Below are 121,896 nucleotides of genomic sequence, written 5' to 3'. Positions count from 1 at the left end.
CTGCTGAAAGTGTAAAGTTTCTCTGAGCTCACTGAAAAACAGATTTTAAGGGGAGGGTCTACGAGCGTGATTTGTGACATAACAACTAGTTTGGAAGCCAATCCTGGTCCAATATTCAACTTACATAAGTGTGATGTGGAACCTTGAAGCCTCCAGTGTACAAACACTGAGAATTGATTTTACAAGGAAGTAGGAGACATCTTGTGTCCAGCAGTTAAACTAAAAATGCAAGAAATGCAACACATTAAAAAAGGGCTAATCAACAATAAATATTAGACAATAGCAAAACAGTAGATGATAAAATATATAATTGAAAGTAAAAAAGAGAGACCAGTAAGAATAATACAAAAAAAGAGAAATAATAACGATGTATCAAATGACCGTATGTAATGTGACAGGCATAGCTCTCAGTGATGAACCTACAGAGAATTATCATCCAACTTTGCAGCTTTACAAAGTTTGTTAGTGAGTTTCATCTTAGTGTTTAGCTGTTCGGCTGCAACTCTACTGTTACGGTTCAGTCTCACAGCTCAGTGTCATTTTCAGCAAAATCTGTTGTTTTCAGGGAAAAGCTCTAAAACCCACTGCATACTAAACCCACTGTTCAGCACCAAACAGCAAACAGACACAGTTAGCAAACTAGCTGGTGAACATAATGGAGCATTTAGCAGCTGAAGAGCCAGATATTTTTCCTCAGGAGTTGGTAGAGAGCAAAAACAGAGCTAATGGAGAGTGAACTTTGGACTTACATTCACCAGGTGGACAGAAACACAACTCCAAATTAATGATAATGTTGCTCCATAACAGTTGGACATGTAAATAAGGAACTGTTTGCTAACAAGATCAACATATCAGCTTAAAAATTTATAATATGATGTTGTTGTGTTCACAACTTGTTTCCACTGCCCCCAACTGGCCAAAAAAATCTATTAATGCAGGTTAAAGACTATTTACTCTTTGCTAAACAGTGACCACTGTGGACACAAGACACTATGTGATGCTACATTACACAAATGTGTTCTTTTTTTAGTTTTGTAATAAAAACACTGAAATGCTACAATGTAGTCTAGCAGTTGCCAAAATAAAGATGAGTCATAAAGTCAGTAAATTGATCAAGTTATGTCAGGTAAATAGCAACATCTATTAACAATTTGCTAACATTTGCTAACGTTAGCGACCAAAAGCTACCGGTCATACCAGTCTAAATCAGGCTGTAGCAGCAAAACCTCTGAGTGTATTGAAGTGAGCGAGGGTTTGTTTTATTGCTTATGAATTCTACTATTCATTTGCAGAAGGAGGATTGTGCTATTTCTTTTTCAAAAGTTACATACTTACAACTTTTATTTCAAAAATACACAGCAAAATGCACTTTTATTACAATTCTTAACAGCCATACATGGATTAAGTTTCCTCTTCATGTGTGGAGTTCCCTCCATAAAAACACAAGTATCTGTGCATTCACAATTAATAAACATCTTGTACAAATACTTGTGCATCTCTGTCATCATTTAATCGTTTGCTTTAAGGAAATGTTGCCAGAGCAGACTAAGTGGATCAAATTTTATTCTCAGCTGCAACTTGAATCAGCTGTGCTGCATACAACAGATGTATTTCTGACAAGTAGACAGAAATATCCCTGCATGGCTTTGTTTGGCTTTCCTCTCAGACAAGCAGGCTTCTCTCGCTGGAGCCACCAGGAGCTCAAACAAAAGCTGCCTTTGTCTTTTAACTTGTCAATCATCTAAGAATAAAGTTGACATCACAGGTATGGCACAGGGAAGTTTCCACCCTCCTCACTCCTTTGATACTGTAAATATTAGCGCGTTAATTTTATTTGTGAGTCTGTTTGCCCGGCTGCCTTGGCTTTGTGTATGCACATGTGCACTTTGTTTGATATATCTATGGAAATTGTGTCAGGGTATTGCTCTGAATCATTCTGTTGGCCCTAGAGTTGGCAAAAACTCTTCAGCAAACAAATACGGATATACTCTGTGGTCCCGCATGACCAGCATTGCATTGTACTTACATGGAGATGTTTTTAAGCCAGACTCTCTCCACAGGACAAGTAAATATATTGAAAAGGATTTGCTAACAAAAGAAACTCTCCTGTTAGCCTGTGACAGACAAGGTTGATTCAAACATGTATCTCAAGGCGGCCTGCAGTGAGATCCCCGTGTCCAGGCAGAGAGGGGGGCCGAGGCTGGATCGCTGCCCCAGTACCATTCAGCAGAGGCAGGGGGCAGGAACCAGGGTGCCCCCCTCAAGCCCCACCAGCTGTCTTCCAGGAAGCTTCGACGCCATCAGAGTTCGAGAGCAGCAAAGTTTAGAGGAGCTTCTTCATGTTCACAGCCATTTTTTCCAGGCGTCTCCCCATCCTTGTGCCAGCATGGTCTACAGGTAGGATATGTTCTGAAGAGGGGTGCATGCACTTAAAAATAAAAATCTAGCACATTCAGATTAGTGCTGTAAATTCAGACTATTATCTTATATAGTCATAGAGAGCTTGTAGATGTAGAGCTACAGTGCACATGTTTTGCATTACTTGCATTTTGCATCATTTCTGGGTATTTTTCATGCCAGCTTTTCACGTCATGTTGTTTCCATATGCTGCATGTTTTTATGCAATTTTTGATCTGCTCAAGGGTTAGTCTGAGCCCAATCAGGGTAAACAGCCTCCTGTTTGTCAGTTCACTTCAAGTTGTATCATTTATAAACCACTGGAAGTTAGGATTAAAGTTTAACACTGCTCAGCGAGGTCCCTGTCCTGTTAAATACCTAATGCTTTACATCATCTCCTGATAGGGAAGGGTCCTTCTTAGCACAGCGAGACCCAGCAATAATTCCCCTCCGTAATTAGACTTGGCGTGAAAGGCACATGAAGCCACCATCAGACATATTGCAATGTCTTCAGTGGCTTCGGCAGGTTTAAGTGTACTTTGGAAAGATTGAAGATTTGAATAAATAATCAAGCAAGCCTCATGTTAGAGCTGATTGTCATTGCAAAGCAGGAAGAGATCTATCAGCAATATCTGATCTGATATTTTATTAAATGGAGCATTTTCCAGAATTGCTGTGTGCTGTTTCTGAAATGTTAAAAACAGGATGGATGTGTGGCTGGGGTATTCAAGTATTTGCCAAAGTCCAATTATCTTTCTCTGTTTCTGGATGCGCAATGTATTGTATGTTTCCAAATACTCAGTATATTTCCCAGTAGATATGATTTTGATTGATTGTGTGAAGAGTTAGAACCGCATGAGTGTATATTTGGATTGTACCTTGACTGCACATCAAAAGCATGAACTTTTAAGAGTTTTCAACATGATGATCACTTTTAAAGGAATAATTTAACATTTTGGGCTAAATATGAAGCTGCAGCTGGGAGCTTAGCTTAGCATGAAGACTGGGAGCTGAGGGAAACAGCCGAACTAGCTCTGTCCAAAGTTTTAGAAAATCAACTTCTCAGTACCTCTAAACTTGATTTATTACCACATTATATTTTGTTAATTTTATCTGCACTAAAACTTCAGTGTTAATGTGTTAATTATAGCTTTGGGGGTACAAGCAGAGCATTTTTTAAATATTTTTTGATATGTTTCATATCTCTTAAAACATGTCTGGAGGGTATCTTTAATCTTTGGAGGCCTGCTTTTTCCCTCTGTTTTAAGTCCTCATGCTAAGCTAAGCTAATCACCTGCTGGCTGTAGCTTCCTCTTCTTCTCATCTAACTCTCAGCAAGAAAGTTAATAAGCATATTTCGCAAAATGTTGGGAAAAAAATGTCTTTAATAGTTACCCTCTTCAGAACGTTGGCTATGTAACCCAACTGATGATAACAAATCAATGAATTTGATTTGTGCATACACAGCTTATATCTGCATGATGCATAACACTGTAAAACTGTGCTGACCTAAGTGTTTTATTGCAAACTCAAACAAAATCCTGCCCCCAGAGCATTTAAGATGAGCTGTTACCTCTTCAGACAAAATCAGTTTCAGTAACACGTGATACCAATAGACTAAAACTCCAAAATGAGCTTGCGAGCCATTTATCATGATGTCGATACTCTGCAGGTACACAAACATTTCATCAATACTGAATCTATAAACCACTGATTGCTTTACCATTAGAAATAAATGGCTGTGCATCCACTTCCCTCTATCACTCAATATCACACCGCTATGAAGCCATATGCCTGCTGGGCAGACACGTAGGCATCTGTAGAAACTGTCACAATAAAGACGTCAACATGCATCAGTGTCACCATGTGCAGTGGATTCAAACCTGCAGTAGATGAGGTTGTGGCAGAAGATGGACCGATAATAACGCTGATGGTCATGATGGTGGTGGCTGAAATGATGATGATAATGGTAATAATAGTAATGGGATGATTATGATAATGAGGTGGTGATAATAAGTAGATGACAAAATAGAAGGTTTTTGTGCTGTTGATGAAGGATGGATGTGGTAGTGGTGATGATGATGATGATGATGATGATGACAGTGACCAGGCATTTTCACATATAATATCAACTTGAGAGCTGAGCTTCTTCATCTGTATTTCATGCATGTTTTCTGGCCTGCAGTGAAATTTGTAGCGCCTAATAACTGTGACCATTATGTCTACACAGAGTCAGTACGACCCTATTAGGGCAGATTAAGAACCAATTCTTCCTCTGTGGTGTTGTACGCGCAGTGCATCACAATGACATGGGCTCCGGGTCTAATCTGCAGCACAGGGGAAAGACTGTCGACTTGGAGTGAGAGAGAGCAAGAGTGCCATGTTAAATAGTGATTTTGAGTAGAGAGAGGAGATAACAGACAGACAGAACATGTGAGCAAAAGGTCGAATGCAGAGGAAAATACATAGAGAAAGAAGTGATCGAGCAGAGAGAGTGGGACTGCAGCAGCAGTGACATCACAGACAGCTTGGAAAGGTTTTCCCCCTCATTATCTCTCATTTTCTCAACAGGAGGTTAGTGCTGATAAGGAAAAGTATCTATTAGACACTGAATAGCCTTTCGAGCACAAGAATAAGATGTGGAACACACAAATCTTTTAGTCAAGCAGCAGACTGTTTACAAGGCTGTAATTATGTGACATGGAATCTGATGTTACTGAGAGGTTTATCAGTATAGGGAATAATTGTTCTCTATTTAAATGGATGCAGTATTTTGGTGAAACACAGGCAGCGCTATCAAGCTACACTGACAGATGTTCCAAACTGTAGGGAATCGAGGGTTATATTAGAGGGATTTATCAGTCTCCTCAGTGCAGTGTCATGGTTGCTCATCTATTTCAACATGTGCGCACTCACTGTATGGAGGTTTGTGTCTTAAGTTTCCGAAGTCTATTATAGAGTCTTACTGGAGCAATTAAGGCAGAGCGGTTTGCCTCAGGGTAACAGTGTTATCGCCTACTGGGGATTTCAGCTGAGAGTGTGTAACAGTTCTAGTTGACGCTTTTGACTGACACACTTTTAAATGGGATCGACAGGGAGGAAGTTGTAGCCTTGGAGGTGCTGGTGACATTAGAGGGATGTTTGCAGCTTTGTCCTACCGAGCTGTTACCTCTCCAGAGCATCACACAGCAACATGATCAGGCCAAAACAAGGTTTTCGGGCAGGCAAAGAGGCTGTAGAATCTGGAAATGGCATAACACCAGAGATATGGCTGCTATTTTTTAGTTTTTCTAAAAGGGAGAGTGATTTTAAAAGGGCACTCCACCAATTTTCTGTATCGAGCTTTCCTAAGTCTGTAAAAATAACCTTGATGATGTCATCAGGGTTATTTCAGCTTGGGACTTCAAATCATAGACTGTATATAAAGATGGATGTAGTGAGGTGTGACATCATCCATTGGTTTGCATTGAAGCTGGTTTGAAGCCGAGCTGCTGATTATGGTTGGCGCCGACTTTTCTGTTTGGAGCCAGGACCTTCTAACATAATGAGTGCGTGGTGTTGCCTTTCACGCTCTGGAAACATGCCCTGCTACCTCAGACCAAAGCAAATGCTTGCTTACTGGGAACACCGAGTGGTATACACTGGCGCTAATGTTAGCAACTTTAGCTAAACTGTGCTAAACAGGTATCGTAATCAAGTAACATTGAATTTTCTGAAATATTTCATGACAGCATCCTTTTAGTTTAACCTCTTAACCACAAACATGGTAGAACGGCGTATCTGGAGAAAAATCACAATCAGAATGTTTATTCTTTAAGCACAAGTTCCAAAAGTCCGAGACAGTGACAGTCTAGGAACTGAGGACAGCAGCATGCGAGCAAACTGTCAATCACAGATGTCAATCAGTGCAAGAGCTGCCAAGTCTGCTGTTTTCATGTGCATTACAAGCACTTGTAAAAAGGAATAACCTCATATCAGACATTTTATCACACAACATATAGTTTCACAACATGTATAAAAATCTTACCAGTCATCCTGAGCAACCTATCTCCCCAGTTGCTCCATCCGACCCAGAAGCTTTCCTCAACGTTAAAAACAACAGGGCTCCGCTGAACTGATTTTTACACGATAAACACTATCGAATGCAATCACAAGGATATAAATAAAACTGTATTGGCCTCAAGGTTTGTAGATGTTCAATGAAGCATGAAATCCTGCATTGTCACATTACTGCTCAGTGGGGGGAGGAAAGTAAGATGCCTGCCTGAACACTGCCTGGTTTATGCTTTATTTCACTGTGCCAATTCAGCTGGTCTGTGCTCAACATCTGCTTTGAGAAGCCAGTGTCAAGGAGGTCTTTCTTGGTCCTTTTCGAGCCTGAAATGAACTACAGTCATTTTTCACAGTACATAACATGAAGTGGTGTGAGAATATGTTGTTTGTACAGGGGTCATAGACTGGAAGTGAGTGCTTGTTACATAATTACAAAGGTAACTGCAGTGTAAAGAGGGCATGCACTGTAACAGCAGACAGCATAAAGAGGCAGTAGCAAAAAAAAAAGCCTCCTAAGTCGTCCACAGTGAAGTGAAGCGTGCCTATGACGTTCAAATGTAGGTTACTGTAATCAACCACAATATACCACCATAACATCCTGCCTGAGGCGTTTTTCAGTAAATAAATGAACACACACATATCAACTCACATCACCTCAGCTCAGATCTCTGGATTTCCATTCAGACTGTACCTTCATCTCTCTTCCTCTCTCTCTCTCTCTCTCTCTCTCTCTCTGAGTGTGTGGCACTATAGTGAAAAACACTGCAGTTCTTTCAGCCAGTCAGTCAGAGCCAGTAGCCTATACACACTGTCTCTCTCCCTCATTCAGCGCCTGGCTCCCTCTCCACGCTCAACACGCGCTGCTCCTCGCCTCCTCACTGCATCTGTCCTCTTTTCTCTGAAGTGAGGTGCACCATGCATCCTCCTTTTTCCTCCTCTTCGCTTGTCCATTACCATTCCAGAGTCCCTTTATTAAACAGAGCATTATTGCTGCGCAGCCGGGGACCATAAAAGCTGTGTTACTTGCTAGAGGACTTTGGAGACGGGACAAGGCTGGTTGCTGGGTCTGAGGACAGCTGCTGGAAACACTGCTGCTGCTGCTGCTGCTGCTTCTGTTGGGATGTGGATCTTTCTGGGACCTCTGCTTGCTGTGTAACATCGCTTGTCTCATCTCAAAGTTGCAGGAGAGCACACGTCAATCAAGAATCTCATCTTGCCTCATCTTCTTTCAAATGGACCACTGACAACTCACTGTGTGTAAGAACACTTCGACCAGTAAAGATTTGGCTTCAGTGTATGTATTATGAGTGTGTTGTAAGTGGATGCAAATCCAGCTGTACAACAGAGAAGATTTGTGAGTGTACAGTACAGATTTGTAAGCATATGCTTTTCTGTGAAAGCATGACCTTAATTTTTAGATGTGTGACAAGAGAGAAGAGTGTCTGTGATAGTGTGTGTGTGTGTGTGTGTGTGTCTTTGTGTACTGTGTCGAAAACACACTGTGGTGGTGCAGTGTTGTTCTCCTCACTCCAGGTGTTGACTAAAAGGCTTAGCTGGTTGGAGGGCAAGAAAGACTCCCCAGACACCCACAACTCCAGTCAGCCTGACAAAAAAAACCCTCTTAAACACCTGAAAGAGAAAAATGTTAGAGAAGGCTGTAAGCAGAAACAGACTAATCAGATATAAGCAAGAGACAGAATTATAATTGGAATAGGAATAGCACACAACATGGATAAAGTGAGGAAGATAAGATCAGGACAGAAAGAGAAAGAGGAAAATGAGATAGAAAGACAAGCAAAACTAGGGCAGAATCGCTCTCATTCTTCATATTGTCACGTTGAATGAGCTTAGAAATGTGAGCAGAGGGCATTAAACTGGAGAAAAGAGCCTGGAAAAAGGAAATACAAAGAGGTTTCACAGGTCATCTTTTAGGTTTAGCAGGACATTTTTCTCTTCTCCGTACACCTTTAACCCTAACCCTAGTAACCTCTGCGACATACATGTTTTCCCTCTCTCTTCTTAACTGGGCAACTCTTTAAGCAACTCATTCAGTACTTCCTCTCCTCCACTCTTCTCTCTCCATCTCCACCCCCTCTCATATTTTCAGGTGGAGTCAGACCTTCGCAGGATCCCCGTCTCAGCTCCTCACACACTGACCAGGACTGTGCCGCTGCTATGTCTCATTTTGATGTAACATCAGTTCTTCCAAAATAAACTGAGCAATCTCATGTTTCCTCATTCCTGCCTCTGACTGCCATATGAGATTCAGCAGCACCAGGCAGAACTGGTCTGGATCACTGACTTTCAACTTCACATAAGAACATCTGGATTCCCCGGACAGATAAAAAGGACACAAGCAAAGCCTTGTCTTGGAGCAGCTTTGGTGGCTTTTGTTTCTGCCAACAGCCATGCAGGTGTCCTTCGCATGCACAGACCACGGGCTGAAGGCCCCGCGTAACGGCGAGCACAGCAAGCAGAACGCCACCAGCCCCAATACAGCCAGCCAGGCCCGCGCACGCTTCCGCACCGTGGCCCTGATAGCTCGCAGCCTGGGCTCCTTCACCCACCGCTACCACCACAACCTCAAGGAGTCCACCGCCAAGCTCACCGGCATGAAGTACCGGTACGTAGACTGATGATGATGATGGAGACTGTGTGAGAGGGCAGAGTGAGGAAGAAGGAGGTGTGCTTAGTTTAGTTTTCTCTCCTCTTCCCAGTGTATGCTGGGAAGGAAAAAAAACTGCCACAACTGTGAGTGTGAAGCAAAGAAAATGAATCAAAGAACATGAACATTATGACAACACAACACAATATGGGAGAACATGGTAGAAAAACAATACAACTAAATGGGAAGAGAAATTAATAAATTGAAAGAGCTCTGACTGAGACAATGAAGATATATGAGCAGGAACAGGTGATGAGTGGGAGGGTGAGTGTGCCTGTGAGTGTCTCTGTGTTCAGAGAAACATAGACATTTTTCCAAGATGGAGATTTCTTGGCAACTTTATATAATTTTCAATAGCTGATAGTGTCTGTAGTGAACTACGATCTAGTAGTTCTATACAATCTAGTATCTAAGTATCTGTTGCATAAACACACAGAAAAGATAACATTCTTCAGGCACACAGAAAACTTATATTAAAAGCCTTTATTGAGTCAAGCATACTGGTTTAAAATGTAGACAGGTTTCAAAACTATAAGGTCTTGATCATGGTGATAATGGCAGTACTGGCGCGTAGTATAGACATTACACCATTATTCCATCATGAAATTGCCAACAAATATAAAGAAAACACCTGTCATATCACTGTCAGGAAAGTAAAATAATGAATCATTATATGCAGTTTGATGCAGTCCCATACAAATATGACAAAAACACAGATTTGAGATTCTGACAATGAAGCTGAAAAAAAGTGTTGCAGAACATTGTTGCTAAAAAAAAAAATCATGTCTTTAAAGTGTCAGGTGTTCAGGAGTTTGGTGGCAAATGTGGAAGTACTTGTGATGCTGCAATACAATATGCACCACAGGATATGACAAAATCACACTCAATGCAAAAAATACAAGATGTGGTTAATACATTTATTCAATCAAACATGATAGAATATAATTATGTCATTATTACTGACAGAAAAAAAATATTTAATTATATACATAGTTGTTATCCTATTTATTTTGGTTGAATCTGAATTTGCCATAATCACCTTTATTCATTTTGTTCATCAACAGTACAATGCTTCACTGTATCAGAGTAGAATTTGATCTTTACAGTCTGTAATGAGCTTGTTCAGTATCACCAGCATTGGTTCAAGATTCTGACCACGCCGCAGGCACTTCTTAGTAACTGTCCGCAGCCATACAGTATACCGCAGCCACACAAGTGTGACAGAGCCGTGCAGTAGAGCTCTCCATGTGTGTCTGTGTGGGAGTTGTAACAAGGCTTGGCCAAGTAAACAATGCTCTCTTATCTCAGTGAGTGGGCTCTTAACCCAGACCGCAGCAAAATAGTAGCTTTCACCTCACACTGTTAACACGCTGGAGAGGGTGACATCATCGCTTACAGTTTGAGGATCAAGTGCGAAACGGAGAGAGAATGAGAGAAAGAGGGGATGATGGGAAGGGATGGAGCTAGAAAGAAGAAATGAGGGAAAGAAAGAACAAAAAAACTGAAGCAGAATGAGAGACTGAATGAAAGAGAAAATTGGGGCATGCGGGTTAGCACACAGAAAAGAGGCAATTAACAGAATCCGGGCAGATTGGATGCAGAGCAGCAAAATGTGATAAGTGTCTGCTTGTCACACAATCTCATCTCGTTTCCATAACAACATTGAAATAGCCAACTTCAATCTGTTGCCAGCCCCCAAACAAGCTTGGTTACTCCATTGTGTTAAGTGGTTCAGCATTTACAAAAGATTTTTCCATCAAGCGACAAGATTAATTCTGAAATTCTATTTGTTTTTGAGCTCAATTGTTTCACCTTTTCAAAAAAAAAGTTACGCTCAGCCAACGATTACATGAGGATTTGTTCATTCTTGTAGCTCCTTCTAAAAACAGATGGAGGATGTTAACAGTTAAAGCTCTTAGCAAATCGCCCATTTTTACCACAGAGAAGCAAATATTGGATGAAAGATCTTCATCTGTCACATCCCCTCCCTGCTCTCCGTTTGACAAATATCTTCTGTTCCACACTCTCCCAGTACTGTATCTCATTTGCTTTGCTTTCAAAAAAAAAAAACTCTGACTCAAAGCTGTTTGCCTTAAGATGATACTATGTTGCTTTGGATGACATCTCTCTCTCCTGAAGCGAAGCCAAGTCCCCAACTAAATCTGTGTTGTACAAACTCTGAACTTTTCTCAAAAGAAGGCACTTTCTCTCAAATATGGAAGTGTGTGTGTATTTGTAGGCATATGCACTGGCACATTGCGCATTACATACATGAGTGCATGTATGTGCGCTAGATGTGTGATGCGTCGAGGCACACTGGGAGCATCTGAAGGCGTAGCAAGTTGAAGCAGAAGATGTAGTTTGCAGCGCGAGCGAGCATAAACTAATAATACCACCATCTGCAGCATTTTCAGTTGTCATGGCGATCCAAAAATAGTGTGGTTCTAATTGCGGTGTCCCCTAGATGCAACCTTCTGAGGCTTGTTTGACCTCTTCTTACTCCTGAAATAATATACACAAGGCAAAAATTATGTGATGGAACAAAACAAGTTGAGCAGATTATTTCTGGTTCCTGGCAGGGGTCGTCTGGGTTGAAGTCCATAACGGTCATTAGGCAGCAGAAGGCCTTTTTAAAAGTCCAGGAGGTTCGGGGAAGATTCCGCTTGGTTGGTTCAGAGCTGCACTGCAGATGGGCATGCAAAAATCCCTTCTGTTGGTTCCTTCTGATGCAGGCTTATCAGTGGCCAGCAGAGAGAGAGGCACCCTCTGCTGTGTATGCATCTGTGTGTCGAGAGTGAGTGAGTTATGTATAAAGCAAGTATATAAGGGGAGTGGGGAGGGGGTTGGCACACGGGATAGCCATAAAATGTGCTTAATACTGGTCATTTTAACTACTCATTGTTTTGTACACACAGTTGACCTCAATTAAAGTTTTGGAGGAAATTGTGAGAGTTTCCGTCCCATCATTTGTTTGTTTGAGGCAGCCCCCAGAGTGAACGTCATTCTTGCATTCATGGATGACTCTGCTGTGCCTCTAGCTTGATCCTTTTAATTAAAAGCTTTCCCTCTGTTGAGCCCCTTTATTTCGTAATCCAGCGGGCTATCAGACCTTAAAACAAAAATACTGGTGTTAGTGAGTTTTTCGCCTGAATCATTGATTGCAGAGGATGTATTTGAAAGTCTCCAGCTTATCTTCTGCTGCTCGGCTCTCCAAAGTCTCAAAATTAATGGTTAAATGCAGAATTTATTGTGGAAAGCACTTCCTTCTTGAGTTAGGTTGAGCCTTTAACTTTTAAACCTGGCCAAGGAGACTTTCAATAGCTTTAGCTATTGCTAGAATACACTGCAGATTTTTTCATATCAAAGAGGCAAGAAATCTGCATTTTTCTTTGCACCACAAATATTTCAGTGGGTTTAGATAAGGTGTATGAAGGCTGAAATGATTGAATTTTTTTTTATAGTGAAGTCTGATGCAAATTCTTCCTCTATCTGCTTGTCCACAGAAAGATAACAGTTAGATATTCTGCTGCTGTTGCACTTGTCTGTGTGTACCATAATTCATTATTTGCTGGGATGTTGCTCTCTGTGAGTTTTTGTGGTGAACTTCCAGTATGTGTGTGCGTGTGCAGATGCGTGTGTGTGCATGCATGCGTTCGCTTGCGTGGCTTCATGCATGTCTGCACGCATAGAGCCCATCTTGCCGCTCTCGCTCTGATGCACAGTTTGGCAGCGTGTATCCAGCTGTCTGACTTGCTGTTTTTGCCCAGTTTTACGTCATACATCAACAAGATAGATTTGCTTTATGTTCCAACACCATTTACTTCAGCTCTCATCTCAGCTGTTATGTTGTGATGTGTAGCTCTAATAACATGAGCCAGGGTGTTGCACCATGGGAGCCCTGTGACATGGAGCTCCAATCTGCCTAAGACCAAACAAGCCCCCAAGGATAAGAAACGCCAAATCTCTCAGTTAAATGGGGAGGAAGTTTGCATGGGCTTTGCATTTTAATTAAAGGTCACAACTAAAATGGCTTTCTGTAACTCTAATGGTTTTATAATAGCAGCACCTTGCAAATGCAATTTAGTTTTTTCTCTCCTTTCTGGCCCCAGTAAACAGACTCTAATCACAAAGATGATTGGAAGTGATTAAACAGGAACAAAACGCTGCAGTGTGAGAATAACAGTGATACCGATGGGATATAATGACTGCAAATTGCACAAATAGGCTTGTTGGTGGGACTGAACAAGGAAAACAAAGAACTCACCCCTATCTATTCCTGTTGTGGGTTTGCCAAATGCCACAGAAAAGACATACTGACCTTACAGAAGTGCCATGAGGTCAAAAGAAGGACTGTTTTAGCTTTGGCATCAGACGTTCAGCCTTGTCAAGTTACTGTATCTATATTTGACTTTGTCTATTATTGTAATCACACTAATAATTCATGAATTTACAATATTGTGAACTGTCATGCACAGTTTTGTTCTGTACATTAACTCTAGTCATGATTTTAGAGACATTTTTTTCACTTTGACGCTTCTTTTTGATGCTTTCGAGTTGACAGAAACTTCACCTGAAGCAATATTGTGATTGTATGAGTGCTGTACAAAGGTTTTTCTAGTTATCATGATAGGCTCTTTTTTTTTCTCCCCACTTTGCCGAGCTCGCTTTGAAATTCACAACGCACTGAATCAACCACTTCAGATCTGCCCACATGTTTTTCAATACAGTATCAACCCACAGGCCACTGGCTTCAATCATGTGTCTCTGCCTCAAATACAGCTACTGTGTGAGAGATTTGTGGGTTTTCTGATATATGATGGTCAAATCACAGTTTGTGAGAAATAAAAAAAGAGTCCGAACATTTTGAATAGCCTTCCAGATCACAGAAAAAAATCAAATTTAGAATAAAGGTCAGAGGTGGAAAAACAAAACAGAAAGTCCAGTCCACACACACACACATGTGCACACACTATACACACATTCACATCGCGCAGGGCCCTGTAGGGAGCTGGCTGTCATTTCCTATTTCCCATTCTTTGCCATATAGAAGGCTTTATCTGTAGAGGGCGTTTGATCTGCTTAGACTTGGGGCTCGGACTTGCAACTCTGCAAACCTCAGTCTGTTGATAGTGTCACTTGGTTACTGCCTGCATGCATCTCTCTCTCTCTACAACACTCCAACCATGCTTTTCTCCTTCCTCCGTCATTGCTGAAAATTCAACCATAAGGCCTGTTGGCTTCGTCACTTTCCCCAGCAACTGCCGCGGCTTTTCCTTCATACTTAATCTGTTCATTTTTTCCCCCTCAAAGTGCTTGATTTCACTTCCCTACTTTCTTCCCACCCACACAGGCCCCAGCTTTGATATATTTAGACTCTGACCCCCCCTTTCTCCCCTGCACTGAATTATTTTGATAACAACATTATGGTTGCCATCAGGGGAGCGGTGGGAACGGAGGAGGTGGGTGTTGTCTAATCCCTCCGCCCATCAAGGTTGGCTTGTGTGGGTTTGCTTAGTCTACATTAATCCCCAGTGAGTGAGGAGTTTTAGCTGTTTACTTTCAACCTTGACAAAAGCGTTAGCAGACAAATATTGATTTGCGCAATCCGATACCAGGAAATAAATTATAAGTAATGCCTCTGTGTGACTTGAGAACCACTGTATGTGCTTTCCAGGAGAAAGGAAATCCTCCCACAGTAAGAGATCATTCGTCCCAAGATTTAAGCACAATAACTCCAGATGTTCATTTTATTTCAACTGGGGATCCACTAAGAATAGAACAGGCTACATACAGTAGCAGCTCGCAGGATGTTCACTAGTGGTGACAGGTTTGTGTGGGGGGGCGTCTTCAAATGACTCATTTGTCATTTTACTTCAGGGCTTCTTTTGGTCACCATCCAAGCATGAGGGACCAAACCACACTAACTGGCGTACAAAGTTGTTTATGTGAAACTTTGTAAAGACAAGGTGTCCTTTCCTTGGTGCGTTTATTTTGCCATTTAGAATATAACATGTAAAGTTCTCTCTCTCTCTCTCTCTCATCTCTCTGCATCCTCACACACCCACTTAACGTTTCCTCTCTCTGTATCCTACATACACACAATTACCCGTTTTCTAAGTTATTTTCTTTTCTTTGTTGCAAATTACATGCTGTAATCTCCTGAATCATTAGCTTCTTTAGCAATGTGCCTCTGCTGGCACCCACTTCCCAGACCCAGGACAGATCTATTAATACTCTATAGCAAAGCTGTGTGGATAATAATCAGTTATGGCCAATGCTGCTGCTCCACAGCTCTCAAAAAACACTGGGAACAAGAATGCAGAGGCGAGGCGGCTTCTTCGGCTGCCGAACATCAGCTTTGTTTTTCTCCTCTCATTACGACAGCCTGTATGTGTTTGTAACAGCACACAAACACTGCAAATTTAGCCTTATGGAGGATTCCAAAAACAAAGGGAAAAAAAATACATTTTTGCAAGGACAGCCAGCTTTATTTAGAAATGGAAAGTGCCTTTGAGCCTAATTGTTTATTGTGGAGATTGTGTGCATGAGCTGAATGAGCTGCTGTAAACATGAGAACAGTATCAATGAAAACCCAAGGCAAATATATGTACAGTTTATAGCTATTGCAGGTATTTATCAGATGTTTTATTGACACCAACTTGCATTAAATGCAGCAGGAAACATTCCTCAACATCAACACAGTTTGTCCTCAATAACCCCCGATCGAACACACAGATTCACTCAGTATCAGACTTCTAACCTGCAGTACAGCCCTTATTCCCTATTCCCCCCACACTTTCATGGATCAGAGCTCCCACTCTATAATACATCAGAGAGACGGATGATACAATATCCAAACTCCTCCACCATATCAGAGACAAGAACGCAACCCACGATTTGTGACTGCAGTGACATCTGTCACCTAGTTTTTGCCTGTCGTGTGGTTGTCAGCACAGCTTTCAATCCAAAAATGTATCGAGTGTTCATATGTGAACATCAACATTTATATGTTCAGCTCCATTGTCTGAGCAGCTCGGCTGAACCGCTGACTCGATGATGATGCTTCCCCATGTTGGGCTTATAATTGAATTGGTTGAGGGCACGGTTAGATAGCACAGGCTTGGATTAGACCGCCTTCATCTCGACGGGGCACAGACCATTAGTTGTTAGGCATGAGAAAACGGCTTGCTGGATATCACAATCCCCGCAGATAATTGGAGGTTGTTTCTGTGTCAGAAAACAAGTATTCAGAGATATTCTTCTCTCAGAATGAAGTGTGTGTGTGTGTGTGTGATGGAGTGGAGACTTTTATGTGTGCATGTGGCCTTGATGATTCTGTAAAAACCGATATGTCTCAATTTCACAGTCTTTGCTTCAAATCATTCCCTTTGTCAGACAACCGTGGCTGCCTGTGCAAGGCTTGTCGATTCCCCCTGTCACAATTTTCTTTAACCTACAGTCCATATCCTACATCACACTGTGGGAAGACACCTGTGGTGGCTGGAGGGAGAACAATCTGCTCTTGCTGTTAATGTCGGTGTTAGTCATTAAATGCTTGTGCCACATGAGTTCACCTCTCAGTTGGATTTCATGCGGCACAGATTGTAAAACTAGATGTGAATTGGAGATCTTCGACTCTGAGTCAAGGGAGGAAAGAACTCTGATGTCTTATTTTATCTTTCATGGTGTTAATGAGAGTCGAAAGTGTTTTATTAAATTGCAGCAGATCAGCTCAACTGGATGTAAATTAGCTGTTATCGAGGAGGCATATATCAGGAGGTGTACCATTGCGCAATTAATAGGTAGAGGAACACACCGAGGAAGGAGAGAAATAAAGACTGCATGTATAAAATAAACTGGGAGCTATCTTGAGAAATGCTGATATAATAGAACTTTGGTGCTCGAGAGGGAGCATGGTTGTCTGCATTTTGTGGGGAGGACAATAATAGTAAAAAGCCTGAGGACTGGAGTGCTCCCTGCTGTAAGAGGATGTCAACGTCTCTGAGTATAAGAAGAGGTAATTGAATAAGGAATAAAGGGGAGATACAAAGGGCACTACTTGTCAAAAAAAGTAGTGAACCAAACTTTCCACTGCTGCTGTACAAACAGATATTGAGTAGAATATTCTTCAGGGTCTTTAGAGGGTCTCTATCTTCTCCCAGAGATCCACATTGATGGAATAAATCAACTGTCCTGCCACCTTGTAATCTCTCTATTCTGATTCATGATTGCACATGTGATAAAGGTGACCCTCATGTTCAGCGATTCACCTCTCAATCAAACATGAGAAGCTACCAGACATCATTATTAAACCCTGCATCATGCAATTACAATTGATTTTTTTTTGTGCTTATATTCTTAGCTGCACAATAGCAGAATTGCTGTGCGTTATATTTCATTTCAGTCTCTAGATTTATGGTGCAGAAACAACATAGATTTTGGTTTTGAAAATCTGTGTGCGCCCTGAGCAAAATACAGGAGCGTGGTAATTACAATCACATTTGACTGATGACGTCTTGAGCCTAAACACTGGTTATGTTAATCATACTCTGTTTTTCTTCATAGGAACCTGGGGAAATCTGGGTTGCGTGTCTCCTGTCTGGGGCTCGGTGAGTACATTTAATTAGCATTGGGGGCAAATGTCTAATGATTTCATAAGCATCCAAGTGCAACTGAGCTGTGTGTGTGTGTGTGTGTGTGTGTGTGCGTGTGTGTGTGTGTGTGTGTGGAGAGAGAAAGACCTAGGCAGAAGGGTATAGTCTTTTAAATGTAATTATATAATTTCATCCTATTCTAAACCTCATGCATCTTTCATATGTATGGAAAGTCATGAGAGGCAACACAAAGCTGTTTGTAGTGTGTTAATATTTTCCCTGTTAATATTTAATGAATAGCACTGGTTTCAGCAAACAAGTTGCTCAATTATCACACATATTCAATGCACACCGAGGGTAAACACTCTCAGTCATCTTGATAGGATTGATTCATTTAGTAAATCTCTTGTGTGTGCATGTGGGTGTCTACGTACTGGTCATATCTTTGTCTCTGCATGCATGTGTACGTGAACTGCACCACGTGTGTGCGTGTGCCAAGTCGCTTGAAGGTGGTGTGTCTCTGAAGACAGAAAAACTTGACAAAGCAAAAGAAGAATACAGTCCTCTGCCCAGACCCAGCAGATACTAAAGCATGTCTAATGACAGAAAATCTGTGAATGAGTTAGTTAATAATCTCTGTAGTGATTTTTTTTAAAGACTTAGCTGCAGCAGATTGAGCAGCAGGGTGGAATATTCAAGAAGCAGGCCATCCTTCAACTACAGGGATTAGCTTCAAGCCTCGATATTGGCAAGCCTGAGCCATGAAGTGTTGCCCTTGAGCAAAACATTGATTCCCTCCTGTGCTGGTTTTCCATAGAAGGGAGCAAGGAAAGAGATCATTTCACAGTTGGGATCAATTCTATGTGGGTTTCTGTGTTTCAGTGGCTCAACTGTGCAATTACAGTTTTTACATAAGGCAGCAAATAATAACAATTGAATAGGAACCTTTTTTTTTTTACTTTACTATAGCCAATTCAGCAAAATCAGGATGACGCTACACTGATCTGCTGCTACTTCTGCTGCAGTTGGCTACAGATTTAACACCAGCGTCTGCATTATATCTTATTAGTGAACGATGACAGCAAGCTCCATGTGACAGGTGACAGAAGATTGGCTGAAAATATGAAAGTTTCAACAAAAACTTGGTGGAAAAACAGAGCCTAGGGTGGCTTCTTTCTATAAACAGTATAAGTGCACAGGACATCAGTGCAGTGTCTCACATGTGTGTGTATCTGTGCATTCGCTTGTGTGTGGCAACTCTAAGTATGAGGACCTCACATGACCTCAGACGAAATCTGACCCTTGATAGCTTACTTACTTATCAAGCCTCTTTTTAGCTTAATGACAGGTGCTGTCTGTCTATCTGCACCAAAACATGTAAGGTTAGAAGGAAAGAATTAGGAAAAGACAGGTTAAACTAAGTAATATAATGTTAATTCATAGATGAAGAACTGCTATTAGTCAAACCTCTTTTAACTTTTGACATTTGACAGGTGCTGTTTGACTATGTGCACCAACGCATTTGAAGCTATAAAAATGAGGAAAAATAAGTTTAAGCCAAGGAATAAAACATGTTTCTGAAACAAAAGTGAATTTCCCCGATCAGTTATTCTGAAATGGAGCTATTGAAAGGTTGAGGAAGTAACGAATAAAACATAAAACTGAACACCTGCCATCTGAGAGGTTTCTGTGTTTCACTGCCATAACTGCAGCAGATAACAATATAATAATAAAAATTGATAGTTTTTTCCCCTTACTTTTCTACAACCATTGCCAGCTAAGAAATATCAGGCTGAACCTACACAGATCTGCTGCTGTACTTCTGGTGCAGATGCCTACAGAATAACACCAGCTCCTGCATAATTTCTTATTAGTCGGAGATAACCAGAAGCTGCATGTGACAGAATCAGGTAACAAAAGATTGGGAGAAGAATACAAAAATTATAACAAGAACTGTGTTCAGCCCGTACTGTGCTTCTCTCTACATGCAATGATCAGAGCAATCTGTGCATGTTTATTTGACAGGAACAGTGTTCATTAATAAATAAAAACAAAACTGTGAATGTGTCAGAGTTGGCAAGAATTAGACTAAAAAACTCATTTTCAGTTTAACATCTGCCAGATATGAAAAGACTGAACAGAATGAAGTGACATATCTTACACAATTCATATACACAACATAATAAATATGCACAAAGTATTATAGTACACAACCACTGATAAATAATGCCATAGAATAACACTTTTATCTATGATCAAAACCAAATAAACAAGTAAGAAAGAAAAAAAGCATGCAAGGAAAGAAAAGGAAAGGAGCACTGATCAAGAAAGACAACAAGATGCAGAGAAAACAACTAGTATCCTAATGTTGATTATTAAAAGTTCTATATGTAAGAATTATGAAGCAATTTACAATTGTTTTTTACAATTTACAATTATTAATTGCCAGTGAGTGAACAGGTTGTACTTAAAACTGAGACCTTCCCCGACTTTGTCAGTTGGGTTTATCAGCCTGTGGACTGATTTCTATGTGAAGGACCCTGACCAGACAGATTTTCTGTGTCTTGCCTCTCTCCTGCTAACATCAATAAACGACCAGCGTCTATCGCAAAAAAAAAAAACAGTGCTATCTGAGTAGAAACACCCTGCAGATATTAGCTCTCCAGCTAATGAGACAGCTATCTGCCTCTGTCAACCACTACACATTTCACAGCAAAACAGGTCGCCCACTCCCGAGCACACACACAGCTAAAACAACATTATTTCCTCAAGAAAGGAGCAGATAACAAGCTCCAGAGCGATAGCAGAACATAGCTTACCCCTTTGTTTGTTTTTTTTCACAAAGAATAAAACAGATTTTGTTTCCGATATGAAAGTAAATTTCAGTTCTTCTGAAATGGAGCTATTGAAAGGTTGAGAATGAGGATGAAAAGGATAAAAATCTAAAAATGAACCAATGCACCTGTGATTAGAGATCTGCAGAGAGGTTCGCTCTACACAAACCTCACAAATTTACTCACACAGACACAAACATATTGACACACATGCAATAATTCCCTCACAGGGAGAAACACAAGCATGTAAAACTGTGGGACACAGCAATGCTTCACTTCTTCAGACAATTTTCTCTAGTACTGTCGCACTTTTCTACAGACAAAATGTTACTGTAATCACATAAGTTACACATATTCTATACGTATTGGCTTTAAACAAGAAACTCATACTGCAGTGAGCATTTGCACTTTAAACCAATCAGCTTTCAACCCTGACATTTGGCTGTGACGGTTTTAGGACAGGGGTGTTCTGCCATGTGCCCATGCCAAAATGTCAAAGTAATAATTAATGCATGATTAAATACCATTGTTGACAGGAGTGCGGTTTAACATGCGGAGGGTGCTGTATATTTCTTGTTTGTTTCAAAACTTTGATGTTTCCTCCAACAGGCACATGGGTGACATTTGGAGGTCAGATCTCTGATGAGGTAAGATGTTACATTAGATCCATCATTCAGTCATCACCGCTCATGAGCAGACATTGTACTTTATTATTATAGACCACCATTTACAACTAGTGAGCAGTTGTGATATATAACACCCAATTTGTAGCCCCCATGGGAGTCATTTATAAAGTGGTCTGAGTGAGAGAAGATCACGGGAATCATTCCAGTATCATTTCCCAATATCACCGCAGGCTGCTTGTCCCTGTTGGTTCTACCAAGGCCAAGTGGTCGGGTCTTATTCGTCCCTGTCACACATTATTAAGTCGAAGACCTCCTCCAGCCAGTGATCAGTGCCTTGATCCAGCCTTGAAAGGGGGGGGGGACACTGAATTGGAGACAGGTCATAACTGCCTGATGACCGTTGGGACTAACTGACAGACACAGAGACACAAACAAACTCACCAAGACAAGACAGGAAAAATTAATCGTGGTAAAATTGGCATTTCCATGTGAGGCTCTAAATAAACTGAACTCACTGCAAGAACTGGGCCAAAATAGACTGAGAAATATATTGAGCAGTAAACAACTTTAATCAATGAGCAGCCTGTACAGTTTTCCTGGTGATTTGTATTTCAGCAGCAAACAGATTTATAGTCCTTCAGGTTCTTCAGGGAATTTCCTGGCTCATCCTTTTTGAAGAGTAATTTGTGTAATATTTATGGTGTATTTCCATGAGGGGAAACGTTTCTTCTCTGTGTCAGGTGGCAGAGCAACTGATGACTATCGCCTATGAGAGCGGGGTCAACCTGTTCGACACTGCCGAGGTCTACTCCGGGGGGAAGTGAGTGAAGATTTGTTATCTATCTCACCTTCACAGAGCACTTTTCTGGTGTTGTCAGCTCTTTTCCCTGTAGGACACAAGATGTTAACAAAGTTTAGCCCCAGACTAGGAATTATTCACCTGACGACACCAAAAATGTAAGGTAGTCACGACTCTGAAGTGATTTACATAATGTAATTCATCACTGGAGGCTCCTCATGATGTTCACGACTCAATCTAACTTTATAGGCCTGGACAATGTGTCGGTGAATAATGCAGGACACTCCATAGCTGCATTGGACGAATAGTAATGTCATGGTTAGTGGTGAAATTCAAGCATATAACACAGGCTTTTATCCTTTATCTTGTACTCCTTCCGATTTTTAATCAGGTGTTCATGCTGCAGATGTGTGGCAGATAACAAGCTCTTATAGAAATGGCAACCTGAGATCTAATCGCATCATATCTGTGGGTTGTTTTTTTTCTTTACAGAGCAGAGATAATCCTGGGAAACATCATCAAGAAAAAGTGCTGGAGGTAAAGAACAGCCTCTTAACAAAGCAAAGGATCTTAGATATGTTCCAAGATTACATTTTAGATTATGTTTGTGCATATACAACACATTGCCAAAGTATGTATCCATATGTTCGCATTTTATTCCAAAAATGCTTCTGCTTTTCTGCAAGATTTCTACAAGATTTTGGAACCTAGCAGCAGGAATTTGCTCCCATTTACCCACAAAAGCATTTGAAGTGAGGTCAGGCTCTGATGTCGACCTTGCTCTCTGTGTGTTCCAATTTATCCCAAAGGTGTTAGATGGGGTTAAGGTTCTTCCACACTAAAGTGTGAATCCCATTCGCCTTGTGCCTGTGGACATGTTAAAACAGGGACATGGCCTTTCTTAAACTATTGCCACAAAGGTGGAAACAGTAGTTACTAATCTTTCTTGCTGGTCACCTTTTAAAATTAACTATTGTCTACTTGTGACCCTTTCAGCATAGGTTAGCCTCAGTCTGTACAAGGTTAAGTGACTTTTCTTTCTCAGATTGTTTCTTTTGAAGGTTTTTTCGCTTTTACCTGAAGAGGTAAAGTATTTCAGAAGAATTTTTTTTTTTAAAAATGACAGAAAAGTTTTTAAAAAGTACATTTAAAGAGTACTTAATTTGGTGTCACGAAAATAAGTTCTTTTTTCTTATTCCTGCCTTCTTTTATCTGGTGACCCCTATTAATACTGGAACTACTTGGGGGCGAACACTGCTCTAAAATATTATTGTGCAGTATAGCGTGAAAATGTCTCTTTATTGGAATAAACCATGAAAACCACCCCACACCAAGATATTGGTCATATAATGTAGTGTACAGTATGCGTGCAAGATTAAGCTTTTAAAGCTTTTGCTGAATATGTGTTTCTGCTTTCAAGCATCATACTGTTTGTGTTGAATTGAGGTGGTGGAAGATGCAGAACGTGCTTCCATCTCATATATCTTAGCTGGATGTTTATAAACTAGCGCTAACTCACTGAAATCTCAAAACCTATCCATGAATTCACTATCTGTTGCAATTATGTAAGAACAGAAAATGTATTCATGTCTATGTCTCTATAGTTGAACCAGTGAGCAGGTACTGGTGTGAGGTAGCTTGCACCACTGCACCACTGAAAATTTCGGTTTCAGACATCTATACTTCATGCACTGCCACACTGCGGTGATAAGAATCGGTTATTACCCTTCTCAACAATTCATGCCAGCTCTCTGCCTGCCTTCACCTCAACTCTGGATCCATTTAAATAATTGATCGTTCAAGCACGCGGGATTTCATAGTTAGGGAGCTATCTTGTTAGAGTTCAGAGAAAAGAGAGCCTCTGTGATTCTTCATACTAGATAAGTTACACGTTTGAAAAAGGAGTTCAGCCCATCTTCCACTTCCACACTGCAGGATGGAGGCTCACTGGAGGACACTTTTATCTTTATAAACAAAAGTAAATGTGATAGGTACACTTGCAAGTGTGCACACGTATGCAGTCATGCTGGAACACACACACATGCACACACACACACACACACACACACACACACACACATCTTTTTGAGGACAACTTTAAAGTCCTTTTTCATGGCCTTTTGATGTGTCTGTTTGTCTTCCCTCAGGAGATCCAGCCTGGTGATCACCACAAAGCTCTATTGGGGAGGAAAGTAAGTGTGTGTGTATGCGGGTGAGTGTGTGTCTGTCCAGCATGTGCATTTGCCTCCTCAGATGTTTGGACTATCTCGCCAACAACAGGCTACACATTAAAACATTCGCCTCCGGCTGCAGAGCATGACATGGGATCGAACGTTCTGAAAAACTCGCAGGCGCACAGACAAGGAGGGACACACTCAAAATATGACTGACACACACACACACATATAACAACATGGCCTTGTCCTCATCCCCTCTTCCATCGCTTTATACTCTTCCTCAGCCTTCTTGCCAAACTGCCACAAGTCATATCTGCTTCTGCTGTCATGCTGGAGTATTCTGCCCTCAATCCACATTAGTCACATCCACTCTGTTTCTAAAAGCCTTACTGTGGCAAGTGGAAGCTCCACCAGTACATCCACATACTTCTTCTGGTGCTCCATCAAAGTATCTGATGTAGATCAGTAGAGTAGGGCATGGGAGCGTTTGTATAAATTTAATTTAAGCTCATCCTCTCAGTCTATCGTCAAGGTACCAAATCAGCTTCCACACAGAATGGATTTAGAGAACTACTTAACCCCTCTGCTAAGCAAGCTGTGAGAGTGCCTGAAAGGCTTGTCAAGCATCTCATCATCCAAACATACAGTAGATATTTTGCACACTTACTCTCTATTGCACTTTCTTACTTGTTTGCCAAGAAGACATGATTACACGGAGGAAGGTATGCATGATATTGTGTTTGTGATGCATTATTGTTACCTAAGCAAGCTGGAACTCTGCAGGATGGAGGGAGGCGGTGTGAAAAAGTGTGAAATGAAGACAAATAGCAGGCAACTGAGCAAACAGAAAAAACATTTGAGTGGAAAGAAAAGAGGAATAAAGTGGAAGGATGTGTAAAATCTGAAAGTGACTGAGTAATCACAGGTGAGGGTAGTGAAAAATCACCGGAGCAGAGTAAGCATGGTTTAGAGGATTTGCAGGTGAAAAGATGCATTGCAGGTGGAAGTATTCAGAGCCTTTACTTGAGTAAAAGTAAAAATACTACAATATTAAAATACTCATTACAAGTAACAGGCAAGCATTCAAAACAGTATTTAAAGCTGCTATAATCAATATATTCATAATGGATCAAATGCCAGATATTGTCCTTGGGAGTTGAAAGAAGTGTTGAAAGATTGTGTTTTGTTACGCCTCAGTGCTGTAGGACATGACCAAGCAACATTTGGTTGAAATATTTATGGGAGCATATTAACATTTGGTTAATATGTTGTGACAATAAGCCTTGTGTTGGCCCACAGCACAGACACACTGTACAGTCCGTTCTAGCTGCAGGCACACTGCGGACCAACGAGTGGTTGTATTACTCTCCAGTGATTTGTAGCCAGTTTGTTATGCAGGCTCTTGTTACGCATGTTTAATGATCTGCTTCAATTCATGGGAGCTGTGTGAATGTGCATGAGTATGTGTGTTTGTGTGTGTGTGTGTGTGTTTGTGTGTGTGTTGACCCCCTCTGACATGTATTTCTTTCCCTCCTGTTCCAGAGCAGAGACAGAGAGAGGGCTCAACAGAAAACACATCATTGAAGGTAACAAGTCGACTGCCTCTCCTCCGCTTTGTCCTTCACATCACCCCGTCACTCGGAGCCCCTCTGCACTCCTGTAATCTCCCCCTTTTATCTCTTTTCCTCCCCCATCTTTCCTCCTGTCTGCGTCTCTTCTCTCGTCTTTGATAGTGCTCCGCGTGTGCACCCAGCTGAATTTGTTGAAAGTTGTATTAGCCAGTGGTACATCAAACCTCGACAGATGATTTGTCTGCTCGCTTGTAATGTCTTCACAGGTGTGTTTCTAAGAAACTGTTGCATCATATTGCACTACTAACTCATATCCTCGAGTGCCCCTCTCATCTCCTCTCTTTTACATCTCATTTAAAATGCTCATGCTTATAATGGCATACCTTTCATGTACCCTTGGCCCGATCCATCCCACTCTCCATTGAACTCGCCATCCGGTCCACAGCGCAATGCACCTCTTGCAGTGACTCAGCTCTCTCCCACGTTATTAACATTCACTGCAGCCTCTGCAACTTTCCCCCCCCAAACAAGAATAGGGCAATAGACTTACACTAGGGAGGGCTGGAGGAGAAGGACAAAGATAAATTAGGAGAGAGCGGAAGATATAGAAGGGAGTAGGAAAGGTGGCACCGCCAATTAGCTAAACCCAGTGTGTGAGATAAAGGTGCAGTGTCCCTGTCACCTCTGGTGTGGTACATGTCACCACAGGTTAATGAACTGGCAGAGTAAAACATGCTCTGACACCATCTTTCTTAGTACTGGTTGCAGGCATTGCCACAGGCCAGTCAGTGAAACATTTGATTGGTTAAGTGATGGGGTGTCATGTCAGAGATCAGTGCTGATGACCTCTGAGGTGAGAAAATGTCAGCTTCTCTAATAACAAGCAAACATTCACCCACAGGACAAAGAAATTACTTGATAATTGAATCATTTCAAAGGGACTTTAGTAGAACACATAATTAAATGCATTATTCATTGCAGACGCCAGTGGAATAGTTTTGTTGTTTAACATTTTTTCTCAGTTCCAAAAATAGACTCTCTTCAGAGCCAGTAAACTCTAATCCACGACACAGCGGAAACTGCTGGTGATGACGGTGCAGCCTCAGATTAGGATCCATGTAATGGGTGTTTCTGAGATCATGGGAGTGCAGATGACAGAAGAAGGAATAAGTGGTTGGAACGGTGTCGGGGAGAGCATAACTCTCAGCTGGGATTAACAGGCGATGATGATGCCTCTGGCACTAATCTGCCACACACACTCACACACACTCAAGAGCGCACAAGTGTCTTTTGCCTTGTCTCTCTATTACTCTGCTGTCCTCCTTTGTGACAGTCTCCTGTGTTCGCTTTTCATCTCTCATCTGGTCTTCTCTGTGTGTGAATGGGGACTCTCAATACTTTGTTGCCATCTCTTATCCTCTCCTCAGTATACAGTGCGTCATTTCCAACAAAAACTGAAAGCTGAGCGAAAAAGAAACAAATGAGCGCGACCTTTCCTCCGATCCCTCGTCTTTCGTATTCACCAACTGTCAAAACAGCATTCATTTATGTAACAAGGATAAAGGTTTGCCACCCCGCCCCACCACCACCACTGATCTTCCATACCAGGAGATAGTGGTGCAAACTCACTTTGACACTGATTAATCCTGAAATTGGATCCAAATTCTCAGTTTGACCTTTTAAATTCTCACTGTGAATCAAATCCAATGGCCATTTCTGCTTTGAAAATGATGGCATTGAAGCTGGGTATAAGGGACAATAGCTTTGAATGAAAAAGATAGGCTCTTTATTTTTAAAACCGTTTATATTGAATAATAAACAAAAAACGATATAAGTCCTTTTTTCAGTTTTAAGGCTTTTAAGGCTATTGCAGTGGGATATCTTCATATCTGGGTCAGCCACATTAATCACATCACAAAAGAGGTGAATTGTTGTTTTGGAGGGGATTTCTTAACAAATAATTGGTTTAATTAAAACAGACATGTCAATAGTTTCTGCAGTTTAAAGTATTACATTTGTGGTACTGAAATGTGTCATAGCATGAAAATCACATGACTGCAGCCATATTTAACTTTATTTTTTACACCTGTTCTTTTCTATTAAGAGAATCTGCTCCATCTCATTGAACTGTGTCTTCTGGCTTTATAACAGCTTTTCCTTTCCTTGCCATAAAGCCCATAAAAAAATCTGTGACTAAACTGAAAAAAAACCCCAAAAAACTCTGAGATTCGGATTAACCTGTCAAATTCTGAGTGAATTAGCAACTCTCCATATTCAGAGTCATCATATGATATAGTATAAGACACTGAGACTATTATCCTTCTCAAACAAGTGTCCAGTTATCTCTGCTATGATTAAGCTGTCAGAAGCTGGACATTACTTTCTGTTTGCTGATGGCACACTAGGTTGTTTAATGAGGTGACAAAGTCTGCATTTCTTTTGTAAAAAATCTAATATCTTGGTTTTTTTTTTAAAAATAGTCCCATAATCATGACTCCTACTAGGTAAACCCGACTAAATATGACAACGCAGATTCACGTGTGAGCTGGATCAAAAGATGTTGCAGGCCAGATGCAGCTGGCTTTGAGTCACATGAGTTCAACTGTCACTTTGCCGTGTTTATGAACAGGTTGACTTTAAAATCCCCCAGGATCCAGTTCACCCTGTTTTTCCTTTTACCTTTTACTGTGCTTTAAGTGTAAAAAGAAAACTTGAATCCCACAATTTTTGTACATTGTTCTACTGAGGTGTGCACCACCATGAAACCTTTCACAGCATGCTGCAAGCAATCCAATTTTAGTGTTAAGTTGTTACTATATCTCACCTACATGGCAGTGGTGGATAAATACCAAAAACGAAGTGAGGGGATTAACATGTGCAAGGTGATTATCACTCTTCCCTGCAGGCCGTGTCCATTTCCCAAGGTGTCAAGAGACAGGATTTCTTACTTGCTTGCAAGTCTGAATGATACTTTAATAAGTCTTCTAAGTCCACTGGTATTAGTACAAGTTTCTATGAGTGGCGGATGATACTCCAGGCTCATGTGGGCTGCATTGAGTTCTTATTCCTTGCAAGTTAAAGCTGGGGTTGGCAGTGATCTGGAAAAGGAAAAAAAAAACCCAAAAAACAGAATTTGAAAATATGATGAAAATACAGCCCTTCTCCTGCAGTTCTCCCCCATTAGTAAACAGTAAATGGTGGGAGCCGAGTTCACTTCTTTTGAAAGTATCTCGTTTGTTGATAACATTATGTGTTATAGTTTCCCCCACAATACAGACAATAGACCGATGATCGCACGTTGCTTTTCATTTTGCTTTCTGTTGATATTCCCCAATTTTTCTTCTTCTGCAATTCATGCAGTCCCGTCACTTCCTATCTGTAGGTATCCCACTGCCCACCTGGCCTCCAAACTTTCTGTGTCATGCGCAATCAGTGCACGGGCAGAGTGCGTGCAAATAAGCAGGTAGGCAGGTTGACAGGCAGGTAGTCCGTCCAATCATTTCGTTCGGGCCGAATAAAATGATTGTACGGACTTATTACAGGCCTGCAACAGTCACAGATACTGGATGATGATGATGACTTATACTATTAGAAATCAGAAATACTGACTGATGCATTTACATAATGCACATCTATTCCAGCACTACTACAAATATGCTCAAGACTCATGAATCAATGTGTTTTCTTTTTCTTTGACTTATTCAACCTCTGTCTCTCACACAACCTCTTCATCTCATCTCACTGCAGGTTTAAGGGGCTCCCTCCAGAGGATGCAACTTGAGTACGTCGATGTGGTTTTTGCCAACCGGCCAGACAGCAATACTCCCATGGAGGGTGAGTGATCACTGAACAGGCTCCGGGAGTCTGATGGAGGGTTAAAGCTGGGACAATGCATGATGTTCCGCAACACGAGAAGGTGAGAAATAGTGGCGGGACCGCTGCCCTCACCGGACCTGCGACCTTTGGCTTTCACCAAAGGGCCTTTGAGTGTGTGTCTTTCTCTGACGCACAGTCATACACACACATTTCAAGTAATCTGACAATCTTGCCTCATCTCTTGTCCTCTATTTTTGTCTACCAGTCTCCCTCTCTTTCTCTTTCTGTCTCTGTGGGATCGCTAGTTTCCACAGGGTCTCGGAGCTGTGCCCACTCCCAGCCCTCCCTGTTCTTCAGAGGCAGGATTATCTGCCCACCCCCCCCGGAGGACGCTGGTGTATTTTTGGGCTGGTCTCACTAGATATAAGCCCTACTGCGCACTCTATTCCTTCAACACTCAGTGCAGCCTTTCCCACACATCTACCTTATGTTACCATTTATTTCTTTCACACACTTCCAGTTTGTGATGTGGCCACCACAGATACTTGGGCATCTTCTTCTATCCCTTTAACCCCTATCCACAGATATTATTTAGCTAAAAGCATGAAGTCCCACTGGGCTCACAAAAATATTTTCCAGACTTTCCCCTTTGCCCCCTATGCTTCCTCCCACGTGATCCGGCAGACTGTGGGAGGCCAATCTGTCATACTCATCATTCCCGAGGCCTTGCTGTCACTGGTAGTACTGGTGACTGGCAGGCAGACCCTACAGCCCGCTCTGTCAAACTTTCTATAAGCTGTCTCTCTAGATAAAGTCACTTCACTATTGACAACTGATGTGGAGAAGTCTAATCTGATTGATGGACTGATTGATCGAGAGTCTGGCAGGATGATAGAAACTGAACAGAGAGAGATGCTAATAAAAAACTAGACATAGATAAATATAAAGACAAATAGGCTGAGTATGTTGTGCTTTCAACACCCCTGCTTCACAGTTGGTCCATTAATCAACAAAAAACATTGTCCACGTTTTCCTCATCCGTCATTACAGTGGAGCAAGGCCACTGTCATAAATCATTGTGTGTCACCTTTAACAAATTTAGAGAGATCGGGACCGCATGTGCAGACACACACAAAACTGTGTACCCTCATGCATTAGTACCGTAATGTTTCCTAAATACAGTAGCTTCTCCTGGGGATGGAATAACAGTGCTAACATGCAAAAAGTGAGACTTCTACATCTCTGTGGGCATTTGCAGTACGTAGGACTTGTTATGTACATATATATGGTATCGATTCACACACCCACATGTTCCTGAAACTTAAAAAAAAGGATTAAAAGCATCAATGTAATGCCCAAAAACATATCACTGGAGCTCCTAATGTCTTATTAAAATGAGAATGTTAAGAATGTTCAGCAGTTTAACAGTTGTACGTTCACGCTTGTGAAATTTTTATTTTGTCTTTGTTCTTGTGATTTTAACAGCCTCTGATTTTGTGTGAGACAACTCATGTCCCCTTGGGGACAAAAAAAGTGATGTAATGGCTACAGAGTCTTCCTTTGTTATCGTCAATGCCTTTCTTTTCCCATTCACTTATCCTTTTCTGTATGTTTCTCTTTTTCTCTCCCTTACTTATTCTTGATTTGCTCTTTTGTCTTATATCAACTAGTTTCACAAAAATGGTACTTCCTCCTTGCTTGCCAGGCTCTGACTCTCCTTTGATTTCCTCTTCTCTTTACTGTTGCAGCTGCAGGGCTTTAAGCTGGCATTTCATTTGACTCGTCACTAAATTGCATAGTTAATAAAATATTACAAATATGGTGAGATGGGGCCTAAAGGAGAAGGGAGAAGAGAGTAAACTGTCCAAGTCTCAGCAGAATGTCACTATCCAGTCACTCAGCATCATTTTTTATATGACAGAGCAATATGCAGCAAATTGAATCCGTTCAATCAACTGAATATGAAAAAACCCCAGACAGAGCAAAAAAAAAGAATAGGAGGCAATCGAGGCAGAGGAAAAGAGCAGACTTGCATCAATAAACAACCGTTATATCAATCCCTTCAGGCAGGAGTCTTTCACTGGAGAGCAAATAAAACGGTACTGCAACAGCATGCTGAACACAAACCCAATGCCATCCAGTCAGGACATTCCTTTACATGCCAGAATATCACCTCTCTTCTCCTCAAATGTACAGCAATAAAGAAAACCATAGAAAACCACCCACTCACTACCTCAGTACTTATCTTCCGTTTGGCTGCGCATTCAAAACCTTCTTTTCCCAAGATCATTGAACTAAGAAACAGCTCCATCAGCCATTGAAAATCTCCTGTGGTGTGACATATTGATCACTGCCCTGTGTGTATACAGGAGGAGAATAAACATTGGCTTCAAAAGGAGAACCACCTCCCAGTAACAGCAGCACTCACAAAGACAGCTAGCCCTCCACACACATACACCTGCCCAGAGAAATATGGATATCAGCGTGTGTTGAATGCCTTCTTCCACATCCTTGCCGCACTCTGTCAGATGGGCACTCTGATACCTGCTGGCTGAAGTTGACTAAGTGTGCCCGACTTCGTGGCGTGTTGCTGCTGTAAGAGGGCTCAAGGACAGGCTGATATTGGCTAGCAGCCAGGCAGTTTGCAAATGTGCAATATGCATTTAACACAGAGACAGTATTTTACCCATATTTCATGCATCCACTTGCACAAACAAATACAGGACACACATATAGTGTAACAACTTCACTATGACGATGTGAAAAATATAAAAAATACGATATCAAGTCATTACTTCCAAACAATATTCTATGTATTGTATATTACAATTCTGTAAGCACATTACAACATTTCTAAACAACCTGGTCATGTTCAAACAACATGGATATTGTCATGCATGCATAAAACATAACTAAGACTTTCTTGTGTGTGATAATTAATAGTGTATACAGGAATAGTTAGACATTTTGGGACATACGCTTGTTCACGTTCTTGCCAAGAGTTAGATAATGAGATGAAGCTAAAGCCAGCAGCTGGTTAGCTTAGCTCAGCAAAAAGGAAACAGTGGGAAAAAGTTAGTCTGGCTCTGTCCAAAGGAAACAAAATCCACCTACCAACACCTCTAAAGCTCACTAAGTAACATGTTATATCTCCTGGGATGTACTTCAGGAAGTTACAGCGCCAGGCCAAGAAATAGTCTGGCCCTGTAAAACAACAACGTGTCATTTTTACACAAACAACATATAACATGTGAGCTTTAGAGGTGCCAGCAGGCAGATTTTGTTATCTTTGGCCCGAGCCAGGTTAGCTGTTTCCTCCTGTTTCCAGTCTTTGTGCTAAACTAAGATAACCAGCTGCTGGCTGGCTTGCATTGTGTCAATCTCATTATCTAACTCTTGGCAAAAAAGTGAATGATCATATGTCCCTAAACTAACTATTCCTTTAATTCACCATTAGTTATCACACACAAACAAGTCTTAGTTATGTTGTATGTTTGCCAGACAATATTAATTTTGTTTTAGCACAAAGAATGGACACAAGAGGAAACAGCTGGCCTAGCTCTGTCCAAAGATAACATAATCTGACTAAACTGCTAGCTATCATTTCATGGAACTGTCGGTTGTCGGAAAGCTAATGAGTGCAATTCCTAAAATGGTAAACTGTTCCTTTAAGATAATTTGAGTTATGCTCAAACTGTACACCAATCTCATTAATTCAAGGGAGTAATAATACAGTACATGTTGTGCATGTGCCCACAACTTCACCCACAGCATCCTCCTTGAAAAGTTGCAGTAGGCTTGTGTGAGTGGGGGTGCTGATGGTGTACACTGGATATCTTACGCTCAGTGCAGCATCTGTTGTTGGAGATGATGACTCATTGCAGCCTCATGGAAATAAACCTTTTGTTAAGACTGGCCAGTAGGTAAACATGGGTGTTGCTGTGAATCAAGTTGTCATCTTCCCCTCCCCTGGCACTAAGGATTATTCATATATTCACAAACTCCTGAACTTCGTATACCTCCAAGGTACCTACTTCGTTCACAATTTTTCACTCTGTCCTTACATCCTTCCAAATCCCTCACTCCCTCCCTCTTCCTTCTGGAGCAGATGTACTGTTATTCCTCTACCCTCCCACCTGCTTCACCCACACACACACACTTGCTCTCTGTCTCTCACTGAGCTACATTTTGGTCCAGAGAGAGAACTACTGATGAAAAGAAATCGCTCTTTTTTTAATCACACCGCTGTGGTCTCATTTCTTCATCCTTGTATTCAGTCTCTCCTTGCTTCATATTTTGCATCCACAATTTGCGTTACGCTAATATAGCAGATGTGTCATTAATGCATTTGTAAGGGCAATTACAGACTAAAGCAATCACGTAGATTACTTTATCACATTGCTGTTGTTTTCTTCAGTAATTAGAGGATCTGTGCACAGCATACATTAGACACACATTCAAAATAATAGCTGTATTACCTCATTTTGATGTTTCCTTGATTTAAAACTATTTTGACAAAGAACTTCACACTAGTTTTCATTAAATACAAATTTTCTTATCCACTATTCAAATTACCATTATTTCCCTGCTGCATCTTCAAGCACAAATAAACAAACCACTAAAGGCCACTATGGTAGATTTCAGCCGACTTTAATTGTAAATGTTACTTGCCATGATTTGTTCAACTACACAAGCAACATTCTACTAAAGATGGCTGACTCTTCATTTAACCCCTGCAACATGTGACAACACTAAGGAGTGTGACCCCAGCAGACAATATCTGCTTACACATGGGTTTGAAAGGACAGGAGCCTCACAGAGAGTCTGAATGTATTTCACTTAGTTCTTCTGTTTTTGACTGTCCTGGAGGTGTGAGTTTTGCTGAAGGCTTGCTCTTTATTGTTCTTCAAGTTTATCAAATCTTTTTGTTAGTATTCTGTAGTTCTCTAATGAAAAATAACACCTGAATCTAATTCTTCTGTGATGTGATTTATGTGAGCATAATGTGAAAATAATGTAAGTTAAAGGATTTTAAAAGATATAAATCAACTTCAGTATAAGTAGAGTTTTAAAAATGGTTTTCCTCTAGGTTATGTATAAGTGGCGCCATCCACTGTTCAACTATTGATAATGTGCTGCTTTTTGATTTTTGCCTGTACAGAGATAGTGAGAGCGATGACACATGTGATCAACCAGGGGATGGCCATGTACTGGGGGACGTCACGGTGGTCGGCCATGGAGATCATGGTGAGTGATGAAAAAAATTGTGCAACATGACAAGTAACTGATACTTATTACATACTGTCAATCCTTCCAGTCATATTGTGGAATTCTAGAAAAAAAAACACAACAAATGTCTTTGTCTTTAATTACCAGATATCTTCCAATGACTTGAGAAATATTTGAAAAAGCAGTTTAAGGTTTCAGCTCCAGTTTAGCTTCATATTACTATGCAGTCTAACATCATCCAGACAACTTGACATGTGATTTCATTGGCTAAACAGATATTACAGTACAAAGTGATATAGAGTGACAGGTCTTCTGTTTATCACTAATGAAGCTATCAGCACTGCAACAAACTAACAATCTTTGCAGATTCTGAGGACAATGAAGGACAAAGGCCAAAATAAACTAGTTTGTTTGAACACTATGTGTCATTATGTAATACTGTATTGTTTTTACTGAACGTAAAAAGCTAGAAAATCCTTAAACATGAAGGTCATTGTTTGTGCACATCTTCCTTATCATTTAACCATGGTCTTCCCTTTCTTGTTATTCTCTCCTCACGCTCAATTAGGAAGCATATTCTGTGGCTAGACAGTTTAATCTAATTCCACCAGTGTGTGAGCAGGCTGAGTATCACTTCTTCCAGAGGGAGAAAGTGGAAACCCAGCTACCAGAGCTCTACCACAAGATAGGCAAGTCACATCATTCACACCAAAGTGTCTCCTGAAATCCAACTTTAGAGAATAGATTCAAGGCTTACATCCTCATATCCTTGTCATGGTCCCATCTCAGGTGTAGGTGTGGTCTCTTGGTCCCCTTTGGCCTGTGGAATCATCACAGGAAAATACGAGAACGGAGTCCCAGAATCCTCCAGGGCCTCAATGAAGGTACAGGTTGAATTTCATTTGACCACCTGCATGTTTCACTTACATCCAGCCAGTACAATGATATAATATAATCCGGTTATTTCTGCCTAATTTTGGTGGGAGAAATTCTAATCCATCCACTTTTACTGCTCTTCCAGCCATACCAGTGGCTGAGGGAGAAAATAATGAGTGAAGATGGAAGAAAACAGCAAGCAAAGCTAAAAGAACTGGCTCATATTGCAGAGAAGCTGGGATGTACTTTACCACAGCTAGCCATAGGTAAGTGAAAATATGAACACCCTAAGACCCTCAATTTTCCATTCCTTTTAAAGATAATGAAGAAACTGTTGCTATTTACAAGCAACAAAACAACAAAGCAACACTTTCTAATGTAGCGTTTCCCTATGTGTTTTCTTATACCTTTATACCTTAATACCAACTGTCCAAAACCTATATCCTGTCTCTGATCTATAGCCTGGTGCCTGAGGAACGAGGGAGTGAGCTCAGTATTGTTGGGATCCTCGAATCCAAGCCAGTTAACAGAGAACCTGGGAGCCATTCAGGTGCAAAGACCATTACCTAAGAATGAGTAATACTAAATAAACATTTACAATTACAAGACAGCTTTGCCAGCATTTGATTGTGTGCTCTTTATATGTTTTGTGAACCACAGGTGATTCCAAAGATGACAGGAGGCGTTGCCACAGAAGTGGATCACATACTGGGCAATCGTCCACACAATAGAAAGGACTACCATCATTAGGATGGACCCCCGTTTAGCGAACTATGCTCCAAAAGCTTATCAAAGCTCACTCTCACAGCCATGGCACAATAAGTGCGTGCCCAACTTTGCTCGTGTGTGCACGTATGACTGTGTGTGTGACTGTGTAAAGTGTTCTGCTTGGCTCCTCGTGTGTATGAAGATCAACCAGTACTCATTATCGTAAAGTGAGCTACTTGACAAAGCATGCATGCTACAACTATAGCAGCCAGCCACTGGCCTCAGTTTGAACAACAGCTAGAAGATCAGACAAGAAGTGTGTAAAGTTATCTTCTGCTCCAACAAACTGTGCAGAAACTGCTGAACCACATATTTCAAGATGCAAAATATTAGATTGTTGAAGAGTAAATCTTACTGTAAGCATGGGCCAGCTACTGATTATAATAAGAATGATTTTCTGTGAATTTGGGTGTCAGTGTATTAAGTTTAAAGGCACTTATTGTCCCAAAAGCATCATATAAGCTCATGGCATCACAGTAATACACAACAAAAAGATGAGATGTATCAAATTGTACCCGATGTTCAAGAAATATAATTTACTAGATGGTTGTGATGTGTTAAAAAAAATCAATGATGACATTGTGTAATTGGGCCTGGTCTCAGCAGACTGGATGCAAGGCTAACACTACCCATTGCAGCTGGAGCTGACCTGTCAATGTGATGAATTGTTTTAGTACTGGAAAAATTGAAATTCTGCTCACTGTGTTGTTGCAAATACCAAGAGAGCTAAGTTCAACTAAAATATGTTTCAAAACATCTGTACTGACTGTTATAAATGTTCCTCAATAAGCAGTTATGTAAAAAAAAAAAAAAAAATCATCTCCTTGTGTTTCTTTTTTTCCCTTTTTACTTATGATGCAAAAGTACAGTGGTGTACTTTCCTATTGTGCCCCTTAACCTCCTTATAATTTAAACTCTGCCAGACTTCCTGTCAGTGGTGATAATGTCTGATTCATTTAATTTGCATCTGTGTTGTGGCTAAAACATTTGTCAAGTTAAAGTTGGGGAGATGATCTCCCTAAGGGGAGTTTGTCGATTTAACAAACAAAGCCATGTAGCTCATGAAGAGACTCAGTAATAAATAACACCATATGGACCCCTGGAGTCACTGCACCTGGAACATACTAAATTGTTACCCAATTTCTTACCCAAGAATTCACCCAAATTCTTCCAGATGCCAGTTTTACATAATGGGATTGTCTTTGTCATGTTCTGTCTGTTCAGACATATATTTTGGTGTTGTTCATCAGGTTTGTACATACAAATAAAGAGCTTATAATTCTCATGTGATATGTTTTTAAGATCTACAGTATTTTTTATTAGTTTTATGGAAGCCTTCCAATGTTTTTGTAGCCCAGTACAATAGTATAAATAATATAGCCTCGCTGAAGTAGACTTTTTGTTTTTGAACAGACTGTAAACCCCAGTAAAAACCTGATTGAAACACTCTGGAGTAGTTACTGCTGTTTGTTTGCTGATTGTTGGGTTTCCTCTGTGTTTTCCTGTTTTCTAATAAAAAATAACGCGTAAATGATATATTAGATTTGTGAAAAGTACACTCGTGTTCGAGAATTTTTTCCTCATTTATTTTTTGCTGTATTTTGTTGTTTTTGTGACACTGTTTCCATGGAAGCAAAGGCGGGTGTTTCCGGTGGATTATCCAATGAGCTTTTCCTGTTTGGAAGCGTGATATTTGATTGGCTCCAGGGGACTTCCTCAAACCACCTGCTCGGCTGACGCTCGAAGCCCGCCGTTTACAAAAAACTGCTAAACGATTAAGTGAGATAAAAGCAATAAAGTCTTTCAAGCAACACTAAACTTGCTTATGGCGTCGAGGTTGTGTTAACGTCAACGGAATAAAGTCGTTCAAAATTGCGACGACAAGCCTGCTATTTCAGAACCAAACAGCACGGCTGTTTGTTGTTTGTAGCAGATAGCTAGCCAGCTAGCTAGCCGGATAACGCAGGGGAGGTAACGTTACCTTGTCAACTGTCGTCAACTAACCGCTGTGGCCATTATCTGTCCTAGCAGCTTCTTTGTTTCGACTTGAGGTGAGTTCCATTTCTTATTTTTTCTCATTCCTTTGATCCAAACGTTTGTAACGCAGCAAATCAAATCTTATCTATAAATCATTATTCTCAAAATGCCCCAGTAAGCTGACGATTAGGATACACTATCATACTGCTGCAATCCATTAATTCTCTCTTCATGGGTCACTTATTGCCAACCCCAGCTGGATAACCTAAAGCAATGTCGCTGTCGACTGAGGCTCGTTTTGGAGCAAGCGTCAGAGGTAAAGGAGCAACTATTTGTGTGGTACCCGATCTCTCCTCTGATCTCCTGGAGGATGACTTCGACCTGAATAAGTCCTACCCAAGTGCTCAAAGACCACTGCACAAGAAGAGCCTTTTGGCATTGCAACGTCGTTATTATCCTGGTTCCTTGACAAGTGAGTATGACCATGCAAGACAAGCTGCTCTTTAGGTTGTAGTTGTAAGTAGAGCTGAAATGGCTGAAATCTGCTGGACCCAACTTCTTCAAATGTGAAGATTTGCAGTTTTTCTTTGTCTATCTTAATCAATAATGAAAATAATTTTTAATTGTAATTGTGGAAAACTTTATATATATATTTTAAAGATATGCATCACCAATTTTCTTTTACAGGTGAACATTTGGATGTTTGCAATTCTGTCGCAACCAGAAACCACCAAATCTCCAGCTTGCATCCTTGCTCTCACATTTCTGTTGACACCCTGCCACACCCATCCACAATGTCAGAGACAGAGGAAAGCCTGTTCAGTCAGCTTGTCTCTGGAGATTTTGGGCTGTCGGTATCTCCATCTGTCCTCAACCCAAACAAAGTCATTCTTACCGTAGAGCACAAAAGCAGAGAGGTACTGTATGTGTTTCTTGATATGACCAATGTGGGCTGAGCTGCATTAGGCAAACTGTACTGCAACTAGAGTGCACTGTAAGTGTCTTTTTATGTTTGTTTTTTTTTCTTCAGATTTTGTCAGCCAATGAACAGGCCTGCAAACTGTTTGAGTGCACCGCTAATGAGTTGAGAGGAAAAAAGCTGTCATGTGTCTTGAAGAAAACCACTCAGGTCTTGGAGGAAGCATTGGATGAAGACTTTCTATTAGTGGATGGAACTCTTGCAGCTGTGTCTGGAAAAGTGGTATGAAAACTTAAAAAAAAAAAAAAAACTTAAAATTGCTATGCAGATGCTTGCATTGAAGAATCTGAATATGATTATCTTGAACCACTGTTCAATCAAGTGTGTTTATTCCCTACACTGCCAGTTTCCAGAATGTGTTTTTATATGTTTAAGTTTTGTGTCTTTAATGTGCTACTCTTACTGTAGGTGGATGTTGTGACATTGTCTGGAGAGGCACCAGTGTCAGTGTGTACCCACAGACTGTCACAAAAAGGAGAACACTGGCTTGTCATGATTGAGAATGTGGAAAGGCTTTCAGCTTTTGTGTCCTTCTCACAAGATGTAAGTGCGGGATTTACCAGCCTCATTAAGAGTGTGATTTTTCTTAACAGTATTTTCTCGTTTCCTCTTTTTTAAAAGAATAACTACAATGTTTTTGCATTACTCTGATCTCACCTTCAATTATGTACTACTGGGTAAAATATAACCAGTGTTAACCTATTAAAACTATTTTTGTTGCAACTTTTCTGATGTAATTTCTAGGGCAGTATCCTAACCTGTGACTTGGCATTTGCTCATCTCCATGGATACCACCATCCCGAGGAATTAAAAGGGGTGTCTGTTAAGGAGCTAATCCCCTCTTTACAAATCCCCCTCCACAGTCATGCATTGCCCAAAGTAAGCACACTTTACAACCAAAACTGTCCCACTCAGCTGAGGAAAGCTTCCTTTCATAAGCTCTGCTTTCATGTTTCTGTTTACCAGTGTGCTTCTTAGACACTTATGTAGCATACAGAAAAGAATATATATGCCACAACATTTTTAAGCTCAACTATTTCTTTAAGTATGTCATATCTGACTTTGCTTTCTTTTCTTCTCTCAGATGCTGAGGGTTCAGAGAGTGTGCGGTAAAAGCAGAGGGGGTGCATCAGTCCCGCTGTGTATTAAACTTCAGGGGTCAGTACTGTGTGGAAGACCCCAACAGCACAACAATGAGTCTGGACACACCTGCTCAACAGAGAGTCTCAAAAGAACAGATGAACAGGACAAGCAGCCATGCTCTCCTCTCACCTCCCCTGTTTGCAAGACACACTGTGAGCAACCTGCTGGAATAGAGGCATCCTCTGGTAATGTGTTTAGTTTGATGTCTTTTTTTTGAAGACTAGGCTGACACCTAAAGCTAGGTCACAAAGGGATTAAAAAGACACCCAGTATTATTCTGGAGAAACTGGTGTATGCTTGGGTAGGATAACTGTCTATGTTATCCTACCCAAGCACTTTAACATGAAAAATATACAGAGGGTAGGCAAAATAATGTAAAACCCCGATGGAAAATGACTCAAAATTGAAGTAACTGACAAGGATTGCTAAAAGGCTTGGTTGTTTTAAGTTGAATGCCAGCTACTAAAGTTTAGTTTCACAAGAAATGGTCCCCAATTGTGCTAATATATGCTAAAAACCTAGAAACTGTGTCTAAAGACTCCAGACATTATGTATTTGGACAGTTACACATTTTTTGCTCTTTAGGCTCTGTGCTTCAGCACATTCTATTTGAAATAAAATAATGGATAATACATTAAAGTGCCAAGTCTCAGCTTTAGGTTTAGGTTTATATCAATATTGAAAGAACTGTGTGGGAGATATAACCCTTTTAACACATAGTGCCCAAATTAAAGCTGAGACTTGGCACTTTAATGTAGTATCCATTGTTTTATTTCAAATTGCCTGTGCTGAGACACAGAGCCTGAAGAACAAAAAAATGTGTAACTGTCTAAATATTTACTGTCTGGACTGTACACAAAAGAAGCTGACAAATGTTTATTAATGTCCTTTTCCATTAAGTGTTTTATGGCTATACTTTTGTTGTCAGTAGTATCCTCAAATTAATTTTAAATTTTCTTGATGAACCTATCCAATATGCAGAAAAATCAGTATGGGGGAAACACTGCTTTGAAAAGTGAGACATTGTTTTCCCAATCATGTTGTCGAGTCGATTAACTGTTTTGTTTATTATCAACGTGTGTCTGGACTCTCACAGACATCAAGATGGGCAGCAGCGTCCTCTCCCCCAGCCCTGCACTGGAGTACTCTGGAACAGTTTGGGTTTTTGCCCCTTTGGGTGGTCTCCTCCTGCTCCGACCTGATGGTTCAATCTACAGCATCCACAACCAAATGGCTCTCAGGCTGTTTGGCTACTGCAAGGACGAGCTGCTGGGAAAGGTTAGCCAACACGACCAGCTGAACAAGGCTGTTAGAATTCATGTCTATGCCAACCCTCATTTCTCACTGTGGCTTTGCAATCAACAGAGTGTCACTTTCCTGATGCCTGGTTTCTATGGATGGATGTCTGACTCAGACAGAAAGACCAGACCCTTCCCTGATTCTCAAGTAAAGGCTGGTAAAAGTACAGCTTCATCCAAAATATCAGGGAAATCAGGTCAGTGTTTGAATGTATTTGTGATGTGCTGCAGATAGCTGTGTTTCACAAAACTACTAGCTATGATAAGTCAAATCTGTTGTGTCTTTGGTTAAAAAAAACATGGATATATATATGATATAAAAATATATGATGTGATCATATCTGTCCAACAGACATTTTTTGTGTTTTTTCCCATATGCAAGCCACAATGGTTTCGTTTTATGCCAATGCTCCTACTCTGTTCTTTTACTATGAATTTATTACTGTTAGTGTTCCTAATTTGTCTTGTCATGCAGTACTATTTGTCTGCCCCATGTGTGATTTATTCGTTTCCTTCTTTATCTCATCGTCCAAGACCCTTCCTCACTGGTAGCTGGAGATATGGTCATGGTGCACCAGGCCGTCCTGGGAAGAACCCCAACAGGGAGAGGCAGGATCTTTACCGGAACAAGCACCAGGCTGGAGAAACAGGGCAGCGCTCTGTCTACTCTTTCTCCTCCCGCTGTCACCTCCACACGTGTGGTTGTGTAAGTCCATGTGTGCTCAAGAGCTCAATGATTTCATATACCAAAAGGATGATGAATTTATTCAATATGACAGTCTTTAAAGTGGACAAAAAGGTATATGATGCCAGCTGACAGTAGAATTAATAGTAGACCAAAAGAGCAGACTGCATGTGTAATTCTGGAAATACAGCAACATTATGGTCAAACCTGGTACCCTCTCTGTGTCTCTAACAAGCCAACTGAGACACTAAGTATATCTTTAAATCAAATCTTTGCCTTATCAACTAAGGTCTGTTTATCTTTGTCTTTCTTTATAAAAGTCTGGATCAGAATTGTTTGGATGTTGGAATTCAAGATCAAATTGGTTTCAGCAATTTTGGTTCAGTCTTTTATCACACAATCAGATCAAAGGATCCTGATTGTGTTACAGGAAGGTGAAGATTTCACATCTGTACTATATAATATTATTAAAGGGCCTCTCCTTTGCCACCTGTTGGACAAATAATGTCAAAGCATGTTTGGTCATAAAAGACTGATTTACAGTATATAGTCCAATTTTCAGGTTTGGTGAAGGAGATGAATGAGAGACACAGATGGCTTAAGATAAAGTGTTTGTAAAGGAATTACTATGGCATTGCTGTAGTGTTGTTTATGTCAGTTAATGCGCTACCAAGAGAAACTAATACTCCCCTAGTATTCCACAGTTTTAATAATGTAGTTCTTGCAGTTACATAAATCATAACAAAGTTCCTCAAACAGTTATGTAATAAATTATTGGTTAATAACCCTCGTTATCTTTAATCATATTGACAACACAAAAAGGTTTTTTAACAGTCTTGAGGTTTTATTAAAGCTGATCAAGACCCAGCAGCCTTGAGGCACAGACACACATCAACCTGTGTGCCTCAGGGAAACACTGTCTGCTTAAAAAAAAAAATGCTCATACAACTTCATATTGGCTTGTTAACAAGTACTATATTTAATTATTTTAGTACTTTGTGCATAAGAAATTATAATTAAATGTGAAATTCAAGATAGATTATTGGCTGTTGAATATATTTTTACTCCCTCGCAAGGCAATCATAATGTGCAGCAGCATCTGTTAAGGGTTTAAAACATTATTTATGTAAGTTACCTGTTTGTAGTCTCTACTGCCATCTTCTTCTTGTACAGCAACATAGCAAACATCTAGTACACTTATGAGATTGCTGAGGTTTCCATTACCACTGTGCTAACACAACACACTGGGTTTAGCAGGTAGAACTTAAACAAAACAGTCATACTTCAAACTCAAACCATCCTGTTAATGAAGCACCTACATGTACAAATGTATTTACATTATTATTTGTCATCAAATATCTAGTAACAGATCATTTTCAGATTTTTTTTTAAATTTATTTACAGAAATGTTTGTTGTTTGAACTTTTTTGGCATGAGAATAATTGTATTAAACCCAACCATTGTTTCCACAGGGCTGATGACACTACGGAGCTGATGGAGGAAGCAGCCCAGGTAGCTCCCTGCAGCAGCCACTTGGACAGTGCAGATAACACCCAGGCTCTCCTTAAGACATTTGCCTGGGTGGAACCTCCAGGCGAAGACACCTGCTGCCTGGCTCCCACTGAACTACCACACCATATCCAGGAACAGCAGCTTGGCAGTGAGGTTGAGAAAAGTAATCATCCGGTTATTGAGGTTATCTCAGGTATGATGAGGATAAATTGTTGTGACATCTTTGTTTTTCTTTACATTAGTTTGTCTGTAGTTCTTCTCTACAAATCAGAAATTGACCAGAGCTGCAGTAAATACTCCACAGAAAAAAATCTACTACAATATCTGAAGAAAATTCAAAGAACATTCTAAATAACTTGCTATGTGTAAAAATTTCATACTGTGTGTAGTGAGTTTATGTATACGGAGGGTGATTGTGTAATATGAGCAGTCTGTATTGAGCGTTCTCCACAGTGTGTTCTTTTTTCCCCTCTTTAGACACTCCCACTCAGAACGGACATGCTGTCGTCAGGGTGGGTGGCACCTCCCCTGATGTAGGCAAAGACCACCGCTCATGTGCCTCTATCCTCCAAGATTCCAGCTTTGAGGTCATCTCAATGGGGAGCAGGTGAGAGGAGAGGCTGCCACTGTCACATTTTCTCCACCCCAGATTTAGCAGTAATAAAATATCTTACTGACTTTTTTAGGATTTATTCATCATCCTATCTCGTATGTAATTGTTAATACAACTCATCTGTTACCGTAAGTCAGTGGCCAAGGCAAAAAGCCAAGGAGATATTAATTGTTTCATGTACTTTCAGTTTTCAAGTATTTTTTGATCTAGTGTTGAAGTTCATGTCCTTGAAAAAGATCACAGAAGGTATTAAAAAGTCTTTCATTTACAAAGTCTTATTTAATTTCTCAAAAGTCTTAAATTTCATTACAAAAGTCAAGCATTTTTCTTGTTTGTGATAGGCAGTAACATTAGTTATAGTATCCCTAACATAAAGAAGCAGTAAGGAGTCTGCATCAATTTATAATTATGTATTATATTATAATTAGAAAATTTATAAACGCAACCAACACCCCATTACCTGGTGCCTACATACCGTGAAAAAGTCCATTTTAATTATTATTGTTAAATAATCAGATGTCTAATGGTTAAATTATCAAATGTTTGTACTTAGTAAATCATTCTAGGCCTTATCATGCAGCTGGTTTTCCTCTATACTTTTCATATTTTGGCTAGTATGATGTGTAAAAGGTATTAAATTAGATTCTGTGTGTTATTAAAAAGAGTCTAAAATGTAACTTGGTGAATGCTGCAGAAACCTTGTATACTTTTCAATCGCATCATTTACAAACAAATAACCCTGAGATAGGCCAACATTCAGTTATCTGAGTGCAGTGAAGCTGCTTCAAAATTCATTGACATTCCAGTTTGAGATTTCACGAGATTTCCCTACCTCACTTTGTTAAAATAATTTCATCTGGATATGTTAAATCTGGAAAGATTTGCCAGTCTAGTGCCATATGTTGTTGGTCTTTGTAATCAGTTGATTAAAACTCAATTTCTCAGGTCTTCCTCTGGATTCTGTGAAAAGTTTGCCGGCCACGGTGGTTCTGGTCCATGCCAGGCAGAGGACTCTCATTCAGCACATGTAGTCAACTCAGCCAGCTGTTTCCTGGACCTCAACAGCAATGGTGATCTAGTGACCCGAGCCCTGGCCGACCTAGATCTGAGTGGTAGTATAGAGCTCCTCAGTGGCAGAGGGTACAGTGATGATAACCAACACTCCATGACATCCTGTGATACAGCCGAGCTCCTGCGTACACCATCCCCATGCGTGGTAGGGTCTGACCAGGAAACAGAGCCTGTCGAGACCGGCGACGCTGATGTAGAGGCCAGAAACGGCTCAACTGAAGAGCATCTGGAAAAGGACCAAGATAAGCCGGATCAGTGGACAGGTCTCTCTTCAATTCATAACGGAAAGAGCCAGGAATTCTGTATGCAAATTAACGGTGCGATTCAGTCACTGACAGACATTCCTGCTACGTCTACTCCGAAGAAACAGAAGGTAAATGGACACGACCTGTCCTCAGATTCTACACAGATACTGGAGGGGCAATACGAAGGAAGTGGGTACCACAGAGATGGCACGAGAGTAGGTTGGTATTAAAAGTGTTCACTGTTATTCTAATTCCCTGATAAAAATCAACAATTGTTATATAAAGCAACAAGACTTCATTTTATTTTTTTATCTCTTCAGATGTGCAGTGTGATGTGTGCAGGACTAGCCTTCCTGATGGAAGCTCTATGTTCTGTGTGTGGATAAGCAGGCCTGGTCAGCAGGGGACACTGTTGCAAACAGATGCGTCACTGCCCGACGAATCAGGAGCCAGTCTAGGAGAGGTCAGTGGCTGTAAAGCTCTCTAGTAATAAGTTAGTATAGCACATGATATTTCTTCATCTAAACATAAACATGTCCTACTAATCTGCTTTCAGAGTTTTATTTTATAATTTAATTCCCTTTAGTAGTATGTAGCAGTGTATGTACATATAAAGTGTATATTCATCTGCCTGTTCATTCATCCCTTCTTCAGAGGATTGGAGAGGCCAGCCATGGGGAGGCATTGCGCTCCACCATGGACTTGGATCACTCTCGAGCCTGTGATGGGCAGTTTGAAGAAGAGTACCAGCCACTTAAAGCTGTTGGTAAAGGAGCCTTTGGTTTTGTCTGGAAGGCAATAAGGCGCTGTGATGGACAAGAAGTAAGAAAACACTTTATCAGTGCAGAAACATACCATTCCCATATATACAGTGTGTAGCAATTTTTAGTTATTTGAGATGAATTTTGTAAGATTGTGATGATATGGTCTCTTTACCAAATTGTTGAAATTTGTAGGTGGTAGTGAAGTTTATTAGCAAGTCCAGGATAGTGAGTGACTGCTGGGTAGATGACCCCATGTTGGGAAGAGTCAGCCAGGAGATTGCCATACTGACACGAGTGCAGCACCACAACATTGTCAAGGTAACTTCACATCAGAGCACTTCATTTACAAGGTTTTACAAATTGTCATCAATAATGTTAAACGTCTTTGCTCTACAATTGTGTGTGTGTGTGTGTGTGTGTGTGTGTGTGTGTGTGTGTGTGTGTGTGTGTGTGTGTGTGTGTGTGTGTGTGTGTGTGTGTGTGTGTGTGTGTGTGTGTGTGTGTGTGTGTGTGTGTGTGTGTGTGTGTGTGTCACTAGGTGCTGGAGGTGTTTGAGAATGGTTATTACTTCCAGATGGTGATGGAGAGACATGGAGATGGTTTGGACCTTTTTGAATTCATTGACATGCAGCCAAGGCTGGATGAGCCGCTGGCCAGCTACATCTTTAGACAGGTATGTAAAGGGATAGTTAAAGGGTTTTAAGATAGTATCATCTGACGGGGGAGTGGGCACTGCAGTGTGAGTGGTTATTTGTTACTTTGTTAAACTGGACGCTCTCTCTCTTTTCCAGCTGGTAGCAGCTGCCTTCTATCTGAGGACTAAAAACATCCTACACAGGGACATAAAAGATGAGAACATCATCATTGACAAGTGTTTCCACATCCGGCTGATAGACTTTGGCTCTGCCGCCATGATGGCTCCAGGGAAGCTCTTTTACAATTTCTGTGGCACTCTTGAGTACTGCTCCCCGGAAGTGCTTCAAGGAAATCCGTAAGTACATAATACCTGAGAATCACAAGTGATGTTTGCTCCTTTATATTTAGCAACAGCCCCGTTTTATTGATAGTGTAGGTTAAAGAGGAAATAACTCACTCACTCAAAGCATTAAACCTGCACTGTCTTCCAGTCCTGTATGACTTTTATGACCTATTAACCTTTACAATGTACAGTTAAACTATATGTAGCCTCAATGATACACCAATCATAAAACCATTCACAGAGAATAACTAAAGCAATGAATACAATTTTGCCATGTTTTCTTTTTGCCAGGTAGGAGCTTGTTTTGATAATTGTGTATAATGAATGTGTGTCTTTGTTTCTCTTCTGTAGCTATGAGGGTCCAGAGCTGGAGATGTGGTCTCTGGGGGTTTTGCTCTACACTCTGCTATTCAGTGAGAACCCCTTCTGTGGTGTGGAGGAGATCCTGCATGCCAAACTCAAGCCCCCGTTCCCCCTCTCTCCAGGTATACTGCTGTTCTTTGCTGTTGGCTGCAAAATAGTTTATATTTCATATTGTCATTGGCTACCACAGAAAATTACCATTTCTGTTTCCAAAAACATTTTTTTCTCTCTCTATGTACACCCTCAGAGCTGAATGGTGTGCTATGTGGGCTGCTGCACCCTGATCCCACACAAAGGATGACGCTGGACCAGCTGCTGCTGCAGTCCTGGATCAGCCAGCAGATTTCCCTGACAGAGTACACTTGGACAGAGGTGGTCCCTGCAACTCAGACCTATTGTGAGTTCACTTTAACTAAAGGGTTTGACCAACAATAGCCAGCCATGTTTTCCACTTCAGTTGTAATGAGGTTCCACCTGTGAACCCTGCAATGAAATATTAGTTGCATTATTTGTTTAATTTGCAATGATTTGTTAATTAATTTGTTGACATCCAATTCATGAGCTCAGGACCTTCTCTTCTTTAACAGGCTCTCCACAGCAAGAGTCCAGTCCAAAAGTGTACGTCGGGCAAGGCTTGTTCCCAGATCAGGGTGATGAGACTCTTCCTGATGATGATGATGAGGAAGACGAGGATGAGAGGTTGTCAATGGTGGCCCTGGAAACAGAGCTCCAGAAGTACCTCCGTGATGATTAAAGACTGAATGGAAACTAAGAGGAGCCCAACCGTCTTTCCAATTTTTAGTCTGCAGCATTTCTAAGAGGACACAAAGTGCAAAATAAGAAAAGGGAAGCTTGTTTTAGTCCGTGGCAATAACTAAACACTAGTTTGTCTAGTCTAAGTCTTCTGGAGACAACTAGATTTCTGCTTTTATGAAGTGTAAGGTGCCTTTCTACAATGTATAATGAATATATTTGCCAAGCTGTTGGGTTGGTCAAATGTGCTGGTTGACACATTTGTGATTGCAACACAGGAAGTCAAAACCTCATAATATAGCAGCAGTTTTTTGCTTTTTTATTTAATCTATTGTATTTATTCTTTGAAGTTTGCGAGATCTGAAACATTAAAATCATAATAAGAGTACACAGGGATCCAGCTTTGCCACCAAAATCCACCCAAGTGACCACAACGTTGAGTTGTTTACCTCACAGAAACCATGTAGAGAACTTTGCAGTTGACAGGAATAGTTTTCTTGATCCAGCTTTTTTTTTTAAAATGATTTTAACATTGAATGTTTTAATTAAAATTGTAAGTATATTTACAATATTTTATCTATTTATTTTATACATTAATAAATATTTTACCACAAACGCTTTATTTTTTCTGTGTAATAATTGAGGAATTGATTGCTAACAAGGACTGGAGGAAGTTTTTACTTCTCCTGAAAGCCTTGTTCATTATATCATTTTTATATAGTGAGTGAACACTAAATGATGGCGCTATAATTTTTATTACATTGCTTTTCCGAACAAGGTGACAACAAGTGACTAACTTGGACATCTAGTAAAAAAACATGCAGCTGCTCGACCTGAGTGTATTCTAACTGCAGATTTCCAAAACAAGACATTTTGAGAGTAAGTTGGTGTTGCAAATAGTTTATTTGATCTCATGAGAAGTTGACTACAAAATGTTAAAGATGACAATAAAGTCTAAAACTTATTTCCAGGTAAATTCACCATACAAATTTCAGGTATACTGATATGAATAAGGTGATGGATTTATAGATGAGCAATAAGCAATTTTGCGTTTTTCAGCCGATTATAACTGAAGACAAGTAGATGAACCCAGGTATTTGGAGGACTTGAGTATTTTATACTGTATATATAAAGTTCTATATATGAGCACGTTATACTGTGTGTATACGGCATAAAGTACACTATATATACAGTCATCCTCAAAACTTGAATCCGTCTACTCATTCCAGTCAGCTTTAAAATACTTGAAATTTCACAAAAAACACGAACCAAGCTTAACAGATTACAGTAGTCTGAAAATCAGAAAAAATCCTCTAAATACTACTGTGGCTATTATTATGAGCCAAATACCGTATTTTATATTACATACATTATATATTGGAAACAGCTGAAGAGAAATCATTCAAATGTCTGATAGAACTTTTGCTGCACGCTCTGCAGGGGCCGTTTTCGTCAAGCAAGTAGCGGAACTATTGTTCTCAAACCCTGTTTATAGACGGAAATATATCGTCGACGGACAAGCATGGGCACCACTAGTGCTGTACGTCAGGTGAAACTGAATGCTACAAAACACAACAGTTTTAATATTTTCTTCAAATGTATTTGTTTGCAGTTGTAGACTTTTTTATTTAATGAACCTCTTACTTCAAAAGTGTCGTAGAAACTACAGCCGAGGTTTTCCACAAACCGCTATAACCTTGATGTTTGCTTACTCAGGCTAATGATACTAGAGTTGGTTTATTAGCGTCTCTAACTGATAACTTCTCTTCTATAATTGCTCTACAGTGACCTTTTACTGTTCAGCACTGAGCAACAACAGGGACATGAATTAGGGACACAACTGCTGTTTATATTAATAGATATGATGTCTGTTCCACAGGTTCTTCGGTGGACTGTGAGAAATGCCACCTCCTCTGTATGCAGTCCACTTCAGTTTGGGAGATGGTCCCTGCAGCCACTGTGCATCCGGTGTAGATTGTTCTGTTCCTCCAGCAGCAGTCTGCCATCAGGACAACACAACCATGAAGCAGCTACTCTGTGGAGGAAGACAGTCACAGAACTGTCCCTACGCTCTTTAGCTGATATGGGATTCACAGATACCCAGGCAGAACAGATATATGAGTCTGTGTCCAAAGCCAGAGGGGGAAGTGCTGCCAAACATGCTCTGTCAAGTCTCACAGCTCTGTTTGTTTTGGGCCTCAACCCTTCCAGTGTGCTGAAGATACTGGAGAAATGTCCTGAACTTTACACTGTCAAGGAATCACAGCTTCAGCAGCGCATAGGCAACCTGCGGAAACTAGGTTTGGTTGAAGGTGAGATCATGGTGTTTGTGTAGCAGTATGTCAGTATATTATTCAGGGAATACATGATGTTAAAGCAGTACATATTGGATGCTCTGTATAAATATTACAGAATTATTTTCCCCTATATCTCCCCACAGGAAGTCTTCAGAGAGTGGTGGCCCATTACCCTCAGATCCTTACTGCGCCTGTGAAGACAATAAAAAGTGTGGTGGTGTTCCTCAGAGAGAAGTGCCTGTTTACAGCTCAGCAGGTCACTGACATCCTCAGAGATAGTCCAGCCATAGTGCAAGAGAACCTGGCTCAGCTGGAGTACAAGTTTCAGGTCAGCATTTAAACCGAATGAGACAGTTGGCACTGATGTTTTCATTGGGAAAGAGTGTTTTACAGACATATTTCAATGAGACCTCAAGGAAATTGAAATGAGTCATTGATTCATTCATTTGTAGATCAACAGAAAATTAGCAAACAATTTCATAAGTCGGTAATCAAAAACAATATTTACTAGTTTGAGCTCCTCAGATGTGAGTTTGCTGCTTTTCTTTGTGTTTTGGGCTGTTTGACAGACAAAACAATTTTAAGATGTTACCTTGGGCTCTGGGAAACTGATGAGCATTTTTAGTATTTCCTTAGATGTTTATAGAGTAAACAAATGATGACTCAAAAATACAATCAATATGGATCAATTTATTAAGAATTAACAAGAAAATTAATAAATAGTTTCTGGCCTAATTGAAATACACAATTCTGTTGAACTTGCCATTTTGAGGCAGGCTACAGTGACAATGGTCAGTGCTGTTCTCATGGTAGACAGCAGATTTATTGACTTCCTCAAAACTTGACCACACATCATAGTCAAACAGCCACAGTAGCTGTAAAAGTCAACAAGCTTGTAGAAGGCTTTCTGGTCACATTGACTGTGTCCCAGTTCCAAGTAGATACCAACTGTATACGGAAGTTATTATACTAATTTTAATAGTATACTGTTATGGGTTTTCTTCCATTCACGTACAAGAAATCAATGTACCTAACCACTTTGTACAGGAAATGACAGAAGACTTGCACAAAAGTATGCTAATCAGACTGCAACTTTGGAATGTCACAATCCATTAAACTTAAAAAAAAACAAAAAACAGACAGGAAAATGTGTTTCCAATGTTTCAGTAGTTGTTTTTTCCCCTGAACTGTTGCATGATCCCCCCCCAATGTGTTTATATTTTTTCCCACTGTGAGCAACTATCCCATTTCCTTTGTTCATTGAAATCTGGGACAATAGTGTACATGAACAGCACACTCAAAATCAAGTGTGTTTAGCATGCATGCTGACTTTTTTGTGTTGACTTTATTTAGTCACTTTTCCGGTGTGAACATCTCATGGTCAACACCTGCTTAGAAGTTGTGTGTGATATGGAGGAGGGACACAGCTGTAGTACTCCCTCTGGTGGCCATAATTGAACTCCACGGCTCTAGGGCAATAGTTGCTGTGAATACACTACAGCATTGTGTTATCTGTGGTATGACTTGGCCACAGAATAGAACAAAGACATTCATTCATTTCAGGTTATGGGATAATTTTATTGAGCTGATCCAGCAGCCACCTGATTAGTTCAGATAATAATCTGAAATATATTGTGTCCAGAGACTGTTATGTCATATCTGCTGAGTTACCTTTTATTGTCTATTTGTAAGTATATTGTATTTGCATCTTATATTGTAATGAAATATTTGTCCATATCTTTGTTTTTGTCATTCTAAACTGACTTGTTTTTCTTGTTTGTCGCTTGTAACAACATATATTCATCCATCTCTCCACAGTACGTCTACTTTAGAATGGGTATCAAACAGACGGAGATGGTGAAGTCCAGGTTATTCCGTTTCACCCTGGACGAGGTGCGCTGTCGACATAGTTTTCTGGAGCGCAGGGGCTTGTACCAAACCCCAGACAAGAAAGGACAGACAGCCATCATCAACCCCAAACTGGACAGCATCCTTAACATTGACCAGGACACTTTCCTCACGGATGTTGCCAAGGCGTCAGCGGAGGAGTATGATGTGTTTCAGAGACTGATGGCGAGAGAATGGCGGGAACAGGAGCAGCAGGAGCAGCATGGCAACATCGAAGTCGACAGTGATGACGAGGAAGAAGAGGATGACGAAGAGGAAGAGGAGACTGGAGGCAAGAGTGGCTACAGGAAGAGAAGAAAGAAATGACAGTGAGGGAAAGGACTGAGAGAACTGAAAATAAATTAAGGGGGAAATTACATGATTATAGAAATGACAAAGGCATCGATTATTCTAAGCTTTGTGTGTAGGAACCATAGAGGATTTTTATCTAAAACACACATGGAAACATAATTGTTGCCTGGTTTGTCCCCTCATGAACGTAGCCATGATAGCTACAGACTGAGTGAACCTTCTGGTCCTGAAGTTGATTTCTGTGTTTGTGTAAGTGGCCTCATGCGGATGTGAGATGCAGTGACGTCAATCAATGTTGGGTAAGGCTAATAGATGACAACTCCGTACTGATGAGTTACAACTGTCATGTTTGAACATAGTGAATAATGTATCCCATATATTTGCTTAACTGTCAAAAAATACTTTTCCTTGAAGTGACCTCATAAATAAGTAATTTCAGAAGCTCGACTGTCTTGATGCTTGATGCACTGAAATTAAAAGGAAATGTGAAACTAATCAATGTAGTCTAGATGGTTTTCAAATGAATTCTTACAACAAAGCCCGATTTCAAACATCGAAGGTAGTTGATATCGGAAAAGCAACAGCATGAGGAGCAGCTGAGGGGACGGAAGCTCCACCCTGTTACTATGTGACGGCCAAGTGGCTGTAGCTTTTTGCATCCCTATATCATCCATGTGAGTCAACAAAGAGTGCATCAGATAAGACCAGCGAGTGACTCAAGTTGAACAAAACACCCATCGATTCACAGAAACATTAAGCCTAATGGATGTAAGACACAGACAGGTTTTTCTGCTCTGGACATCAGGTAAGAAAACTCACCTTTGGTCAATCAATAATTCGTCAATAGGTGTGTCTAAGCAAAGTTTAAACTGAACCAAGTGATTTTTTTTTGTGTTTTTGTCCCGGGTGTTTGACCGCAGAACATGAAATCTATTCATGTGCATGAAGGGGATATTTGTGGTGTTCCTTTGAAAAAATAATCAAAAAATGAATTCTTGATGCACCACCAGATACCTTAAAGTCACAATTTATGAATAAAGAATGTAGGGATTGTTTCATCCAATCAGCAACTTAAGTCAGGTGTAATGTTTATGTTTTGTTATTTTTCTCACATTGAGTTATTCATTTCCAGTTTTCTCAATTTGCATTGATTTGCATTTGTTTTCCTTTGCAACATAACACTCACGGTGCAGAGTATATTATTTTTTGCTGTTCATATTTGACATTGATCTGGACTGAATTCATCTCAACTGTACTGTAAAATGCCTTAAGAAGGCCTTTCCAAAAGTCTCATAAATGTAATTTTGATCAAGACTGAATCAGCTAAAGCAGAGTTTGATAAAGTTATACAGTACATTTGTCCAGCCTGCAATACATCAAGATGATGCATACAGTAGGTTATATGAAAATATTGTTTACAGTCCATAGTTCATAATGTAGATTTACTGCTTTTATGCTTCCTCCTGTGAAGACCCATGTTTGCTCATAGCTATAAATAGGTCACAATACCTTGCAGCTTATATAAAATAGTCCCTCACTCAACTTATATCCTATACTGCATATTTGTATGCATTTACATGCATAATGTGGTCCACTGTGGACCACTTGGTAATTTACGGCTGTGTTTTCATCCACAGGAATCTGCTGGAGGAAGTAGTCTACCCCATAAAACACACATCAGTCAGAGCATCTATGTCTCCATCACACTTCAAAGACAACATGATATCATCATTTCTAATTTCAAACCTCACACAGGATTGGGTCGAGAGCCTGCGGAGGTGGCACCTAGAATTATTTTTCATCCCTACCACTGTGGTCACACTTGCCACCCTACTAGCCAACCCTGTTCTCCTGATATGCATCTTTGCGTCCCGTGCCCTGCGTCAGGAGACGCGTTACCTGCTGGTGGCCAACACTCTGACAGCAGACATGCTCTTCCTCATCCTCAACCTGGCCACAGTGATTTGTAATGCTGTGAAAGCTGAGGTACCCTGGCTAGTTTGTGAGCTGATCACAGCTGTCACTGTCGCTGCTTACTGCTGTGCCATCCTCACCGTCACCCTCATGGTGGTCGACACCTACGCTGCAGTTCGCTGGCCACTCCGTTACCATGACTTTCTTCCACCTGCCCGCACCCACTGCATCCTGGTGGGGGTGTGGGTGCTGTCAGCCATATACCCGTTCACCCTGGTGATCTTAATGGAGGTGGGGAGGGGAGATCCCCACGAAACGGTGGCTGTGTGTCTAGCCCTCATCTCCCTCGGCTTCATTCAGATCGAGGACATGATAGGGATTCACGTCTACTTCTTTGTAGCAGCAATCATTTGCACCTTGCTCATTTTTTACTGCTACATTCGGCTCTACATGGTGACGAGGGCCCATGGTATCTGGCAGAGGCGCTTCTCCAGAGCCCGGGTCACGCTGCTGGCCCACGGGGTTCTGCTCCTACTCTACTTTGCCCCCGGCTTTGTTTTCACCCTGGAGCTCTTCCTGTTCCAGGACACAGACATAAGTCAAGATGTCCGTGTGTGGGTCAGCACAGTCAATATGTGTGTTTTTATGTTGCTGCCCAGGGCGTTTGCTCCGTACCTGTATGGGCTGAGGTATAGGGAAATCTCTGATACTCTAGCGCAGCTGCTGCATTGGCACAGGAGACTCAGCCAGACCACAGTGTCATAAATGATTCTTCAGAACTATCCAGGATACATACTCATACAATAATTCCAATGAATTTCCTGTTACCATTAACTTCAATGTATCTATGCCTCCTGTGAGACATTAGGCCACAATGCTGCCTTCATTGTTCCCTGTCTTTGATGTTTTGAGCCTCCCCCCAAGTTGCCCACCAACAAACAAGATGTACCGTCCAGGATTTTTGAAATGCTGAGAGTCCAGATTCCACCCTGTGCAACCCCCATCCCCCTAAGTAATTTTTGAGTAGCCACTAAAAAGTCTATGATTTTGTTTTCACATTTTCTGTATTTATTTGTTATTTTCTGTAAATTTCATGATTGTATAGATGCAGTTTTAAAAACTCTCCACAACACCAGGACTATAATTCTGATGGAGAAATACTACAGTGAAACAAAACAGTCAAATTTAAGAATAATGACTCTTGCTCAAAATAACATGTATCATAGCTGTTGTGAAATGTAAATGAATAATTCAACATCCCAAACAACTTTGTTTTCTCGTGTGATTTTGTGTGTTTAAAGCACTTAACACTTAAATATGCTGAACTACAAATTTGTTGAAGCATCATAATAGCAGTATTTTACAGATAAATCATTCATGCCAAATATGTATTTCATCATCATTATGTAATGTAAAATCCAACAAGAACCTGCTATGCACTCTCAGTTTTATGGCCAGAGTCACAAAGCACTTAACTCCATTTTCTGTCAAGGTCTTGTTTGTCTAAAACTGGATGTCCGAGAAGATCATTAACAAATGACTAATTGAAGAGACTAGCGAAGAGGAAAGAGCCCTCTCCCTTTTTAACGAAAGTTTGGTGAATAGTGGTGAGTCAGATGTCCTCCTGCAGGGACTTATTTCTGTTTCTGCTGTGTGCCATCTGTAACTGGTGCAACTCAACAGCAGATGCTCTGCTGAGCAGAGGCTGAGATATCAAGTGTTGTTTTAAGTATCGATAGCAGAACCAAAAAGAAAAGCTTCCATCTCATGTAAGATCACACTCTGGACATGAGCCCTCTGCTTAGTGAATGCACTCTGTTTCTGTGCTGCTGTTGTGTGTGATCAACTTGTTAGTTCGGAGAATTAACAGAATAAAAATGTGCATTTAATTTAACATTAAAAACTGTCTTGTGTTTAACCATGAACCTGTTTAAGTGACAGAGGAAGTAGAGGGAAAAGCTTCATGTTTGGTGACTCATTCATTGGTAATGAGAAATATATGCAGAAGAAAATTATTAGTGTTAAATGCACCTCATAAATCATGGCATTGCTTCCTCCTACATAATAGCTTAGCCTCTTAATAATGCAAAGTATCTACATTGATAATGGTGATTCTGTATCATATTGAAACCAAATTTTATGGTATTGCCCACCCCTAATTTCTACATTTGCAGGTAGAAAATAAAATTAATTATATTATATTATAATTAATTATAATTATAAATCCCTTTTATATTATAAAGTGTTGACCTGTTTATATGTCTTCATGCCATTATGTATGTCTACAACTACATACAGTATTAGGAATTCTTTATATGGACAAACTACTAGTAGTGTTTTATCTGGCATCAATATTTCAGAATGTTAATATAAGATAAGAAGCTGCAATAAGTTCCACTGTAGGAAATGTGGTGATATTCACAGCATGTGTTTTGAGCAGCCAAATAGGAAATCTTTGTGATAATGAAAATTCAGCTTAAGTCTATCTTCAATTGTGTTTTGTTGTACTTTAGATTAATACCTCCTTATCACTTTAAACTGAACTTTACCTTTTAGATAAGTGACGCTATTCCTGTAGAAATAAAAATCACAAAATCACTGACAGATTTGCACATACATGTTTACTCTCGGCAATGGTGGTTAGCCTGCTAATCTCGTGGTCTCTTATATGCTGATATGGTTTTGTTCTGGTGAACTTGTACAGCGGATACCTGGAGCCCAAAAAACCCTCATCCCCCTACCTTTTGACATAGACATACATGAAAAGACTATACAAAGAGGGCACAGCACGTATCTCTGATTACTTATTATCTCATTGTGCCATAGCATACATAGAATTTTATGTTAATTTTATCAGTGTATTAATTTAGACATGAATACATCCTGTAACTTTCCAAGAAGGAAATATGATGTGTAAATATGACAGTTCACTCCAGTACTGGTAGCACACATGGTGTAAAACTGGTTAGCGGTGCCTTCCTCGGGGAACTCGGTTGGGAGCTCTCAGAAATATTTTGCAACAGGGAAGTTGTGACATCCTTTGTTCTAACTGAACTCCTCCTCCTTCCTCACCTGAAAAAAGCGTGCCACTCATCCTGTTTTAACGTGTCTATAGGATCACATTATACCTATAACTTTTAGATTAACACGATTATGTCTGATATGTTTTCGTTTTTCGTTGTATCCCTATGTGCCCACCATGGAAATCCGAAAGTTGGTATTTTATAGAGGTCGCAAAGTGTGTTTAATGGCGGCAATTTACAACTAATATTGTCGTATTAACTGTTCATGCGTTATAACTGGTATTCCCTTGCGTGTATTGCTCAACTGCTGTCACTCCTTGTTATGAACTTTTTCTCCACTAAAAGTTGCGTTTGTTTGCAAACAAAGGACAGCCACGTGGAGAACTATAGGCGCTTGGGAAGTGATGTTTCTCATTGAGCAAAAAGCAAGCGCCAACTTTCCATATGAACTTCATTACCCACAATGCATCAGCAACACCAGTTGAGTGGGTGCAGTGGGCTGGATGTTTTTCTTTTTTTTCCCCTGACAAGTATATATGGCTTCTGTGTTTACAGTTAGCTAGTTAGAACCCTTTGTTTTTGTCATCACCCCAAAGTCAAAATGTCCCGGCTGTATAACAGCCTACTTTGTGTCCCATAGCTATTCGAGGTCAGATATTGTAAAGGATACTAATAAACCTTTTTCAGAAAACAGATTTATTTTCCTTAGTACTTTTTGTTTTTTTCCACCGCTTGTAACTGAAGAGGAAGCTTCATCTGGAGACTTCTTCCTAAGGTAACGTTTTTTCCTCTATGACTAAGGATGTTGACAATTCTTATGAGTGTTGAATTTGGAATTGATAACTTGTTTTCCGTTTGAATTTGTCACAGTAATGTTATATTGAGTAAATCAACGACTCTGCTAACGTACATTTTCTTTTTTCTTTTTTTTCTTTTTTTTGAGCGTGTTGTCAACGGCTAACGGTCGGCACGAGACAAGTCTCCTTTGTCTAATAAAGCGAAGCAAACTATTTTCTGCTTTTTCAGTTAACTACATGTTCATATAACGTTATATTAATGCATTTCTACTTGATTAACTGTAATTTCATACTTAAACAAGGAGACGTTGCCAAATTTAAACTCTTATTTTTTGAAATTGCAAAAAAGCTAAATTATATTTGCATTATTTTATATTTAAAGCAACCAATAAGACAATTAAAACATAAAACAATAACATGTATTTTATTTATGCGTTTTTTGTGTGTGTTATTGTACATTATTTTGGGTTTTTTTTGTTTGTTAATTGAATTCCTCCTCATTGTTTCTTCGTCAGTAGAGTAGGCAAAACATGCTTTGGTAAAAATCTTTCATGCGTTAAGACACCTCTGGCTAAACCTGTCCTCCAGTCTCCAGGACCTGAAGGAGGTGCTGCGCGTGAATAGGTTGACTCTTCTGAGGCTGAGCCAGAGTTAAAAATAACCTGAAATAAATTACCTCACTGGAGCAAAGGCTACACCCGCTGCTAGATTTACCAGGGCCAGTGGCCATAGATAAGAGAATTCAATGTTTTGATCAAATGTCTTGAAGACGTTTTGAATTTGCATATCCTAGATATAAACACAGTCTTTGTGGAAATGAACAAAGTATAACTCATGGGGTATCTTTGTTGTGCTATGAGTAGCCCATATTTTTCTGAAAGAGATGTCTTAAGACTACAGGTGTACTTAAAGCACAAAATACGCCTCAAGGTTATCAAAAGCCCTGACTTTACACTTGTTGTTCAAACGATGATTAGCCTATGTAGTGTCTGATAGCATCCCTGCCCCCACTCTCTTTCAAAACAAACCTGACTGACATGTAGGTTGGCTTTCCAACCGTTGCTCAACTTCTCTCCCGCCTGTATCTCTTTCTTCCGAGTTCATTCTGCTGCTGAGCACAACTGTTTAGTGGCATTGATGAGCTAGAGGAAGTGTCACGGAGATTTGTGTGCAGCTCAGATTTCATTCCTTGAAACTAGTTTTACTTAACTCTGATGTAAGACATTTTAGCATTGTCCCATGGGCTTGAAAAAAACGTGTTTGGTACTCACATGTTTTCTACCACTTTTGTACACATGCTTTGTGGCTTTACTCTGTGAGTGCTTTGTTTTTCTGTTCTCAATTTGTACTACAGGGATCCAATTAGGTTGCTATTTATGACTTCATGACCTTTCCAGGCAATCCCCCCCTGCCATATTTGATAGGATGCTACTGATGATATTAGTAAATAATAGGATCTAATATGTTACGGAAGCACATTCTTTGTAATAGCACTACTTTCTCATCATCCTCAGGTCATTGTAAAGTTAAGAGAAGGTCTACATTGAAGGTAGCAGCCATGGTGTTGATTCTGGGCAGACGAATGAACAGAGAGGACTCTGGGATCAGAGACTCACCAGCTGTCAAACGCAAGGTGCAGCCAAACAAACATATATTTTGTTTTTGATATGTTTTATATTTCAAAACATTTGTAATAACTGATGAAAGTTACACATTTTACACATGTTTATACATGTTGTCTCCTAAGGTGTTTGAGGTTGACTCCAAAACCTTAGCCAGCCAGGATGTCTTGGACTTCTGTTCTGGCTCATCCCACTCAGAGGGCATCCTGCAAGTATTCAATGAGTTTCGTGACTGCCGCCTGTTCACTGACGTGGTCATCAGCGTGCAGGGCCGCGAGTTCCCCTGCCATCGTGCTGTGCTCTCTGCCTGCTCTTCCTACTTCAGAGCCATGTTCTGCAATGATCACCGCGAGAGCCGCGAGATGCTGGTGGAGATCAACGGCATCCTGGCTGAGGCGATGGACTCCTTCCTCACCTATGTTTACACCGGCCGCGCTAAGATCACCACTGAGAATGTCCAGTTCCTCTTTGAGACCTCCAGCCTCTTCCAGATCACCACACTGCGTGACGCGTGCGCAAAGTTCCTGGAAGACCAGCTTGACCCTTGCAACTGCCTGGGCATCCAACGCTTCGCCGATGCCCATTCCCTGAAGCAGCTAGCCAGCCGCTGCCGCAGTTACGCCCTGGCCAACTTCTCAGAGGTGGCTCAGCATGAGGAGTTCCTTGACCTACGCAGGGAAGAGCTGGAAGAGTACATCTGCAGTGATGAGCTGTCCGTCGGTAAGGAGGAGGTGGTATTTGAGTCAGTGATGCGATGGGTGTACCACACTGTGGAGCACAGGAAGCCCATGCTGAAGGCCCTGCTGCACCATGTGCGCCTGCCCCTTCTGCACCCCAACTACTTTGTCCAGACAGTGGAGGGGGACCAGCTCATCCAGAATGCTCCAGAGTGCTACCAGCTTCTCCACGAGGCCAGGCGCTACCACGTGCTAGGAAATGAAATGATGTCACCCAGAACCCGTCCACGCAGGTAACTGTAATGTTGGTTTACTGGTTATACCCTCTGTGACGAAGGGGACTGATAATCTATCCAAGATGTTATCTCCAAAAGGAAAGAGATACTTGTTCACCAGTCAGTTTGCCAAGTCACAACATATTTTGCTCACGGAAGTAATATGACTTGTTAGTCTAATTAAAGTCTGACAGTACGTACTGTTCTGCATTCACATGAATTATGAATGACTGTTGTTTCCGCTGTTTTATGCACCAATTATTTTATATTGGCGAAGAAAACATATTTTGTTTGATCTTTTGTCTTAATCTTGTTGTGTACAAACACTTATTCCACAGTGATGACAACAGAGGTCAGAGTGACATAAGAAAACTTGTCTTTTTAAGCATCGAGTCAATTTATGCTTCACATTCACAACATGAGGTTACAACCTACGCATGAACTCGATCTAATGACCTGGCAGTGGTGGTGGTGTTGTTGTTGTTGTTGTTGTATGTGTGCGTATGTGAGAGACAGGGAGTGTTATTGTGCTGAACAGACAAGTGTGTCATTGACTGAGCTTTGTTTTCTAGTCCTATTTTGACATGGAAATGATAATGAAGGAGGGAGGGCATGTTCATACATATACTGGTTGGTTGGAAAAAAAAAAAAGAAAAAATGATGTGATGCAAGAAACGGCAATCAGGAAATGTTGAGTCTTGTTATCATACCAGCAGTGTAACTCACCTTGCTGATGTGTTTGGGTTCTTAATTTCCCCACCTTTTCACTTAATGCCTACATAGTTACCATTATTAATGCCATTATTTCTGATGTTTTTTTGACAAAGGCTTGCACTGAGTGAAACCTTATGAATGAGATACAAAACAGACCATATGGTAGCCTACTGTACAGCAAACAAGAGTGCAGCTGCTCTTCTGAGTTTGATTTGCTGTTAGGGTGAAATAGGGCAGAGCCAGTTGTCAGTTATTTAGGCTGTGACATGACGTGTATTTCAGGTGTATTGTGTCAGTATCCAGGCAGATCTGTTCAGATCAGCAAGCCAAGCAGGCAGTTTGTACCCGCACCGTCAGCTTCGTTTGCCCTGAGGGCCAGATCCTCTCCTGCTCAAAACAGATGCCAGATTCTCCCCGTTCTGTGTCTACAGCAGGGCCTCTGTTCTCTTGGGAAGCCACTAAAATCTCATTTATCACATGTACACACACACACATTGCGTGAACAGACACATAAAGCTGAAGCGCTCCTGGGCTAAAGTGTCTCATAGATGTATACAAGCACGTGAAATGGCCCCAATCTTCCACCTGGATCTGACCTACACTCTATCACATGTCAAGTAAAGAAGAGGGAAATGTGGGTGAAAGTGCAGAAAGTGCCACATTTGCACTGACAGCATTATCCAGAACATACAGTATTAGGAATTCTTTATATGGACAAACTACTAGTAGTGTTTATCTGGCATCAATATTTCAGAATGTTAAAATAAGAAAAGGAGCTGCAATTAGTTCCACTGTAGGAAATGTGGTCATATTCACAGCATGTGTTTTGAGCAGTCAAATAGGAAATCTTTGTGATAATGAAAATTCAGCTTAAGTCTATCTTCAATTGTGTTTTGTTGTATTTTAGATTAATACCTCCTTATCACTTTAAACTGAACTTTACCTTTTAGATAAGTGACGCTATTCCTGTAGAAACCACTACTCTGTCCAAATATAATAAATAGCCCAAATTTCTACCCTCTAATTATAAATCCCTTTTATATTATAAAGTGCTGACCTGTTTATATGTCTTCATGCCATTGTGTATGTCTACAACTACATACAGTATTAGGAATTCTTTATATGGACAAACTACTAGTAGTGTTTATGTGGCATCAATATTTCAGAATGTTAAAATAAGATAAGAAGCTGCAATAAGTTCCACTGTAGGAAATGTGGTGATATTCACAGCATGTGTTTTGAGCAGTCAAATAGGAAATCTTTGTGATAATGAAAATTCAGCTTAAGTCTATCTTCAAGTGTGTGTTGTTGTACTTAAGATTAATACCTCTTTATCACTTTAAACTGAACTTTACCTTTTAGATAAGTGACGCTATTCCTGTAGAAACCACTACTCTGTCCAAATATAATAAATAGCCCAAATTTCTACCCTCTAATTATAAATCCCTTTTATATTATAAAGGGTTGACATGTTTATATGTCTTCATGCCATTGTGTATGTCTACAACTATAAAGTATTTTAATTAGACATCGCGTCTGCAATCTGTACATTCCTGTGTCTTTTCATTTAAAAATAATCGTTGTTTTTTGTTCTTATAATTGCTTCAGTCGTGTTGTTATTCCCCCTCTATCTCTTGTTTTCCTTGTCTCTCTGTCTGGCTGACCTTCCTTGTTTCTGCGCAGGTCGACTGGCTACTCTGAGGTGATTGTGGTGGTTGGGGGTTGTGAGAGGGTGGGAGGCTTCAACCTGCCCTACACTGAATGCTATGATCCAGTAACAGGAGAGTGGAAATCACTGGCCAAACTTCCCGAGTTCACCAAGTCAGAGTATGCTGTCTGCGCCCTCCGTAACGACATTCTGGTGTCAGGTAAGGCAACAACAATTCAATGGTATGGTCCTGATTAACACGTGCAAGCTGCCAAATACAATCTATTAATTGTGGTAGATAATGATTATTATTATCATTAGCCAATCAAGACATATTTTCTAAATGTCACTAAATCTTCCTGTAGCTGGTTAAGTTTCTTTTTCACCACGTAGAAATGGATCAGTGACTCATAATTCATTTCATTTCAGATATCTTGTGAAAATTCAGAATTCAAAATGGCTGGTAACTTTAAAAACCTAAAGTAAATTTCAAACCATGGTCCCAATGCTATTTTACCTTTTTTAAATATCTTTAGTTTTGTACAAAAGTTCAATTTCTCTCACTTATCATTTGATTGTACTCAAAATTATCATACTCCTCCAAAAAATCACATGTACACTCTTAAGGGACATAATCTGTGTCTCTCTTTGCTTGACTTGCCATCTAATCCCCCAGTGGAGTGGCAGGAAAGGCCATAGTGGCTGTTTGCCTGGTGTTATTTTTACAGCCACAGACTGTTGGAGTTGAAGGAAAATATGAGAGCAACATCTGGATGCACTCTCCTTGCTCAGTGCTGGAAGAGGCCTTCATTGGCCAGCTCGGTCTTTTTCTCTCTTCCTATTGCTCAATCATCAGGGTCACCACCTTTCCCACTGGTTTATCGGCTTTCTAGGATGTCCTTTATATGACTATCTAACAGCCCTTTTTAATTTTAGACTGTGTCAATAGGTTGTGGTGTGATTAGCTTAAAATAAACCTAAATATGAGATATTATATCTATCATAGCCTCATGTCAAGTCTGCTGCATTTTTGGAACTTAGCGCTGGGCCAAATGTGGCGTAAGCCTCCTTTGGTGAAAGAAAGACCTAGATTAAAAAAGACATTAGTATTACATCATTCATCTTGACTAGTCAGGATAAAGTTAGTTGCCAAAGTCAAGCACTGATTTGAACATGTGCTGTGTGCAGAATGTTGTTTTGTATGGTTGTTGGATTGGGGGCATTTAGGGTTTTTTTTTTTTTTTGTGAAATTTTTTCCAGGAATATGTATTGCCAGAAGTTCAAATGTGCCTGCTAGGATTATTCATGCTCAAACATGCTTAAATGAGCTGCAAAAAATGACTGGACAAATACAGCAGTTGAAAGAAGATATGGAGAAGAGAAAAAAAAATAAGAAGGAGATATATAGAACAAAAAGAATGTTCTTCCCTTTCAGCGAAGAGTGTGAAGTGTTTATGCTTTTTTTATGCTCTCGCTGTGCCAAGTCCTCACGTGTGCGCTATCAATCTACCCTCAAGCGCTGCCTGGAAAAGTCAACACACCCCTCCCCCCGTCTCTCTGTCTCACACATACATACACACACATTGCTTTATTGCATATTTTCATCCTCATTCACCCATTTTCCTTTTTTTGTTACCCCATCTTTTCTTAACTTTATTTTTCACTTGCACTCTCTCCATGACATTCCCACACCTACTTCCATTCTGTCTGTCTGTCTGTCTGCATTTCTCCCTGGGAACTAGTATAAATACCTTGGTGGGCCTCCAGTCTCCAGCATAGCTGCAGTAAGCTGTGGTCTTAAATAGGATGTGCCTCAAATGGGTGTACAGAACCTCTCAGGTCTTTCTGGGACTTGAGCCACAGCTATCTCACATCTATAGCATTGCAAGCAGCCACTTTTTCAAGTGGGTATGCCTTGAGTACTTGAGGTTACTGTTTGTATGATCTCAATTATAATCCAGTATCACAAGATATATGTGGTTTAGTGTTACAACATGAAACAAATATGCCTCCACTGTAGGAAATTGAATACATTTGGATAATGTGTTATCAGCTAGTGAGCAACAAGACAAGTGTGCTTACCTCATACATTACAGAAGCCTGTATGTCATATTCACAAATGGTCTGACTTCTCTAGTTGCCTCCTTAGACAACAGGATTGATTTAACATGCTGAACTAGATCATTAGCAATAGCAATAAAAGTGCATGTAACCGTAAGCAATGTTAACTCTCAGAAAGCTGTCACACAAATCATATTGGGACCTAATTAAAGTCACTGCCTCTGGTTCTTAAAAACAGTAATTAGCAGCAGAGGGCCTTCCCATCTGAGCTGGTAGGACTTGACCAACTGAATTTTTTAAGTGAGACAAGACTCCGCCCGAGTCTGCAGGTAGTAGTTCTTTTAACTAGCCTTCTAGGTTTACAGGGCTCTCTTTGAAGTGTTACATCCTCTGTCAACTTTTTTCTTTCATGCAAATCTTTTAAAACGGAAGCCTCAAGAGTAGCAGACTGTCTGGCTCTCTCACTATCCAGCAGATAATCCAGCAAATACATGTTGGGACTAACTTCCTTTCCTTGTCTCCTTTTGTCTGTGTACTATGGTGTAAGGTTGCAGCTAACCATTATTTTTATTACTGATTAATCTGTTGATTATTTTCTTGAATAACCGATAAGTCAATTGGTCTTTAAAATGTCATAAAATGGTGAAAAATATCGTTCAATATTTACATTTAAGAAGCTGGAACCAGAAAGTCTTTGTATTTGTTTTCTCAAAAAAATTCTTCTACTACATTGTAATTTAAAATGACTGAACATTAATTAACATTCAAAAAGCAGCTGATTTATTTAATTCGATGACCTTTGAAGGACCTGATTTTTATTGTTAGGATGAAATACAAGCCTAATAGCTCTCCCCACCTGTCTAGGCTGTATGTTAGCTCTCTTACAATACTGAAAATATCCTGCTTTGTTTGCATGTGAATACAGGAGAGGCCTAGGCACCTTTGTTTACACTGGCAGAATTTCTTTATGCCTTTAGCATTGTTCCATGTAACCACCCACATGTCTTTGGAGCAAATACACCCAACAGCAAGTTGCAGACACTGAATTATATAAATATTTAGATTTTAGTATTAAGAGATGTGTCATGTATTACTACATGTCGTTAAGTAAGAAACACCTCTTATCATGAGGGCATCATGTTTCAAAGGGAGAGGTGTGATTTAAAGGCAGTTCTTATTTATTTTCTAAATCTCTATTAACTGATATCACCACCATGTGATCAGGTGTGAAATAACACAGATTGTCACTGACCTTTCTGTCGTGTTTATGTGCTTGAGTCTTATTGGTATTCATGCTACACCCAAGCTCCAAATACATACCTCTCCTGAGCTTTTTCTGGGATAAAAGCCAGAAGATAATTGTCAATCGTACTAATAGAACTACAGTGGTAACCCTTTTGCCACAATATCTCCTAGTTTTTCAAAAGACTCTTAGAAGATACAAACTTTGACTTCTTCAACTTTACTGTTGAGACCATGTTGGGGTCGGTTAACTTAGAAGTCTTCCTTGTGTACACAGTGTATTTTTACAGGATCTGTTTTGATCCTTACCTCAGTCTGTACAGAATCAACAGACAGATGTGTGTGTAAGTGTGTATGTGTGTTTGGTTGCTGTGGCGTGAAGAGGTTATTGAGAGATAAAGGGCAGCTTGTAAAAAATGTGTCTAGGTCGCACTGTAACCTAGTTGAGTGACTGCCATGTGTACAGTTCTTTACAGCGCATGTTTGCCCAGGGACAATAGATGAGGAATTTAATCATATGCAATGGCTCTGTTAGCAGCAAAAGATCCTGATTGTGTATGTGTTCACTTTAAAAGTAGAGATGTCAGATAAGACACATGCAACTCTGCCCCAGTTAGGAGGTAATCATTACTGTGACATAAACACACTATCCAAAGCTAGCTTTTCACCAAGAGCAAATCAGATTTATTTTTAAACCTCTAATTTGTATCAGATCAGATAGTTGTTGTAATAGTGATCTGGGTTATTCAGTGCTAAATTTACTTATGGGTTCTTCTACTCAAACTGAAAACAAAATAGTTTTAACTATTGACAACATCTGAAATATTTAACTTTTGGTGTTTTTAGGTGGTCGTATCAACAGCAGGGACGTGTGGATGTATAACTCTCAACTTAACCTGTGGATCAGAGTGGCTTCTCTTAACAAAGGCCGCTGGAGACACAAGATGGGCGTCCTACTGGGCAAGGTAAGGAGAGACCTCAAGCCGGGTTTATGCTTCTGCATCAGGGTGGATAACGACCTCACCAGAGATGCCTCTGATGGAGAAATTTATTTATAGTTCAGTGTCAGATTTTACCACTTGACAGCACCATCGCAACACTAGATAGTTGTGTCACACATTATCGGGCCCTCTCGTATACCCCAAAGTAAGCATGTCAATATTTCTCCTTTACTTTATGATATGGAGTGACTATGGAGCCATGATCGTAGCGAACAAAAGTTTTGCATAAGTTTCTCTACCATGTAGGAGAAATCACAAGTTGCCTAATCTGGCCGGTTATAGTTCAGATAGTCTCCACAAAGTATCTTATGGTCAGCATAGCCCTAACACATAATGTTTTTTTTAAAGATGTACACATCAGCTTTGGTTTAACCTACAGTGTGGCCACGGAGGCTACAAGTGTAGCAACAGAGCTACAACGTAACTCTCCCACACACAAGTATAAATCCAGCACGTACACCTCTTCGCAGTAAAATGTAAGGTATGCTTGTAGAAATGTCAGTCAGGGGTGCTTCAGAGAATTAGGATGGCAATGCAGTGCATAATCATTTTCTTTATTACCTGCTGCTACCCAACGTGGACATTTTTGCAGTGAAGAATGAGGAATCGCCTGCAGGAAATATAGTGGAATGTTCCATGGAGCTTTTTTACTACTTTTGATTCATATCTCTCACAGTCATATGTCTCATCTCACTGCTACACATACTGTTTTAAGGGCTCAGACTACAGGAGTATTGGGCCGATTTATCCCCGATTCATAATAAATTAATAAATTCATAATTTCAAACATATTTGATATTTAGGACCACAATAGCCATTGAGAGAGACAAGGCTACAAGGTGCTGCTAATGGTGTTGCCAAGCAACGGTAAACATTCTAGCCCTTGACGCTAACGTTAGCTAACACACTACTGTTGACAATTACTAAAAACAGAGTTAAAATCTTACCTCCAGTTCTCGCTGAAGAACAGACAACCCGTGTTGAACGCGTCTCCCCAACCATTTTTTCATCCAGACTCGTTTAGCCTTCTGCTTTTGTTTTTTCTCACTGCAAAGCATTACTAAAGCGAGTTATTGCACCATGTCAGTCTCCATTTTGTTTACATCTGCTTCCCCATAAGATCACATAAGATGGCGCATTGCTCCCTCTGGCATGATAATCTTAATAATATCCTGTAGTGTGTTATGCGCCAATATTTTCAAATCTTATAGTGTGTGCATGTTTGAGATTAGAGTGAAGAACATCTGTGAAATTTCTCCTTATGTGTCTGATGCAACCCGATTTCAAAATCGATTAGGATTTTAAAACTCCATAGTCTCAGTCAGCTTTATCTACAGGCTTGAAAGAATTTGTTTTTAAACACACCAAAGGTTTTGCATAATAGCAATGATTGATATTGAGTATCCAGTCTTAAACTTGAGTAACTCATCTGTGGCAGAAAAGCTACACTAAAGAATTCCAGTCACATTTGCCTATAACCTGCTGTCTGCTCATCAGTGATCGTCTAAGTTGGTATATGAGAGCACCATGTGACAAGGAGCAACGTTTTTTATGCGTGTGACTCATCCGTTTGTTGCCCTGGGGTTTGTAAACAACTGGTGCCAGCTCACACCCTGGATGCATAGGAGCTCAGTTCAGCTGAGAGCAGGATGTTTGCCTTTATTTAAAACTGACATAGTGGAACAGTGCAGGTGATTCCCCCATTACTTACCCCACACATAGTATTTAACATTTTCATATCCTTTTCCTTCATATGTCAGATGAATGTCATCTGAGCTCCATATATACAATATATAATCTCATTTGCAGATCTGTGATCTTTGATCTAACATGGTGCGTTACATTAATGCAACTTGCATTATTATTATTAGTAGTAGTAATATTATCATTAATACTGCATATACTGTTTACTCCTGGTCAATATTTTATACATGCCATCTCATTCTCTTCCATTCAATATTTAGAATTTAAACCTGTAGCAGCTTTTCTCACTTAGAATATATTTTACATATTTTTTATCATAAATTCTTTTCATTTTTATATTATTTAGGATTCATTTTTGCATATTTTTGACTGTTCTGCACCACAGTAGCAAGGCAAATTCCTTGTATGCGCAAACCTACTTGGCAATAAAGCTGATTCTGATTTTGATATATACAATATGTGAAGTGCCACATTAAAACCAAAGGACTGACACCAGTCTGGTGATGAAATTTGAGTAAATTTTATATCTACACGTGACCTTATTACTAATCCTTGATCTCTGCTTCTACTCTTGAGCTGTACTATTTACAGTCTGTAGTAGAGGGCCAGGTGGACATTCTTGTTTAAGGGCATTGGGAGTTTAATGGATCTGTGCCAGTACCTCACACTTCCAAGTTCAATCAGGCCGTATCATGCTTCGTGTGTCTCCACTCTGCTGGGTTTGCATACATAGTCATAACACAGCACACTTAAATGTTTATAGTACAAGGCTGTTCACTACACCTATGAAACAGATTAAATAACTATATTCCTAACCTGCAAAATGATTTTAACTGCATGTGTTTTGAAATGTTCTTGAAACTAGATAGTCAAGTCCATCTTTACATAGCTTTTACGTTTGTAACATTTGTGGCAGTGAAGACCATGATAATGCAAAACAAATGTTGACCACTGGTAATACGATGACATGTGTAACTCATGAACTGTGTCTGAACTGTAATTATCTAATTAGTGCTGCGAAAAGAAGAACAGCCATTGATTGTCTTGGTTGAAGCATGCAGCGCATAAACAGAGATGACTCAAGCTAACACACAAGTATCATCATGTGTTGTGTGTGCTTTAGTCATCATGTGTGCAAGTGCACATACTTGTATACAACATGGATATACAAGTACACTTGGAAAGCTTTGGGCTGAAACAGGACTTTATTTACATAGTCAGAAAAGGCACGACTCAGGAGGAGCTGCAGGAACTGTGAAAACGTCTTTTTTATTTTATGGAGGTCTCTTTGTAGCCAATCTGTATCGGATTTTTTATGCTAACCAGCACTCAAAATGCAACAACACCCAAAATACTTAGCCTTGCCTCAAAAGCAACAAATACAGTCATGCGTGCATAGAGTCAAATTACACACTGCTTCTCCACAATAGTGAGGTAATCCGCTGGACAGTCACACTGTGGCTATAAAAGTCAATTATTAACTCCATCTTGAGACATGTATCAAGGTATGGTGAAAACAACTTGGACTAATATGGTTGACATTTAACTTCACTCCATTTTACAGTTGCAGAACATTGCAAGTTTAAACTTCTCCTAAATCTGTAGATAACTTAACACTATCATGCAAAAAATATTTGATGCTAAAATAAGATATAAGCATAGCAGAAATTTTTGTTGAGAACCACAAACATGCCTGCAACTTAGTTTAAACTGGCTGCACACAATGTACATGCAGCAGTGACAAATATTTCGTGCCTACACAGTATATACACACACACAAACACACACGCTTTATGCCCTCTCTTGAAAAACGCATTCCTTGAGGATGTTAAATCCCAGAAGAGGCTCTTGTCTCCAACCACTTCCTGTATCTGTCACACATATGTAGTTTTGTCCTTCTCTTCTCATATTTTCTTCTTTCTGTCTTTCTCTTTATCAAACTACTAAGGGTTGAGAGTCAAATGGTTTTATCCTTTTAAATGTCTTTAGTTAATTACTAGCCATTCTCCTGAACATGTATACATGCTTGTTATACAGGCTTGTGGAGATAAATTACATCCTCTCTCTGAGGGAAAACTTTTTTTTTTTTGTAAATTGTCTTAGCTTGTATTGTCTTATCTCTTGCGCTTATTTGTTGTCATTTTCCCACAGAATTCTGCTCTTCGCTGCAGCATTTATCCCATTTAATTTCCTCATATCTTTTTACAGAGTTTCCAATGAAAGCATTTCATGTTGTTTTCATTCCAGATTATGTCTGTCTTCTTATCTAAAAAATGTACAATATGTGTCTCTTTAGGATGTATATCAGTGTTGTAATTTTTCCCAGAATTCAGTTCCTTCTTCTTGAGTTTGCACCCAGTAATTTCCTCATTCAGTCTGTAATTTCCCCTTCTGATGTACAGCACCGATGCTCCAGTTGTGTGTGAGGGTGTAAACAAGCCTGTATAACGAGCACGTACGCATGTTCAGGCTTCTGTGCAAGACCTCTATGCTGGCTCCAGCTAACGCACTGTTCAGACTATTTGCATATTTGGCAAGCAACTCAAATATGTTCTCACTTGCACACATAAGCACACTTACATTTGTCTTACTATACTTGTCCAGACCCTCCATTTACTACATTCATTCACTTATTCCTAGCTGTAACCGTTAAAACTTCTAAAGATGGTTGTCACATGTAGAGTACAAGAAAATACAAACACTTCTGTGTCCTGCATTCTGGGATGGCCTGTTGTACTGGTCTTGTTTCCATAGAGTATAAGCAAAAATAGGTCACCATTTGTTTTCCTCCCAGTGTTATGTCTGCACTTGGTGACGGCTGTTCTCATCTATCATAATGTCTCGCTCTTCATTTCTCTCTATCTTTTTTTGTCTCCCTTACAATCTCTCTCTCTGTATGTTGTTAGTCTCTCTGTTTCTCTCGCAGTTACCACTTCTCACTTCTCTGCACGTTTAGGAAACTGTTAATCATTCATGGTCATAAAGTAAGCCGTGAACGTTCTTTTTCAGTGGCTAGAGAGTTTGTCCGCAGAGAGCCATGAATCATGTTCGGCTTGGTGTTTAAGTGATAGCCACATGCCTCAAGTGGGTATGGAGTATGTGCTACCATCATCAAGCTAATGTGGAATGTGCCAATATTGATATACTAACTCTTTCATGGTGTGTTGAAACCGTGTGGGGTGTTTTATTGAGTGAGTGCAGAGTGCTGAGGGCGAAAAGAAAGGAGTAATCCAATCCCCCCCCCCATCCCCCACCCCCTTCAAACAAGCTAGTGTCTGGATATCCTCACTAGAAGGTTAAAGGGTCTGTTCACCTCAAATACAGAAAGGCACAGTATTTCATTTACCTTTTTGTCCTTCTCTGAGTATGTCAACACATTTCGCTGTGGTTATTTTCTGGTAGAAAGTAAGTTTCAGTGGAAACTGTTTACAGTGATTTCTATGGAAGATCCAGAGTAACCAGGACATTGTTTCTGGAGAGACAATGCTTTTAGCACCACAATCCATTCATCCCCATTGTATTGGGGAAGAGGCAGAAATCTCACAGGTTGAGCAATTGGGATAAATGACTAATGTGTTTTGTAATATGAGTGAATCAGCGCTTTCAAGATCCCCTCCAGACATGTATTAAGACATACAAAAACACTGCCTAGGACAATAATGTGTGTCTGATATGGTTTTTCCACAAAAAAAGTATAATTACCACTTTAAAATCCTTTAAATGACATCGATGGACATGCACCTCCCGACCATCAGGAACCGATCATACCACAAACCTCCATCCGCACCCTCAGATCTGCCAGCAGCTTGCTCCTCCGGGCCCCCAGTACTAAGCTCCGCACCATGGAGGATCAAGCCTTGTGCTCTGCTGCACCACACTTGTGGAACAGCCTTCCTAACCATCTGAGGGCAGCACAGACCCTAGACTCTTTTAAAAAAAAAGGCCTAAAAACCTTTCTATTCAGGAAGGTTTTTTTTAAATCATAATTGTTATTACTATTTTCTTTATGATGTGTGTTCTATGTTATTAATATTGCAGCACTTTGAGTTTCACAATGAATGAAAAGTGCAGTACAAATTAAATGTAGTATTATCTACTAATTCCTGAATCTTTGAATACAGAAATATATTTAATTTCAGTCATTTCAGCAGACGTTTAACTGCAGGACACAAGATGTCTCCTACTTCACTGTAAAGTTCATTCTCAGTGTTTGTGCACAGGAGGCTTCAAGTTTCCACATGACACTCTGTAAGTTGAATATTGGACCAGGAATGACTTCAGAACTAGTTGTGATGTCACAAATCCTGCTCCTAGGCCCACCCCTTACAATTGCATTTTCAGTGAGCACAGAGAAACTTTCCACCTTCAGCGGATGAATGTGAAATAGCCTTTTAGTGTCAAACTCTGCACACACATCATTCCGCACAGTGAAGATCAAACATCCAACTGAAGGAACAAAAAGAAAAAACATATTTTTGATTGGAAGGGGACTTAAATAACAGTACAAAAGAAAATCTTTTTAAACGTGCTCATTTTGGGCTTGATTAACTTTATCTCTCAATGCCACATAGCCTTCTTATCTCTCTTTTGTTTTCTCTCTTTAATGTGTGGCAACAAACAACCCACATTTAACATTCATTATCAGCTGTATCAACAACATGGAGTATTAAAATAAACAATTTTCATCTGGTCTACGTGACCATAGTCTCATTTTTTTGAATTGCAGTGGGGCAACTGTGCACCACCGAATGTGGGCAAAACTGGCGTGTGGTTGTCATCGTAGAAACACTACTTAGCAAACACCACCTGAATTGTTAAAGAAATTTGCATTTATTTCTGTGAATGCATTTATGGAGTTTGCTTGTTTTTTTTCTTTCTCTGTTTCAAACTTTTCAGTTGGAAAAGGCGGTAGTGCTATCAACTAGGTTAGGTGCTGAATGCAAATATCCATGTGCCCCATTCACTTCCCTCTTTCTGTTCCCCCTTTTACTCTCCATCTCTCTTTGTATCTTTGTTTCTGTCCCTCTCTCTTTGCTGTACTTGTTTATGCTCCAGATATTGTGGAGAGACAGGAAGAGCCTGAAGGTTTTCTATTGCATAAGACCAGCCTGTCGATGTTGTTATGTTCATATTCAGTGTATGTCCGACACGTGATCTCCCTCCAGAGAATCTTATTGAGGAAATAGAAATTTACCACAAATCTCGACCTTTAACCTACTTTTTTTTTTTTTTAACCCTATTTCATTTAAAAGCATTTTTCTGCCATACTTTGCGCCAAGCTTCTACTGTTTGATTATTTTGACATTCTTTGCTCTACAGGAGGGCAGTATGTGTAATCACAAGGCACTTGTTAGAGTGCATATCTTATGTCAACAAGAATAACTCTCCAGCTTGTAATGCTCCAGATCTCAGAAAGGTTTGTTTGTTTGTTGTTGGTGGTTCAAAATTGATTAACCAGAAAATGGCATGTGGTAGCGTTTTATCAGCCACCTCAAAAATCTAAGTTGCTACAAACTAAAAAACCAAACAAACAAACATCTTAGATCTACAAAATGTGACCAACTCACGCTATGGCCAAGGGGTAACTTCCACAGAATTTCACCAAACCTGTTTGCAGGGTTGTGAGATATCTTGCTAAAAACTGAACAAAAAACAGATGGGAATGAAAACATGATATTCATACAACTTTATTCACAGAGGTAACTACAGTCACACACAGCAAATATCCTTCATAATGTTTTGAAATGTAAATTATAATAGGAATGAAGATATTATGATGACACCACATGGCAACACAAATTCACAACATGATGTTCATCTGAAAGACCTCATTTGGAGCTTGAATCTTAAAATGACACTATCATAGCAGGCCATAAAGTCACTGTAAACCACCAAGACACAAGATTCAAGGTATTTTTATGTTCTTCCTGACAGTTGAACATATTCGAAAGCAATGTTGAACTCCAAGGTTAGCAAATGCAGTGGTGCCTGCAGAGATTCAGAGCAGTGTTTACGCATATTAGAGCAGTGAGGGCAGGGATAATGGTGCTTGCTCTGAGCAAAACGTCATCCTTCTTCTGTACCTGATAGACTGGTTCTCTTTCTTCTGACGTAGAAGCTATTATTCATATTTGTGAGTAAGCTTGAATACAAACATCTTTCTTAGAGAGATTATGACTGTGTTTGTGTTTCTGTGTGCATAGTGTACTGCATGTATAAAAGTTAACACAACTCATAATGCACTTCTATCTTGCTCTGTGTGAAAAGCATTTATAACTCCTCTAATCCAAATATGTTTGTGTGTCTGTCCTCAGGTCTATGCTGTAGGTGGCTATGATGGACAGAGCCGCCTGAGCAGTGTGGAGTGTTATGACTCCTTCTCAAACCGCTGGACAGAGGTGGCTCCAATGAAAGAGGCAGTCAGCTCTCCAGCTGTAGCCAGCTGTGCCGGCAAGCTCTTTGTCATAGGAGGAGGGCCAGACGACGACACTTGTTCAGACAAGGTGGGAAACAGATGTGTGCTTCATTCAACCACACACTTAAGCACATAGTGATGACAGCTGAGGTGCTTTTTTGTCTCAAAAATCCTGTTTTCAGTGATTATACCTTTAAAGGTACAAAGGATGTGCAAACGATCATTTTTCTCAAGGTAGACTTGTCAGTGGGTTGTCTGAACTCAACTTGTTGGTGTCAAGAAATACATATGCAAAATGTTATGTAGTTCACAGACTCTGCATGAATATATATGAGATAAATAAATGATGGAACATTTATAGAGCATATTTATGGCACATTTTGCAGGTAACTGCAGACAACAAAAATTTTTAGCCTCTGAAAGGAAACTGGTGTGATACAGAACAGAAACTGCATCTTTTCCTGTTTAACATCACTGATTGGCAGTTTGTTTGTCGCAATAACATTTATATCATGGCTGTCTGGTTGATCCTGATTAAGCTATTTTTACTGCATTAATTGTATACTGATCATTATCTATGTGCCAAAATTTTTTAATTGTCCAGTAATTCATGTTTAATTTCACATCAGAGAGTCAGTGATAGAAACGCATTTACTTAATGAGATGACAATGATGTGATGTGACATGCTGCTGATGGAAACAGGGAATGGTACAAGAAGACCTAACCATTTTTCAGATGGAAATACAAAGACTTAGCTTACTTACTTAATTACTTAATTACTTACTTAGCTTACTTACTTAATTACTTACCAGTAATGCTGCAAGACCAGCATGTTAGAGGGACTGTTGGGTAACAATAATTAAAAGGAATTTAAGGAGGGAATAGTTTGTTATCTGTCACGCTAAGATGTGCCAGCGGTGCCACTGTATAATAGTTTGTTTAGATAATCCCAGACGTCAAGAGATGACATGCTACCCTGGAATAGTTTCGTTATGTTTCGATAGACTGTTGTGCTGCTGGTGGTAAACAGGAAAACAATGGCATTCACAGGAATACAAACGTCAGCAGAAACATTTTTCCTTCTCCATGGAATAGTTGGCGTATTTGTTTATGTCTGTGCAAGGTTGATGCTGGCTCCAGTTCTGTCGAGCAACTTATCTCTGGAGTCTACTAACAGGGTAATTTACATTGATCCCAAAGGTCCTCATCTGATCGTGTGAAATCATACGGGTGTGCTGTTCACGTTAGTAGTAGTTAGAGACAACATTGTTTGAAAGGAGGCTATTTTAAAGTGCAATTGGAGAATGAGGCACAAGTTAACACACACAATAGTCAGTCAAACCACAGAATAAGCTACACGTATTTCTTTTTTTTCTATTCAACTATTTTCTCCTATATGGTATATAAAAAAAAAGAGTTATTTTTCTTTCTTTTCCCCTCAGTCAAACACAACTAATTACTTGTAACTGTATGTCACAGGTCCAGTGCTATGATCCAGAGACAGACTCTTGGTTACTACGGGCCAACATCCCCATCGCCAAGCGCTGTATCACAGCAGTGTCCCTCAACAACCTGATATATGTGTGTGGGGGTCTCACCAAGTCCATATTCTGCTATGACCCCGCAGAGGATTACTGGATGCATGTGGTACAAACCTTTAACAAACAGGTAAGAAAGTAAATGCAAATACTGATCACTCGAGGAACTACAGCTGCAAGAACGTTGAATTTGTTTACTCCGAAGCTGCTGTCTCTAATTTCTGTCTGTTTCTCCCTGCAGGAGAGCTGTGGCATGTCAGTGTGTAACGGTAAGATCTTCATCCTTGGTGGCAGAGGGGAAAATGGCGAAGCGACAGACACCATCCTGTGTTACGACCCGTCAACAGGCATCATCACAGGAGTGGCAGCCATGCCGCGGCCTATCTCTTACCATGGCTGTGTAACCATCCACCGTTACAATGACAAGTACCACAGGCTGTGACCATAAACCAACACAGACAGACAGACACACACACACTCATATGAGTGCGCACACTAAAGAACTTAAACTCTTTGAAACTTGGGCTATTCAAGTTCACCCCATGCCCAGCACAAACACAATCACACACTTCTTTCGAGCAGGTATATAGTTGAGCTGATTTATTTTCTCACAGCATCATGTAGCAATAGTCATTGTGATGCTGTGAATATGTAGTTATTGTGTGCCATAGTTATAGTTCTTCTGAGGAAGTTCTCAGTAGTTGATAACCCTAATAAAATGGAGTCAGATGGCAGATGTGCCTTGCATTATTAGTAACGGCACAAGGTTGGGAAGTAATGGATCATCAGAAAACCCCTTATATATGATAGAAAAAACTGATTATGAGAATGGTCGTGGTTTATATTGTAAGAATGAATCAATCAGGTTGCAAATATTTGTGGTAAACATGGGCAATTAGTTGTTGAATTACCAAAAAATATTTTAAAGAAAATATGAGTGTAAATTGTAATAACATCAGGCAAAGAAAATGGTTAATGCTGACTGTAGAGGATGATGATCCTCTTGAACACTGAATTCAAGTTTCTATATGACAATTAGTTGTTTGCTTTCCTAACTCTATGTTTTAGTTTTCTGTAACACTACTTTCACACTAACTGAAAAGCTTATAATTACAAGCAGGTGATCAATAATTGATCTACATTTTGAAAGTGCCACTTCCCAACACTTGTGCTTTTATCACTGTGCAAAGTAACATCACCCTGAGATGTAGGTCACTGATGAGCTATCACGATCACACCTTGTGCTAAAGAACAAAAACAAAACCTTGAGGCAAAAATTGACAAGTTCCATACAGAGCCAAGAGTAATCTGCCAGCAGAAGAAACATTATATGAATTTATTACCTGATTAAAATGTGGCGAACAGTCTGCAAGCTGCTCTGCCACAGTATCAGTAGTCATAAAAAATAGTCACTCTCACTCGTTGATAGAGAGTAGGGTTGAGAGAAGAGATAAAGAGCAGAGGCTGAGTCAACATATTGGAACATATCCACTGTTAGCTTTTCTCTCTTGTTTCCTTTTTTCCCCCTCACATCCCTCCACTTATCACCTAGCTGCACTTCCCATGTGTGTTTCCATTTCCAGCTGTTCTAGCTGTTTCATCACCTCACATTTTCTGATCCACATCGATATCTCCTCCACAGCTTTATTTTAATCCATTATTATTAATATTATTACACACATTACTGATATTTTCTTTTTTAACATTTTTTAAGTTATACTTTTTCTTTATTTTTTTTTATGATGTTTGTGTTATTGTATTATACATGCAGTAGCTTTAGCTAAGTGTGTGTGTTTCATATCAATGTTAGTTCATTGGTGTAGCTGGGCTTGTGGGTGGTTTTGTAGATTTGAGAAGCCTTTGTAGATCAAACTCGAAGACTGCTCTGAGTAAGTGGTGTGCATGTACAGTATGTATGTATGTTTGTATGTGACTTTTACGATGGATGAGTTGGAGCGATGGAGGTTTCTCAATGAGTTCTAGTGTAAGCGTTGCACGACTGCGCCCTGTTAACAGAACCGTTCACCAACGCTGGCACCTCTCACCTGTACACTTACATGTAAAGATGTAACTCGGGGTAACCATAGATACCTCCAGGTGTGTGTGTGTGTGTGTACGTGTGTTTTACTAGTCAGCTAAGGTGGTGTGTGTAGCGGTGCTATACCTCACACAGGGAGGGGAGGGGGGAGGGGGGGATTGAGAACTCTGAATGACAAGAGTTTTGGATGGCTCATGGTCAGTAAAAGTCACCTTTTATTACAATAGGTGTTGATAGACTAGAGATATTGCTGTGAATATAACTTTATGTTTTTGTTTTCTTTGTTTAACCTGTATTTAAATGTATATCTTTCTTGGTTGCATATTGTTTTTTTTTCTGTAACTGAGAGCCCCAATTGTGCACTTTGACAGAATCCTGTTAAATGTAGAATTATATGACGATGATTTCCTTTTTTTTTTTTTTACTGTATCAGTAAATGTTCTTTGCTTTCATGTGACGTATGGAAGAGATAGTAAATGGGCCTGTCAGCTCCTCCTGTTGGCCGCAGCCTGCTATGGTTGTGATATACCAACAAAAACAACAAATACCACTACAAGAGAGCAATGTTTAGAGTGAGTCACCTTTCCATTTTAGGGTGAAAAATAGGAGTTTGTATGTTTAACCATCTAATCACGTGCAACTTGACATCATAATTACAGAACAGAAGGTGCTTCCGTCTGTCAGTTACAATAACAAAGACAGGCAGGGGTATTTCGGCTTAAACCATCCTCCAGGCGTTTTCTTAGAAGCATGAGTTTAGTGTGAGGTCTTCAACAGTAACACCGGTTAAACAGAAAACACCCCCAGGCCCACCTACACTCCTTTACAGAATAACTCAGGAGGCCAACAAGGGGAGGCTGATGGGCAATAAAGTGGTAACTTTACAACACAGAGGGAGTTAGATAAATAGTGAGAGAGAGAATCTGAGTGTGTGTGCGTCTGTGATTTCACTGAGTATTTACTCAAAATGGGACACAAATACTGTCCTGTTATGTTGATTTTTAACTATGTAGAGGTTTTCATACATTGTTTGCTTTAAGATTATTCATTGTTTTTGTGTCTGTTGATGTTTATGTTTATTTTTCTTGTTGTGGTGAGTTGTGGGACTGTGTGTGATATTGTGACTTCCACATGTAAATGGCATGCCCTGAGTTAAATTCCCAAGAGTTGATAGATGGATTTTAATAGGAATGCAGGTATAAGCCAAAGTGGATTTGATTTAATCCCAAAGGTGACTTTGTGGGAAATATGTCCATAGGTAAATTGTGCATGTAAAACGGGTGGGTGGGGGGGCTTTATTAAAGAATGTTGCCCTATGTGCCTTAATAAAAGAATAAACCAGCAGGGGAGTTAAATTGGATCATTTTGATATCAACTTTTATTATCGTATGTATGATGTGATATTTTAACACCACTTTCTCCTCAGATGCTCTTTGTCTAACTGCGAGAGAGCTTTGTGTTGTTTTTTTTTTTTGTAAACTGCAGTATGTTGAGTTGTAATGGTTGACTTGTGTAAGAGAAACATCAATAAAGTTTTTCTTTATGTACCAAATTTTGTGTACTGTCTGGTCTCATCACAAAAAAAGGTTTAAGAGTGGAATAATGTAAAAAATATTTATAGGTATTAGTAGAGTTTAGGGGACAGACTACAGTTTTTTAATTGCACGAGGAAATTGTATCAAGTTTTAACTGTTTATTTATAGATGTACAGTACCAGTTGAGAAAGTGTGTCCAAACTTTTGACCAGTACTGTGTGTATTTTTTGTCTGTTATTTTGTGATTCATTTTACACTTCTCTAAAATGCATTATTATCCCTTTTAAACCAAACATTGCGTTTTCACTCAATGAGGAGAGAAATAAATGATTTAAGATTAAAAACAGCTGTGGCACTGGGTGTAATAGATGAGCATGTTGGTCTTCACACCATAAATATGTGGAGAATTTAACAGTGATTTATGCTAGCTACATGATTATATGGCCAAGATTGAACCCATTACTGTTGCCACCACCACATAACACAGATTTTTAGTTAACCACCAACACCAAGAGATACAATATAAGGTCTAATTAAAATTGCTGCAATCTGCTCCATATAGCTCGTTGAACCTCCTCTTTCATCAATCATGTTGATGATGCTTTGATTAGCTGCTGTGTTGAATAGTATTATATAAAACAAGCCACATTATCTGACACTACCATTGAACTTGTGCTGTAACGAACATTCACACGGTCTTTTTGTCTTGTACTATATTATGGTTTTGGTTTTGTCAAAACCACCAACAATTTTACAGATATCAAATGGGCACAATGTCAATTCATTCAATTCATGTCAATACATAAATTAATCTTGCCCATAAGGCATTTGGCCCTTGCAGCATATGCTGTTCTTTTTTTTCACACCTGCCAGCTTGTGGCCTTGTGAAGGTTGGTTTACTCTGCTCTCAAAAGATTTAACTTTACATGTCAAACTGGCCTACTTTTGAATAATATAGCTATGTTGAGATGTACACTGACAAACATCAGACAAGGGACACTGTAGTGAAATATCTCTTTTAATGTTTTATCAATGTAAAAACAAAGTATACACTTTAAAACCTGGCTGGAATGAAGATGAAGCTAAACTCTTTGTTTGAGCTTAAGAAAGTACCAAATATGCTCTCTGCATCAGTACAATGATTGGGTTACTGATTTCTAAGATGTTGCAAAGTAATTATTATGTATCCTTTTGGAAAATGTTCAGAATAATAAAGTCAGTTTACAGTTCTGAGTGGCTCTGATGAAATTTCTGGAAAATTTACTATTAATTGTTTAATTGTGTACATAACAAAAAGTCAACTGCTGTTAATGTGGACTCCATTTAGGGCAGCTAGTGAAGCCTGATGAAGTGCGGAGCTATACAAAACCTAGATAAAGGTAAGGCATGAGAGACTGATCACATTCCTGATTATCTAAAATGTTCTAATCAGAAACTTGTTCCCTGTCTTCTCTCATGCTGGCTTTAGTTCGTGGCATACTATCTGACTCTATGATTGACATGTTGTTAGTGCATGTCATAAAAGATAATACTTTCAGGTCTTCAAACATGCAATAGCTACTTTTCATCTCAAAGTAACTGAGAACAGGTTCAACAGGTTCAAATTATTTATCTTCACAGATGACAATAATGTGTTCTTTAAAGCAAGCATATGCATTGCAAAAAAGGAAATTCAAGAAAGTTATAGTATCTTATTTTAGGATGCTTAAACTTTTTTTTCTTATCAAAGACAAATACTCCTGTCAAGCACCTTATGCACTATAGGTTATTAGACTTGTTTCAAGGTCTTAATTTGTCTTAGTAAGTTATTCAGTCTATTTGTGAGCTAGAACTGGAAGGAACAAGTCTGAAAAGTGGATTGCACTGTAATCACGTGGTATCCCACATCCCTCATCTATGATGAGAAAACAAGATTTTTAAACTACTTTTAAGGTTAGATCTTGTTGGATAGTGGCTAGATTTTTATGATAGTTTCAAGAAAACCTATTTCGTAATTTTTGCTTATCCCATTGGCAGGTTTTCTTGCTTGATCAAATTTCACTAGTTCAAAGAATATATTGTACTGTTTTTGCAGTGTACATTGTTGCTCTAAAAGAAATCACTTCTGGACCATTGTCACCATTCTGCCATACTCATGTGATGCCTCTAAGGATTTCCACTGAACCAGTTAATGAAAAACTTATGAAGTGTTGATGGTGGAGTAAAACTCATGAATATCTACTTGCTTGCTTGTTTTAACATGCAGGTTGAAAGAGGTGACGGTTTGACAGGGTGCCATCTCCATTCGTGTTTATGGATCAATTATTGTAAAACTGGTTGTGTGTTCGATAATCTCACAATATATATAATACATCTTGTTTCCAGACAACAAAACCACAGAAAGATTAGTGGCATCATCTATTTTGCAGAACAGCGGGCCCTGGTGGTTGTTTTGCTGAAATACAAGTCTAACTATCCACTGTTTAGCTTACTTGTCCACCTCGAGATTTAGCAATTTACTAAACACGAGTGTGTAAAATGAAAATAGCATAATGCAACGGACATGCTGTCACTGAATTAAAACACACGCATCACAAAGAAACGTTGCTCCACAGCACAGGGCTCTCCAGTAAGTCTGCATTTCAAAATAGACTTGAGTCGGTGTTTGGAAATGTGTGCTAACGTTAGCTAACTTAGCAAAACCAGGGTAGCGGTTGCTAACGTTACAGAGCTGCTGCCGGCTGCATGAACGACAAGCGGCTGTGAGACATAATAGTTTGGCGTAACATTTAATATGTGTCGTTAAGTTAGCTTCACTGAAGGCTTTCGTTTTCGCAAACATTGGTCCAGCAGTATGAAACAGTGCTAGGGTGGTAGACAGTCTGCTAACCTGTATTAGCATAACTAGCCGTGGGTATTAGCTACTCAGCTAGCCGGCTAATTCAATGCTAAGTAGCATCCCAATTGGGCAATACGTGCATTGGTATTGGTTACCTAGCCTGTTTTCATTTACACTTTCCTGCTATATTTTTTTTCCTAACAGGTAAACATGTCAGGAATTAAAAGGAAAATAGAAGGCAGTGATCCCGACTATGAGGACATTTCGCTGGTCCAAAATAGTAAGAGAAACAAAGCGGCTGAACATAATGGTAAGTTCATGGTCTGCACCCTGACACAGTCCACCTGCTTTGCATGTTGTGACAGCTAACAAGTAACTGCGCTCAGCTGGTCTTTAATATGTGTTTGTTCTGTGTTCCTACTTTTAACAGCCCGAGATGCAGCCGTGCAGAAGATCGAAACCATCATTAGAGAGCAGTTTTCTTTGGAGATGAAGAACAAAGAGCATGAGATAGATGTGATAAGTCAGGTATGTGGTTAATACTTGTGTCTTATCAAGTTTTTATCATATTATAATTCACTTGTGTTGTATCACATGGAGTACACATAACCTATAATCAAACTTAAAGAGTAAACATTAAAGCAGTTACTAAAGGAGGGCATTTTGGTTTATTTGATTTTTTATGTTGTTTTGTAGCGACTCAATGAAGCCCGCAGGATGATGGACAAGTTAAGGGCATGCATAGTGGCCAATTACTATGCCAACGCTGGGTTGTCAAAGCTCCCAGAGGTAATTTCCATATATTCACATTCAAGACAGCTCAAAGTCAGTGGTTTGGTTCGGTATGTTAGCAGCAACCGCTTTTGTTGTGTGTCCTAGCAGGCCTCCAAGAGTGACCCTGCAGTGCTGAACCATCCAGCTATCCGGCGATTTTTGGAGTCCCCATCCCGCTCCTCTTCCCCTCTCAACCAGGGCTCTGATACTCCATCTCTGGCCCACTCGGAATCCGAGTCCCTCTCACAGCATGGGGAAGGAGCTGAGAGGGATGGAGAGGGCGCATGGAGGGAGGACAGCAGCGGGCAGGAACGCAGACCTGGACGCAACACAGGGAAAGTGAGTTTAACTGACAGAGATGACAGGGTTGTTGATTATTTGATGAGTGGGAAGTGGGTATCAACCTTATTTTTTTAAAATCTTTTATGAAGCTTTTTATGTTCTTCATTATTTGTTGTAGGATACATTTGGTGTGCCATCGATCTTGGGAGCAGAGCAGAGAGTGACCTACCACACCACAGGAGAAGAGGCATCCAGACTCTATGCAAAGAAGACAATTGTAGTTGGGAATGTGTCCAAGTATGTGACTTCTCAGACTTATATTTTACTTACTCACCCAGTCATTGGATTAACTCAGTATTTTGTAGAGCAGTTATTTCCATTTTAGAGGTCAGGAGCCGCTCAGGAAGTCATGAGAATGTTTATGAGATAGATAGAAAATTCATCATGTGTCATACAGCAATCGTCAGACAAACAAACAGACAACTGCGATACCAACAAAAAACAACAACAGCACCACCAAAAAAAAACCAAACAATAGAGCTCCTCCACCCAATTACAGATCTATACTCAACATATCACCAAAGTGCTCTACATATTATAAGTTACGGCATCCTCATGCACAGAGGTCAAGTTATTTTTGTTTCACAGCTTGTTCAGCAATGCAGTATTGGTAGGCATGAATGATCTGTGAGCCCGGTTGGTTCGGAGGGATGGCAGCCTATGTCGTCTGCCTGATAATAACAGCTTCTATACGCTAAATAGGGGATGTGATACATTTCTAAAAATTGCCTGCCCTTTCCTCACCACTCCGGACTTGCAAGTCATCATCAAGCAGTTTTGCAATTGTCCAGCAATCTTACCGGACATATTGCTTATTTTATGCGGTTTGTTTTCATTATTCACTGACAATGAAAAATACCAGGCAATGGATCAAAAAGTTAAAATACTCTCCACAAAGGAGCGATAGAGGCCCAATATATCTCTATCAACTCTAAACTGTCTTTACTGCCTTCATATAGATAACATCTGTGATAGAATTCCATGACAGTTTTGCATCTAATTATTGTTTCTAAATATTTGTTGTCATCTACCACTTCAATACCTTTCCCATCAACAGTCATTTGTTGGTGGGTGTTGTTATCATTCCTAAAATCAAAAATGATTTCTTCAGTTTTTTTGGTGTTCAAATGAAGAAAACTGGACCTGCACCAACCAACAAACTAATCTACACACACCTGGTAGCTGGTTTGTTCATCATCTCGAATCAAACCCACGATTGCAGTGTCATCAGCAAATTTTATAGTAACATGGTCAGATGTGTTACCTCTACATTCATTTGTACATTTCTACATTCAGTGTAGAGAGTAAATAAAACTGGGGAAATAGTGCTCCCTTGTGGAGCCCCAGTGTTATTAATAATAGGAGAAGCCATTCACTCTGACACGCTGTGATCGGTCAGTCAGAAAGGATTCTAACCATCTGCTGATGTTACCATTTACTCATTACCTGCAGTAATCTCTCCATTATAATATGGGGTCTGATGGTATTAAATACCGATGAAAAACCTACAAAAAGAACACGAGCATATCATTTTTGGCCGATCAAAATGACAATAAATATTATGCAGCATATACAAAAGAGCATCCTCTGTATTCCTCCCATTCCTGTATGCAAATTGTAAGGGGTTATGTTCATGTTGCACTTCCCTAATGACATTTAGGTTAAAAACAATTCTCTTGAGGCTCTTCATTACAGTTGATGTTAAAGCATCTGGGTGATAATCATGTAAAACCGACTGTTCTGACATATTTGGTAACAGAACTATGAAGTTTTCCATGCCCTTGAGATATGTATGGTGCATCATCACATTAGTCTATGTTTGTCTTGCGTTAAACACTGATATCACTTGAAGTACATAGTAGCGCAGTGTTTTTCATCTTAGCTTTTCAGAAAGGAGTTGAGCAATTTGACACTATGTGAAACCTATGAATGTGTTATAAGCCATAAAATGACTTAATCTTTGGGCAGGTATAGTTGTCCTAGAGTTGTTGTTGTAAATGGAGATTTTGCTGCTTACTTCTGTGTCTGTGTTTTCACAGACAAATTAATTTTATCATCGCAGCCAAATTGTATGAAAGTTCAAAACTCTTTTGAAATATAAGTATGGCACATAAATTACTCAAACTCAAAATGGTGGTTGAATTAATTGCCTGAAGTCAATCAGACTTCAAGGAGAAAAGTTGTGTATAAATGAATTTGTTGACATGTGAAAAGGTTATATGCAAAACTATGTGAACTGTGAACTAGATGGGTTGTTGTTGTTTTGAGTCAAAGCTTCTCCAGAACAGGTATGTCCCTCCCTCAGAAGTTTTGCACCTGTGTGTTTTTAAAGCCGAGCCTTTCAGTTGACTTTGTCATGTTTTTGCATGACTCTGCAATGAAGAGCTCAGCCATAATTCGGGTATGTGACAAGCCCAGTCTTGATGCAGGTTGAAAATTACTTTTTACCTAATTTATATCCTTCTTGGCCCGAGTTGATTGGGATAACTGACAGTTTCTTTGAAACCACTTGGTTCAGTGAACTACAAAGAATATGTTAATTCCAGGAAAGCTTGATTGACAAGGTCCATATATCTCATGCGCACCACATATCTCTGAGAGCTAAATGGGAGAGTAATTTCTCGTGTGCTGCAGTGCATCGTTATACATAAAAAAAAACAGGTTTAAACTTGACACAATCACAGTTAATACAAGATAAAGGGGTTAAGACAAGTTTAAATTCACCGTGACTGCCAAAAGGCAGGTCTGTTGTAAAGAGGTTGAAATGTTTGCATTGAATGTTAATGCATGTTTTTTCTCTAATAATCTCTGTTTTTCTATCATTTTTTCTCTTTTTTCCTCTTCAAAGAGGTTTTAATGAAATACAAAGAAAACATGTTCTTTAGTGTTTTGCCTTCCCACCTTCCTATCACACATGCCCTAGTTTTATAGAGTTGAACTCTTATTTTTTTAACTTATCTTAAACCACCAAGTCCTAATATATTATTCCTTACATTTTCTCAAACTAACTCTGGCTGTTTTTGCTCTTGGTCTCTCACCCATAGGTACATTCCCCCAGATAAGCGGGAAGAAAATGACCAGTCAACTCATAAATGGATGGTGTACGTCAGAGGCTCCAGGAGGGAACCCAGCATCAACCACTTTGTGAAGAAAATCTGGTTCTTCTTGCATCCCAGCTACAAACCCAATGACCTAGTGGAAGTCAGGTTTGTGCCAGTTTGGTTTTCTGCACATTTGAGACAGACAAGTTGTCAGTAAGCATTCATCCATTAGGTGCCTGTTTTTTGATATAGGTATGGCTCTTCTGTTGTTTTAAAAAATAGCACTTGGGTGCTGTTACCTCAGGCAACAATAGAAGTTAGAGAGACAGGGACAAACTTGTTTCAGTAAGATTTGTCGTCATGCTGTTATGCCCATAGACACAATGTTTACTTTTAACCTTATATTGTTATTTCATTTATTTCCACGCATCACTTGCCAAACTGAAGGTAGTAAGGAAGTAGAGGAACAATTTTGCATAATAACACCATGATGTGTTATTGTGTTCAATTTCAGGAAAACATTCAGATCAACTTTGTCCTGCAAAACCTTTCTGCTGTTATTCATATTGTGCAACATACTGTTTCTCAGCAGTAAACAGATTATGAAAACCCTTTACTAAACACTGCCCCCTTGTGGGTATTTAATATTCCTCCAGTCTTGTCCCCATTAATCATACCTGGAAAGTGAAAAACAATATTTGTCACTCTGAGTGTTACTTACTCCAGCTGAATCTAGCCGGTAGTTAGTATTTATACAAACTAAGAAGAGAGATGTTCATTATGCAGACTTTACACACACATTATTAGGTGGGGTCTGTGAGCTCATTTAGCACATAATGAGTCAGACTAGGAGTCAACATCAACATGGCACACCTAAATCATACACACTGTGTAGTCGCTTGAAAAAACATGCGTCTTTAAGGGCTTGCCTGAGCCCTGAGGTGCGTAGGTTGATGTCGTACAGGTAATTTAGGAATCATATAGAAGGAGAAGAAGAAGATGTCTCATTTTATCCTCTAAAAGTGGCAAAGGATTTAAGTTTGCCCATGGCTTTTGAATAAATGATCTTTTTCATCAGTCAGCAATCCTTATCCTGAGCCGTAGCCTCCTGGCTGTTTCAGCTGACAAGGCGATTACGTTGCCGTAGCAGCACCACATAAGCTCCCCCTGACTGACTCAAGTCTTCATTCCCAGTGAACCCACACAGACCCACTGCTCTCTGCTGACTCTCAACACATCCAGAATGTAGATGTAGGAATGGATGAAAGTAAGAAAAAAGAAAATGTGCCACTCATAGAGTACACTTGAATAGACACATAATTTGCATGCACATACACATGCTCTTGTACATGTTGGCAGTCAGATCAGTGTCTATTATGAGGGGATGAAAACCTCAAGCTTCAAAGGGGGAGAAGATGAGAGAGGAACCTTCAAGTCATTGATTTTAAGGGATTATTAACTCAGTCTGAGTCAAAAACCAGGGTGGGAGCTTAGTATTTTTCTACAAAGTCATTGTGATGCATCCTCTATACATTTCTCTCCTCCAGATTTGTATTTTAATGAAGTTACATAAGGCTTTTTGTGCCTGTTTTCAGTGAACCTCCCTTTCATTTAACACGTCGCGGTTGGGGTGAATTTCCTGTGAGGATCCAGATCCACTTCAAAGATCCTCGCAACAAACGTATTGACATCATCCACCAGCTAAAGGTCAGACCACATCACAGACCACATCATCCCTCAGCTTGTTTTTCCTCTTTAGAATGACACAGTATTTTTCCACACGCAGGTTTCAATGAGTTCTCGTGGACGTCCTGATGTATTTATGATGTATTTTGTGTTTGCGGTTACTTTTGTGATACTATTAGTTATTTATTTCCCCCTCAGTTTGCTTGTACAATATGTGCACACAAGGACTTTGACCTGCTTAATTAGTGCGGACACATTACAGTAAAGTTAAACAACACAGAATTCAGAAAAGACAGACTGTGATCAGATCATATATGAATATGTTGTATAACAAAAACAAAACACAAGACAAGAAACTACAAGTGTATATTAAAAGCCCAAATAGTTAGCATTTATAGTTTATTGGACTTAACAAATATTAATGGTGATTTTAACAGCTTTATTCAGTTCACTACCCCTAGTTAAGTTAAAGTCTTTATTTTGACCTGTTTTCTTTTCCTACAGCTGGACAGAACATACACTGGGCTTCAGACACTGGGGGCAGAAACTGTAAGTTATGCTCTTACCCACTCTTTTTCCTGCAGTGACAACTTCTCAGTGCTTTAGTCTGACGATGAGCTATATTTGTTCTAGGTGGTGGATGTGGAGCTCCATAGGAACTCGCTAGGGGATGATTACATCCCTCAGCCGTCTTCCTCCAAGGTGACTCACAGAGCAGCCAGCCCCATGTCGGCCTCCCTTGCCCAGACTTATGGACGCTCCAGTTCTCCCATCTCACATGATTCCGGTTTAGAGAAAGGTACACACACAGAAACATTTGTATTTACATAGTAGACAAAACACCTGCCTGTTGGTGTGTATAATGGACTGGTGAGGAGAACTTCAGATTTTTGTGGAACTTTCCATAGCCAGTAAGCCATCCTGCTTCCTCAGTTACAATATACAGTGTGAATAATTAGTGAATGATAAGCAGGGTTCTCATTTACAAAAACAGTTAATTTAAAGGGGTTTTGGTTGGCAAGTTCATATTCATGAAGATAACCCCCAAATTACTGAGTGTTGATTCAGGAACAACAAAAAATAACTCCTTTCTAGTAGAGGTCTTCACAGGTCCAAACTGTTGACTCGATTTGAAACAGACCAGTGAAAAACCTCTGTGTAAATTGATTTTCACAAAAGAGAGTCCAGATTCAAATAGACTCACGGATAATTAGACCCGATCCAAATATGTGGAAGAGCAGAACAGATCCTAATAGAGAGAGAACACCAACACTGGCAGCAGCATGATGTGCTATCAGTTAACAAGCAGCCGCAGTTGAAAAAGAGCAGAAGTTTGATAATGTCCTAAGTACAAATGTGAAGTCTGATTCCAAAAATAAATTGTTTATATGCGTCAAAGACAAATTTATAGAAATAATTGAAAATTTAGAACTGAGCAACAGATAGACTGAAGATAGCTATTTTAACACATTTAATATGAATCAAATTCCAAATAATAATGGTCAATTGATATTAATATTTTATTACACAGGCTTTTGATTTCTCTAAAATATTTTCCCCCACAGTGCGTATGAAGTACCACATGATCAGAACTGATACAGAGTACGCTCAGATTCATTTATATCCACTCGGGTATTAGACACACAGACCAGAGACCTGTGGCAGTAAAACAAGATTCTACCCAACCCAATGAGACGGAGTATAATTTGGACCAGGTCTGACTCAGATCCCGTATCAGGTCTTGGTTCCTCAGAACAGAGTGGTCCTATGAGGACCTCTAGAGTTCTCTGAGCACAATATGTCAATTTGATCCCTACAACTGTTGCTATTTTTGTTCTCCCAAAACTAAATTAGGCCAGTTTTAACTTGTTTTGCAGTCTTTCTTGAGTCAAAAACCTTGTGCTGAAAGTTAGAATTGGATACATTGTATTCTTACATCTGTAACTCTGACTAAATGTGAATCTGAACTCCAGGTGAGGTTGAAATTGATTATTGGTGATTAATACTCTCACCATCTCCTTCCAGGTTACATCAAAGCAGAGATGGGGAGATCTGCAGGGGGTCATAGCTCAGGCCTCACTGCCGGTGAACGCACCCCAACCAGACCTAAAGCTAGTGACAGGATCACTCTGGGTTCCCATGGCAACTCCGCCTTCCAGCCTATCACAGCGAGCTGTAAGATCATTCCCCAAGGACAGCCACCAAGCCCCGCTGAGTCTCCTGGGAAATCGTTCCAACCAATCACTATGAGCTGTAAAATAGTTTCAGGTAATTGTCTCCACCCAGTGGCCATGTCACAGCGCTTTTTCTTGTCATCACTTTTTATTCTTTCCTCAGGCACAATAAGATATTTTATGAAATTGGTTTGGATAAGTTGCTGTCCTGAATTGAACTGAATGATAAGTTTGCAAAATAACAGCCTACTTTAAAACAAATGTTTGAAAAATGTTTTATTTCATATTTTAATGCAGGTGCAATACCTCCACCACTAAGAACACTTAACTGTCTTGATATTAAACTTTCTCATAGTTCGAATACTCGTTCTGTTGTTCTGTCTCTTGTGTTTTGCACACTTTGTTCCCTCGCGTTGATGCTCATTCTTCACTTAGTTTAGTTATTTGGAGTGCATTCATTTTCAGGAACATGCTGTGCTGTTCAGGAGGGATGAAATGAACAGAATTGAAAGGCATACATTTATTTTATGGATGGTTTAATTTGGGCCAAATCACTACAAATTCAATCTCCATTAAATTCAGTGAATGTCTACTCGCAGCAATGATGTGATTGATATCACTGGTCAGCTGGTGGCACAAAGGTTAACAAGAGTGGAAAGAATGGAGATCATTTACATGCACACATACACATAACATTTTTCATATATTCAGATTTCAAAGCAAATACATGATCCCCTAGAAAAGTAGGCGATTTAGTTTTATTGTTTCATAAAAGCTCACAAAAGTTAAATCCGTGATTTTAATAATAATTTTTTATGGTTTATTGTGGTGTTTTAAAGAGTTAATATTAGATTTGCCTAGGCCCTTAAATTTGACAAAATCTTGACAAACCCCAAAGCATTTTCGTACTTGAAGCTTTTTCCTTGTTAATTTGTTATTAACACCCTTGAAGAGAATTATTCATCTAACAGCTGAGCCTATGTACTTTTTTTTTTTTTTTTTTTTTTTTTTTACCCCACAGGATCACCCATCTCCACCCCGAGCCACTCACCGCTGCCTCGCACACCCACCACCTCCACCCCTGTCCACAGCAAGCAGAGCTCTTCCTCGGTGCTCAACAACCCTTATATCATTGTTGACAAGCCAGGCCAGGTGATTGGCATGGCTTCCTCATCTGCCGCCTCCACAGGTACATATCTCCTACTTACTGTCAAAGTGGCGCTTGAAATCGGAAGTGGACCTGCAGCAAAATCGAGAAACAGCGTCTGAGCCGCCCACATAGAATATAAAAATGGCTGTGAAGAATGTACTCTATAGCGGAACAGATGATGAACAATATCCCCTAGACTCCCCCTTTCTCTCTCTCTCTATTTTTATACTTTTTTTTCTTGTTTGTCCTCCTTTTACCCCCTTGTACTTTCTTATCTAGCTCTTTGTACTCCCTCCCTTCTGTCTGTTTTTTTTCCTGAGTCTTTCTATCCCTTTGTCTCTCTTTTGTCCCTGTTTTACACTCATAAAGTATGACGTGTGGTGAGCCAGCAGGATGGTTGCTGGTTGAGAGGTTACCATGGCGACTGAGCTGCTGTGTTTCATGGCCAGATTAGGAGAATGGTGAAAATCGGATGAGACCCTAGACTCACGTCAAATTTTGTGTGTTTGTATTAACCTACAAACAAGGTGTGCAGTTTTCTGCTAAGATGATATTTAGCTGTCGGATAGAGAAAGTTTGTACTCCTATGTGTCAGCATCACCCCAACAAGGAGCAACGGCGTCATCTCACATCACCGAGGCTGTTGCGTTTACTTCCTCACATCAGCAGTGTCAATTCACATTCCACTTAGGTGCTCTTTCCCCTAGATTGCTCACTCTTTCTCGCCCACTCAGTCACTCCCACACTTCCTCCACAAACTCACAGCTCAACCAGATCTGGCAGCAAGGCTGGAGTGTTATCAAGTGATGTTTTGTCAAGCTGGATGAGGTTGATGTGGGTGTTGTGGCTGATTTGCCAATTTCGGGTTAAAACAAATATTGATGCAGTAGATAAGGAACAAAACTGTAGCACTGCTTGGCTCTGTGAGTAAATGCAGGGCAGCTTCTACACCTAGGTGGAGTAACTCGCACCACAATGGCCTTGATGTTTTTGAAAAAGATAACAGGAACTGCAGTGAGCCATCACCACCGCAGTCTCTTCCATGACTTATTGTGTGTGTTTATGTGCATATTACTCCACAGGAAGCCCCTCAGCCAAACAGTCTGCTGCTCAAGGCACTCGCTCTCCAGCCCCCAAAGTTCACACCGGCACCTTCCTCTCATCAGGGGTGAAGGTGAGTTGGTAGAGTCTTGATGGTGTCATCGTTAACATGAATTCACATGAGCTAAAACATCTCTTTGTACTGATCTGTCCCCCCCGCAATGTGACGATAATTTGTCCCTGTAATATCTGTGTCTTTAACGAAGCAGTGTGGTATTAATAGTAGGCCAGGGTGCTATCTTCAGCAGATGTGAGTGCCTTGGCAAGCTGTTTAAATGGGACATCACTCTGAAGATGGGGGGGGTGGGGGGGGGGGGGGGGGGGGGGCTTTGTGAGAATTGCATGGTTCTGTTTCACTCTTGAACACAAAGTGTCAATACACTGCTGTAATCCTCCCACTCCCACATACTCATCATCCCATCACCATCCACGAAGAATGAAATACAGCTTCTCTTAAAATTTCTGTTTCATCACAGTGACACTCGTCACTGGCCTATATTCTACAGTTTTCTCTGTTGCAGCCTGCTGGCATCTGCTGTAGTACTAAAGGCCAGGGCAGAGGGGACAGATGGGGAATATAAAAACATTTCCTTGATAAATAAATGATGATGCTGACTTCAAAAATCTGTTTTAAGCAACAAATCTCTTCACACTCCCCTGCTGTCTGCAGCCTGTTGGAAAATAATAAGGGGATCTTATTTTACAGTCAAAATATATCATATTAATCAGAGAGTAGCATTTACACTAAACACAACAGCTCTAATATCTACAACCTGTTGAGATTTCAAGGCACTGTGGCCTTCCTGTTACTGTTCTTCACTCCATGCGCACTGATTTCTTTTGCAGGTTATTATCAAGCAGGAGCCGGGGGAAGTTTCGACACAGCAGCAGCAGATGGTTTCCACAGTAACCACCCAGCAGCAACCTGCCGCTACAGCAGCACACCAGTTTGTCGCAGTGAAGGGAGGTCACATGATCTCCATGTCGGCCCAGAAACAGGCAGGAGGGGCCACAGGGGCCACAACTAGCAAGGTCAGTCTCTACTGCATATACCCACACACGCTTACACAGAAGCACAACAGTCTTTTACATGTCAATAGTGATATTAATGTGTTGTCTAAAGTTAATGTCATTCAAAAACTATATTGGAACTCTTCCCATTTCTAGATGTTGGGCATCCCTGTCAGCTCAACACTTCAGTCTGCAGTCAAACAGGTGGCTATTAGCAGTGGACAGATTCTGGTCGCCAAGGGCAACCCCTCCGTCTCCAAGGTGATGGGTGGCAAGCAGGTTTTGGCTCAGGGAGTTGCAAAAGCTATCGTCAGCGGAGCCAGTAGCATCTCTGGTCAGCAGGCTGCTGCCAAGGCAGCTGGTGGTTCAAGTGGCAAGAGTGGAGGTCAGAGTTCACTCACAACACACACACACACACATTTTGATATGTAATTTGTTATTTGAAAAAATCATTGGGTCTCAACCAAGAACATTTTCACATTCTTATCCTGAATGTCTTGTTTTTCTGTGAGATTTGCTCATACCAGTGTTCCAAGTGAGATTCACCAAACTTTCTTAACTGCACAAACTTGTTGTTAATCATTCATTTCAGTCTGATGAATCAGATCTGATTCAAAGTTTCATTCACAAAAGTACTTTGCTGAGCTTTACGCCCTGCTGTTAGAAATCAACAGACAAAAACATTATTTATTTAGCAGTGTCGTTATATTAGGGGACCCGAAACAAAATTGAAACTATTGATACAACTTTAAATGAAGTGTCAGGCTGTCCTGTACAGAAATGACAGAAATAAAGAGTGAATGGTTTGACAAGTTAGATAAAAGAAATATCATGATAAAAAATGTCTTGCTAAAGCAAATTGGTCCACGACGTAGATGGGAGAAGGTCAGGGGGACAGTCATCGTGTTGATGATGTTTCCCTGTACAACCACCTGTGTATAGACCCTGAAGCAGCTGTCAGAGTGAAGGAATTTTCTCCTGAACTATAAGAGTTGCCATGCCAAAATATAAGATAAAATCATAGAATATCAGAAAATATGAATATTGATTTTGGATTAAGTTTATTTTAGTTCATACATGTTATTTTAGTTGATTCGGGGAACATATTTAAACCTTAAATTCACTCAGATTAAAGCTGGAGCATGGGACCATTGTCTTCCCCTTCTGGCAGTGACAGTAAAGGGGGCACTCGGCTGTGACACAGGCATGCAGCACCCTGAATGACAGGCACACAGACAGGACCAGTAAAAATAGATATGTTTTGATGGTCAACTTGCCCAAAAACATATTTTTTGACGGCCCACCGGCCCACTGACATTTGTCCCAATATGCCAGATGGCCAGTACACCACTGGCCACTGTTGCAGCTGTAAAACAGTGGATGAATTGTTTTGAGCATCACACAACCCCCGTGAAAAGACTCATTTTACTATCAGAATTTGATCCATTCGGTCTGATAACATTTGGAAAGTCTAGATGAGCCACACGATTAATGTCCAGCGCGGGAATGTCGCACTCAGCATGAGATTTAAAAACTCCATATACTGTGAAATACAGAAAGATTTATCTGGCAGTGGTAGGCTTAATCAGCATTGTGTGAACTTGTTTGGCAAGGGCTTGAATGTAACGGATGTTCATTCATATGTAAAAGTTTTGTTCTGCAGGTTTAAGGTATTGTAATTCATTATAAAAGTCAAAAAAGTATTTCTCCCTTGTGGAAGAAAGTAGACTATCTGTTCATGACTCTAATGACATTCTAGATCATGAATAGACCGTGAATGTCGTTTGTACCAAAGAGAAAATTCTCTTGAGAAAACTGGTGAAATGCCACAAATTCTGTTAAATTACTCGTACCTGCAATTACAGAGCAAATCTCTTTAAGTGGTTCTTGCATGAGGCCCAAGGGCACAGGACGTGTAGAATACGAAAGGTTTTACTACTACTTATTTGAAAAAAGTCATATTCAGGTGTAAGGCAAGAAAATGTACCAATCTTTTATATCAAGAATTATTTCCAACATTAGTACAATTTATATAATTATTTTTTCTTTCTGTGTATTTTCTTAGTGATGGCTACTCTTCAGCTGCCTGCAAACAATCTGGCTAATCTGGCCAACTTGCCTCCGGGCACCAAGCTCTACCTGACCACCAACAGTAAGAACCCCTCAGGGAAGGGCAAGCTGCTTCTCATCCCACAGGGAGCTATCCTCAGAGCCTCCAGTGCTGGTAAGTTGTGTACCATTTACTTCTTTTGAAACACTGGTAGAAAAAGTGAGACTCAACAGGGATTTAGCCCCCCCCCACCCCCTCCCACCCCATTCTGCTTCTCAACCTCTTACTTGACACTCTCTTGCCAAGTTCTTGGAAGCCGTGCCATCTTTTAACATGACATTCTGTGACATTTTACGTCCAGGTCGCTTAGCAGATGACTGTCAGGTCAAATTTTGCAGTAAAGACAAGACAATTTCCATCATTAGGAATTGTTTTCCTCTGCAACAGCAAAACATATAAACTGTGCCAGCATGTTGTGCAGGTTAAGTTGAGCTAACTTTTAGGGGCTCACTTCCTCAAATGCTGCAGACACACTGGTAGAAACTCACTAGCTTAGCAGCATTAAGGCTACAAACAGCCCTGCAACAATAACAGCTACTCAATCAGTTCAAGTAGGACATCTGTTGTTAATACAGAAATATCAAGCCCTCGAATATAATACAACTCGCTGTAAAAATGTTGTTCTCAGGAAAAACATATTGTATTCAATTTAAGTCTATATGATCTTTCGATGTTTAAGTGAGTGTGGAAAGCCTGAGAACAGTTTAGTGCCTCGCTACTCATAATTTCTTAGCAGTCATGTAAAAATATGAAAATCATATATATCGCTAGGTGTTATAAATGAATTCTCCTTGTGTATCTCTTATGTGGAAGTTTGAGATTAGTAGCTTTGGGAACTGTTTTGGTTCAAAGTAAAACTAATACATGATTGTGTTGATGACTCAGTATCTGGGGTTAGTGTCCCAGCTGAAAGCCTTTCGCCCTGACATTTTCCTCCACGTCTTAAGTTGAAGTCAGTTGTATTAAAAATGTTATTGCTCTTTGCTAACATTTGGAAAAAGTAACTTTATGAACTTTTAAAGTGACAACTTGAAGGCATACTGCTGGCGGTTAAACATCCTGACTACTACATTATCTTCTGCACAATGATTCAGTCACTGTCATCTATTTTTTCTGCAGTATACTTACGGTGCACTGCGAGCTAGAATCCCCCACACTGCACATTTCCTGTCAAATTGTATTGCGCTTAAAGGGACAATTCACCTCAAAATCAAAAATACATATTTTTCCACTTACCTGTAGTGCTATTTATCCATCTAGATTGCTTTGGTGTGAGTTGCTGAGTTTTGGAGATATTGGCCATAGAGATGTCTGCTTTCTCTTGAATACAATGGAACTGGATGGCACTCGGCTTGTGGTGCTCAAAGCACCAAAAAAATACATTTTGAAAAACTCAACAGCAATGTCTCTTTTTTTCTTTTTTTATTTTATTTTATTTTATTTTTTTTACTGGAAAGAGACATCGCTGTTGACTTTTTCAAATGTATTTTTTGGTGCTTTGAGCACCACAAGCCGAGTGCTGTACAGTGCCATCCAGTTCCATTGTATTCGAGAGAAGGCAGACATCTCTGTGGCTCAGCAACTCACACCAAAACAATCTAGATGGATAAATAGCACTTCAGATAAGAGAAAAATATGTAATTTTGATTTGGGGTGAACTGTCCCTTTAAAGAGACTTAGTATACCACTGTGTTATATTATCTAAAATACAAATTTCATCACAGTAAACCAGTATTACTCTGCTTCAAAAAACCATTTGTCTAAGTAGAATATGCTTGTGTTTAATTGAAATTACTCAAATGAATGAGTAAGGGATTATCTGTAATTTGGGATAGAGAATAACAGGATTGTTTATCAGATTTGAGACTGATGTGTATGTGGCTGTCTGTAATTTAGGTCAGCAGTCTCAGAGCAGCTCGTCGGCTGGCGCTGGGGGATCTCAGACCTCCTCCTCTTCCTCTTCAAGCAGTCTGCCTTCCAACCTCTCCTACACATCCTATATTCTTAAACAGACCCCGCAGGTGGGTTGAAACACATTTAGATTATAATACAAATCTCACAGACATACTTTTGATGTAAAATGTTCTTCTCTTATGTCTTTTATGTTGTTGTGGATTCTCATTTTTGTTTGTTAGAGCATCAGTATTTGGTTGCCATTGCGAGTTTTGAGCAGTGTTTGAAGTCTTTTCATCAAAGTCTGTGGGAAACTTGGATGCTTTGCACATCTTCGATCCAATACTCATCGCCACAATTAATGTAAAACCAGCTTTTCGATTTTATGCCCTTATAGCCTTACAGGACTTGTATGAACGGTTACAAATAGGATTTCTTTCCTTGGTGGATTTTTGTATACTAGTATACAGCTAGAGCCTGGCGTGTCCTTAATTAGACACATTCATTACAGCAGCATTGATCCTGCAGCCAGCTTTAGAACAGTGATATCTGTGCAGTTAGCCAGCAGCATAAAATGAAGCAGTCTTAAGAGGTTTCCTTCTAAATTTAATGTTACTATCTGGGCCTTGTTTCCTAATAATGATCAGTCTTTAACGGTTAAAGTTGTTTCCAAGTGTGATTTCTACAAACTTGTTCAAACTTAAACTTGTTCTCCATCGCCCTAAAAGCTTGATTTAAAGAAGACTGATACAGTATTCTGCAAACAGTATTTTAGGTAAAAGATGAAACACTTGACACAGTAAAATCATCACACCGTGTACACTATAAAATGTAGTGCACAGCATTAAACAGGTTTTATGATTATCTTAGAACAGAAATCAGGCTCAGAACTGCACCCTGCTTTCAGTTGTTAATGCTGTGTAGGTTTATCTAGCTGGATTTAAACTATGACAACTCTATTCATTTTATCACTGTAATGTTTTGTGGGATCCTCACCTAACCTCCAACCCTTCTTGTCCATTTTACCCAGGGCACCTTTCTGGTTGGCCAGCCAGCGCAGGGCTCAGGGAAGCAGGGGGGTTCCAGTTCAACAGGTCATGCAGCATCATCTCCAGCAACTGTTACCCAGCAGGCCATCCGGGTGACAGCTGGACAGAAGGCGGCTATCCTGGCTCAGGTCAGTATAGGGAACAAGACTGAGGGCAGAACTTTACTGGAACCTCTACAATGGCTGATACTCGTGGAAGCCGCTGTTGTTAGCACCCTGTACTGTTTGACTAGCCCAGGTTTGATAGAGTTAAGAGCTGCAAGCACTGCTTGATATTAACTGGCAGGTCTTTGGAGTGTAGATCACAACAGGTATTGTTGGTATTGATTCACCGTGCTTTGATTTTTCTTACAGTTTTAGTTTGTTCATGTGAACTTTTATAAATAGATGGTTGCTCTTTTTCTATGATTGACAGGTGGTGGGAGGCTCCCAGGGTGCACAGGTGAAGTTGTCTGATGGCTCTGTTAAGACAGTAACAGCGGCGGCAGCAGGACATTTGTCCAAGCCGGGGACGACCACATTGAGGATGACAGGAGGAGTCATCACCGCCGCTAGTTCCACCCCCAGCTCTGCCAGTGCTGCGACAGCAGCCGGCCAGCAGCAGGCCAGTTTCACAGTCCTCATATTTTTCTCCTTTATTCTGCCTGACAGCTGCCAAGTCAATCAACAATTACATAGAAATTGATTTAAAATATTTCTTTTATGCTTGCAAACTGGTTTTGTGTTCTAGTATCCCAAGTTTCCAACTATTTGAATTTCTACCCAATTCAATGAATATTATGTTTAAAGACATCAGATTTGCCAATTAAATTAATACTAAATTGGTTTTAATACTTGGTGATTTAAGTATCGTTTTTATTGTTAAGTGAAGTACATACAGTTCAAAAGGCCTTGAAGTAACTGGCTGTAAAATGCCTTTCAATTAGGAATAATCACAGTTGAAGGATTTTCATTGATTTTACACTTTTATACAAGTCGTGTAAATGTTCCTGTGATGCAGCATTTGATGCTGCAGTATGAACACATTGAAAGTAGGACTGATGAGTGTAGTGTGAGTGCAGTAACAAGGTCAGTGGTGTATTTGTCAGAGAGAGCAGAGTTTAGATGGTGTGTGATGAGCCCCAAGCAGTCCATCAGCAGTGGTCTGGGTTGGGGTGATTACAGCTTCAGAGTCAGTGGCCAGGGCTAATTAACTTGAGAAATGAAAACACACAAAAAGACTTCCTAGAGGTTCCAACACACAAAAACAAATATGTATACAGCATCTAACAAACTGAGAAAAACACTCAGTGATCGGGAGAACACAAAAGAGCAACACATCTCTGTTTTCTCTTTCTGGATTGTTAATTGAATTATGAGGGCTTTCTGTGAAGAGAAATGGACTCTTTGTCTTTGAAAATTCCATAAAACCACTGACCTGATTGGCACAGCTCACTCTGGGAGTTGCACGACACTGGAAAACAAACGTGAGCAGAGCGAGACGTGAGCAGAGCGAGGAGTGAGCAGAGTCTAGTCACAGAGAATTTCATTTAGCAGCGCTCCCACTCCCTCTCTCCCTTCTAAACATCAGGGTGAATTTGTAAATGCCGTTGTCACATAAATAATTGACATGTCATAAACACTTTCATGTCTTGTCACGTAAGTCCATGTGTGAGGAAGAGGAGGTGAGATGTGCAGCCCCATAAAATATTTTTCAAAGCTGTGGCTTTATAAAGTGTTTAAAAGGAAAATAAGTGGTAAAGAAATGTAGTTGTCAACCACTGTTTTTGAATTAATTTGCACGTTCAGAAATCTTTCATTGGATCATTGGTGATGGTACATGGAAAAGTTGTATACACACTATAGCAGTTTGTTATCAGAGTAGCATCTCATATCAGGACTCCATGTTGATGGACCCACACAGTGTTATCCAAATATTACACCCAGCTGTAAAATTTTAGGCACATCTAATTATACTATACATATATACATACTATGTGCTTCTTTTTATTTCCTATTTAACAGCAGGGTTTTATGTGTTTCATGCAGGCTGCTGATGGCGGGAAGTCTGCCTCTCAGCACCACTCTCTCCTGGTGGCAGCCAACCAAGCAGCAGTAATCAGTGCAGCAAAGAGCGCCAGCGCTGCTGCCGGCGGCAGCCTGTCTAAGACTGCTATGGCCACCTTGGTCAAGGGTGCTGGTAACTCGGCCACTATGACAAAAAGTGCTGCTGGTTCAGCTGGTGCTGTAGTAACAGTTGCCAAAGGCATCACCAACATGCCCGTCCTCAGCATGTCCAAGGGTGCAGGGGTGGGGACTGTGGTGGGTGTGCCCAAAAGCAGTGGTACATCATTGGTCAATGCAGCGTCACTGGTCAGCGGGATGGCAGCAGGAGGAGGGAAGACAGGTGCAACTCTCTCAGGTAGGCAGAGAGAAAGCCACTGCATGTGTCAGTTGGTTTGAAATTATGTACAAGTTATATTATTTGAACAAATATAGTATATGTCCAGTCAGAACTGCTTTTCACCTGGAATGTTTTGATTTTTTTTTCCAGGTATGCTGAAGATCCACTCTGGAGGTTCCAGCTCTCAGCAGACAGTCTTGACCATCCCTGCCAACCAGCTCAAGCAGCTGGGGGTTGGCACTGGTTCTGGAGGGCTGCAGACCATACTCATGCCTGTTGGGAAAGGTAAGTTATCTTTTGTGACAAAAAAGACAACATGTGCATTGCAGATAGAAAACGTTGGGTGCTCAACCTCAAAATGTGAATCAGTTCTCAAAGTGGATAAAAGCAGCAGTAAAGATAGTTGAATAAAACATGAAGCTGCATTGAGATTGATTTTTTGACTTTGACTTTGGACTTTGTTGGTTTGTTATATTTTTATAACAAGTTTCTGAAGAACAAATGTTAAAACAAAACATCTTGTTCTCTCAAATGGCTCTAACAGTGTTAGCGTATAGTAGCTTAACTATACACTTTATTTAGTTTGTCCTTCTAATCCGAGTTTATTTTGACAATACATATGACTACTGAGGCACTTAAACACACTGTAGATTCTCTTTTCTCCGTAGTAAGGCCCATCTTCTTCTTTCTCATTTTTCATCTAACTATTAAGCCCATTTACCTAATGGGCCATTGATCCATCCTGTGTGTGTGTGTGTGTGTGTGTGTGTGTGTGTTTTCTTCTGTGTAAAGTGGTGTCTAAAGGCCCAGTCTCCAGTACTCCTTCCTCCTCCTCCTCCTCCTCCACCGCTCCTGGAGCAGCTGGAGCTGGAGCCTCTCCAAGTCCTGCCAGCCAGGCCTCCCCCTCCCTTGCCCTGCCTCTGGCACAAGGTGAGAGGGATCCATCCCCACCCCACCCAGTCTCCCATCTTCTCTCATTCCTTCACAACTTTTATTCACAACCTCAGTTTTCTTTCATTCCGTCAGTCAGGATTAGGTATTAAAAAAAATAACGATGAAAAAGTAAATTTTGTCAGTTGGTGCCAACATATGATACCTATGTTAACTGATAGTTTTCAGCACCTTATTTCACTGACTCCTTTTTATACAGTACCAGTCAAAGGTTTGAGCACACATTCCCATTCAGTTGAATGAGAAAATGTGTTCAAACCTTTACCTGGTACTTTATATTTAACAATATATGTTAAACTTCTCAAATGCATCTATGCTTAACACACAGAATAATAGAATAGTTTTGCAAACATAATGTTAATTATAGATAAAGTTAAATACAGTAGAAAATTAGAATATAATGTAAATAAAGTATTATATGATGTAAAAATAAGTAATTAAACCAGAATCTGACTGGACATTTGGTACCAACAGAGCTTAACAGTTCTTGAAACAGATAGTACTTAAGTACTGAGGTTCACTATGCAGCCCCGGACATGGTACATCCCTAGAGTCATAGGGACCCCAGTCATAATACAATTCTCCTCCTCAGACTAATAATCTAGGTTTAATGAAATGAATCTTTGTCTCACACTTGATTTTCTGCTGTCTCTCTCTCTCTCTCTCTCTGTCTCTCTGCCGCCTCAGTGAAGACAGAGCCAGGTGCTGGCACAGCTGTCACAGCTGGTCCATCACCCCCGGTGACTGCTCCTGTCCCCACGTCTGTCCACGTTTCTACTGCGGCTACCATAGTCAAGCAGGAGCAAGGGGCAGATAATTCTGCACACGACCTCATCAAGTAAGGACAAGTTGTAATGCTCCTTTGACTTACATTAATTGATTCCCAGATAGAAAAATAACATTAGGAGGAAAGGTGCAAGTGTAGAGACAGATTGTTCTCTGCATCTGCACTGACACAGAGTTTTTACCACTTAATTGCTAACATCTCCATTTTTAACTCGCTGAACTAACTTCTCCCTGATAATTAGTGGAGATTAATTCATTAAAGCCATCACATAAGCACCTGAATATGAATTGCTTTCTCCTCAGCACTGAGCACATAGAGACCATGATGCAGCTGCTGACAGCTGTTGTGAAGAAGTACCCTCTGATTGTGCCAGATAAGAGTAAGTGTGTTTTCCTTTGACCTCCAGTTGGCATGCTTAAAAACCAAGTCTATGTATAAAAACAAACTGAAAGCGAATGGATTGTGTTCTGTCAAGCTGTTTAATTTTCTGTCTGTTTGTTTGTTTAGCTGAAGACTCCCATCCATTCTGCGCCTCTTCGACAGAACAGTATTATTCCTGGAATATCGGAAAGCGCAGGGCATCAGAGGTGACTTTTTGTTGTGTGTGTGTGTGTGTGTGAAATACAGCCCAAGCTGCTGACAGGACAGTGGAAATCTACATTAGTTGTGAAAATTATTTTAATTATTTTGTTGGGTAATACAGATCTTTAATGGTTCAAATATCTTTACAATTTCTCTCCATATCATACAAATATTGTGATGCACTCGCTAACTTGTGTCTTTGCTGAGCTTACAAAAAGAACAAGCAGGGTCCTGTATTTTTAAGTGTCATATCGAACACATTTAAGTGCTGTTTCCTGAGATGAAGATTTAATTTAACCCCATTCATATCTCAGAGTGACCTGCTAACAAGCTCTTACGCTCCCGGTTCCAGGGTGAAAGCCTCTGTAATGTCAGTGATAATTTGCATTGTTTGCAGTTTTGTTGTCTGTGTAATCTGTCTTGGTGCTCAGTGCTGGACCCCTGACTCAGCAAGCTTTCTGCTTGCCTCATGTCGTCTGGTCTATCTGGTCAGATGTGTATCTCTTCCTGGTTGTCTCCTCTCATTTCTTCCTAATGGGTTCATCAATAGCTCATACAGACCAACCCATGTCTGTCTGTTCTCTTTCGCTACTACTATAAAAGGCTCTCAGACGAGCCCAGGTGTGGATATTTATATATATGGGTCACTAATTTACTTAGGTGACAGGGCTCAAAGCACATCATTATACAATATGAGGAGAAGGGAAGGTTGTCTGCCTGATAGCTTAAACTGCACTGTCGAGAGTTTGTTTGTGCCTAAATATATGTTCATCAAAGCTTTGCAGTCACAAAACATTATGTGTCTGTTTTAGCTTCAGCGAGCGGTGGCGGTAAAGCGGGTCGTCCAGGACGTGTTGGACCACTCGCCTCGCCTGCAGGCCCTTACTCCCCCAAAAACCAGAGAGGTGGTGCAGTGGTGCCGACAGAGGGGCTACACGCCACCTGACCCCGAACCCCAACGCAAGAATGACGACGAGTCCATCGAGGACATCCTCACACAGATCGACAACGAGCCTGGTCAGTTTCTGTGTGTTTTGGTACATTGCTTCTACATGGGGCATCGTTTACTTTAGCTTGTTTTTGCGATTTCACAGTCGACTCTTTTCTGTTTTCAGCAGCTCAGAATGAATCAATATTTTGCCTTCAGTGTTCCAGGGTGTGCAGAGTGTGGGTGTAGTGCTTCTGCAGTTACCATTTGGTCCAGTAATGTGTTTGCCGTCCACTGGTGTGTGAGGGCAGCTATCGCGCAGCCTCTGTGTTTTTGTTCAGCCATGTTGTTTTATTCACAGGGAGTTCTCATTAATTCTGTCTTTTGTCTGTAAAGGGTGAGAGACGAAGCTGCTTAGCTGAATGAGTCACACATTTGCCTGAGCCAGACAATACAATAATTTGTGTTGTTTGTATTCCTCTCGTCTCCCTCCCTCTCACACAAATATCTTGATTTATAATTGTCTGGTTGTTGGAACTGGTAAAATGAGCCAATATTGTGCAAAAGTAATCTCCTTTAAACATACAGCCACAAATCAAGCAGCTGCTTCAGTCTGAGGGAAATATTGATGCAGTTGCTGTTTCTGCTGCTGCTGCTGCTGCTGCTGCTGTGTGTGAAATGATGTGTTAAATGTGAATTTTTCCACAGAGTGCCCGTCGACTCTGAGTAGCTGCGATGAGCTGATGCTGCGGCTGGAGCAGATGCAAGCTCTGCTGAAGACCGAACCAGAGGAGGCAGACGACGAAATAGTGGACATAGTCACTGTGACACCACCTTGTCAGAAACTAAAGGTCAAAGAGGAGGAGCAGGAAGCGGACGTGGAGCCCAAGTTCTTCCTGGGTCCCTGCGTGTCCGCCCAGTTTGTCAGTGAAACAGCTCAGCAGGTCAGGAAACTCTCCAGGATGAACTTCAGTGTTGTAATTACTAGTATAGTGTTTATTTTTACATTACTGTATTGAAAACATCCTGCAAACACAGAAAGCGTTGATCAGTTTAACAAACCAACCAACCAAAAACATCTAGAATGCTGCTTTTCTTAACTTTATCCATTTTTAAATGATGACTTCTCTGTGTCTTTCAGATCGGGGTAACCTTCCAGCCGGTCGAGGTGGAGAAGAATCTGTTCGCTCCAGTGGTTGAAGCCATGATTCTGAAGGTCGGTCTCTATACAGGCCAAAAAGTAAAAAAGTTGTCCGTTTGCAGTAGCTCATCATTACCTCAACATACCCTTGACTAGAATGATGAATATCCAGTATGCATGAGATAAACACCCTCACAGTATTGCATGTTTCACCTTGTACTGTATGTGAGAGAGTGGAGAGAGTGGGTTTCTCTGTGACTAATAGTGTGTGTGTGTGTGTGTGTGTGTGTGTGTGTGTGTGTGTGCGCGCGCACTGCAGGCTACAGAGCAGTTTGCCAGTGACATCCTGAGAGAAGCTCTGGCTGGGGCCTACGCCAAATCCCCTCAGAACAGGTCAGCCTCTGTTTTTTGTTTTTTTTCTCTCCAACATGCAACCTGCTTAGTGCTCCATTTTTACATTCCTGCGTCACATCTAGAGCTTTTCCAAACTACCACTTTGTTACTCAAATTATTCCAAACAACAAAAAAGATCAATAAACTACTTGCTGAATATGTATTGTAGAATAATTCTTTCATTTCATTTCATTGTTTCCCATGTTTTACACCATATGGGTTAGACTATGTCAAATCAGACAGTTTAAATATTTGTGTCTAAACTGTTTTTAAAAAATGTTTAGAATTTTTGTTAATTTTAACATGTTCGTATGATACGTTATATTTTTCTTATTGTGAACAAATGCAATGAAAACACTAAAACCAACAATGAATTGACAAGTATTGTTAATATATCCAAAGCCTGATATTCTCCAAAAATATTAAAAACAACATTCCTTCATTACCACAAACACAGATGCTGTAGATTATTTTGAGTCAACCCCGCATACAATGTGTCGTAAATACTCACTAGACCACTAAATGTGTATGAATCCACAGCTGAAAATAGTTCCCAACAAACGCAGTATTTCCTGTTGTTTGAGTGATAAGCCCCAACATGATTACTTCCCAAACATATGATAGTATGTCATGTTTATGCATTCAGCAATGATTGCTTTTATTGTAAACAGTAAAAAGTAGCACTGGTTAAAGCTAAATTAATAACATTTTCCAATTGCTGCAGAGTGTGTTTTGTTCTTTACAAATACATCTGGAATACTGGAAACATCTTTATGACCATCTTACGTCTTATTAGAAATCAGTAAATTACTGTTCTAGCCTGCAAAGTATTTTGTGCCATTTACACAGCAGGGTGCTGAACAGGCATAGTTGAATATTCAACACATTAGTGAAATGATGAACATTCATGAATATTCAGAATACAAGCACTGATGTCCCAAGCTGTCTGAAACATTTTTCTAGTGTGTTGAGCCATCCTCAAATTCCTCATGCTGTTACATGCTGTTGGGGTTTGCAGGGCTCCGAGAGAGATCACAGCCATGAACATCCACCAGGCGGTGTGTAGCGTCCCCACCTGTGACTTCCTCACCAACACACACATGGGTTACCTAGCGAAGGACAACTGAGGCAGAACAAGACTGACTTTGACTGGTAACTGACACGTACAGGACTGAGTGCTGAGGACTGTCTGAACTCCTGGCTGTGACAACAGATGATGAGAGAGACTCAACTGGAACTGACATCTCATCTGTGTGAACACAACACTCACACCAGGATTTCGTCCTGTTGCCTCAGGTTGTTCAGTTATTACTAATGTACTGTATTCATTAACTTGATCATAGAAGGGCTCAGCTTGCTTCTAATAGCAGCCGCACAGCAGCGGAATAACAAATGTTTCTGATACTCTGGGTATATTGTAACATTTTAGTCCTACTGTGTGGAGAGAAGCGGCACCGTGGGACTCATTTGATTTTGAGAGGCAGTTGTGCTCTCGCTTACCTCATAACAAGATTATTTTAATGATGAAGTGTTTCCTGTCAGACAGCCAGCTAGTCATCGGGGGAAATGAAGCCTGAGTGACTTACAGGGCTAAATAATAACAAAAGACAGCTGTCCCACTGCACCAGTCTTCATCCTGCTGTCTCGTCCCCTGAACTGGGAACAAGATTCAGTTCACCAGCAGAGGTGAATCCACTGATTTACAGGAATTTGGAAACACTAATGAACATAGTATGTGTTATTAGAATCCCCCAGCATTCACATTGATAGTAATGTCTAGAGGGTAGTTTTGGCAAAGCAAACACAAATTCCTCCAAAAGTGTCATTGCCATGGCAACCAATATTCCGTCATTATGAACATCCTTTGATGTATTTCAGTTAACCTGGCAGACAAAAACAGCTGGACAAACATGCAAGTAGCCGCCGTTATCTAAGGCTCTCTATGCTCTAAGGCATAAAAGGTAACTGATGCGTGTTTCTTATTTTTAAGTCGCAAACCTGATTCACGAGTCTTTCAGATCACAGATCATCAAATCTATTGAGGGAACCTAGTATTGAGTAAACTGAAATCATAATTTTTCATCAAGAATTCAAGACACCGGTCTCAATATTTATATTCTCTCCTTCATGAACCAGGCTAACCAGTCAAAGTGCTTTTAAGTGATCTGTTTAACAACCATAATGTGTCTGTCATGTAATGTACACAGTGTATATGACCAATATGAAAGATGGTGTTTTCAAATCCTGTTTTATTTTTTTATCCAATATCAATACCTGCGAACAGTAATGCCCTAACAGTAGTGTGTGTGTGTGTGTGTGTGTGTGAGAGAGAGAGAGTGTGAGTGTGTGTGTTTGAACTAATTTGTGTGCATACTGGCTGTAGTCATCGCACAAGTTAATGAATTCGGTCATATGCGAATGCTTGTGTGTGTCCTGTCGGCTGATATTGTGTCTGTAATTCCGTTTAATGTGGAGTTTTGCATTATGTTAATGTGTGGATTACTGGATGAGTGGATGTGTTTGGGCTGAGTGGTTGTGACGCCAGTTCAACCAAATTAGTGTAGAAGATACCCAAACATTGTATTTTCATGTTTCAGTGCAAACCAAAAATATAATCAATATTCTTGTAATAAACAAAGAAAAAGTCTGGTTGAAGTAGCAAGCTGTCCCTTTCTCAGCTGTTGTCAGTTTATCGCACAAATACACTCATGTTGAATATGATTGGTTTGTTTTTTGAAACACAATTAGGAGCAATTGTGGACACTGAGAATCTCTCGACCAACCAGGGATGGTGATGCATACACATTAAGGGTAAAACGGTAAGATTGGCCAATTCCAAAAAAAATATTGTATTTTTTCACTTTACCCTAGTGGTACCTGCCTATGCAGGTATAGTTTTAATTTTACTCGGCCAGTTTGTAATAGAATGATCCCTATGAAAACTGTTGATAGGGCGGCCTGTGTATTAACTAGAGTAATGGCAACAACGTTTCTGGAAAAATATGTTGCTTCTGAATTTTTAACGATGCTAGTGACATGGCTCTAATGATGGCTATGTCTCCGGTCAGTCTGCTGCGTTGATTGTGAATAAATTATCTCAGTAATTATTGGATGCATTACCATGAAAATTTGTACAAATATTCATGGATGAACTACTACTGACTTTAGCAGTCCTCAAACTTTTCCTCTAGTGCCACCATGAGTTTGGCATTTTTAGTTTTTAGTGAAATATTATTAGTATTATAGTACTATTAATATTGGATGGATTGGCATTAAATACAGTACAGATAGTTATGTTCCCCTCAGGATGAAATGTATTAAAGGACCAATGTGTAAGATTTAGTGGCATGTAGCAGGGAGGTTGCAGATTGCAACCAATTGAATATCCCCCCACCCTCCCCTTTCAAGCATTTAGGAGAACCTACAGTGGCCGCAAAAAACGCAAAAGCCCCTCTCTAGAGCCAGTGTTTGGTTTGTCTGTTCTGGGCTACTGTAGAAACATGGGCTCTGTGGAAGGGGACCCGCTCCCTATGTAAAGATAAAGGGCTCACTTTAAGGTGACGAAAACACAACAATTCTTATTTTCAGGTGATTATACACTAATTAAAACATACCTATGAATATGAATGAATTTCTGCCAAGTCTGTTCCGCTAGATGCGGAAATATTTTTCTGACTAAATGCCTGCAAGACTAATGACATTTCCATCAGCTTCAGCTGTACTTTGTGTTTATTGGTAATTAATGGATGTTATTGTGCTAACAAATTAGTGAACATGGTGGACAAACTTGCTAAACATGAGCATTTTTGGATTGTCATTGTGAGCATGTTAGCATGCTGACATTAGCGTTTAGCTTAAAGGTCCAGTGTGTAGAATTTAGTGGCATTTAGCGGAATGGACTTAGCAAAAATGGAATATAATATTCGTACGTATGTTTTATATAAGAATTGTTTTCGTTACCTTGAATAAGCCCTTAAATCTACATAGGGAGTGGGTCCTCTTCCACGGAGCTCACCAGGTTGTGACACCATCTTTCTACAGTGGCCCAGAATGGACAAACCAAACACTCGCTCTAGAGAGGGCCCTCTGCGTTTTTCACGAGTTTCGCAGCCACCGTAGGTTCTCCTACATGCTTGCAAGAGGAGGGAGAGGGGAGGCATATTCAGTTGGCTACAATCTGCAACCTCACCGCTAGATGCCACTCATTCCTACACACTGGTCCTTTAAAGTTTCACAGAGCTGCTAGCATGGTTGTGGATTATAATCTCATTTAAATTAGTCTTTTCAGTGCTGTAATTACCATTTATGGTTGTTTTTCATCATTTGAGTGTACTGATCCATTGAGCACTGACTATAAAAGAGAACATCAATTTCCTGTTATGACCTTAATTACACGTGTCAAGCAGCTGGTTTTAAGTCAAACTAATTTTTTTTTAAAAGTATGACACTTAAGAGATTTTTAAATGCGTACTTTTGCAATGAATATTTTCAGTTAATTGCAATCAGCGGTCTAATCATACAATCCTGTAAATGTAGAATAACATCCAGAACAGTTCTGAAAAAGGGCTGAGAGACATCTGAGAAAAAGCGCTAAAAACCTATATATTCTTTTATTGTCATTTCACTTACATGATATATTTTCTCTTCTTCTTGAACAATAGATTTACAAAATAATAGACTGAACAACACTTTCCAGAACTAATCCAATACTGCAGAAATAAATAACTTATTTTGCTTTTTTGATTGATAAAAGTCAAGCAGATTTCTAGCAACACCAAAGGGGCAACAAATTACTCTAAGCATACACACTTCTTGGAGCAGGCTCAACATTATGAACAATAAAATGACTCACACACACACGAACACACACAGCAGCCAGTTTCTTGTGTGTCTATAACCGCAAAAACAAAACAAGCTTGCTTTAAAACTATTTTTTTTACATGCATATTCATTTCCATAGCAACGGGGAGGGTGTAAAAGGGGGAGCTTCTCTATGTGACTTCTGTTCACTGGGATACTTCCACTTGGGATACTGACGCTGCAGCTCCGCAGGCTTCACAACAATACATTCCCTTGCATAGATTCTGGTGTTGTGGAATGGACTGAAAACATTCCCCTGTTGATTCCTTTCAACTGAACCGGCCAATGTGGAACGGTTGGTGGTGATCTGCACAGCTGTCAGATGTTGAAGACCCTCGATCCACTTTGAAAGACAGCAGAAGGGTTTGGAGGGAGCTTGGTCCTAACCAGATGTTCCTGAGACAAGAGAGAGAAAGAGACAGAGTGATGGGTATAAGACGAGCTTTTAAGGTGATCAGAGAGATGAAACCAGAGAGGGCAGCAGCTGTGGTGCTCACACTGGAAACCCATGAAATGAGAGGAGACTGGTTGGGCTGTGCCGTCAAAAAGCATCAAGCCTGCTGTCAGAGTGCTAACAGCCAGACTGTAGTGCAGTTTCCTGCTTAGGGCTGCTCTGTTCTGCTGATAGTAGCTCTTCTCAAACCTTGACCAGATTGTATCTGGGCTGTGCCGAATAAATGGCCCGTAACCCTGAGAAGTCGCCTGAATACTAGTCCCAGTGAGCACCAACTGGGATTTCAACATAGAATTCTAGTTGAAAACTGGGTGATATTCGGTCTGAACATCTTAAGACCTCTTTTTGCCCTCTTTTCAATCAGCAAAAATGCAGTTACATCAATGTGTCCCACAACACAAACTTATTTAATCTGTTTATGAATTTGTTTAGTTGTAGCTTGAAAGAGAAACACAGTGGATTACTATGGATTATTGCACTGGTAGGTGATGCAATCTCAACGTATTTGTTTCATATAATATGTGACAAATATGGAACTATATAGTCAGGGTGGAGCTGAATCCGAATACAGTATTTTGTATATCATAGCATGCATACGTCAGACCTGCAATAAAACATATTTTGCAAGCTTTGTGACGGGGTGGAAAACTTCAAAGTAATATGGCCGAAATTCTCTCTGTGCTCAAAGTTAACAGCACACTTAGTATGCAGCCAAATGAAAAAAATAGGTTTTATACGAATAAATTTTGAAAGTTTCATTAGAAATTTGTTTTCCCCATGTGTTTTGAATGACAGGGTGGATATGTTATTGATATGTTTGAATTCTTCTTCAAACTCTTAAATTATGTCATTTCAACTTAGTGATGTCAGGAACAGTACAGTATTTTGGTGTGATGGGGAGCAACATGAAACTTAGAGCCACACATAAATCATGCTATTTTAACCAAAACATGTTTTTTTTAAAAAATTGATTAACACATTACCCATTAATAGCGAAGCATTTATGCTCCTAAAAACAAAAAGCTCCAAGATTTATTGAGTGTTACCTCACATGAATATGAGAAATGGTCAGAACAGACATGAGAAAATGACTATAGTTTAACATAAAACAAGTAAAAATATAAAAATCGTAATTTTATAATTTAATTTTATTCTACTTCATGTTAATAAGTACACTTGAATTAGTGCCTTCAGCCATTGAAAACAGCATTGACAGTTTTATACTGCCTTGTTTTTCCCTTTAAATGTCGGGGACCCAAACTTAACAGTTTTTATGGAATGACTAATGTGTCATTAAAATTGGTCCAGGCTATTTCAGTTTCCTTGCATAGCAGTGGAGTGAGGGAGCTTTTAACAAACAATCAGAGGAGCACAAGTCTTTGGAGGTTGTGAGCTTGCTGTCCCAGCAGTGCTTTGAATGTGACTATACAGCGCTGTGGGAGGCGAGGAAGGCTGTACATGTTGTTCAGCAAGTCAGATTGGTGTGTGCGCAAGTGTATGAGTGTATTCACCTCCCCCCTCCCCCCTCCCACACACACACAAACTCCGTCTTTTCTGTTCTGTGCAGCAGCCAGGTCTGCCTCTCTCCTAAATTAGATTGGTGCCAAAGAAGACTGCAACCCTGTGCAACATCGCACTTTAACAGATAATCCATCAGATGATGTGCTCCAACCCCCCTCCTCCACCTCTCTCCCTCTCCCATTCTCCATCACCTACATTGTCTATCACACGCTGTATCTCATTCCTCTCTGTCCTCGTCTCACTCCCTTTCTTTCTCTTTACCCAAACCCTTCTTAGGCCTTTCCCCCTTGCTCTTAACACAATCCTCTTCTCCCTGCCAGAGCCCTGCCAATTTGGCACAGGACACTCCTCTGTAGTCCCGGGCAGCGTGGGAAAAGGGAAGAGGTCCAAGTGAAAGGAACAGGGAGAAAGCCTGGGGGATGTAGATGGAAGGGGGAAGGAAAGGGGAGAAAGCAAAATAATAGATGAAGGAATCTAGGAGGTGACTAGAGAGAGAAAGAGAAGTGTGAAAAAGAAGGCAACAGGAAAGTAAATTTTTAGGATGCATGGTCCCTGCAGGCTGTCTAAACCTTTTTTTTATGCAGTTAGAAGCCTTTGTGAGCAGCATTTCTATTCCTCCACTGTGCATCTGCTGTAGGAAAACAGAGCACTTTCACACATAGTCAGACGTTAAGCATGGCTATCCAAGAGTACAGTCTCAAACCTCTAAGCTGACTATGAAACAACCAAGAATTTGTCATAACAAGAGTCTCCTGCTGAGGTTTCCACTCTGCATGCTAAATGCGCTCCCCATTCAACGGTTTTTGTCTTGCTCATCCCTGACACACACTGCGGATTATACAGGCCGTCCTCGAAAATCTGTCTGCCTTGTGTTGCGGCCGGTCGCCAGGCTCTGCTGAGAGTTCAGAGCTGCCGTTTGCTTCAATCATTTAAGCCAGAGTGGCCGGGCTTCAGGTTTAACAGGGGTTTCATTCTCTCATCTGACAGCTGACTACTACCTCTCGCTGGGATGTTTTTAAACAAGGGGTTCGATGAGTTCAAGAAAACACGGCGCTCTCTCTCTCTCTCATCGCAAAAAAGCATCAGCATGTTCTAATCAGACAATTGTCTGCTGCATGTCATAAAATTAGAGACGGCTTTTATCTGTCAAGATGGATTTTCTCTGTCATAGGTGGGGGAGCACACAATTTGACAAATTGATCTGAGCAATAATGAGGTTTTCATGGCTGCCCGACTCTTATATCATCAAGAGCAGATTGATTTTGATTTCAGCCGCTTATTTGGGACGTAACCATTAAATCTTTTAATGATTAGATACAGTCTGTCTTTTTGATTCGGCTCTTTTGCTCCATGCTAAAGGAAGGAGGAAGTTTTGTCTGCTGGTGGTAACACAGTTTTGCAGAATGGCAACGAAAACTGAGAATGCCCTCACAGACAAATACCAGCAAAGTGCTATGACCCAGTGTAATGCATACTGGAGTGGGATGTGTAATGCTTGGTCAGACACCTCAGCAGGGGGGCTGGTGAGTCAATAGTGAGTTGGCAGTGAGTGGGCCGCCAGTGACCGGGGTGGGGGGTGGATTATCTAAGATCAACTTGATTTGCTGCCAGGCCGGTTTGTGTCGCACTGGCGGATTGTGGTACGACTGACAAAACTGCACAATGAACATGTAATGTATGTGTGTGCATGTGATTCTGTACGTGCGTATAATAGTGAACACAGTCCCACAGTGTAACATACTGCCAGCAGCACATCCTTTCTTAATGTGCTGTGAAGTCTCACTCCAACTGGGCCAGTGATATTAATAGAGTCTGTGTCCTGCCATTGACATCTCTCATTTCGACCTCCATCACCATCACACAGCACACTGAGGGACATCACAGCTTAATAGAGCAGTCATTATTGAGAGAATTATGCAAATAATCAGATGATCGTCTTTTATTGATGCATTCATTTCCTTTTCCTGAAACCGTTACTTTAAAATCCTACATTCATCAGCTGAAGGGCGAAATTTTTCATATTTATAGATTCTGGCATTTTGAGGGAGAAGGAGTAGATGCAATTTTAAGGATTTTAAAGTGTTAATTTAAAAAAAAAAAATTTTTGTGGAAAAACCATATCAGACACACATTATTTTTCCAAGCAGAGTATTTTTTATATGTCTTAATATGTGTCCTGAGGGGATCTTTAACAGGCTAAAGTTGAAGAAGAGATGGCAAACACAGGTTTTCACATCTACCAACCTTTCCGTATGTAACTTTATGTTGCTACACAGTGCACATACAGACAAACTAGCCTGACCTGGTCCAGCCAGAGCAGCCCCAGCTTTCCACTGGCAGATGGCACAGAGTGGTGTGGGGGCGGGGGAAAAGGGATGCCACTAAACCTCTGGAGATTCCCAAAAACTGCTTCACTAACTGTCATGCAACAGCTGACTCGAGTCACAGCACCCATAGAGGGGAGAGAGGAAAGGTTAAAAATGTCCCCTCACCCAGTTTATCCTATGATAATCTGGAACAACCTGACTGAACTGATGAGAGCAAATCCCCTCGCCTTGTTGCAGTTAGTTTTGTTTTCAAATGTCAATCTGAGTGTACATCTGTCTCTTTGTGTGCTTGTCTTTATGTCCCATATGTCCAGAAGCATGAATCTGGGACAAAATGTACAATAGCACGACTATTTTGGTGAGTTTCAACTGTTGTTTTGCCCCTGGACAATATCAAGGACATATTTTTATTAATTAATTAATTTTCTATTTTGGGAAAACTCACTTGACAATAAAATTAACATGTATTTTAAAAATAATAGCTCAGTCACATGTTTTTAATCAAGTGATAAATGACCATTTTAGCTGAGTTTGATCTCTAGACCAGACCAAAACAATTTGACCTTGCATTGAAGTTTTGTTTTCAGGTTTGTATGCTTTTTCCACTGAAATGATCATGTGACAGAGGAGCACATTTAATGCTAACCCCAGAACCGATGCTGTAATCAATTTCCTTAAATCAATGAAAATTTTTGGAGAAATCGATATATATAGGATTTAATTTTTGGAGTGCAAGGTATGTCTAAACAAGTACTATTTTGTGGTGATGGAAATAATTTTCCAAAGTATTTCAATGCAGCCATGATTAGACTGTTTTACAACAGACATTTGTCCACAGGTTTGTTTAATTTTCTGACCAAAATGTACCACAGTTGAAAAATTATCCGTTCACTTTTTTTTGGCTCATCAAGCCTGCTCTATTCAGGTCAAACTAATGAGTGTAGCACCAGCAGAGTGTTACCTAACACAGTATGTGGCCTGTTTAAAACAGCTGGGTCACTTTGAGCTGTTTTGGGACAGAATGCTGTATCACTTTTCTGAGGCGCCCCAACAGCAACAGGCCGCCTGGGAGATGAGAGAAGATGACTTTTCAGGAGGAGCTTGCTGCAATTCAGACCTGTGGCTCTTTCACTGAACTCTTTGAAGCTGTGTATCACTTGAAAACAAGATTATTTTAAGATAAGAGCTTTTTAGCCTTGCAGTTACAGTTAGGGTACTCTCTGTACTCACATCTCCCTTGCTTGTTCCACTGAGCTCGGTCCTCTCAGGCAGGACGCTCTGCTGGAGGCTGGAGGGGCTGTGTGCAGGGCCGGCTTGCAGGACAGTGGGGATGGGCTGGGGGACAGAGGCAAGCTGTATGTTGGTGCTAGCAGAGGGGATCACATTCTCTCCCTGATGCAGCCCTATGGACCTGTGGACCTCCCCACTGTAGGCAGCTTGGTAGCTGGTCTCAGGGTGGGCATGGGTAGCCTCTGTCCCAGGGCTGGAATATTGAGCCGGAGGATTTTTTCTCGCACTTTTGGCTGGTCTTACCCCCGTCCAGGGCCTGTACTCTTGCCTGGAGGAAGAGAGATGCATCAGTAGGCAGATGAGGGGAGGAGAGTGGATAACAGTCAGTACAGGAAAATGTTTTTACCAGGCTTGGTTTTCAAGTGATGTGGATGGAAACCTAGTGCTAATGATGATCTTGACTTGTCATTGAGTACTTCTATATAGTGTGCTGTATTACCAAAGACTAACATAAAGGGGCACTCCACCAATTTTACACATGGAGATCAGCTTACTTGTCATGGGAAGTACTACTCATCCTGTGAAAACAGTTGTATAATGTCTTCTGTGGCTCTGGAGGGAGTTTCCTGAAGTCTGATAAGATACCTGTGATGATGTCATCACGGTTGTCTTGGATTGGTTGTCAGACATTTTACAGATTTTACAAACAGCCTGTGTTAAACTAGGGATGTAGGGTTTGAAAGACGAGGGCATTTACCAGGCCAAGAGGATCTAATAAAAGATGCTCTTGAGTTGCATTATTTGAAGTGTAGGATCCAGTTTTTTACAGCTTGACCTAGTGACTACAAGTCCAGATATCTCACCTGCTGCTCTTTTGTAACTTTATGAAAGTACAACACTAAATCACCAGATATTATATAACTCAACTGGCGGGCCTGACCATCCATAGGGTCATTAGAAAAATCTGAGGGGTCACAAGATGATAAACAAGACAAGAAAGAAATCTGAATGTGAACATATTGCACATATATTTAATTTTTTTCTTTGTTTTTTTTGTTGCTTTTTTACTGGGATACACTGGACAGTTTTACTTCCTCAGGCCCAGATTCAAATGAAACAATGTCACAAGAGATTAATTTGAATCTGCTTATAACTCACATAAACCTATGAGAGGGCATTGTAAATAAACATTGCTTCTCTTTAAAGGTCCACAGAAGGTTGAGAACCATCGTTCTGAGTCATAATAAAATGCAAAAAAAACAAATATTCATACATGAGCTCTCCCATGTATGAATGTGAAATATGTAAGAGAATTATTGATGACCTGTATTTCCAGGCTTGCTGGGTCGACCCTGGAAGTCAATGAACTATTAATAAAAACGCATCCAATTAAGCATCAAAGCCCTTTCCCAGTTTTCCTGACTGGTCCAGTACTCAGATGGAGTGGACAGCGACAGGTGCTGAAACAGGTGAAAGACTATATATGACGTGTCTTACCTGTAGGAGCTGGTTTTGCTCTCCTCCATCACCTGCTGCTCCCCCCACCTCTGCCCCCTGCCCCGCTCCTCTCTCTCCCCCCGGCCCTCCCCCGGCTGAGCCTGGCTGTGGTGGTAACTGTTCCCGGGGCTGTCCGACACACTGTCCGCCCTGCTCCCCCCGTTACTAATCCAAGGGAAATTATCCTTCCTGGGAATGGGCCAGGGTTTGAAATCCTGCTTGTACTGAGTGACGCTGGGGAAAGGCACGCCGGGCGGGTGGTAGTCCTCCCGGGGCTTGTAACTGGGCTCCTTCCGTGCCCTGAAAGATCCTCGGGTCCCCGGGCCATCTGCGGACGCCTGAGGGGAGCCGGCAGCGCGCGAGTCTGGGGTTGAGTAGTTATTCCCGGGTGCGCGCTCCGAGGCTGAGACCTGCTTGGTGACAGATCGCACCTCATGCTCGGCGATGTCCGAGTAGTTCTGGATGGTCAGCGGGACGGAGAGGTCCGATTTGTCGAACTGGTTCCAGAACCGAGCCAGGCAGCACACTCTGCTGATGCACGGCCAAGCCATAACCCCCCCTCACTGTTTGACTTGTGGAGGAAGAGGATGAGAAGAAAGAAAGAAAAGAAAAAAGAAACAATCAAACAAAAAGAAGAGAAAAAAAGATCAAAGGTTACATTCAGACGGAGTGTCGCCCTCCATCCGCGTCCGTTTGTGGGAAGCTGAGAATGTGCAGAGTCCAAGAGTCCATGTCAGCAGCAGAGGAGCACCAGCAGAGATGAACCGGTCTGTCGGGGACCGTCATTGAATATTCTTCTCACGTGGTCTGTGATAGTGCCTCCACTATGCAGAGGAATCTGTGGCAAATTATTCTCCGCATCTCCAGCCGGATCCCGAGAGTCCGCATCGGTCTCATCGGATTCAAAACTGAAGCAGCCTCATTTTTTTTTTCTCTCTCTCCCCTTCAACACACGCATCCACTTGTACAATTAAAAATCTAAAGCCAGAGATGTGTAATGGCTACTCCACTTGCCATCACTGAAATGAACGCACCTTAATTGTTGCTTGTATGCTGAGGTTACATAATTATGATGCAGCGTCAACACGTACAACATACAGTACAGGTTGGTACAGATTATACAACATAAACACACTAATTAGCTGAGACCAGCTGGAGAATGTGTGCAGAATATTTTTTCAAATGGCTAAGAGATGTCTCAAGGTTTGCTGTGTGTTGCATCAACCATTTTCATGGTCATGAAGTTCAAAGGAAACCTATATAACTACTAACACTCAAAATTAGACTCATTGGTTACTTTTTACTGTAAATCAAACGGCACAACAGATTTCTATATTACGGTCTGCTGCAGAATTTCTAGTAAGTTATTTCTATAAAATGAATAAATGTCACCAGAGAGAAATAATGAAAGACGAGTAAATAACTAAATGAATGATGGCTGAATTCCATTTAGCTGCTTCAGTTTTAGTGTCCTTGTATTGTGCATCATTGTCACACTGTGATGGTTTACTGGGACACTTGAACAGAACAGACAGATCATGTGCTTTTCCTACTGTGACAAGTCAAAATGTCTGTTGTGGAAAAGGCCTATTGGTGGGAACAAATATCTTAACACATGTTACTTTCAAGAAAAGCAACGTCGAAACAAGTGCCGAACAAGCTGCCCTTAGGCCTTCCTCTCGGTGTATTGCAGATGATGTGTGCAGGGACAAACTCACAGTAATCCCACGTGTGCCTGTTCTGTTTGATCTGTGTGCTCATATAAGACCCTCCATGACATTCCTCGTTAGGGCCTCCAATATGTTTTCCAGGCAGGATTGCGTGCTAATTTGCCCTGTGGAGAGGGGTACAAAGTGTTTGGCTTTGACAAATAGTCAAGTCTTTGTGACTGAGGTTTGCGTTCAGTGACTTATGGCAGTCAAAATTGGTTTCATCAAACCATGACAGCAATCTCAAACTTAACCAAGTTTTAGTTGCATAAAATTAACAATTAGGCCATACCGTTCAAGACGATCAAGGTGGCACAACATAAATCTTAAGGATTGTTTTAGAACGCACTGGCAGTAGTGCTCCAACCTATTTTGCCATCAAGATATAAGGACTTTTGATTTTCACTTCTGGCTCCAGGCACAGTCTCTGTTGGTAGCCAACACTTGGCTTACCCCAGTTAACCTTTCTGGCCCCCCCGTGTCTCAGCCCACTCTGT

At 40.3% G+C, this 121,896-nt stretch overlaps 7 protein-coding genes across 15 annotated transcripts; 6 read left to right on the top strand and 1 right to left on the bottom strand.

Moving 5' to 3' along the window:
- Positions 1–1,609: 1,609 nt before the first annotated feature.
- Positions 1,610–37,695, top strand: kcnab1b (potassium voltage-gated channel subfamily A regulatory beta subunit 1b). 3 transcript variants are annotated; one of them, XM_067605702.1, is made up of 17 exons: positions 1,634–1,765; positions 2,153–2,397; positions 7,629–7,707; positions 8,558–9,073; positions 17,681–17,724; positions 21,153–21,190; positions 21,910–21,989; positions 22,461–22,505; positions 24,116–24,160; positions 25,688–25,731; positions 29,464–29,550; positions 34,694–34,779; positions 35,330–35,450; positions 35,551–35,645; positions 35,783–35,903; positions 36,099–36,187; positions 36,298–37,695. In XM_067605702.1, the coding sequence occupies exons 4-17, from the start codon at positions 8,859–8,861 to the stop codon at positions 36,385–36,387; spliced, it is 1,200 nt and encodes a 399-aa protein (XP_067461803.1). In that variant the 5' UTR covers positions 1,634–1,765; positions 2,153–2,397; positions 7,629–7,707; positions 8,558–8,858; the 3' UTR covers positions 36,388–37,695. The 3 variants fall into 3 exon arrangements, with proteins under 3 accessions (XP_067461802.1, XP_067461803.1, XP_067461804.1); XM_067605703.1 differs by lacking the exon at positions 7,629–7,707; XM_067605701.1 differs by lacking the exons at positions 7,629–7,707; positions 8,558–9,073 and having other exon boundaries at positions 1,610–1,765; positions 2,114–2,397.
- Positions 37,696–38,060: 365 nt separating this feature from the next.
- On the top strand, positions 38,061–49,402 carry pask (PAS domain containing serine/threonine kinase). 2 transcript variants are annotated; one of them, XM_067605699.1, is made up of 21 exons: positions 38,061–38,456; positions 38,639–38,854; positions 39,070–39,299; positions 39,413–39,583; positions 39,770–39,904; positions 40,106–40,240; positions 40,446–40,656; positions 41,601–41,782; positions 41,870–41,999; positions 42,337–42,508; positions 43,960–44,192; positions 44,477–44,606; positions 45,558–46,147; positions 46,249–46,391; positions 46,583–46,750; positions 46,885–47,010; positions 47,231–47,365; positions 47,484–47,683; positions 48,023–48,156; positions 48,282–48,431; positions 48,622–49,402. In XM_067605699.1, exons 2-21 carry the CDS (start codon positions 38,656–38,658, stop codon positions 48,786–48,788), a joined length of 3,741 nt encoding a protein of 1,246 aa, XP_067461800.1. In that variant the 5' UTR covers positions 38,061–38,456; positions 38,639–38,655; the 3' UTR covers positions 48,789–49,402. The 2 variants fall into 2 exon arrangements, with proteins under 2 accessions (XP_067461800.1, XP_067461799.1); XM_067605698.1 differs by having other exon boundaries at positions 40,446–40,689.
- Positions 49,403–50,222: 820 nt separating this feature from the next.
- On the top strand, positions 50,223–53,778 carry mterf4 (mitochondrial transcription termination factor 4). 3 transcript variants are annotated; one of them, XM_067605696.1, is made up of 4 exons: positions 50,223–50,327; positions 50,667–51,099; positions 51,228–51,412; positions 52,903–53,778. In XM_067605696.1, exons 1-4 carry the CDS (start codon positions 50,310–50,312, stop codon positions 53,296–53,298), a joined length of 1,032 nt encoding a protein of 343 aa, XP_067461797.1. In that variant the 5' UTR covers positions 50,223–50,309; the 3' UTR covers positions 53,299–53,778. The 3 variants fall into 3 exon arrangements, with proteins under 3 accessions (XP_067461797.1, XP_067461795.1, XP_067461798.1); XM_067605694.1 differs by having other exon boundaries at positions 50,239–50,336; XM_067605697.1 differs by lacking the exon at positions 50,223–50,327 and adding an exon at positions 50,369–50,401.
- A 138-nt stretch (positions 53,779–53,916) lies between these two features.
- On the top strand, positions 53,917–57,207 carry LOC137194126 (probable G-protein coupled receptor 148). Its single transcript, XM_067605693.1, has 2 exons — positions 53,917–54,088; positions 54,921–57,207. Exon 2 carries the CDS (start codon positions 54,976–54,978, stop codon positions 55,960–55,962), a length of 987 nt encoding a protein of 328 aa, XP_067461794.1. The 5' UTR covers positions 53,917–54,088; positions 54,921–54,975; the 3' UTR covers positions 55,963–57,207.
- Positions 57,208–58,710: 1,503 nt separating this feature from the next.
- klhl24a (kelch-like family member 24a) lies at positions 58,711–81,505 on the top strand. The gene is made up of 8 exons (XM_067605692.1): positions 58,711–58,995; positions 60,532–60,650; positions 60,765–61,609; positions 63,989–64,173; positions 68,103–68,221; positions 76,276–76,464; positions 77,857–78,045; positions 78,157–81,505. The coding sequence occupies exons 2-8, from the start codon at positions 60,576–60,578 to the stop codon at positions 78,355–78,357; spliced, it is 1,803 nt and encodes a 600-aa protein (XP_067461793.1). The 5' UTR covers positions 58,711–58,995; positions 60,532–60,575; the 3' UTR covers positions 78,358–81,505.
- A 2,413-nt stretch (positions 81,506–83,918) lies between these two features.
- yeats2 (YEATS domain containing 2) lies at positions 83,919–110,450 on the top strand. Of its 4 annotated transcripts, none has more exons than XM_067605689.1 (30): positions 83,919–84,096; positions 84,511–84,616; positions 84,737–84,834; positions 85,003–85,095; positions 85,189–85,419; positions 85,541–85,659; positions 88,467–88,628; positions 90,059–90,170; positions 90,654–90,698; positions 90,783–90,948; positions 92,175–92,417; positions 93,345–93,512; positions 94,556–94,647; positions 95,421–95,606; positions 95,742–95,970; positions 97,651–97,809; positions 99,592–99,716; positions 100,619–100,765; positions 101,052–101,240; positions 102,665–103,037; positions 103,170–103,304; positions 103,812–103,949; positions 104,658–104,808; positions 105,060–105,136; positions 105,265–105,344; positions 106,152–106,356; positions 106,976–107,211; positions 107,409–107,483; positions 107,728–107,801; positions 108,820–110,450. In XM_067605689.1, the coding sequence occupies exons 2-30, from the start codon at positions 84,517–84,519 to the stop codon at positions 108,926–108,928; spliced, it is 4,317 nt and encodes a 1,438-aa protein (XP_067461790.1). In that variant the 5' UTR covers positions 83,919–84,096; positions 84,511–84,516; the 3' UTR covers positions 108,929–110,450. The 4 variants fall into 4 exon arrangements, with proteins under 4 accessions (XP_067461790.1, XP_067461788.1, XP_067461791.1 ...); XM_067605687.1 differs by having other exon boundaries at positions 85,186–85,419; XM_067605688.1 differs by lacking the exon at positions 83,919–84,096 and adding an exon at positions 84,156–84,229 and having other exon boundaries at positions 85,186–85,419.
- Positions 110,451–112,396: 1,946 nt separating this feature from the next.
- On the bottom strand, positions 112,397–120,970 carry map6d1 (MAP6 domain containing 1). The gene is made up of 3 exons (XM_067605691.1): positions 119,691–120,970; positions 118,194–118,521; positions 112,397–113,057 (listed from the first exon to the last, which is right to left on the bottom strand). Exons 1-3 carry the CDS (start codon positions 120,239–120,241, stop codon positions 112,980–112,982), a joined length of 957 nt encoding a protein of 318 aa, XP_067461792.1. The 5' UTR covers positions 120,242–120,970; the 3' UTR covers positions 112,397–112,979.
- Between the last annotated feature and the right edge of the window lie 926 nt (positions 120,971–121,896).

Source organism: Thunnus thynnus, chromosome 12 (assembly GCF_963924715.1).
Source record: "Thunnus thynnus chromosome 12, fThuThy2.1, whole genome shotgun sequence".
Lineage (NCBI taxonomy): Eukaryota > Metazoa > Chordata > Actinopteri > Scombriformes > Scombridae > Thunnus > Thunnus thynnus.
The sequence above is the reverse complement of the archived record's forward strand: the minus strand, read 5'-3'. Positions and strand labels throughout refer to the sequence as shown.

Bases quoted from the DNA above. Each gene is read 5' to 3' on its own strand.
- kcnab1b (XM_067605701.1), top strand. From the start codon at position 2,141: ATGTATCTCAAGGCGGCCTGCAGTGAGATCCCCGTGTCCAGGCAGAGA. The intron at 21,191-21,909 runs GTAAGATGTTAC...TCTCTGTGTCAG, and splicing joins GAGGTCAGATCTCTGATGAG to GTGGCAGAGCAACTGATGAC. The intron at 29,551-34,693 runs GTGAGTGATCAC...TTGCCTGTACAG, and splicing joins CAGCAATACTCCCATGGAGG to AGATAGTGAGAGCGATGACA.
- pask (XM_067605698.1), top strand. From the start codon at position 38,656: ATGTCGCTGTCGACTGAGGCTCGTTTTGGAGCAAGCGTCAGAGGTAAA. The intron at 38,855-39,069 runs GTGAGTATGACC...TTTCTTTTACAG, and splicing joins TTATCCTGGTTCCTTGACAA to GTGAACATTTGGATGTTTGC. The intron at 48,157-48,281 runs GTATACTGCTGT...GTACACCCTCAG, and splicing joins CCCGTTCCCCCTCTCTCCAG to AGCTGAATGGTGTGCTATGT.
- mterf4 (XM_067605694.1), top strand. From the start codon at position 50,310: ATGGGCACCACTAGTGCTGTACGTCAG. The intron at 51,100-51,227 runs GTGAGATCATGG...ATCTCCCCACAG, and splicing joins GAAACTAGGTTTGGTTGAAG to GAAGTCTTCAGAGAGTGGTG. The intron at 51,413-52,902 runs GTCAGCATTTAA...ATCTCTCCACAG, and splicing joins AGCTGGAGTACAAGTTTCAG to TACGTCTACTTTAGAATGGG.
- LOC137194126 (XM_067605693.1), top strand. From the start codon at position 54,976: ATGTCTCCATCACACTTCAAAGACAACATGATATCATCATTTCTAATT.
- klhl24a (XM_067605692.1), top strand. From the start codon at position 60,576: ATGGTGTTGATTCTGGGCAGACGAATGAACAGAGAGGACTCTGGGATC. The intron at 60,651-60,764 runs GTGCAGCCAAAC...TTGTCTCCTAAG, and splicing joins CACCAGCTGTCAAACGCAAG to GTGTTTGAGGTTGACTCCAA. The intron at 78,046-78,156 runs GTAAGAAAGTAA...TTCTCCCTGCAG, and splicing joins TACAAACCTTTAACAAACAG to GAGAGCTGTGGCATGTCAGT.
- yeats2 (XM_067605687.1), top strand. From the start codon at position 84,517: ATGTCAGGAATTAAAAGGAAAATAGAAGGCAGTGATCCCGACTATGAG. The intron at 97,810-99,591 runs GTAAGTTGTGTA...TCTGTAATTTAG, and splicing joins CCTCAGAGCCTCCAGTGCTG to GTCAGCAGTCTCAGAGCAGC. The intron at 107,212-107,408 runs GTCAGGAAACTC...TGTGTCTTTCAG, and splicing joins TCAGTGAAACAGCTCAGCAG to ATCGGGGTAACCTTCCAGCC.
- map6d1 (XM_067605691.1), bottom strand. From the start codon at position 120,241: ATGGCTTGGCCGTGCATCAGCAGAGTGTGCTGCCTGGCTCGGTTCTGG. The intron at 118,522-119,690 runs GTAAGACACGTC...CTCTTCCTCCAG, and splicing joins AGCAAAACCAGCTCCTACAG to GCAAGAGTACAGGCCCTGGA. The intron at 113,058-118,193 runs GTGAGTACAGAG...CTCTTGTCTCAG, and splicing joins GTGGAACAAGCAAGGGAGAT to GAACATCTGGTTAGGACCAA.